Source organism: Phyllobates terribilis, unplaced genomic scaffold, assembly GCF_046119375.1.
Source record: "Phyllobates terribilis strain yellow unplaced genomic scaffold, ASM4611937v1 Scaffold_3__8_contigs__length_932513732, whole genome shotgun sequence".
Classification (NCBI taxonomy): domain Eukaryota; kingdom Metazoa; phylum Chordata; class Amphibia; order Anura; family Dendrobatidae; genus Phyllobates; species Phyllobates terribilis.
This window is the reverse complement of record NW_027362763.1, coordinates 482,376,561-482,520,739: the sequence shown is the minus strand read 5'-3', so window position 1 is coordinate 482,520,739 and position 144,179 is coordinate 482,376,561. Positions and strand designations below refer to the sequence as shown.

The window sequence follows — 144,179 nt, the reverse complement described above, 5'->3', positions numbered from 1 at the left end:
TAACAAGACGGTTTTAATGCCCCTTGGAAGAGACATGGAGGTCACAGTAGCTTAACAAGACGGTTTTAATGCCCCTTGGAAGTAACGTGAAGGTCAGAGTGGTTTAACAAGATAATTTTAATGCCCCCTGGAAGAGACGTGGAGTTCAGAGTGGTTCAACAAGACGGTTATAATGCCCCTCGAAGAGACTTTGGGGTCACAGTAGGTTACCAAGATGGTTTTTAATGCCCCTTGGCAAAGACGTGAAGGTCAGAGTGGCTTAACAAGATGGTTCTAATGCCCCCTGGAAGAGACGTGGAGTTCAGAGTGGTTTAACAAGACTGTTTTAATACCCCTTGGAAGAGACGTGGAGGTCACAGTAGCTTAACATGACGGTTTTAATGACCCCTTGGAAGAGACGTGGTGGTCACAGTAGCTTAACAAGACGGTTTTAATGCCCCCTGGAAGAGACGTGGAGGTCAAAGTGGTTTGACAAGATGGTTTTAATGCCCCTTTGAAGAGACGTGGAGTTCAGAGTAGTTTAACAAGACGGTTTTGATGCCCCTTGAAAGAGACATGGAGGTCACAGTAGCTTAACAAGACGGTTTTAATGCCCCTTGGAAGAGACGTGTAGGTCACAGTAGCTTAACAATACGGTTTCAATGCCCCTTCGTAGAGACGTGGAGGTCAGAGTGGTTTAACAAAATAGTTTTTAATGCCCCTTGGAAGAGACATGGAGGTCAGAGTGGTTTAACAAGATTGTTTTAATGCCCCTTGGAAGAGACATGGAGGTCACAGTAGCTTAACAAGACGGTTTTAATATCCCTTGGAAGAGACGTGGAGGTCAGAGTGGTTTAATAAGATGGTTAAAAAGCCCCTTGGAAGAGACATGGAGTTCAGAGTGGTTTAACAAGATGGTTTTAATGCCCCTTGGAAGAGACGTGGAGATCACAGTAGCTTAACAAGACGGTTTTAATGCCCCTTGGATGAGACGTGGAGTTCAGAATGGTTTAACAAGACCGTTATAATGCCCCATGGAAGAGACGTGGAGGTTAGAGTGGATTACCAACACGGTTTTAATGCCACTTGGAAGAGATGTGGAGGTCACAGTAGCTTAACAAGACTGTTTTCATGCCCCTTGGAAGAGACGTGGAGGTCAGAGTGGTTTAACAAGATGGATTTCATGCCGCTCGGAAGGGATGTGGAGATCACAGTAGCTTAACAAGACGGTTTTAATGCCCCTTGGAAGTGACGTGAAGGTCAGAGTGGTTTAACAAGATAATTTTAATGCCCCCTGGAAGAGACGTGGAGTTCAGAGTGGTTTAACAAGACGGTTATAATGCCCCTCGAAGAGACTTTGGGGTCACAATAGCTTAACAAGACGGTTTTTAATGCCCCTTGGCAGAGACGTGAAGGTCAGAGTGGCTTAACAAGATGGTTCTAATGCCCCTTGGAAGAGACGTCGAGTTCAGAGTGGTTTAACAAGACGGTTTTAATACCCCTTGGAAGAGATGTGGAGGTCACAGTAGCTTAACATGATGGTTTTAATGCCCCTTGGAAGAGACGTTGAGGTCACAGTAGCTTAACAAGACGGTTTTAATGCCCCTTGGAGGGGACGTGGAGGTCAAAGTGGTTTGAGAAGACGGTTTTAATGCCCCTTGGAAGATACGTGGAGTTCAGAGTAGTTTAACAAGATGGTTTTGATGCCCCTTGAAAGAGACGTGGAGGTCACAGTAGCTTAACAAGACGGTTTTAATGCCCCTTGGAAGAGACGAGGAGGTCACAGTAGCTTAACAAGACCGTTTTAATGCCCCTTGGAAGAGACGTGGAGGTCACCGTAGATTAACAATACGGTTTCAATGCCCATTCGTAGAGACGTGGAGGTCAGAGTGGTTTAACAAAATAGTTTTTAATGCCCCTTGGAAGAGACGTGGAGGTCAGAGTGGTTTAACAAGATTGTTTTAATGCCCCTTGGAAGAGACATGGAGGTCACAGTAGCTTAACAAGACGGTTTTAATGCTCCTTGGAAGAGACGTGGAGGTCAGAGTGGTTGAACAAGATGGTTAAAAAGCCCCTTGGAAGAGACATGGAGTTCAGAGTGGTTTAACAAGACGGTTTTAATGCCCCTTGGAAGAGACATGGAGTTCACAGTAGCTTAACAAGACGGTTTTAATGCCCCTTGGATGAGACGTGGAGGTCAGAATGGTTTAACAAGACCGTTATAATGCCCCATGGAAGAGACGTGGAGGTTAAAGTGGTTTACCAAGACGGTTTTAATGCCCCTTGGAAGAGATGTGGAGGTCACAGTAGCTTAACAAGACTGTTTTCATGCCCCTTGGAAGAGACGTGGAGGTCAGAGTGGTTTAACAAGACGGTTTTAATGCCCCTTGGAAGAGACATGGAGGTCAGAGTGGTTTAACAAGACGGATTTAAAGCCAATTGGAAGAGACGTGAAGTTCAGAGTGATTTAACAAGACGGTTTTAATGCCCCTTGGTAGAGACGTGGAGGTCAGAGTTTTTTAACAAGATCGTTTTAATGCCCCTTGGAAAAGACTTTGAGGTCACAGTAGCTTAACAGGACGGTTTTAATGCCCCCTGGAAGAGACGTGGAAGTCACAGTAGCTTAACAAGACAATTTTAATGCCCCTTGAAAGAGACGTGGAGGTAGAGTGGTTTAACAAGATGGTTTTAATGACCCTTGGAAGAGACATGGAGCGCAGAGTGGTTTAACAATATGATTTTATTGCCCCTTGGAAGAGACGTGGATGTCACAATAGCTTAACAACACGGTTTCAATGCCCCTTGGAAGAGACGTGGAGGTCAGAGTGGTTTAACATGACGGTTTTAATGCCCCTTGGAAGAGACGTGGAGGTCACAGTAGCTTAACAAGACGGTTTTAATGCCCCTTGGAAGAGTCGTGGAGTTCAGAGTGGTTAAACAAGATTGTTTTAATGCTGCTTGGAAGAGACGTGGAGGTCAGAGTGGTTTAACAAGATGGTTTTAATGCCCCTTGAAAGAGACGTGGAGGTCACAGTAGCTGAACAAGACAGTTTTAATGCCCCTTGGAAGAGACGTGGAGGTCACAGTAGGTTAACAAGACGGTTTTAATGCCCCTTGGGAGAGGCGTGGAGGTCAGAGTGGTTTAGCAAGACGGTTTTAATGCCCCTTGGAAGAGACATGGAGGTCACAGTAGCTTAACAAGACGGTTTTAATGCCCCTTGGAAGTGACGTGGAGGTCAGAGTGGTTTAACAAGATAATTTTAATGCCCCCTGGAAGAGACGTGGAGTTCAGAGTGGTTTAACAAGACGGTTATAAAGCCCCTCGAAGAGACTTTGGGGTCACAGTAGCTTACCAAGATGGTTTTTAATGCCCCTTGGCAAAGACGTGAACGTCAGAGTGGCTTAACAAGATGGTTCTAATGCCCCCTGGAAGAGACGTGGAGTTCAGAGTGGTTTATCAAGACTGTTTTAACACCCCTTGGAAGAGACATGGAGGTCACAGTAGCTTAACATGACGGTTTTAATGACCCCTTGGAAGAGACGTGGTGGTCACAGTAGCCTAACAAGATGGTTTTAATGCCCCCTGGAAGAGACGTGGAGGTCAAAGTGGTTTGACAAGATGGTTTTAATGCCCCTTTGAAGAGACGTGGAGTTCAGAGTAGTTTAACAAGACGGTTTTGATGCCCCTTGAAAGAGACATGGAGGTCACAGTAGCTTAACAAGACGGTTTTAATGCCCCTTGGAAGAGACGTGTAGGTCACAGTAGCTTAACAATACGGTTTCAATGCCCCTTCGTAGAGACGTGGAGGTCAGAGTGGTTTAACAAAATAGTTTTTAATGCCCCTTGGAAGAGACGTGGAGGTCAGAGTGGTTTAACAAGATTGTTTTAATGCCCCTTGGAAGAGACATGGAGGTCACAGTAGCTTAACAAGACGGTTTTAATATCCCTTGGAAGAGACGTGGAGGTCAGAGTGGTTTAACAAGATGGTTAAAAAGCCCCTTGGAAGAGACATGGTGTTCAGAGTGGTTTAACAAGATGGTTTTAATGCCCTTGGAAGAGACGTGGCGTTCACAGTAGCTTAACAAGACAGTTTTAATGCCCCTTGGATGAGACGTGGAGGTCAGAATGGTTTAACAAGACCGTTATAATGCCCCATGGAAGAGACGTGGAGGTTAGAGTTGTTTACCAAGACGGTTTTAATGCCACTTGGAAGAGATGTGGAGGTCACAGTAGCTTAACAAGACTGTTTTCATGCCCCTTGGAAGAGACGTGGAGGTCAGAGAGATTTAACAAGATGGTTTTAATGTCCCTTGGAAGAGACGTGGAGGTCTGAGTGGTTTAACAAGATGGTTATAAAGCCCCTTGGAAGAGAGTTGGAGTTCAGAGTGGTTTAACAAGAAGGTTTTAATGCCCCTTGGAAGAGACATGGAGTTCACAGTAGCTAAACAAGACGGTTTTAATGCCCCTTGGATGAGACGTGGAGGTCAGAATGGTTTAACTAGACGGTTATAATGCCCCTTGGAAGAGACGTGGAGGTTAGAGTGGTTTACAAAGACGGTTTTAATGCCCCTTGGTAGAGACATGGAGGTCACAGTAGCTTAACAAGACTGTTTTCATGCCCCTTGGAAGAGACGTGGAAGTCAGAGTGGTTTAACAAGATGGATTTCATGCCGCTCGCAAGGGATGTGGAGATCACAGTAGCTTAACAAGACAGTTTTAATGCCCCTTGGATGAGATGTGGAGGTCAGAGTTTTTTAATAAGACTGTTTTAATGCTCCTTGGAAGAGACGTGGAGGTCAGAGTGGTTTAACAAGATGGTTTTAGTGCCCCATAGAAGAGACGTGGAGGTCACAGTAGCTTAAAAAGATAGTTTTATTGCCCCTTGGAAGAGACTTGGAGGTCAGAGTGGTTTAAAAAGATGGTTTTAGTGCCCCTTGGAAGAGACGTGGAGTTCAGAGTGGTTGAACAAGATGGTTTTAATGCCCCTTGGAAGAGACGTGGAGGTCACAGTAGCTTAACAAGACGGTTTTAATGCCCCTTGGAAAAGACGTGGAGGACACAGTAGCTTAACAAGATGGTTTTAATGCCCCTTGTAAGAGACGTGGAGGTCAGAGTGGTTTAACAAGACGGTTTTAATGCCCCTTGGAAGAGACGTGGAGGTCAAAGTAGCTCAACAAGATGGTTTTAATGCCCTTGGAAGTGACGTGGAGGTCACAGTAGCTTAACAAGACGGTTTTAATGCCCCTTGGAAGAGACATGGAGGTCACAGTAGCTTAACCAGACGGTTTTAATGCCCCTTGGAAGTGACGTGAAGGTCAGCGTGGTTTAACAAGATAATTTTAATACCCCCTGGAAGAGACGTGGAGTTCAGAGTGGTTTAACAAGACGGTTATAATGCCCCTCGAAGAGACTTCGGAGTCACAGTAGCTTAACAAGACGGTTTTTAATGCCCCTTGGCAGAGACGTGAAGGTCAGAGTGGCTTAACAAGATGGTTCTAATGCCCCTTGGAAGAGACGTCGAGTTCAGAGTGGTTTAACAAGACGGTTTTAATACCCCTTGGAAGAGACGTGGAGGTCACAGTAGCTTAACATGACGGTTTTAATGCCCCTTGGAAGTGACGTGGAGGTCACATGAGCTTAACAAGACGGTTTTAATGCCCCTTGGAAGAGACGTGGAGGTCAAAGTGGTTTGAAAAGACGGTTTTAATGCCCCTTGGAAGATACGTGGAGTTCAGAGTAGTTTAACAAGACGGTTTTGATGCCCCTTGAAAGAGACGTGGAGGTCACAGTAGCTTAACAAGACGGTTTTAATGCCCCTTGGAAGAAACGTGGAGGTCACCGTAGATTAACAATACGGTTTCAATGCCCATTCGTAGAGACGTGGAGGTCAGAGTGGTTTAACAAAATAGTTTTTAATGACCCTTGGAAGAAACGTGGAGGTCAGAGTGGCTTAACAAGATTGTTTTAATGCCCCTTGGAAGAGACATGGAGGTCACAGTAGCTTAACAAGACGGTTTTAATGCTTCTTGGAAGAGACGTGGAGGTCAGAGTGTTTGAACAAGATGTTTAAAAAGCCCCTTGGAAGAGACATGGAGTTCAGAGTGGTTTAACTAGACGGTTTTAATGCCCCTTGGAAGAGACGTGGAGTTCACAGTAGCTTAACAAGACGGTTTTAATGCCCCTTGGATGAGACGTGGAGGTCAGAATGGTTTAACAAGACCGTTATAATGCCCCATGGAAGAGACTTGGAGGTTAGAGTGGTTTACCAAGACGGTTTTAATGCCCCTTGGAAGAGATGTGGAGGTCACAGTAGCTTAACAAGACTGTTTTCATGCCCCTTGGAAGAGAAGTGGAGGTCAGAGTGGTTTAACAAGACGGTTTTAATGCCCCTTGGAAGAGACATGGAGGTCAGAGTGGTTTAACTAGACGGATTTAAAGCCACTTGGAAGAGACGTGGAGTTCAGAGTGCTTTAACAAGACGGTTTTAATGCCCCTTTGTAGAGACGTGGAGGTCAGAGTGGTTTAACAAGATGGTTTTAATGCCCCTTGGAAAAGACTTTGAGGTCACAGTAGCTTAACAGGGCGGTTTTAATGCCCCCTGCAAGAGACGTGGAAGTCACAGTAGCTTAACAAGACAATTTTAATGCCCCTTGAAAGAGACGTGGAGGTAGAGTGGTTTAACAAGATGGTTTTAATGACCCTTGGAAGAGACATGGAGCGCAGAGTGGTTTAACAATATGATTTTATTGCCCCTTGGAAGAGACGTGGATGTCACAATAGCTTAACAACACGGTTTCAATGCCCCTTGGAAGAGACGTGGAGGTCAGAGTGGTTTAACATGACGGTTTTAATGCCCCTTGGAAGAGACGTGGGGGTCACAGTAGCTTAACAAGACTGTTTTCAGGCCCCTTGGAAGAGACGTGGAGGTCAGAGTGGGTTAACAAGATGGATTTCATGCCGCTCGGAAGGGATGTGGAGATCACAGTAGCTTAACAAGACAGTTTTAATGCCCCTTGGATGAGACGTGGAGGTCAGAGTTTTTTAATAAGACTGTTTTAATGCCCCTTGGAAGAGACGTGGTGGTCAGAGTGGTTTAACAAGACGGTTTTAGTGCCCCATAGAAGAGACGTGGAGGTCACAGTAGCTTAAAAAGATAGTTTTATTGCCCCTTGGAAGAGACTTGGAGGTCAGAGTGGTTTAAAAAGATGGTTTTAATGCCCCTTGGAAGAGACGTGGAGTTCAGAGTGGTTTAACAAGATGGTTTTAATGCCCCTTGGAAGAGACGTGGAGGTCACAGTAGCTTAACAAGACGGTTTTAATGCCCCTTGGAAAAGACGTGGAGGACACAGTAGCTTAACAAGATGGTTTTAATGCCCCTTGGAAGAGACGTGGAGGTCAGAGTGGTTTAACAAGACGGTTTTAATGCCCCTTGGAAGAGACGTGGAGGTCAAAGTATCTTAACAAGATGGTTTTAATGCCCCTTGGAAGTGACGTGGAGGTCACAGTAGATTAACAAGACGGTTTTAATGCCCCTTGGAAGAGACGTAGAGGACACAGTAGCTTAACAAGACAGTTTTAATGCCCCTTGGAAGAGACGTGGAGGTCACAGTGGTTTAACAAGACGGTTTTAATGCCCCTTGGAAGAGACATGGAGGTCACAGTAGCTTAACAAGACGGTTTTAATGCCCCTTGGAAGTGACGTGAAGGTCAGAGTGGTTTAACAAGATAATTTTAATGCCCCCTGGAAGAGACGTGGAGTTCAGAGTGGTTTAACAAGACGGTTATAATGCCCCTCGAAGAGACTTTGGGGTCACAGTAGCTTAACAAGACGGTTTTTAATGCCCCTTGGCATAGACGTGAAGGTCAGAGTGGCTTAACAAGATGGTACTAATGCCCCTTGGAAGAGACGTCGAGTTCAGAGTGGTTTAACAAGACGGTTTTAATACCCCTTGGAAGAGACGTGGAGGTCACAGTAGCTTAACATGACGGTTTTAATGCCCCTTGGAAGAGACGTTGAGGTCACAGTAGCTTAACAAGACGGTTTTAATGCCCCTTGGAAGAGACGTGGAGGTCAAAGTGCTTTGAGAAGACGGTTTTAATGCCCCTTGGAAGATACGTGGAGTTCAGAGTAGTTTAACAAGATGGTTTTGATGCCCCTTGAAAGAGACGTGGAGGTCACAGTAGCTTAACAAGACGGTTTTAATGCCCCTTGGAAGAGATGTGGAGGTCACAGTAACTTAACAAGACCGTTCTAATGCCCCTTGGAAGAGACGTGGAGGTCACCGTAGATTAACAATACGGTTTCAATGCCCATTCGTAGAGACGTGGAGGTCAGAGTGGTTTAACAAAATAGTTTTTAATGCCCCTTGGAAGAGACGTGGAGGTCAGAGTGGTTTAACAAGATTGTTTTAATGCCCCTTGGAAGAGACATGGAGGTCACAGTAGCTTAACAAGACGGTTTTAATGCTCCTTGGAAGAGACGTGGAGGTCAGAGTGGTTGAACAAGATGGTTAAAAAGCCCCTTGGAAGAGACATGGAGTTCAGAGTGGTTTAACAAGACGGTTTTAATGCCCCTTGGAAGAGACGTGGAGTTCACAGTAGCTTAACAAGAAGGTTTTCATGCCCCTTTGAAGAGACGTGGAGGTCAGAGTGGTTTAACAAGACGGTTTTAATGCCCCTTGGAAGAGACGTGGAGGTCACAGTAGCTTAACATGACGGTTTTAATGCCCCTTGGAAGAGACGTTGAGGTCACAGTAGCTTAACAAGACGGTTTTAATGCCCCTTGGAAGAGACGTGGAGGTCAAAGTGGTTTGAGAAGACGGTTTTAATGCCCCTTGGAAGATACGTGGAGTTCAGAGTAGTTTAACAAGATGGTTTTGATGCCCATTGAAAGAGACGTGGAGGTCACAGTAGCTTAACAAGACGGTTTTAATGCCCCTTGGAAGAGACGTGGAGGTCCAAGTAACTTAACAAGAACGTTTTAATGCCCCTTGGAAGAGACGTGGAGGTCACCGTAGATTAACAATACGGCTGGCTTCAATGCCCATTCGTAGAGACGTGGAGGTCAGAGTGGTTTAACAAAATAGTTTTTAATGCCCCTTGGAAGAGACGTGGAGGTCAGAGTGGTTTAACAAGATTGTTTTAATGCCCCTTGGAAGAGACATGGAGGTCACAGTAGCTTAACAAGACGGTTTTAATGCTCCTTGGAAGAGACGTGGAGGTCAGAGTGGTTGAACAAGATGGTTAAAAAGCCCCTTGGAAGAGACATGGAGTTCAGATTGGTTTAACAAGACGGTTTTAATGCCCCTTGGAAGAGACGTGGAGTTCACAGTAGCTTAACAAGACGGTTTTAATGCCCCTTGGATGAGACGTGGAGGTCAGAATGGTTTAACAAGACTGTTATAATGCCCCATGGAAGAGACGTGGAGGTTAGAGTGGTTTACCAAGACGGTTTTAATGCCCCTTGGAAGAGATGTGGAGGTCACAGTAGCTTAACAAGACTGTTTTCATGCCCCTTGGAAGAGACGTGGAGGTCAGAGTGGTTTAACAAGACGGTTTTAATGCCCCTTGGAAGAGACATGGAGGTCAGAGTGGTTTAACAAGACGGATTTAAAGCCAATTGGAAGAGACGTGGAGTTCAGAGTGATTTAACAAGACGGTTTTAATGCCCCTTGGTAGAGACGTGGAGGTCAGAGTGGTTTAACAAGATGGTTTTAATGCCCCTTGGAAAAGACTTTGAGGTCACAGTAGCTTAACAGGACGGTTTTAATGCTCCCTGGAAGAGACGTGGAAGTCACAGTAGCTTAACAAGACAATTTTAATGCCCCTTGAAAGAGACGTGGAGGTAGAGTGGTTTAACAAGATGGTTTTAATGACCCTTGGATGAGACATGGAGCGCAGAGTGGTTTAACAATATGATTTTATTGCCCCTTGGAAGAGACGTGGATGTCACAATAGCTTAACAACACGGTTTCAATGCCCCTTGGAAGAGACGTGGAGGTCAGAGTGGTTTAACATGACGGTTTTAATGCCCCTTGGAAGAGACGTGGAGGTCACAGTAGCTTAACAAGACGGTTTTAATGGCCCTTGGAAAAGTCGTGGAGGTCACAGTAGCTTAGCATCACGGTTTTAATGCCCATAGGAAGAGACGTGGAGGAAAGAGTGGTTTAACAAGACGGTTTTAATGCCCCTTGGAAGAGACGTGGAGGTCACAGTAGCTTAACAAGACGGTTTTAATGCCCCATGGAAGGGACGTGGAGGTCAGAGTGGTTGAACAAGATGGTTTTATTGCCCCTTTGAGGAGCCGTGGAGTTTAGAGTGGTTTAACAAGACGGTTTTAATGCCCCTTGGAAGAGATGTGGAGGTCACAGTAGCTTAACAAGACTGTTTTCATGCCCCTTGGAAGAGAAGTGGAGGTCAGAGTGGTTTAACAAGACGGTTTTAATGCCCCTTGGAAGAGACATGGAGGTCAGAGTCGTTTAACTAGACGGATTTAAAGCCACTTGGAAGAGACGTGGAGTTCAGAGTGCTTTAACAAGACGGTTTTAATGCCCCTTTGTAGAGACGTGGAGGTCAGAGTGGTTTAACAAGATGGTTTTAATGCCCCTTGGAAAAGACTTTGAGGTCACAGTAGCTTAGCAGGGCGGTTTTAATGCCCCCTGCAAGAGACGTGGAAGTCACAGTAGCTTAACAAGACAATTTTAATGCCCCTTGAAAGAGACGTGGAGGTAGAGTGGTTTAACAAGATGGTTTTAATGACCCTTGGAAGAGACATGGAGCGCAGAGTGGTTTAACAATATGATTTTATTGCCCCTTGGAAGAGACGTGGATGTCACAATAGCTTAACAACACGGTTTCAATGCCTCTTGGAAGAGACGTAGAGGTCAGAGTGGTTTAACATGACGGTTTTAATGCCCCTTGGAAGAGACGTGGGGGTCACAGTAGCTTTACAAGACTGTTTTCATGCCCCTTGGAAGAGACGTGGCGGTCAGAGTGGGTTAACAAGATGGATTTCATGCCGCTCGGAAGGGATGTGGAGATCACAGTAGCTTAACAAGACAGTTTTAATGCCCCTTGGATGAGACGTGGAGGTCAGAGTTTTTTAATAAGACTGTCTTAATGCCCCTTGGAAGAGACGTGGTGGTCAGAGTGGTTTAACAAGACGGTTTTAGTGCCCCATAGAAGAGACGTGGAGGTCACAGTAGCTTAAAAAGATAGTTTTATTGCCCCTTGGAAGAGACTTGGAGGTCAGAGTGGTTTAAAAAGATGGTTTTAATGCCCCTTGGAAGAGACGTGGAGTTCAGAGTGGTTTAACAAGATGGTTTTAATGCCCCTTGGAAGAGACGTGGAGGTCACAGTAGCTTAACAAGACGGTTTTAATGCCCCTTGGAAAAGACGTGGAGGACACAGTAGCTTAACAAGATGGTTTTAATGCCCCTTGGAAGAGACGTGGAGGTCAGAGTGGTTTAACAAGACGGTTTTAATGCCCCTTGGAAGAGACGTGGAGGTCAAAGTAGCTTAACAAGATGGTTTTAATGCCCCTTGGAAGTGACGTGGAGGTCACAGTAGATTAACAAGACGGTTTTAATGCCCCTTGGAAGAGACGTAGAGGACACAGTAGCTTAACAAGACAGTTTTAATGCCCCTTGGAAGAGACGTGGAGGTCACAGTGGTTTAACAAGACGGTTTTAATGCCCCTTGGAAGAGACATGGAGGTCACAGTAGCTTAACAAGACGGTTTTAATGCCCCTTGGAAGTGACGTGAAGGTCAGAGTGGTTTAACAAGATAATTTTAATGCCCCCTGGAAGAGACGTGGAGTTCAGAGTGGTTTAACAAGACGGTTATAATGCCCCTCGAAGAGACTTTGGGGTCACAGTAGCTTAACAAGACGGTTTTTAATGCCCCTTGGCATAGACGTGAAGGTCAGAGTGGCTTAACAAGATGGTTCTAATGCCCCTTGGAAGAGACGTCGAGTTCAGAGTGGTTTAACAAGACGGTTTTAATACCCCTTGGAAGAGACGTGGAGGTCACAGTAGCTTAACATGACGGTTTTAATGCCCCTTGGAAGAGACGTTGAGGTCACAGTAGCTTAACAAGACGGTTTTAATGCCCCTTGGAAGAGACGTGGAGGTCAAAGTGCTTTGAGAAGACGGTTTTAATGCCCCTTGGAAGATACGTGGAGTTCAGAGTAGTTTAACAAGATGGTTTTGATGCCCCTTGAAAGAGACGTGGAGGTCACAGTAGCTTAACAAGACGGTTTTAATGCCCCTTGGAAGAGACGTGGAGGTCACAGTAACTTAACAAGACCGTTTTAATGCCCCTTTGAAGAGACGTGGAGGTCACCGTAGATTAACAATACGGTTTCAATGCCCATTCGTAGAGACGTGGAGGTCAGAGTGGTTTAACAAAATAGTTTTTAATGCCCCTTGGAAGAGACGTGGAGGTCAGAGTGGTTTAACAAGATTGTTTTAATGCCCCTTGGAAGAGACATGGAGGTCACAGTAGCTTAACAAGACGGTTTTAATGCTCCTTGGAAGAGACGTGGAGGTCAGAGTGGTTGAACAAGATGGTTAAAAAGCCCCTTGGAAGAGACATGGAGTTCAGAGTGGTTTAACAAGACGGTTTTAATGCCCCTTGGAAGAGACGTGGAGTTCACAGTAGCTTAACAAGAAGGTTTTCATGCCCCTTTGAAGAGACGTGGAGGTCAGAGTGGTTTAACAAGACGGTTTTAATGCCCCTTGGAAGAGACGTGGAGGTCACAGTAGCTTAACATGACGGTTTTAATGCCCCTTGGAAGAGACGTTGAGGTCACAGTAGCTTAACAAGACGGTTTTAATGCCCCTTGGAAGAGACGTGGAGGTCAAAGTGGTTTGAGAAGACGGTTTTAATGCCCCTTGGAAGATACGTGGAGTTCAGAGTAGTTTAACAAGATGGTTTTGATGCCCCTTGAAAGAGACGTGGAGGTCACAGTAGCTTAACAAGACGGTTTTAATGCCCCTTGGAAGAGACGTGGAGGTCCAAGTAACTTAACAAGAACGTTTTAATGCCCCTTGGAAGAGACGTGGAGGTCACCGTAGATTAACAATACGGCTGGCTTCAATGCCCATTCGTAGAGACGTGGAGGTCAGAGTGGTTTAACAAAATAGTTTTTAATGCCCCTTGGAAGAGACGTGGAGGTCAGAGTGGTTTAACAAGATTGTTTTAATGCCCCTTGGAAGAGACATGGAGGTCACAGTAGCTTAACAAGACGGTTTTCATGCTCCTTGGAAGAGACGTGGAGGTCAGAGTGGTTGAACAAGATGGTTAAAAAGCCCCTTGGAAGAGACATGGAGTTCAGATTGGTTTAACAAGACGGTTTTAATGCCCCTTGGAAGAGACGTGGAGTTCACAGTAGCTTAACAAGACGGTTTTAATGCCCCTTGGATGAGACGTGGAGGTCAGAATGGTTTAACAAGACTGTTATAATGCCCCATGGAAGAGACGTGGAGGTTAGAGTGGTTTACCAAGACGGTTTTAATGCCCCTTGGAAGAGATGTGGAGGTCACAGTAGCTTAACAAGACTGTTTTCATGCCCCTTGGAAGAGACGTGGAGGTCAGAGTGGTTTAACAAGACGGTTTTAATGCCCCTTGGAAGAGACATGGAGGTCAGAGTGGTTTAACAAGACGGATTTAAAGCCAATTGGAAGAGACGTGGAGTTCAGAGTGATTTAACAAGACCGTTTTAATGCCCCTTGGTAGAGACGTGGAGGTCAGAGTGGTTTAACAAGATGGTTTTAATGCCCCTTGGAAAAGACTTTGAGGTCACAGTAGCTTAACAGGACGGTTTTAATGCTCCCTGGAAGAGACGTGGAAGTCACAGTAGCTTAACAAGACAATTTTAATGCCCCTTGAAAGAGACGTGGAGGTAGAGTGGTTTAACAAGATGGTTTTAATGACCCTTGGAAGAGACATGGAGCGCAGAGTGGTTTAACAATATGATTTTATTGCCCCTTGGAAGAGACGTGGATGTCACAATAGCTTAACAACACGGTTTCAATGCCCCTTGGAAGAGACGTGGAGGTCAGAGTGGTTTAACGTGACGGTTTTAATGCCCCTTGGAAGAGACGTGGAGGTCACAGTAGCTTAACAAGACGGTTTTAATGGCCCTTGGAAAAGTCGTGGAGGTCACAGTAGCTTAGCATCACGGTTTTAATGCCCATAGGAAGAGACGTGGAGGAAAGAGTGGTTTAACAGGACGGTTTTAATGCCCCTTGGAAGAGACGTGGAGGTCACAGTAGCTTAACAAGACGGTTTTAATGCCCCATGGAAGGGACGTGGAGGTCAGAGTGGTTGAACAAGATGGTTTTATTGCCCCTTTGAGGAGCCGTGGGGTTTAGAGTGGTTTAACAAGACGGTTTTAATTCCCCTTGGAAGAGACGTGGAATTAACAGTAGCTTAACAAGACGGTTTTAATGCCCCTTGGAAGAGACGTGGAGTTCAGAGTGGTTTAACAAGACGGTTTTAATGCCCCTTGGAAGAGACTTGGAGGTCAAATTGGATTAACAAGACGGTTTTAATGCCCCTTGGAAGAAACGTGGAGGTCACAGTATTTTAACAAGATGGTTTTAATGCCCCTTGGAAGAGACGTGGAGGTCACAGTAGCTTAACAGGATGATACTAATGCCCATTGGAAGAGATGTGGAAGTCACAGTCGCTTAACAAGACAGTTTTAATGCCCCTTGAAAGAGATGTGGAGTGCAGAGTGGTTTAACAAGACGGTTTTAATGCCCCTTGGAAGAGACGTGGAGGTCAGAGTGGTTTAGCATGACGGTTTTAATGCCCCTTGGAAGAGACGTGGAGGTCACAGTAGCTTAAAAAGACGGTTTTAATGCCCCTTGGAAGAGACTTGGTGTGCAGAGTGGTTTAACATGACGGTTTTAATGCCCCTTGGAAGAGACGTGGAGGTCACAGTAGCTTAACAAGTCCGTTTTAATGCCCCTTGGAAGAGAGGTGGAGTTCAGATTGGCTTAACAAGACGGTTTTAATGCCCCTTGAAAGAGACGTGGAGTGCAGAGTGGTTTAACAAGACGGTTTTAATGCCCCTTGGAAGAGACGTGGAGGTCAGAGTGGTTTAACAAGATGGTTTTAATGCCCTTTGGAAGAGACGTGGAGGTCACAGTAGCTTAACAAGACGGTTTTAATGCCCCTTTGAAGAGACGTGGAGGTCACAGTAACTTAACAAGATGGTTTTAATGCCCCTTGGAAGAGACGTGGAGGTCACAGTAGCTTACAAGATGGTTTTAATGCCCCTTACTAGAGCCATGCAGTACAGCATATTAAAAACACAGTTCCTATTATTGGGGAGTGGGTCTCCCATAGTCTTTGCTTATGCATTCCAAGCAAAAGCTGCCAAAAATTAGGACGGAGGAACTTGCAATGCTGGCAACAGGGACCACGGTCACCCTGGTGGTATAGTGGTGGTGGAGACTGAGGATAAGGAGAAGAGCAAAATACAGCCGAAATGAGGAAGCTTATACCCATGTGTTGGTGTGAAGCGGTGCATGGGAATACACCTCCCGAAATAACACAGTGGACTTGACTTTATGTTACTCTGCTGTCATTTGGTGGTGATGAGAAGTCTGGCCCAATCCAGCCCTTTTTCATTTTGATAAGGGTCAGCTTGTCAGCATTGTCAGTTGACAGGCGAGTGCGCTTATCAGTTATAATTCCCCCAGCGGCACTAAAAACACGCTTCGATAACACGCTAGCGGCAGGGCATACCAGGACCTCCAAGGAGTACAGAGTGAGTTCATTCCAAGTGTCCAGCTTGGATACCCAATAATTAAAAGGTACATAGGTATCACGGAGGACGCTGGTACGGTCGGCAAGGTACTCCCTCACCATCTGTTGAAGCTTTCTTCTCCTTGTGAGAGTACCCCGTGCCTCAAGGCCTGTAAGCTGGGCGGGTCTCAGAAAACTGTCCCAGAATGTTGACAGTGTTCCCCTGCCTCTGCTGAATTGGAGTTGCGTCTCTCTCGCCTGTACACCTTGGTTGGGCAACGAACTGTGACCTCTGCCGCTAGCGTGTTCAGATGGGAACTGTTTTAACAGTTCTGCAGCAAGGGCCTTCTGGTACTGCCCCATTTTTGTAGACCTCTCCACTTCAGGAATAAGAGAGTGAAAGTTCTCCTTGTAGCGGGCGTCTAAAAGTGTCCCCAACCAGTAATGACTGTCACCCAACATTTTGACAACACAAGGGTCACGGTTAAGGCAGAGTAACATAAAGTCAGCCATGCGTGCCAGACTGGTAACGGGCAAGACTTCCGTGTCCTCACCAAGATGATGACTGACCATGCTCTCCTCCTCCTCCTCCTCCTCCTCCCCCCTGTCCTCAGGCCACCCACGCTGAACCGACAGTATGACAGTTGTACAGGTACTACCGTCTACAGCGCATGATACAAGCTCCTGTTCTTCCTCCTCCTCTCCCTCATTGTCCCCCAATGCACGTTGGGATGAGATGAGGCTGGGCTTTGTGTAATTGCCCGCTACGGCTTCTTGATCCATCTCATCATACTCTGGCTGCAATGCCTCCTCTTTAATTCTCTGCAGAGAGCATTGTAAAAGATAGACAAGTGGGATGCTGACGCTAATGATGGCATCATCGCCACTCACCATCTTGGTGGACTCCTCAAACTTTGTCAGGATGGTACATATGTCAGACATCCAGGTCCACTCCTGAGGTCTTATGTGTGGAGTCTGACCTGAATATCGACGGCCTTGTTGCAGCTGGTACTCCACAACTGCTCTCTTCTGCTCACAAATCCTTTGCAACATGTGGAGGGTAGAGTTCCAACGTATGGGGACATCACACACCAGTCGGTGTGCCAGAAGCTGCAAACACTGCTGCAACACAGCAAGGGCGGCGGAAGCTGTAGCCGACTTGCGAAAATGAGCTGACAGGCGGCGTACTTTGACGAGCAGATCTGGCAACTCGAGGTACGATTTAAGAAACCGCTGAACCACGAGGTTAAGCACATGAGCCAGGCATGGTACGTGTGTGATCTCGCCTCGCCTCAGAGCCGCCACCAGGTTACGGCCATTGTCACACACGACCATGCCTGGATGTAGGTTCAGCGGTCTCAGCCACAGATCTGCCTGCTCTTTCACAGCTGTCCACAACTCACAAGCAGTGTGAGGTTTATCACCTAAGCCTGTTGCCGCTTGGCGGAGGCAGTACTGCAGTGCTTCCAGCTTGTAACTGATGTGGTGATATCTGAGATGGAGGCTGAACATGAGGAGGAGGAGGATGATGCGCAGGAGCTGTACACTGTGGGGGCAACTCTGACTGACATAGGACCCGCAGTCCTCAGTGTGGGGAGGATGTGTTCTGTCCCAAGTTCTGACTGGGTCCCGGCTTCCACTATGTTTACCCAGTGTGCCGTCAGTGAGATGTACTGTCCCTGGCCACAAGCACTTGTCCATGTGTCCGTTGTCAGGTGGACTCTCCCAGCAGTGTTGAGTGCACGGCAGATGTTTTGGGACACGTGCTTGTGTAGTGCGGGGATGGCACACCGGGCAAAATAGTGTCGGCTGGGGACCGAGCACCGAGGGACGGCCACCGCCATAAGGTTGCGGAAGGATTCCGTCTCCACCTGCCTCAAAGGCAGCATTTCCAACGCAAGAAGTCGTGAAATGTGCGCATTTAGGACTGTGTCCTGTGGGGCGTTGGCTGCGAATTTGCGCTTTCGTTCAAAGGTCTGAGATATGGACAACTGAATGCTGCGATAGAACGTGGACTTTGATGCTGTTTCTTGAGAAACTGCCATAACAAGTGAAGACTGAGAGGAGCGGGCATCTTTGCATGAAGTATGGACATGGGATTGCCTTGCACGCACAACAGGGGGTTCTCTCACATGCACAACAGCGGAAGAAGCAGTAGTGACACCCGCTGACACTGGTCGTGGACCCTGGGGTTCGCCCCACAAAGTCGGGTGCTTTGTTGACATGTGCCTGATCATGCTGGGGGTGGTCAGGCTGGTAGTTTTGTCACCCTTGCTGATGCTGGCCTGGCAGGTGGTACAAATGGCCTTTTTGGGGTTATCAGCAGAGTCTTTAAAAAAATTCCAGACTCTGGAAGACCTACCGGTTGTACTGGCAACGTCCCTCGTGTTGGTGTTACGGGGAACGGTTGCCCACCTTCTGTCTGTGGCCACCACACTGCTTCTTCCTGCCTGTTTGGGTACTCTTCCTCCCTCCCCCTGTATGCTGCTGGCCTCGCTCTGCGTGTCCTCATGCCATGTTGGTTCAGTTACTAGATAATCGACCACCTCCTTCTCTTCCACTTCCGCACCACGGTCCTCCTCCTCACTTCGTGGCAATTGTGTCTCGTCATCGTCCACCTCTTGTGTCAAATTTCCAGCGTCGCCTTCCTGTAGCCGTGGCTGTTCAAATATTTGGCCATCGCTACATGGGATCTCCTCTTCCACCACTTCAAGCGGAGCAGGCAAGGGGCCCAAATATAAAAATGGACCAGTAAACAGCTCTTCAGAGTGTCCAACTGTGGGATTAGTTGCTGTCTGACGACACTCGGCATGGTGGGAGGAAGGAACATCAGGGTGAGGAGGAGTATGCAGTCGAGACTCACGGCTACTAACACTTGACCGTGTGGAAAACAGACCGGAGGTGGTGGTGCCCAGGTGACTGGAAGTATTATCTGCTTTCCAATTAATAACCTGTTCACACTAATCAGTTCGCAATAGTGGTGCTGCTGTGTGCTTCCCTAGTAATTCGGTCAAGAACTGGGAGCGAGAAGATGTGGCTGTTGGTTGTGGCACATTTTCACCTTGGCCACGGATCTTCCTCTGCACATACCATCACCAGAACGTCCAGTTCCACGTCCCTTGCCACAAGCCTTGCCCATTGTAAATGAAGTAAAATAGCTTACACTCGCACTATCAATGGCAAAAGGGTAATAAAAAGGAGATTTAAACCGTGAAAGAGGAAAACCACAGTTCTAGTTATCTGGCCTACACCAGACTCTTTTAAACAGATATATTTGAGTCTGAACAGTCAGCGAGACACTCAAAATGTTATTTTTATTGAAAAAAGGCAAAAAAGTGGATAACACAGAGATTTGAACCGTGGAAGAGGAAAACCACAGTTCTAGTTATCTGGCCTACACCTTTTAAACAGATATATTTGTGTCTGAACAGTCAGCGAGACACTCAATGTTACAACTCTCCTGTTAGTTTTTTTTTAGTTTGCTGGTCACATGACCAGTTTTGCCTATTTAATCCGGCTCTGCCCTCCTGGCATTGCTGGACTTCATTTGTATTTACTACTGTTGAGCTAGCTTGGTGCTCTGTTGCCGTTCTCTGTTAGTTTTGCTAGGTCTTCTGACCTCTTTACTTTTTGTTGTGTGTTTGTCTTTGACTGCTACGATTTCTGCTAGGAGGTGCCCAACTTTTCCCAGTCCCTAGTTCTTGTAGGGATTCCTCCCTCACATCTATAGGTCTTCGTACAGACTAGCCGAGGACTTTAGCGGGTCTGATCGCAGGATCAGGTTCCCCGTTACATCGTAGGGATCTAGTTTAGTTCTATTGTAGGGACAGATCTCCTGTCTTTCCTTAGTCTCTGTAGCAGATCATAACAGTAAGTCCAGCCTTAAAAAAAAAAAAAAAAAAATTTCTCTAAGGAAAGACCTCCAGTTTTCCATCATGGTCTCGGTGCAAGATTTGGCTCAACGCTTGCAGGGACTCTCTCTGGAGGTGGCCAAGCTCCAACAACACATGAGTAGCTGTTCTGGAGACCATTTTGTGGAACCAAAGGTACGTCTGCCTGATCTATTTTTTGGCGAACAACAAGATTTTTTTTCTTTTAAAAATGCTTGTCTATTATATTTTCGTTTGAGACCCGGATCCTCTGGTGATGAATCACAGCGCATAGGGTTCATAATGTCACTTTTGCGCAAAGATCCTCAGGGATGGGCCTTCTCTCTCCAACCTAGTGATCCGTGCTTTAGATCAGTGGATAGTTTTTTTTCTGCTTTGGGTTTATTGTACGATGATCCTGATTGTGTCTCATCTGCTGAGTCTGAATGAAGACGTTTGAGGCAGGGATCAGGTAATGTGGAAAAATATTGTTCTCACTTCCGTCGGTGGTCTGCCCAGGTGGGGTGGAACGATTCAGCTTTGAAAAGCTTGTTTCTTGCAGGACTAGGTGAAAGGGTTAAGGATTTACTGATTGCTTATCCCACACCTGGAAACTTGCAGGAGGCAATGCAATTAGCTATACGGGTGGACAGGAGACTGCGTGCAAGGGTTAATGAGAGCAAATCCTCTGCTATGTCAGCTTCGAGTCCTGAGAGGTTCAGTGCTGACAATGGTGAGCCGATGGAAATTGGGGCGATGACACCCCGCTCTCAGGAAAAAGACCGCCGACTTTCTGAAGGCTTGTGTTTCTATTGCGGAAATTCTGGTCATTTTATTAAGAGCTGTGTGCTTCGTAGGAAGAAAGAAAAAAAAATGGTCAGTCATGCCCGTATTGCCTGTTTAAATTCTAAGGGAGTATTCCTATCTGCCACTACTGCTGCTCAGGATGAATTAATTGAATTTCGGGTATTTGTGGATTGTGGATCTACTCTGAATGTGATTGATGGGGGATTCTTGAAAAAACCTAGATTAGAACCTAAAACTTTGTCATCCCCTATTGCTGTGGTTTCTGTTGATGGCTCTCCCTTGAAGAGTGTTACTCATAAGGTCTGTGAATTTCCCCTCACTATTAATGGTATTCATCAAGAGAATTTGGATTTGGTAGTATTGGATAATTTGCCTTCTCCAGTAATATTGGGGTTACCCTGGTTAAAATTGCACAATCCTGTACTGGATTGGTCTACCAATGAAATTAAGTCCTGGAGCCCTAAGTGTTATGACAAGTGTTGTAACGGGCGTATTGCTGCTGTGGATAGAGGGGAATTGCCTGTACCTATTCAGGATTTTTGGAGAGGTTTTTCTGAGGAGGAGTCGCAGGTTTTGCCTCCCCATAGAGACTATGATTGTACCATTGAATTTGTCCCTGGAGCGACTCTTCCTAAGAGTCGTTTATTTAATCTTACTATTCCTGAGAGAAAGGCTTTGGAGGAATACATACAGACAAGCTTGGCCGCTGGTCACATTAGGCCTTCCAAGTCTCCTGTGGCTGTTGGATTTTTTTTTGTAAAAAAAAAAGATGGCGGTTTACGTCCTTGTCTGGACTTTCGTGAGATTAATAAAATTACTGTACGCAATCCTTACCCACTGCCATTGATTCCTGATTTATTTAACCAGTTAGTGGGGGCCAAGTGGTTCTCTAAAATTGATCTCCGGGGGGCATACAATTTGTTGCGCATGAAGGAGGGTGATGAATGGAAGACTGCTTTTAACACTCCTGTGGGTCATTTTGAGAATCTGGTTATGCCTTTTGGTCTCACCAATGCTCCAGCATTTTTTCAGAATCTTATTAACGATATCCTTAGACCTTTAATCGGCAAAAATGTGGTTGTGTATTTGGATGACATTTTGATTTATTCGCCTGATCTGGAGTCTCATTGGCGGAGCGTACGTGAGGTATTACAGTTATTAATGGACAATTCGCTTTTTGCTAAGCTGGAGAAATGTGAGTTCGCTGTACAGAGAATTAGTTTTTTGGGCTACATTATCTCCAGCGAAGGTTTTGAGATCGACCCGGTTAAAGTTCAAGCTGTGCAGGAATGGCCTAGGCCTATTGGTTTGAAATCGATACAGAGGTTTTTGGGTTTCGCCAATTATTACAGAAAATTCATAAAAAATTTTTCTATTATTGTCAAACCGCTGACCGATCTCACCAGGAAAGGTGCTAATGCGGTTCAGTGGACTTCTGAGGCCATTGAAGCTTTTGTGTTTTTAAAGGAGAGGTTCACCTCTGCTCCCATCCTTATGCAGCCTGATGTGACTAAGCCGTTTTTGGTTGAGGTTGATGCTTCTTCGGTGGGGGTTGGTGCTGTGTTGTCTCAGGAAAACAAGGATGGAGTACATCCCTGTGCCTTTTTTTCAAAAAAAATTTCCGAGACTGAACTTAATTACGATATTGGTAATCGGGAATTGCTGGCGATTAAACTCGCATTTGAACACTGGGGTCACCTCTTGGAAGGTGCTGATTTTCCCATTCAGGTTTTCACTGATCATAAAAATCTGATCTATCTTGATGCTGCCAAGCGCTTGAATGCCCATCAGGCTAGGTGGGCACTTTTTTTCTCGCGGTTTAATTTTTCCGTTACTTACATCCCCGGTACCAAGAATGTTAAAGCGGATGCTTTGTCTCGCAGCTTTTCTCCCATGGTCGGTGTTGAGGAGGAAGAGGAGACCATTTTACAAGAAGGTGTTGTGATTGCTGCTTTGGACTCCGTTTTGGAGGATGAGATTCTTAAAGCACAGGAGAATGCCCCATCTAACACTCCCCATGGGAGGTTGTTTGTGCCTAGGACCTTTAGGAGAGATTTGTTTGTTGAGTGTCATGAGTCTCAGTTGGCAGGTCATCCAGGAATTTCTGAGACCAAGAGACTTGTGGGTCGCAGTTTTTGGTGGCCTGGATGGCAGAAGGAAGTCATTAAGTGGGTGCGCCAATGTACTGTGTGTGCTAGATCCAAGTCTTCGCATGCTCCTGCTGCGGGGTTGCTTTGCCCTCTGGAGGTTCCTAGTGCACCTTGGACACATCTGGCTATGGACTTTATTACTGACCATGCTCCCTCTGAAGGTTTCACGGTCATCTGGGTGGTCGTGGACCGTTTTAGCAAGATGTGTCACTTGGTTCCCTTTATCAAACTGCCTTGTGCTAAGACACTCGCTAAGGCCTTTGTCAAGGAGATTGTCAGACTACATGGTGTTCCTACTGACATTGTTTCTGATAGGGGACCTCAGTTCGTGGCTCGTTTTTGGCGTGCCTTTTGTGACAGGTTGGGAGTCCATTTGTCGTTTTCATCCGGATATCATCCTGAGTCTAATGGCCAGACAGAAAGGAAGAACCAGGATGTTGAGCAGTTCTTGCGTTGTTTTGTGGCAGACAATCAAGAGGGGTGGTCTGAGTTTCTGCCACTTGCTGAATTTGCTCTTAACAACCATACATCCTCTTCTGCTGGGTGTTCGCCTTTTTTTTGTTGTTCTGGGAGACATCCATCTTTTGGGTCATTCTCCAAATTGGTTTCGGCTGTGCCTGAGGAGGAGAGTTTTTCCGTTGATTTGGAGAGAGTTTGGACGGATGTGCGTGGTAATCTTCAGGAGGCTAACAAAAAATATAAGAGGTACTTTGATAGGAAACGGCAAGAGGTTTTGTTTGCTGTTGGTGACATGGTTTGGTTGTCCTCTAAGAATCTGCGATTGAGGATTCCTTCTAAAAAATTGGGTCCCAAGTTCGTAGGGCCCTTTAAGGTGCTTCAGATAGTTAAGCAATCTGCTGTTAGGCTGGAGGTTCCTACGTCCTGGAGGATTAATCCGGTGTTTCATGTTTCTCTTTTGAAAAAAGCTGATGTGTCGGATGGTGACGCCTCTGCCACTGTTCCTCCGGTGGTGGAGGATGGGGAATATGAAATTTCCCGCATCCTAAATTCTAGACGGTATAGAGGGAGTTTGCAGTATCTCGTCGCTTGGAAGGGTTTCGGACCTGAGGATAACTCATGGGTGAGGGCGGATGATGTTTCTGCTTCCAGACTTGTCCGAGCGTTTCACAGGAGGTTTCCTGGTAAGCCTGTGCCTAGGGGATCCGGAGGATCCTCTTAGAAGAGGGGGTACTGTTACAACTCTCCTGTTAGGTTTTTTTTAGTTTGCTGGTCACATGACCAGTTTTGCCTATTTAATCCGGCTCCGCCCTCCTGGCATTGCTGGACTTCATTTGTATTTACTACTGTTGAGCTAGCTTGGTGCTCTGTTGCCGTTCTCTGTTAGTTTTGCTAGGTCTTCTGACCTCTTTACTTTTTGTTGTGTGTTTGTCTTTGACTGCTACGATTTCTGCTAGGAGGTGTCCAACTTTTCCCAGTCCCTAGTTCTTGTAGGGATTCCTCCCTCACATCTATAGGTCTTCGTACAGACTAGCCGAGGACTTTAGCGGGTCTGATCGCAGGATCAGGTTCCCCATTACATCGTAGGGATCTAGTTTAGTTCTATTATAGGGACAGATCTCCTGTCTTTCCTTAGTCTCTGTAGCAGATCATAACACTCAAAATGTTTTTTTAATGCAAAAAGGTGGATTACACCCTGATTTGAACCGTGGGAGAGGAAAACCACAGTTCTAGTTTTCTGGCCTACACCAGACTCTTTTAAATTGATATATTTGTGTCTGAACAGTCAGCGAGACACTCAAAATGTTTTTTTTTATGCAAAAAGGTGGATTACACCCAGATTTGAACCGTGGGAGAGGAAAACCACAGTTTTAGTTATCTGGTCTACACCAGAATCTTTTAAACAGATATATTTGTGTCTGAACAGTCAGCGAGACACTCAAAATGTTTTTTTTATGCAAAAAGGTGGATTACACCCAGATTTGAACCGTGGGAGAGGAAAACCACAGTTCTAGTTATCTGGCCTACACCAGAATCTTTTAAACAGATATATTTGTGTCTGAACAGTCAGTGAGACACAGAAACTGTTTTTTTTATGGAAAAAAAGGCAAAAAGTGGATAATACAGAGATTTGAACCGTGGAACTGCAAAACCACAGTTCTAGTTATCTGGCCTACACCAGACTCTTTTAAACAGATATATTTGTGTCTGAACAGTCAGTGAGACACTCAAAATGTTTTTTTTTATTGAAAAAGGCAAAAAAGTGGATAATACAGAGATTTGAACCGTGGAAGAGGAAAACCACAGTTCTAGTTTTCTGGCCTACACCAGACTCTTTTAAATTGATATATTTGTGTCTGAACAGTCAGCGAGACACTCAAAATGTTTTTTTTTATGCAAAAAGGTGGATTACACCCAGATTTGAACCGTGGGAGAGGAAAACCACAGTTTTAGTTATCTGGTCTACACCAGAATCTTTTAAACAGATATATTTGTGTCTGAACAGTCAGCGAGACACTCAAAATGTTTTTTTTTATGCAAAAAGGTGGATTACACCAAGATTTAAACTGTGGGAGAGGAAAACCACAGTTCTTATTATCTGGCCTACACCAGAATCTTTTAAACAGATATATTTGTGTCTGAACAGTCAGTGAGACACTGAAACTATTTTTTTTTATGGAAAAAAGGCAAAAAAGTGGATAATACAGAGATTTGAACCGTAGAACTGCAAAACCACAGTTCTAGTTATCTGGCCTACACCAGACTCTTTTAAACAGATATATTTGTGTCTGAACAGTCAGCGAGACAATCAAAATGTTTTTTTTTATGCAAAACGGTGGATTACACCCAGATTTGAACCATGGGAGAGGAAAACCACAGTTCTAGTTATCTGGCCTACACCAGAATCTTTTAAACAGATATATTTGTGCCTGAACAGTCAGTGAGACACTGAAACAGTTTTTTTTAATGGAAAAAGGGCAAAAAAAAGTGGATAATACAGAGATTTGAACCGTGGAAGAGGAAAACCACAGTTCTAGTTATCTGGCCTACACCAGACTCTTTTAAACAGATATATTTGTGTCTGAACAGTCAGCGAGACACTGAAACTCCTTTTTTTTATGCAAAAATGGCAAAAAAGTGAATAATACAGAGATTTGAAGCGTGGAACTGCAAAACCACAGTTCTAGTTATCTGGCCTACACCAGACTCTTTTAAACAGATATATTTGTGTCTGAACACTCACAGACACACTCAATTTTTTTTTTTGGGGTGGGGGATACCAAAAGGTTAATAAGACGGGTATTTGTACAGTCTGACTGAGGGAAAAAAAAAAGAGGATTTAGATGAAAAAAAAGGATTTTTCCTGGCCCCTGAGACCTGGGACTAAGTCTAGCAATTTGAAAAGCAGCACACAGGACTGTAATGCAGTGTTTGCTGGTATAACCACTGCGTCTCCTATAAAGCCTGCCTGCCTGACTGATATCTGGGATGGATATTAGTCCTGAGAAGAACTGCTTGTTTGATTTTGCAGGCTTTAGAGACCCTACACTACCTATTTTGCAGTATAAATCTCTCCCTAACTCAGCAGCACTCTCCCTACACCGTCTGATCCGGAGCGACTGTGTCCAAGATGGCGCGCCCGGTTTTAAATACAAGAGGTGATGCTGTGCGGCCAGCCAATCACAGTAATGCCCACAACCAACATGGCTGCGGCATTATTGTGACTGGCTGGCAATCCCTGCATGTTCATTGGCTTTGTAACGCGTGCCAAACATGCAAGGCGGAGACCCGAGCTCCCGCCCGAGTAACCCTGAAATGCTCGGTGCTCGCCGAACATCCCGAGCAGTGAGATGCTCGGGCGAGTACCGAGCAGTGTTTAGCATGCTCGCTCAACACTATTTATCACAACTAAGAGAGTGCGATGAATTAACGCTAGAACATAGGCATTATGCTGACCAAATATAAAATGATTTGAATGAGTCGTGTTACAACCCTTAACCTCTTCACGACATGCGCCGTGCATTTACGGTGCAAGACGGAAGTTAGTGTGTGGAGCAGTCTCACCAAGTGAGCATACCCCATCCCTGGCAGGTGATGGCTGCATGTTACAGCCAGGACCTGCCGCTCCATCTACGATTGTTAACCTGTTAAACGCCAATGTTAAACTCTGACCGCCGCATTTAACATGTGCCGGCATGGGGACACGTCCTTCTAAGCGCCCATCGGCACACCCGTGACGTGATTGCGGATCACCAATGGGTTGCTATTACAGCAGGGGGTTTGCTGAAGACCTCCGTGTTTGTTATTAAGGAGCTCTTTTGAAACCCTGTATGTAGATGGGATTCTTTAAGAGACCATGATTTTCACTATATACAGCTATGCTGTGGCATCACTGTATATACTAGCACAAACTATCAGAGTTTTGAAAAAAAAATCCAATTCTCTTGACTACAGTATTATTTCCTCCAATATCTAAAGTAATGACAGTCTGTACTGTATGATAAATCATAGGCCACGACAAACACATCCAAACATGACTTATCAATGCATTACTGCTTTGTGTTATATTGAGATGTTAAATGTGGAACTTAAATTTATTGTTTAGATTTCATAGTTGTGTTCTAACCTGGTAATAAATATTACAATCTACATGTTTACATAACTTTGTTGCGGTATGGGGGGGGGGCCCCGGAAAGATTTCTTGTACAGGGGCCCTCTGCAGTCTGTGTCCACCCCTGGTGGCAAGCAATCCCTGCATGTTCATTGGCTCTCCAAAGAGAGCAACCTGGAAATACTCGCCAAGCACAGTGATGTTCGGACGAGTACCAAGTATTGGCGAGCACGTTCGCTCATCACTATTCATCACATTTGCACACTAGGGACACGGATGCTCTAAATTTTTTGGGCATTATTTCATTTTACTAAGGTCTATGTGGAAATTAATATGATATCTGTATGGCAATGCTATCAGGGAGTTTGTTGAATAAAGTTAACCTAAAGTCGGCTTAAATGTGTCCTGGAGGGCTACGTAGGTAAGAATTATAGCAATAATGTCTATTTTATTATGACTTCGGAGAAGTTTTATTATTTTATTTTGCATGATTTAAATACATTTGAAGAGTGGACAAATGTTTCTTGCTAAACTTAATTAGATGGATCCCTATTAGGAATAAGCGTACCCGTGGATGTTCAGGTTCATCAGATGCGACCAAACTGTAGTCCAAAGTTCAGTTGGGTGCCAGAACTCTACCCGAACTTGAAGCTGAACCCCATAGACGTTAATGGTGCCCCGAATTTTTGTGTTGTAAAGTGGCTGTAATATGGTCTTGATAAGGGCTACGGGGCTTCAAAAGAAAGCAAAATGAGGGTAAAAGCAGGACAATTGCCCTGCAAACAAATGTGGATAGGGAAAGGATTTAGAATTACATACAATAAAAAAAAATTAAAAATAATAATTTTGAACCAGGAGGCCCGAAGTCCAAGTGGAAGAGGTGGAGGAGGAGGAGGTAGCTAACACTTTTTCTTCTTTTTTTTTTTTTTTTTCTTTTAATGTTGGGAGGCCCTAAAACTTTGGGAATGGCAAATAGAACAAATAAATTGTAGTGGAATATAGCAATGGCCGGGTGCAGCTGGTATAATTCTTTCTCTAGCCAAAGGTACAGACACGTCTCGAGGGATCCATGCCTGGTTCATTTTAATGAATGAGCGCTTGCTCACATTGTCTGTGGACAGGTGGATGTGCTTGTCTGTGATCACACCCCCTGCTGTGCTAAACACACGTTCTGACAGTACACTTACCTCAGGGCAGGCCAACACCTTCAAGCTGTGCTTCTGCACCCTGCTCCCTCTTTTGCTGTGCAGCTGGGGCAGCATGACCACCACCTCTTCCTCCAAACTGCACACGTCACTCGGATGGCCTTGACTCCATGTGCGATCTAGTACCTCATCTTTCTTTGCATCATATTCCACACAGTCCTAATCCCTTCCCTCCTTGCCGGTCTGCACACTGCAGAAAGACGCAGGAGTTGGCACCTGTGTTTAGTGATCATCATCAGAGATGTGCTGCGGTGGTCCATTGACCACCTGAACTACTCCTCCCACATACTCCTCCTCAAACTGAACAAGTTATTGGGCATCAGTGCACTCAATCTCTTCCACTTGTGGTGCAGGGCCAGGTGGATGGCCCACAGAACCGCAGACAGCAGAGTCATCAAAAAACAAAAGTTACTGCAGCATGACTTGGGGCTTAGACTGCTTAGCTGATTTGCAAGGGGATGAGGTGGAAGACAGAGACACATGGGCCCAGGTGCAACCCTGCGCTTTCAGCAGGGGACTAGGTGGAAGACAAAGAGAAGGAACTGGAGGCACTCTCAGCCATCCTATCTAAAACTGTCTCTTCTTGTTCTGACCCACCATTCCTTCAGCGGTACTTGGGCCTATGAAATTACGCAGAATGTCCTGTCACCTGGAAGGTGTTTATTCGGGCTTGTGGCAGGCACAGATCAACACCGTCCTCTCCCTGCAGCAGCTACACCACCACCATCAGCACCACCACCACATTCTCTATTTGATGGTATCCTCATTCTTTGCACCCCAAAACAAGTGCTGAGTATTACACGGCCTGTATACAAAGAGAATAGCCAGCAGATTATTACACTGCCTGTTTTGCAGGTTACTCCCACAGGGGCTGTTTTGCATGTTACCCCCACAGGGGCTGTTTTGCATGTTACCCCTAAAGGGGCTGTTTTGCAGATTACCCCCACAGAACCTAACACTGTCCTTCACTTGAGCCAAGTCCTGTCCCATTACTAGTCAGAGCACAATGGCAGCACCACCCGTGATCCGGCGATTATACAGGCCAGGTGTGGCATGGTGCGCCAGCCAATCACAATTCATGCCAATACTCGACATGGTTGTGATAGCTGAGGAAGTACCCACAGCCAAAAACATTATTGATTGGCTGTGCTGCAGCCTTTCAAAAACTTTATTCAGCATACAAACTCTGAACACTAAAACGGACTGCTGTGAGAAGTCTGTGTTTGGATTTCAGCACCGACTGTCTGGTACGAACCCCGAACTTTACAGCTCGGATTCACTCATCTCTAATCCTTAAAGCTCTGTTTCTAACTACTGTATATACTGAAAGATGTTTTTATAACCATAGTAGGTAGGAGTCCCTACTACAGATTTTACATTTGATCCAAAATGTTTAAGTCCACTTCTGTCACCCAGGACTAAAAGAAATACACTGTGTTCCAAATTATTATGCAAATAATATTTTCTCAGATTTTCCCAAATTACCTATATGAATTGCAGTCTTTGTAATTTTCCAGTCAAATAACTATTAGAGTACAATTGAATGTTTTTTGTACAAACTGCCTATGATAACAGTATATTTTTTAAAAAATAAAACACTCAAAATGCATGTTCCAAATTATTATGCACAGCAGAGTTTTCAACCTTTGCATTTTAATAAAGAACAAAAAATTAGTCATTTTTGAAATTATAAGCATTAGCAGGTTATTACAAACTGAAATCAAACAGTTTTCAACTCAAAACTTTATTCTAGGTGATGTAACATTTGCACATAGGACCCCTTGTTCGAAAGGAGCTTCTGAACTCTCTCATTCATTGAATTTGTCAGGTTTTGGATGGTTTCTGCTTCAATTGTTTTGCATGAGGACAGAATACCCTCCCAGAGCTGTTGCTTAGATGTGAACTGCCTCCCGCCATCATAGACACTCCTTTTGATGATGCTCCAGAGGTTCTCAATGGGGTTGAGGTCAGGGGAGCATGGGGGCCACACCATAAGTTTGTCCCCTTTTATGCCCACAGCAGTCAGAGATGCAGATGTGTTATGTGCAGCATGAGACGGGGCATTATCATGCATGAAATGATCTCGATGGTCCAGATGGATGGAGTGGAGGATGGCTGGTTGATGGACACCCCATGCAAACACTGCTACGGTGCTAACAAGGAGGAGGTGGAGTAATGTTTTGGGCTGGAATCAAGGGGAGAGAGATTGTCGGCCCTTTTAGAATCCCTGAAGGGGTAAAGATGAACTCCATAATGTATGTTGAGTTTCTCAAACAGCACTTCCTGCCATGGTTCAAGAAGAAGAACCGTGCATTCCGCAGCAAGATCATTTTCATGCATGATTATGCCCCGTCTCATGCAGCACATAACACATCTGCATCTCTGGCTGCTGTGGGCATAAAAGGGGACAAACTTATGGTGTGGCCCCCATGCTCCCCTGACCTCAACCCCATTGAGAACCTCTGGAGCATCATCAAAAGGAGTGTCTATGATGGCGGGAGGCAGTTCACATCTAAGCAACAGCTCTGGGAGGGTATTCTGTCCTCATGCTAAACAATTGAAGCAGAAACCATCCAAAACCTGACAAATTCAATGAATGAGAGAGTTCAGAAGCTCCTTTCGAACAAGGGGTCCTATGTGCAAATGTTACATGACCTAGAATAAAGTTTTGAGTTGAAAACTGTTTGATTTCAGTTTGTAATAACCTGCTAATGCTTATAATTTCAAAAATGACCATTTTTTTGTTCTTTATTAAAATGAAAAGGTTGAAAACTCTGCTGTGCATAATAATTTGGAACATGCATTTTGAGTGCAGTTTGAGTGTTTTATTTTTTAAAAATATACTGTTATCATAGGCAGTTTGAACAAAAACCTTTCAATTGTACTCTAATAGTTATTTGACTGGAAAATTACAATGACTGCAATTCATATAGGTAATTTGGGAAAATCTGAGAAAATATTATTTGCATAATAATTTGGAACACAGTGTAGTTTGCATTAAAAGGTCATTTTAGATTAAAGGTGATTAATAATTAATAGATCTACCTGCAATGAATCTGCAGATTGAGAAATGAGGGGCAGAATAAAATCAAATTGTTCCAAAAAGTTTAAAGGTTAAATCAGTCATTTATAAATAGGCGTAACCTACTGTGCTCAAGAATTTAATTGCTTCCATCTGGACAGAGAAAACACATTTGCCTATAAGGTAATATAATTTGGATTATTATTATTAATATTTTATTATTATTATTAGAATTATTACTGACAAATACATATTAAAGATATATTTTTTATTTGTAGATGACAACAATGAACCAAGATGCACTTGATGAAGCCTTGAATGCTGTATACTTAAAACATAAAGGCATATACTTTGAGACCAATTTCACATCACGTGACGTCATAGATGAAATTGAGCACATGGAAATTAGAGACGGTGATGTGTTTCTAGTCACTTACCCAAAATCAGGTACGGACATTGGTTGATAATTTTTCCTAATGATGGTGTAAGAAAAGCATCATTTTATTGAAATAGTTTGTTAAAGATAATCTATTGCAAAGTATATAGTCATAGTAGAAAGCTGTGAAGAAATTAATATAGTTTACATGTTAAAATATTATATTCTGCAGGCACAATTTGGACACAGTAAATTCTAGACCTAATATTTAATGAAGGCCATCAAAATAGAACAGAACAAATTGAAAGGGCTCACTGAAAAAGGGATAAATCCATAAAACTTAACTTTTATTAAATTTGAAATAACCATAACAATACTACTACCTAAAGTAATTCAAATCCTGAGTGTAACTCCAGGAAATGACTGACATACACATACACAAACAAAAACACCAAACAATGGTCTCTAAGTTCTGTGGCCCACAAAGAAGTACCACAGTTATAACAATCTTTCTCACGTCTCTACACGTTTCATCGCCACCACTCTATGCGACTCATCAGAAGACTGATATATACAGACCCAATATTAATTGGATTAGAGACATATCAATTTATTAAAAACTAAAGGACAGTATACCCCTATAGAAAAAAGGGCTCTCACTATAATGATAATAGATACAGCAGCTCGTGGAGTTATCCCATATAGACCATGACCAGTATGTCTGTGCATATTCCCTTCTCAGTTCCACCAGGGGCCCATTTGGAGAATAAATAAATGTATAATGATATTAATAATGAGAAGTGATTTGCAGCAAATCACAAGTATTTCAATGCCTTCAACTGTCTTGAAAAACATGAATAACACTGCTGAGGTCTCCTAGGACAGTATTGAACCCCTATCAGTTCTATAAAGAAGCTCCCCCAACAAAGTTTTTAACCTCTTAATATATTGCAATCATCATATTATATGGCACCGTGGCATTATATAGTATCCAGAGTGCACATCTAAAACATAACCCTGTCCTTTAGTGTAGGCCAAGGATGACCGCAGAACACAGAAGGTGCATCCAGCAAGCACATTATAGTAGTAGATATTCATAGTAGAAAGCTGAGGAGAAATTAAGATATTTTGCATGTTAAAATGTTAATTAATACATGCTATTCTGCAGGTACAATTTGGACACAGCAAATTCTAAGCCTAATATTTAATGAAGGCCATCGAAACACAACAGAACAGATTGAAAACATTGAAAGAGTGCCGTGGATTGAGTATAACTTTTACAACTCTGACTTCAGCAGCCGTCCATCTCCTCGTCTCTTCTCGTCTCACCTTCCTTATTATCTAATGCCTAAAGATCTGAGGTTCAAGATGGGAAAAGTAAATCACATAAGTATTCTCTTACAATATTTATCATATTGATTTTTTTAACAGATGATTTTACAGTATTGGTGTTTTGAGAAGTTTGGGGGCAGAAAAAAATCAACATTAAAATGATCTCCTAGAAGTTATTTTTATTTTAGTGACACTTGCTCACCAGCAAACTGACAGGACATGACAAATAATAAAATGGGTATGCATGGAAAAAAAGCATTAGCCAGGAAATAAAATGGAAAGAGCAGTTATTTTTCCTAGGTTAGCTTATTCTCTTATTATAAAAAAAGGAGCAAATACAAAGAAGGGTTTCAGGACTGGGTTTTGCTGATCAGTATTTCTAGTTTTTGTGCAGAGTCTTAGGTAGTAGGACAGATACAGTAACCACATGATAACTGTGGTGGTTCTTCCAGCCAGCAGTATAATAAGCCATTTTTGCATGTGTAGATGTCAGTGTCCATATGTGTAGATACGCATGTGCATTTTTTTACATAAACTGTAAGGAATAGCTATGCCTTTGTAAATGTATGTGTGCATGAGCTTGTTGTACATGTACTGTATGTAGTATGTGTGCATCATGGGTGTACAAACTGTGCATATGTTGTTGTTCTTGTATCTGATGTGCAACTTTGTGTGAATACATGTGCACTAATGTGTCTGTTGAGTGTATATATGTGTGTGTATATATATATATATATATATATATATAAATATATATATATATATATACAGTACAGACCAAAAGTTTGGACACACCTTCTCATTTAAAGATTTTTCTGTATTTTCATGACTATGAAAATTGTACATTCACATCAAAACTATGAATTAACACATGTGGAATTATATACTTAACAAAAAGTGTGAAACAACTGAAAATATGTCTTATATTCTAGGTTCTTCAAATTAGCATCCTTTTGCTTTGATGGCTGCTTTGCACACTCTTGGCATTCTCTTGATGAGCTTCAAAAGGTAGTCACTGGAAATGGTTTTCACTTCACAGGTGTGCGCTGTCAGGTTTAATAAGTGGGATTTCTTGCCTTATAAATGGGGTTGGGACCATCAGTTGTGTTGTGCAGAAGTCTGGTGGATACACAGCTGATAGTCGTACTGAATAGACTGTTAGAATTTGCATTATGGCAAGAAAAAAGCAGCTAAGTAAAGAAAAACGAGTGGCCATCATTACTTTAAGAAATGAAGGTCAGTCAGTCCGAAAAATTGGGAAAACATTGAAAGTGTCCCCAAGTACAGTTGCAAAAACCATCAAGCGCTACAAAGAAACTGGTTCACATGAGGACCGCCCCAGGAAAGGAAGACCAAGAGTCACCTCTGCTTCTGAGGATAAGTTTATCCTAGTCACCAGCCTCAGAAATCGCAGGTTAACAGCAGCTCAGATTAGAGACCAGGTCAATGCCACACAGAGTTCTAGCAGCAGACACATCTCTACAACAACTGTTAAGAGGAGACTTTGTGCAGCAGGCCTTCATGGTAAAATAACTGCTAGGAAACCACTGCTAAGGATAGGCAACAAGCAGAAGAGACTTGTTTGGGCTAAAGAACACAAGGAATGGACATTAGACCAGTGGAAATCTGTGCTTTGGTCTGATGAGTCCAAATTTGAGATCTTTGGTTCCAACCACCGTGTCTTTGTGCGACGCAGAAAAGGTGAACGGATGAACTCTACAAGCCTGGTTCCCACCGTGAAGCATGGAGGAGGAGGTGTGATGGTGTGGGGGTGCTTTGCTGGTGACACTGTTAGGGATTTATTCAAAATTGAAGGCATACTGAACCAGCATGGCTACCACAGCGGCATGCTATTCCATCCGGTTTGCGTTTAGTTGGACCATCATTTATTTTTCAACAGGACAATGACCTCAAACACACCTCCAGGCTGTGTATGGGCTATTTGACCAAGAAGGAGAGTGATGGGCTGCTATGCCAGAATACCTGGCCTCCACAGTCACCAGACCTGAACCCAATCGAGATGGTTTGGGGTGAGTTGGACCGCAGAGTGAAGGCAAAAGGGCCAACAAGTGCTAAGCATCTCTGGGAACTCCTTCAAGATTGTTGGAAGACCATTTCCGGTGACTACCTCTTGAAGCTCATCAAGAGAATGCCAAGAGTGTGCAAAGCAGTCATCAACGCAAAAGGTGGCTACTTTGAAGAACCTAGAATATAAGACATATTTTCAGTTGTTTCACACTTTTTTGTTAAGTATATAATTCCACATGTGTTAATTCATAGTTTTGATGCCTTCAGTGTGAATGTACAATTTTCATAGTCATGAAAATACAGAAAAATCTTTAAATGAGAAGGTGTGTCCAAACTTTTGGTCTGTACTGTATATATATAATATAATATTTTCTAGGGTTTCTACTCACTTGGGTGCGTCGAGAGGCAAACAGGAAGCGTTTTCAATTAAATGTCCATGTCGGTTTATTGCTTCATAAGCTGACCAAAAGGAAAATAAACAGCCTTTAGGGTAGGCAAAGTAAACAGTCCTTTAGGCACACAGGCTGGATAGCATCCAGTTCACTGGCTCAGTCTGGAGACAACAACACTCAAGAGGCCTTCTCCCTCCAAACACAGACCATGTGCCAAGCAATGGACTCCATTATAACCTCTTAACCACACCCACAGGTGAGGTATGTGGGTAGCCAGACCCGCCTATCTCTCCAACTACCTGTAACCGGTCCCAAATGCATCAAATAGTCCTCTTAGTGCTTATGTGCACTAGAGCAACATTCCCGGATTACATCACAGAGGACAGCCATCTCTGTGATACATACCTCCCATCAACTATGTGTCCGTTAGCTACCTTACAATAATATATATATATATAAATGTGACCTTCACATGGATGAGCTGACATTTTTACTTTTTTGACAATACCCTCGAGTACATATACAATGCAGAGCATTATTAAGCCAGTCAGTGTTATACTTTATTTGTTGCAGACCTGGTAGCCACTGTTAAGCTTCTAATAGCCATAGCAACTATTGGCTCCTCAAAATTGCGATGTAAGGAGCCGAGGGAGTGACAAAGGGAGGGATGTCTCTCTATATCACTCTCCTTACATACAGCAGTATGTAAGGAGTTACTTAAGCTGCTTAAAATACTGACAGCATTCAAATGCTGTCAGTGTTTTTGAATACTGCTAAGAAGCAGTAGCCATAGGATCACAGTGAACATACAATGATTTTTCATGTCCCAATAGAAAGTTACACATCCATAAGGATGTGAAAAGCTGTTGATCATCAATATATGAGCACCCAATATATTTCAACCGCAGTGTGCCTACCATTCTCTTCTATTGGTCATCAATATATTATGACCAGATAACCCTTGTATGCATGTGTTCTGTGTATACATGTATCTATTTGTATGTCTTCTGTGTATACATGTATCTGTATGTAGGTGCTCTGTTTATGCATGTATCTGTATGTATATGCTCTGAGTATACATGTATCTTTATGTAGGTGCTCTGAGTATAGATGTGTCTGTATGTATGTTTATGTTCTGTATATATGTATATGTGTGCAGATGCTCTGTGTATACATGTATCTGTATGAAGATGCTCTGTGTATGCATGTGTCTGTATGTATGTGCTCTGTGTGTTTGTGCAATGTGTATTCATGTGTCTCTATGTATGTGTGCTGTGTATACATATGTCTGTATGCATGTGTTCTGTTTATACATATAGAGTGGGTACGGAAAGTATTCAGACCCCTTTAAATTTTTCACTCTTTGTTTCATTGCAGCCATTTGGTAAATTCTAAAAAGTTCATTTCTTTTTCTCATTAAAGTGCACTCTGCACCCCATCTTGACTGAAAGAAACCAGAAATGTAGAAATTTTTGCAAATGTATTAAAAAATAAAAACTGAAATATCACATGGTCATAAGTATTCATACCCTTTGCTCAGTATTGAGTAGAAGCACCCTTTTGAGCTAGTACAGCCATGAGTCTCCTTGGGGATGATGCAACAAGTTTTTCACACCTGGATTTGGTGATCCTCTGCCATTCTTCCTTGCAGATCCGTCAGGTTGGATGGTGAACGTTGGTGGACAGCCATTTCAGGTCTCCAAATATGTCAATTGGGTTTAGGTCAGGGCTCTGGCTGGGCCAGTCAAGAATGGTCACACAGTTGTTCAGAAGCCCCTCCTTTATTTTAGCTGTGTGCTTAGGGTCATTGTCTTGTTTGAAGGTGAACCTTCGGCCAAGTCTGAGGTCCAGAGCACTCTGGAAGAGGTTTTCATGCAGGATATCTCTGTACTTGGCCGCATTCATGTTTCCTTCAATTGCAACTGTGGCGCCCCTGCGGGTTCAGTCACCACAGACATACTGCATCTCACCCAGAGGTGTGGTATCTCACTCTCAGGTAAGGATAGAGTTCTGCCCGGGACCCTAACACCTGCATCCAACAGTACACTACTCCAGACAAGCTGGAGGGGCAAGATGTATCGCGCTTCCTGCTGAGCGCTGACCATGGTTGGAGTGGGGGGAACCAAAGTAGGGGGAACCATGTAGTGGGTGTGGGTGGAGGATGTAGATCAGGGGAGCACTTGTTAGAAGTGGTATAAAAGAGGGAACCATCTTGGGAAGATAAGCCAGTCAGGCAGTGGAGTTTGGGGGAGCAGGAGCTCTGTAGGAGCTCTGCTCAGGAGGAGGGCCTGAGAGAGAGAGGCCCAAGACTGAGAAGGAGAGGAGGAAGGAGAGAGGAGCAGGAGAGAGGTTCCAGGAAAGTGAAAGCGATCCCATGGGTATGGGCAGTGCTGGAGGCCACCCGTACGCCCGAATCTGCCAGGCGGTGGAGGGATCAAGCCACAGAGGGGACTGGCCCCTGACCAGTGAGAATTACAAGGTTCAACTGGAAACCGGAGGCTTCTGTACTTTCAGGGTGCAGTTGCCACATCCGCACTCAAGTCGCCAAAAAGGTAACCATGTAGGATCCAGGGAACTCCAGGTTGCCCAGAAAGATCCGAGGATACCGGCTTGGGCATTGTTTGGCGAGGCGCAGGGCAAGAAGGGTGAGGGCCAGCCCAGAAAGATGGCTGAGAAGGTCATATAGAACAGGGTCCTTTCAGGCACTCTTGTAACACCTGGGAGTCTGCTGAACCCCTGCCTGGTGAACGCATCATGACGTGGGAGGCTGTAAGCTGTACTGTGCAACCTGAGGAACTTAACAACTGTGAGTAAACTCTGAAGACTGCACCCCACTGTCTCTGTGAAGTTATTGCTGCGCCATCACCCCCTGCACTACACCGCAACATCCATAACAACTCAGCACAGCCCTGGAGCTAAGCTCTACCTCTGGAGAGCTAAACCAACTCTGCTGCATTTACACCAGCTCCAGAGGACCTGCCCCGCAGCGGCGGCTCCCTTTAGCCGCATACCACAGGCGTCACGAACTGTATATAAAAACTATAATTCCCCTGTAAATAATATCCCCTTTTGATTGACCGCCCTGGGTCACGGACCGGGTCACCGCCACTGTGACATCTCCCCTAGCAACGACCAGCCCAGCACCGAGTACCCCACGGCCCAGGGGGCGCGTCACAACCAATTGTGCTGTCCATGCAGCTGAAAAACACCCCCATAGCATGATGCTGCCACCACCATGTTTCACTGCGGGGATTGTATTGGGCAGGTGATGAGCAGTGCCTGGTTTTCTCTACACATACCACTTAGAATTATCACCAAAAAGTTCTATCTTCGTCTCATCAGACCAGAGAATCTTATTTCTAATAGTCTGGTAGTCCTTCATGTGTTTTTGAGCAAACTCTATGAGGGCTTTCATATGTCTTGCACTTAGGAGAGGCTTCCGTCTGGCCACTCTGCCATAAAGGCCCGACTGGTGGAGGGCTGCAGTGATAGCTGACTTTGTGGAACTTTCTCCCATCACCCTACTGCATCTCTGTAGCTCAGCCACAATGAGATTGGGGTTCTTCTTTACCTCTCTCACTAAGGCTCTTCTCCCACGATTGCTCAGTTTGGCTGGACAGCCAGGTCTAGGAAGACTTCTGGAGGTCCCAAACTTCTTCCATTTAAGGATTATGGAAGCCATTGTGCTCTTAGGAACATTGAGTAATGCAAAAATTCTTTTGTAACCTTGGCCACATCTGTGCCTTGCCACAATTCTGTCTCTGAGCATCTTGAGCAGTTCCTTTGAGCTCATGATTCTCATTTGGTCTGACATGCACTGTGAGCTGTGAGGTCTTATATAGACAGGTATGTATTATGATCTGCAACATAAACTAAGGAAAGATAAGGGAAAGCTGTCCCTACAGTAAGACTAAGCTGAATCCCTATGATGTAGCGGGCTGCCTATTCCTTGTGAACAGACCCGCCTTCATCCTTGGCTAGTCTGAACGGAGACGTATAGAATTAAGGGAGGGGTCCCTAAAAGAACTAAGGACTGGGACAAAAATGGGACACCTCCTAAACAGAAGTTGTTGCAGAGCCAAAAGGACAAACTGAGAAAAAGTACTAAAGGTCCCAGAGGACCAAGAACTGACAGAGATAGGCACCGAAGCACCTGGCTAGAGAGAGAGTCAAAACAACACTGAAGTCCAGCAAAGCCAGAAGGGCGGAGCTGGAATATATAGGCAGCTGGTCACGTGACCGCAAAACACAAGATAGCAAAAACTAACAGGAGGGTTCTAACAGTATGCGCCTTTCCAAATCAAGTCCTATCAGTTTAATGAAACACAGCTGGACTCCAATGAAGGAGTAGAACCATCTCAAGGAGGATCACAAGGAAATGGACAGCATGTGACTTAAATATGAGTGTCTGAGCAATACTTATGACCATGTGATATTTCAGTTTTTCTTTTTTAATAAATTTGCAAAAATTTCTACATTTCTGTTTTTTTTTCAGTCAAGATGGGGTGCAGAGTGTACTTTAATGAGAAAAAGAAATGAACTTTTTAGAATTTACCAAATGGCTGCAATGAAACAAAGAGTGAAAAGTTTAAAGGGGTCTGAATACTTTCCGTACCCACTGTATCTGTATGCATGTGTTCTGTTTATACTTATATCTGTATGAATGTGCTCTGGGTATGCATATATGTCTGTATTTATGTGCTCTGTGCATACATATGTGTATGAATTCTGTCTATACTGTAATGCAGCACCTTGCTGCATTGCCAAAATGTCAGAGGGGGTGTGTTCTGGCTGACCACGTACCTCCCCTTCAGGTGACTGATCACATGACTGTGACATCATCACAGGTCCTGTGCGCACACAAGGATATATAAATCCTGGTGGTTTTTGAAACAGGGGTGAAGCCTGGTCCCTGTGTCTGGGACACCAATAGCCTGGAGAGGCAAGAGGCCTGGTCACTGTGTCTGGGACACCAGTAGCCCTGGAAGGCAAGAGGCCTGGTCCCTGTGTATGGGACACCAGTAGCCCTGGAGAGGCAAGAGGCCTGGTCACTGTGTCTGGGACACCAGTAGCCCTGGAAGGCATGTGGCCTGGAAACCACGTCTCGGGAGCCTTAATCCACAGCTGTGGCAGAACAGAGCTGATAGAAGCAGCTAAGACTCGACAAAGGTAAATCGGTGCTTTAAATGAATATTGATGTTGTACCTTGCTGAAGTCTGTATCTGAAGCTGCCACTGAAAAGGCTCTAGGATATTACATGTGTAACATTCCTGCGAGCCACTGAGATGGACTATGTTATAAGCAGTTTATGATGTGTAATAAACTGCTGGACTTCATATTACCGGAAAACGTTGCATGTGTGCTTTAATTGACCCGGTGAAGTGAGTGCCCCTCAACATGATCATTAGCGCTACCTTACAATACATACATGTGTGTTTATATGCTCAGTGTATATATATGTGTGTGTATATACAGTACATATGTGTGTATCATACATTGTGTGTATACGTTGTGTAATGCAATGTTGTGTCACATACTTTGTGTGTATGCAGCATCCACATTTATAAATACTGGCAGCTAGATGAGAATTTCATAGGTGAAAACATGTTGGCAATTGTCCAATGAATGAGCAAAATGATGTTCATTGCTGAAGTGATTGGATTGTTTTAGACAGAAAAAAATCATTGATCTCAGCAACACATTGCCCAGTGTAAATGGCAGTGCTGCTGCTTATAACAAGATACATGGGTGAAATAAGTAGTAAACACGTCATCAATTTTCTGTGTAAATATATTTCAACAGTGCTATTGACCTGAAATACTCACCAGATGTTGGTAACAACTAGTGATGAGCGAGCGTGCTCGTCACTGCTCGGCACTCGCCCGAGCATCTCATTGCTCGACATGCTCGGCGCTCAGCGAGTATTTCCGGGTTGCTCGGGCAGGAGCTCGCATCCCCGCCCTGCATGTTTTGTGCTTTTTAGAGAGCCAATGAACATGCAGGGCTTGCTTGCCACCTATTGTAATGCAGTAGCCATGTTGGTTGTGGCAATACAGTAATTGGCTGGCCGCATAGCGTCTTCGGGTTTATAGAAGACCTGATGGTCCTGTGCTCATTACAGTGTAGCCCAGAAACAGGCAGAGTAGGGAGAGATGCTGCTGAGCTAGGAAAACAATTGGTGGTGTAATAGCTGGGTATACAGTGGGGAAAAAAAGTATTTAGTCAGCCACCAATTGTGCAAGTTCTCCCACTTAAAAAGATGAGAGAGGCCTGTAATTGACATCATAGGTAGACCTCAACTATGAGAGACAAAATGAGAAAACAAATGCTGAAAATCACATTGTCTGATTTGGAAAGAATTTTTTTTTTTAAATTTTGGTGAAAAATAAGTGTTTGGTCAATTACAAAAGTTCATCTCAATACTTTGTTATATATTCTTTGACAATGACAGAGGTCAGACGCTTTCTCTAAGTCTTCACAAGGTTGGCACACACTGTTTCTGGTATGTTGGAACATTCCTCGATGCAGATCGCCTCTAGAGTAGTGATGTATTGGGACTGTCGCTGGGCAACACGAACTTTCAACTCCCTCCAAAGGTTTTCTAAAGGGTTTAGATCTGAAGACTGGCTAGGCCACTCCAGAACCTTGAAATGCTTCTTACGAAGCCACTCCTTCATTGCCCTGGCAGTGTGCTTGGGATCTTTGTTATGCTGAAAGACCCAGCCACGTTTCATCTTCAATGCCCCTGCTGATGGAAGGAGGTTTGCACTCAAAATCTCACGATACATGGCCCATTCATTCTTTCATGTACATGGATCTGTTGTCCTGGTCCCTTGGCAGAGAAACAGCCCCAAAGCATGGTGTTGCCACACCCATGCTTCACAGTAGGTATGGTGTTCTTTGGATGCAACTCAGCATTCTTTCTCCTCCAAACACAACGAGTTGTGTTTCTACAAACAGTTCTACTTTGGTTTCATCTGACCATATGACATTCTCCCAATACTCTTCTGGATTTTCAGACGGGCTTAAGCAGGGGGACATGTCTGGCACTGCAGGATCTGAGTCCCTGGCAGCGTAGTGTGTTACTGATGGTAGCCTGTGTAACGTTGGTCCCAGCTCTCGGCAGGTCATTCACTAAGTCCCCCCGTGTGGTTCTGGGATTTTTGCTCACCGTTCTTGAGATCATTTTGACCCCATGGGGTGAGATCTTGTGTGGAGCCCCAGATCAAGGGAGATTATCAATGATCATGTATGTCTTCCATTTTCTAATTATTGCTCCCACAGTAGATTTCTTCACACCAAGCTGCTTGCCTATTGCAGATTCAGTCTTCCCAGCCTGGTGCAGGGCTACAATTTTGTTTCTGGTGTCCTTCGACAGCTCTTTGGTCTTCACCATAGTGGAGTTTGGAGTTTGACTGTTTGAGGTTGCGGACAGGTGTCTTTTATACTGATAACAAGTTCAAACAGGTGCCAGTACTACAGGTAATGAGTGGAGGACAGAGGAGCCTCTTAAAGAAGAAGTTACAGGTCTGTGAGAGACAGAAATCTTGCTTGTTTGTAATTGACCAAATACTTATTTTTCACCAAAATTTTTTAAAAAATTCTTTCCAAATCAGACAATGTGAATTTCAGGTTTTGTTTTCTCATTTTGTCTCTCATAGTTGAGGTCTACCTATGATGTTAATTACAGGCCTCTCTCATCTTTTTAAGTGGCAGAACTTGCACAATTGGTGGCTGACTAAATACTTTTTTTCCCCACTGTAGGAATTCAACACCAAGATATATTACCATCCAAACCAACAGTTTTTCTGAGGACTAATCCAGCTGCACATATTAATCCTGATAGCAGGAGTTAGGTAGGCAGGCAGTCAGGGTTTGTAGCAGTGTATACAGCACAAGAGGGTCCATTGCACGTTCTGACTAGTGTTGAGCCACCCCCGTAGTGTTCGAGTTCGGTTCGGTTCGTCGAACACCCGTGTGTTCGCCGAACTGTTCGTCGAACTGTTCGTCGAACACCTTCGAACACCGTTAAAACCAATGGCAGGCAAACAAAAACACATAGAAACACATAGAAAACACCTTCAAAGGTGTCCAAAAGCTGACAAACTGCTCAGAAGACACAACTAACACATGGAAAAGTGACAAGTACATATAGTCATGAGAAAAGAAAAGAGGTGGAGGAGTAAAAGGAGGGGGAGACACAGATATAGGCATGTCATGCCCTTCTAGAATCCAAAAAGTGAGAAGCCGACACGTTCAGCCCGCTCCTGCCCGTGCCACCTCCGTGTCGCCGGGTTTGTGCCAGAGCCGCGGTGAACCCTGACGGCCAGCCCCCCTCTCCCAATATTGGTGCCTGTCCGCTGGTGGGTCGAGCGAGCCCCCCTGTGGTGGAGGCAGCTCTAAGCTTTTTAATTTAAATTGTCTCTCTAATTTGAATGAATACACTTTAAATCCATTTACAAGGATCTATTGGAGGGCAAGTCTCATGCCAGCAGCCGCGTAATTCCAGCTCCAGTAGCGTCCACTAAAGCTGCTGCAGTTAAAAAGCTTTTATAAGGATCGAGCTCGGCTGTCCACCGCAAGGCATCCTACTGCCAGTCCCAGCCCCTATGCCTTGGGGTGCCTCCTGATGCTCTTCACTGAGTATCCCGTGGTCCCGAAGCATTTCCTTTGAAAAAATTTAGTGTCCAAACTACAGGTGGTATAGCTTGCTTAACAGCCGGGATAATCCGCTGACTAGCAGACACTGCTACTAGGCACAAAGTATTTCCTGGGCTAGATGCAGTTAAAAATTTGTAATTAGATACTCTCGTTGGATGCTGAGAAAGCATTCCATAGAGTCTCCTGGCACGCCATATATGATTCTCTTAAAAAGCTTGGGGTAGGGGTCTAGGGGACCCTTTTATAGCCAAAATCGCGGCCCTGTATCGCAATACGTCACCTAGGCTGAAAATAAATGGAACTGTAGCACCCTGAGGGCTCGGTTGCTACAGAGGTATTGCACATCACCCAGAGGTGTGATATCTCATTCTCAGGTAAGGATGGAGTGTGGATCAGGACCCGACACCTGCATGCATTACACCACATTGCCATGGGGCAGGGCGACCAATATGCCCCTGAGATGGGCACGACAGTCCCTGTCCCTGGCTGGAGTGGGGGGAGGGAACACTGAGGAAGGGGAACCCTGTAGTGCAGGAGCAGGGAGGAAGCAGTTCCTGGGTGCATTGAGAAGGGAGTATAAAAGGTGGGCACCATCTTAGTTCAGTGCAGAGAAGTCTGAGCAGAAGTGGCAGGGAGCAGGGACTCTGCATGAGCTCTGCTCCGGAGGCGGGCCTAGTAACAGAGGCCCAGGCCTGGAAGAGGGAGAAGGAAGGAAGAGGAGCGGAGAAGGCTCCAGGAACGAGGAACGAAGGGATCCCAGGGGTGCGGACGGGCGAGTAGCCACCGCACGCCCGAATCCACCTGCATGGAGGGGTCAGGCCAAAGGGGGAGACCGGTCCCCGAAACTAGTGGAGGCAGGAAACGACCCTCAGCTAGAAACCGGAGGCTGTGACATTTTATGTGGCGCAGCCCCTCGCTACACTGCTAGGAGGGCAGCACATAGGGTCAGGGAAACTGGCGCCAAGTTTACCAAGAGGAGGCCCGAGGCAGCCGGACAGAAGGGTTGGTAAGAAAGGCCAGACAAAGGACACACAAAGGGGGTCCTGTGAAGCGCTCCAAAGTTATCTGGGAGTTGTCTGAGCCCCTCACCTGGTGAGCACAGTACGACGTGGGCAGCCGTTACCTGCAGACGTGGTCTGGATAATAAGAACTGTGAGTAAAGGCCCTGGACTGCATCACTGACTCCGTGTCGTTACTGCTGCTGCCCTGCACCATCACCCCCATCCTCTGCATACACTGCCCTGAGGCTATACTCCTCCCGTGGGGAGTTATGCTACGCTCTGCTGCACCCACAACACCAGCCTCAGCGGTCTGCCCTGCAGTGGCGGTTCACTCTGACCGCAATCCACGGGTGGCGTAGTCGGACATTTAAACATCAAAACCACATAAATAGTTCCGCCACTGGTTTGACCACCCTGAGAGACGGAACCGGGTCGCCGCCACGAAGACTACAACCACCAGCATCCACCAAAAAGGGTCCGGCTCCGGGTGTCCCAAGGCCCAGGGGGTGCATCAGAACATTTTCATCACCTTTCACAATCAGCAATGGGACAAGGCAGGGATGTCCTCTGTCCCCTCTCTTATACATCCTAGTGACGGAGCACCTGCTCTCATCAATTCGCCATAACCCCAATATTAGGTGCATTGAGGTGGGAGGCACCGAGTACAAGTGCTCTCTATTTGCTGATGATGTACTAGTATATATCACTCAATCACATATATCCATCCATGCTGTTATGGCTGAAATAGATCACTTTGTTACATGGTCAAATTTTAAAATCAATGCAGCGAAGTCTGAGGCCCTCGATGTCTCCCTCCCCAAATCCATATAGGATTCCATCCAGTCCAACTTTCCCTTTGCCTGGCCCTCACAGGGTATCAAATACTTAGGAATTCCTATTCATAGAGACCTCTCCCATCTATGTTATCTTAATTTTGGGCCCTTTATTGAACAACTCCATACAGACCACGGTTGGCAAGTTAGAACTGTAAGATTCACTACGTGAACCACTGGTGTTTTGTGGAAAAGCACATGTACACTGTGTTCCAAATTATTATGCAAAAAGTGTTTAGGAGTGATAAGGGAAGAATTTGTTTGTTTGTCAGTTAAACTCATTGATGGTGATGTGTGTCAGGGCTCTTTATATCACTGTAAGCAATTGCAGACACCTGTGCTAATTAGTTTGGCAGGTGTGTCCAATGAAAGGCAAGACTACTTAAGAAGGCTGTCTCACATTATTAAGCAGCCTACATTTTCTGCCAAAATGGGAAAGAAAAAGGATGTGTCGGCTGCTGAGAAGCAACAAATTGTGGAGTGTTTAGGTCAAGGCATGACTACAATCAACATTGTGCGATGATCAGAATGAAGTGTCTTGGCAATCAAGAAGTATGTAGCTGATTCACAGTACACACGTGTGCGTGCTGATAAGGGCAAATTGAGGACTCTTTCCTACAGGCAATTACATCAGGTTAAAAGAGCAGCGGCAAAAAAGCCTTGTCATAGCAGCAGACAAGTTTTTGAAGCTGCTGGTGCCTCCAACGTCCCCCGAACAACAAGATGCAGGGTCCTTCAGAGGTTTGCAGCTGTGCATATGCCATCCTGTCGACCTCCTCTATCCACTTCACACAAGCAGAAACGGCTCCAGTGGGCCAAACATTACATGAAGACTGATTTCAAAACTGTTTTGTTCACGGATGAGTGCCGTGCAGCGCTCGATGGTCCAGATGGATGGAGTGGAGGATGGCTGGTTGATGGACACCCCACGCAAACACGGCTACAGCGCCAACAAGGAGGAGGTGGAGTAATGTTTTGGGCTGGAATCATGGGGAGAGAGATTGTCGGCCCCTTTAGGATCCCTGAAGGCGCTAAAGATGAACTCCATAATGTATGTGGATTTTCTCAAACAGCACTTCCTGCCATGGTTCAAGAAGAAGAACCATGTATTTCACAGCAAGATAATTTTTTTGCATGATAATGCACCATCTCATGCTGCACATAAAACATCTGCATCTCTGGCTGATATGGGCATAAAAGGGGACAAACTTATGGTGTGACCCCCATGCTCCCCTGACCTCTACCCCATTCAGAACCTCTGGAGCATCATCAAAAGGAGTGTCTATGATGGCGGGAGGCAGTTCACATCTAAGCAACAGCTCTGGGAGGGTATTCTGTCCTCATGCAAAACAATTGAAGCAGAAACCATCCAAAACCTGACAAATTCAATGGACGAGAGAGTTGAGAAGCTCCTTTCGAACAAGGGGTCCTATGTGAAAATTTAACATCACCTAGAATAAAGTTTTGAGTTGAAAACTGTTTGATTTCAGTTTCTAATAACCTGCTAATGCTTATAATTTCAAAAATGACCATTTTTTTGGTCTTTATTAAAATGAAAAGGTTGATCGAAAAGTTTGGGGAATCTAAGAGTGTGGCAACCCAGTAGTCATGATTACTTCGAATTCTGACAATATGAGGGTCATGTTGCAGGTAGTGCAGCAAGAAGGCACTTATGTGTCTTGCGTATCTCGGAGCCCCAAAATTATTTTCCGGGCTAGATGCAGCTAAAAATTACTATTAATTTTAAATCTGGTGGAGCTTAGTATAGATGGGCTAATAGGATCAGTGCTGCACACTGCTACAAAGCCCAAATTATTTTCCAGTCAAGATACAGATAAACATGATTAGTAATTTGAAAGCTTAAAACGGTTGGTAGGGTGATTTTAACCAATCATCAAGCTTTTACTCTCCCCAGGATGACACAGGGGTAGAAAAGTCGTTTCGGATCCATGATTTGTTCATCTTTATGAACGTGAGTCTGTCTACATTATCAGTGGAGAGCCGCGTGCGCTTATCTGTCAGCACACCACCAGCAGCGCTGAACACACGTTCAGACAGAACGCTGGCTGCGGGGCATGACAAGATCTCCAAGGCGTAAGTGGCTAGCTCCGGCCATTTATCCAGATTGGAAGCCCAAAAAGAGCAAGGGTCCAGTGACACAGTCATGGCTTCAATGTTTACTTGGAGATACTCCTGTACCATCGTCTCTAGGCGTTGACTATGTGTCAGACTTCTTGTCTCCTGTGGCCTTGCAAAGGATGGGCTAAAAAAGTGGTGAAATGATTCCGCAAAATTGATGTTACCAGCAGATACTGTGGTTCTGTTACGGTTTGAGTGCTGAACACTTGACGGTCCCACGGTTGGCAAGTTGGAACTGTGAGATTCACTACGTGCACCACTGGTGTTTTGTGGAAAAGCACATGTAAGATTCTGCAACAGTCTCTGTTGATACTCATGCATGCGTGCATCCCTTTCTATGGCAGGAATAATTTCTGCAAATTTACTTTTGTACCGGGGATCTAACAGTGTGGCAACCCAGTAGTCAGGATTATTTCTAATTCTCACAATTCGAGGGTCATGTTGCAGGTAGTGCAGCAAGAAGGCACTCATGTGTGTTGCGCATCCAGGAGCACCAAGTCCCTGTTGTGTTGGTGGCAAGGTAACAATCATGCTTCCTTCCTCTGTCCTCTCCCCCCAACCTCGCACAACAGAAATGTGATCAAGGTCTCCCTCATCTGATGAGTCTTCCATCAGTTCGTCCTCCACTTCTTCCTGGGCTCCTGCACCTTCCTCACTAGTTTGGCTGCTACCATGCACCCTGGTAAAACCATCTCCCCCACCCTCACATGCCTGCCGCCTTGGTGCTGCCGACCGTCTGGACCTTGCAGATGTTAGCCCTTCCGCATACAACTCCTCCTCCTCTACTTCCTCCACTTCCTCTTGTGCCACCACCTGACTCCGAATTCTGTTTAACATGTGCTCCAGAATGTAAATCACCGGAATAGTCATGCTGATAATGGCATCGTCAGCACTAAACATCTTCGTCGCCATTTCAAAACTGTGCAGAAGGGTGCATAGGTCCCTGATCTGAGACCACTCCTCCAGCGTGATTTGCCCCACCTCCGGATCTCATTGGCCCAGGCTATACGTCAGAACGTTTTGCACCAGGGCCTGTCGGTGCTGCCACAGTCACTGCAACATGTGCAGAGTTGAATTCCACCGGGTAGGCACATCGCATTTTAGCCGGTGAAGTGGCAGGCCCAACGACTTCTGTAGAGATGTAAGTCGCTGAGCTGCGGGATGCGAACGGCGGAAGTGAGCACACAGCGACCGTGCCCTCTGCAGAAGGCCATCTAGTCTGGGATAGTGGGCTAAAAATTGCTGGACAACCAGGTTCAACACGTGAGCCATACAAGGCACGTGTGTGACATTGCCCCGGCGAAGGGCCGCACCCAGGTTTGCAGCATTGTCTCACACGGCCTTCCCTGGTTTCAGGTCCAGTGGAGACAACCATTCATGAAATTGGTTCTCCAGAGCTGACCACAAGTCCTCAGCTGTGTGACTCACATTTCCCAGACATTTCAAAGTAAAAACCGCCTGATGACGTTGAGCCCTACTGCCAGCATAGTAAGGAGGTGTGCAGGATCCCTTCTGCGCAGTTAGAAAGCTTGTGGCATGACCAGACAGGCTTTGGGTGCAGGTGGAAGACCGAGAGGAGGTTGAGGAGGCAGAAGCAGTGGAGAAACTTTGACATAAAGAGGATTGACGCACAACTCGTGGGGACGGCAAGACTTGGACAGCAGCCCCTTGTCCTGCTGTCACCATAGTTACCCAGTGCCCAGTCAGCGACATGTAACGCCCCTGTCCATGCCTACTCGTCCAAGTGTCTGTGGTGAAATGCACCCTGTCACACACAGAGTTTCTCAAAGAAGCGGTGATGTTGTGTGCAACATGCTGGTGGAGCGCAGGCACACCTTTCTTTGAGAAGTAGTGCCGACTGGGCATCTGGTACTGTGGCACTGCGACGGACATAAGGTCTCGAAAATCCTCTGTGTCCACCAGGCGGAAAGGCAGCATTTCTGTAGCCAAGAGCTTGCAGATGGTGAAATTCAACCTCTTAGCTTTCTCATGGCTAGGAGGAAATGGTCTTTTACTTGTCCACATCTGAGGGACCGAGGGCTGGCTATTGTGCTTAGACGGGGTTGATAAGGGTGTCCCCGGCAAACTGCCGGTCTGTGAGGAAGATGCAGGCGGACATGTTAGATTGCCTTGATCCAAAGGTGGTGCTATCGATGTCGGACAGCGCTCAACACCAGCTGGTGTTACCACCTCCAAAGAAAATGATGACCTGCCAATCACGCTGGCTGTTGCGGGTAAAGAGGTGGCAGGTCTGCACCCCAAAACAGGTGTGACTGCTGTCCCCCCAGTCACAGAGGATGAAGAGGCCGCGGATGCACAAGATATGGCAGACGGTGGTTGGCCCGGCCGGCTAGGCCGCATTGTAGCACACTGAGCTTCCCACTGCAACTTATGCTTCATGTCCATGTGCCGGTTCATGCATGAAGTACTCAAACTATGTATTTTTTGGCCTCTACTTAGCTTTTGCTGACAAATGTTACAGATAACACGAGTTGGGTCATCTTTATCGATCTGAAAAAATGCCCAGGCTAGGCAAGGCTTAGCACCCATGCGACCTGAAGAGCCACCACGACTTGTGGTGAGAGGCAGAGTTGTGTTTGAGGATGCAGTTGTTGACGTGCTTCCAGTACTACGTCTCTGTCCAGATAGGCGCAACCTGACCTCGTCGTCACTAGCATCTTCCTCCACCTCCTCTGCTGACCTCATCTCTTGGCTGACTGTGGGTTGACAGTAAGTGGGATCTCCAACCTCATCATCATCACCCTGTGCGTTATCACACCCGTCGTCCTCAGAGCCAACCTGTTCCTGCCCTGACAAAAAACTAAAGTTGTCGCTCCAATCAGGTATTTGAGTCTCATCATCGTCTTCCTCATTGTCTCCACCAACAGGAGTTACAGTTTGGGAATGAGGGTCTACATTATGGTCAGAACCTTCTGCGTCTGGTCCTGGATCCGATTCATAAAGATTCTGGGCATCAATGCAGATCATTTCCTCGTCTGGATTCACAGAAGCGCTGGAGTCGACCTCTGATTCCCAGGCTATAGTATGAGTAAACAGCTCTGCAGACTCAACCATCTGTTCTACCTCATACTCAGACGGGCAGCTGGAGATTTGGGAGCTGTGAGGAAGCAAGTGCGATTGGGGTGACACCTTTGAGGACTGGAGTATTTGTGATGTTGAAGTTGATGTGGAGGAGAGCCCACTTAAAGGAGCACTTGATATCCGTTGAAGCACCTGCTGTTTTTGTGCCTCATCTGGAATTTGTAGCGATTGGCGTGGCCGTAAGAAAGGGATCTTATCACATTGTCCGCTAAAAGAAGTAGACATTTTAGTTTGGCTGAAAGATGGTCTTTCTTCTGCAGATGTTACTGTTGCTTTAACACCTACCCCACGGACACAACCTTTTTTCCCCTTCCAACACGCCTATTCCCCTTTCCACCAGCAGCAGGCCTTTTTCCACTCATTTTGGTGGTTAACTAATTCACAACTCTGGAGTTGTTTGCACAAAAAAACAATGGATGGGAACCGAGCAGAGCTGAGTGGCCAAACTGTGGTATTAGGCCAAAACTATTGGCTGGGTTAGATGCAGAAAAAAATTATATTGAATTTGCAACCTGAGGAAGGTCAGTATAGATGGACTAATAGAGAAAGTCCCACACACTGCTAGAAGCCCAAATATTTTTTCAGAGCTAGATGCAGAAAAAAATTATATTCAGTTTGCAACCTGGTGGAGGTCAGTATAGATGGACTAATAGAACAAGTCCCACACACAGCTAGAAGCCCAAATATTTTTTCAGAGGTAGATGCAGATAAATATTATTTTTAATTTGCAACCTGATGGAGGTCAGTATAGATGGACTAATAGAGAAAGTCCCACACACTGCTAGAAGGCCAAATATTTTTTCAGAGCTAGATGCAGACAAAAAAATATATTCAGTTTGCAACCTGATGGAGGTCAGTATAGATGGACTAATAGAACAAGTCCCACACACAGCTAGAAGCCCAAATATTTTTTCAGAGGTAGATGCAGAAAAAAATTATATTCAGTTTGCAACCTGATGGAGGTCTGTATAGATGGATTAATAGAACAAGTCCCACACACAGCTAGAAGCCCAATATTTTTTCAGAGGTAGATGCAGAAAAAAAATATATTCAGTTTGCAACTTGATGGAGGTCAGTATAGATGGACTAATAGAGAAAGTCCCACACACTGCTAGAAGGCCAAATATTTTTTTCAGAGCTAGATGCAGACAAAAAATTATTTTTAATTTGCAACCTGATGGAGGTCAGTATAGATGGACTAATAGAGAAAGTCCCACACACTGCTAGAAGGCCAAATATTTTTTCAGAGCTGGATGCAGATAAAAATTATTTTTAATTTGCAACCTGATGGAGGTCAGTATAGATGGACTAATAGAGAAAGTCCCACACACTGCTAGAAGGCCAAATATTTTTTCAGAGCTGGATGCAGATAAAAATTATTTTTAATTTGCAACCTGATGGAGGTCAGTATACATGGACTAATAGAGAAAGTCCCACACACTGCTAGAAGGCCAAATATTTTTTCAGAGCTAGATGCAGAAAAAAATTATATTCAGTTTGCAACCTGTTGGAAGTCAGTATAGATGGACTAATAGAACAAGTCCCACACACAGCTAGAAGCCCAAATATTTTTTCAGAGGTAGATGCAGATAAAAATTATTTTTAATTTGCAATCTGATGGAGGTCAGTATAGATGGACTAATAGAGAAAGTCCCACACACTGCTAGAAGGCCAAATATTTTTTCAGAGGTAGATGCAGACAAAAAATTATTTTCAGTTTGCAACCTGATGGAGGTCAGTATAGATGGACTAATAGAACAAGTCCCACACACAGCTAGAAGCCCAAATATTTTTTCAGAGGTAGATGCAGAAAAAAATTATATTCAGTTTGCAACCTGATGGAGGTCTGTATAGATGGATTAATAGAACAAGTCCCACACACAGCTAGAAGCCCAATATTTTTTCAGAGGTAGATGCAGAAAAAAAATATATTCAGTTTGCAACCTGATGGAGGTCAGTATAGATGGACTATTAGAACAAGTCCCACACACTGCTAGAAGCCCAAATATTTTTTCAGAGGTAGATGCAGAAAAAAATTATATTCAGTTTGCAACCTGATGGAGGTCTGTATAGATGGATTAATAGAACAAGTCCCACACACAGCTAGAAGCCCAATATTTTTTCAGAGGTAGATGCAGAAAAAAAATATATTCAGTTTGCAACCTGATGGAGGTCAGTATAGATGGACTAATAGAGAAAGTCCCTCACACTGCTAGAAGGCCAAATATTTTTTCAGAGCTAGATGCAGACAAAAAATTATTTTTAATTTGCAACCTGATGGAGGTCAGTATAGATGGACTAATAGAGAAAGTCCCACACACTGCTAGAAGGCCAAATATTTTTTCAGAGCTGGATGCAGATAAAAATTATTTTTAATTTGCAACCTGATGGAGGTCAGTATAGATGGACTAATAGAGAAAGTCCCACACACTGCTAGAAGGCCAAATATTTTTTCAGAGCTAGATGCAGACAAAAAATTATTTTCAGTTTGCAACCTGATGGAGGTCAGTATAGATGGACTAATAGAACAAGTCCCACACACAGCTAGAAGCCCAAATATTTTTTCAGAGGTAGATGCAGAAAAAAATTATATTCAGTTTGCAACCTGATGGAGGTCTGTATAGATGTATTAATAGAACAAGTCCCACACACAGCTAGAAGCCCAATATTTTTTCAGAGGTAGATGCAGAAAAAAAATATATTCAGTTTGCAACCTGATGGAGGTCAGTATAGATGGACTAATAGAGAAAGTCCCACACACTGCTAGAAGGCCAAATATTTTTTCAGAGCTAGATGCAGACAAAAAATTATTTTTAATTTGCAACCTGATGGAGGTCAGTATAGATGGACTAATAGAGAAAGTCCCACACACTGCTAGAAGGCCAAATATTTTTTCAGAGCTGGATGCAGATAAAAATTATTTTTAATTTGCAACCTGATGGAGGTCAGTATAGATGGACTAATAGAATGATGCTATGCCCAAAAGATTTTACTTCACTAGGTGCAGTAAAAAAATTGGTATTCTATACACAGGTGGTATATCTTGCAACACAGATAGGCTACTCCACTGACTAACACACTCTGCAATAGGCCAAAAAGGATTAGCTTTGCTAGATTCAGCCAAATGCTGTGAAAAAAACTTGCACAGCACTGGCACAGACCTGCCTGGCAAAAACTGATAGGAACTGATGTAACCTAGTCCTGAAAAGGACTGCAATTACAATTAGTCTTTACTCCCACAATCTATCTATTTAAGAGCACAGACCTGCCTGATAAAAGTCGTAGGAAATGCTGTAACCTAGTCCTTAAAAGGACTGCAATCACAACTATTCCCTACTCCCAAGCTATCTGTAGATTTGTGCGAAAATTGGCTTGAAATTAACAAGGTATAGCGCACACAGCAACAGCGGTGCCATCTAACACGCAGCTGCAGCAGTGAGAAAATCGTGGCGACGGGGAAAATGGCTTGGTCTTATAGGGCAAGGACATGTGACATACACTGCCAATGACACATGCCCTTGCTTGTGTGAAAAAAGCACTTTGCTCCGTGTGTGCGCTGCTGATAGGCTGACAGATTGCACCTCCCCACTGTAAATGCGGGAAAGAGAAAAAAAAATGGAGATCTTCATTATTCCTGCAGAGATCCATCCCCCCACCCCGCTGTACACTCAAACTGCGTATTAACGTTAATTTTCATCATTACTGAGAAAAAATCCAGTTATGATTTTGGTGCACGAACAGTTATCGAACATAACCTCGAACAGCCGAATTTTTCTCAAATCGTTCATGTTCGCCGAACGGCTCGAACACCGCCCAAAACAGCTCGAATTTGAGATTGGCGAACAGTTCGAGTAGAACAACGCTCATCTCTAGTTCTGACTGCTGCTGTTATAGATATCCAAACAGCCCTACATATCTGGGGTAATTTTTTTCCGCTCTTAATCCTGATTATTTGCTTAAAAAGCAATCCACGGTTCACCATTTTACTGCTTCATTTGCTTGTTAGCAGACTACAGCCAGATTTTTTTTTATTTTATTCACATTACTGTATTGTGGAAGCAGAGACACTTTTTTCAATGATCAGACATGATCCCATATGACTGCCGTAATAATACAGAACTTTTTGTGAACATGTCAGATCTCACACTACATTTAAAGTATGGCAGTTGTGTGTTCAAACCTATTCACAGTTGATCGCTGACAAATACCATACTATTAGGCAACTGTGGGAAACCGTGGCCATCAGACGTGATCCCATATGACTGCCCTAATAATACAGAAATTTTTGGGAACATGTCTGATGTCACACTACATTTAAAGTATGGCAGTTGTGTGTTCAAATCTATTCACAGTTGGTCGCTGACAAAAAGCATATCTGTGAACAATGTTATTAGAGTATCATGTCACTTTTACGGACTGACAATAAAAAAACAAGCTAGAATGTTTAGAAACATTCTTTCCAGGGTAATGGCTTGTATATAAGGCCAAAGAAATAATGAAAAAAAAAGTTATGGACTGTGGAAGACATTTATTATACCACCTAGCACCTGTCCCTATTGTAAATGCACCTAACAGCGTTATTGATAGGGAATAGAATAGATTTAAAAAAAAATTTGTGGCACCAGCAGCACGCAGTATAAGGCAATAATACCTGGCTGGATCGGTGTAATATGCTATCCATACTGCGATACCTCACCCGCAAACAAATTTCTGATAAGACAGGTAATATTCTAGAATATAGAATCTATTTCAATTGTCCTTCCCATTATTAAAGAGGGGATCTCTTATACTGTTATTCTGTATATGCAGCAATTAAAAGGGCTGGCAAAAATTAAGATGCACTCCAATACGCATTTGAAGATACGTAAAAAAAAAATATATAAAAACACAGCAGGATCTTTAGTATAAAAACCAGACTCACCAATGTAACCTCAATGTAATAACATTGTACAGTTCCTGCACCTCCTCCTCCTCCTGTTCAGCCTCCATCTTCGAAAAGACCACAACAGTCACAAGCTGGAAGCACTGAAGAACTGCTTCGGCCTAGCGGCAACAGGCTGGGCTGAAGATAATATGCTTATGCTTAGGTGACAAAACACACACCACTGCAGAGTTGTTGAAATCTGTAACACAGCAGGCAGATCTGTGGCTCTTACCGCTGAACATACAGCCAGGCATCGTCAGGTGTGACAATGCCCGGAACCTGCTGGTGGAGAAATGACAGCTGGAGTACATACGGTTTCCCTCTATGCCAGTCCGTTCACCGAGCTAAAGAATATGGCTATGGTGAAATACAACTCTCACAGAGAAGCAGTGTCAGACTGAAGAACATTGGGCCCACCAGAGGATTTGATTGTGAGGGCCAATCTTTCTGCCCCGCTCAAGAGCCCCATAGCAGCTGCAAAGTTTGCGTTATGAACTCTCCTGAAGGTGAAGCCAGGGCCCTCTGGTTCTCTGGTGGGCCCATCCAACCCTGCTGAGAAGCAGTCCTGGCTAAAAAAAGTCAGTGGGAAGGTTCCAGGACACTTTATGGCTGCTTTTTTTTACAGAGGGGGAAACGCACACCAACATGTTAAAAACATGCAAAATCCTTGCAGTTGTGGTCCTTGGTGAGATTTGAACCCAGGACCCCAGCACTGCAAGGCTCCCTCTGATATCTAACATGCTGGAGAAACTTGCACCTACTGCCACTCAACATCTTCAGCTCCTTTGTGAGAAACGAATGTATTTGAGCTGCCACTCAGTCTTCCAAATACAACTCCTGAAAAGGAAATTGTGCATGGCTTCTGGTACTGGGGGCACTGCTAATACCATGGCGTTGTGCCATAATTCACTGGAAATATTTCAGGCTGGTTGGAGACAAGCTCATTCCCACAGAAAAGTACCAGAAAGCTAAGGAGATGGTGACCTCTATCATCTTGAATAATTTGCTCATTGACTAGGAGACCGACTACTGCTGCTGTCTACCTTGTGAATATTGTGTTGATTGACCCAGGGCCCGCAATCCTATGCGTCGGGAAAGCGTGTTCTGTCCCAGGGTCCAACTGGGTCCCGGCTTCCACAATATTAACTCAGTGATGCGTCAGTGAGATGTACCGTCTCTGGCCACATTCACTTGCCCACTTGTCTGTGGTGGGGTGGTCCTTCCCACTAACTGCCCTGGTGAGGGTTCGGGTAATGTCCTGGGGACAACACCGGGAGAAATAGTGATGGCTGGGGACCGAGTACCAAGGGCCAGCTGCCACCATAAGGTTGCGGAAAGCTTCTGCCTCCATGAGCCTGAAACGCAAAATTTCTAGTGCCAGCAGTCGAGAAATGTGGCAGTTTAGTATTGTGGCCAGTGTGTGGTTGGCTGCATATTTACGCTTGCGTTCAAAGGACTGGGGTAGGGACAACTGAACGCTGCGCTGGGATAAGGACGTGGTTGCCGATGGTGATGGTTGCAAGTGTGCAACAAAAGGTGCAGGGTGGGAGGCATTTTCGCCTGCATCATAGGCGGAGGCTTGGCGTTCATGTGCAACAGGGGAAGAGGCAATGGTATCACCTGCAAACACTGTTTCTGGACCCTGGCGTTCGGCCCATCGACTTCATCGTCCACCACCTCGTCTTACACTTCCACACCTTGGTCCTTCTTCTGATTTTCTGTCCATTGTGTCTCATCATCATTGACCTTGTGCGACAGTAATTGCACATTTCCACCATCACCTTCCGGTGACAATCGTTGCTGAAATATTTGGCATCTTCTGTTGCCCTGCTTGAAACGGACTGGGCGAGAGGCCCAAATCTATAAATGGAAAAGTGAACAACACTTGGGGTAACCCTGGGCTCTGATCTCACCTTCAAACCATATATCCAAACTCTTTCCACTTCCAAGCAGACCAAGCAAGAGGCCAGAATCTATAAATGGAAAGATGAGCAAAACAGGTCTTCAGAGTGTCCAAGTGTGGGATCAGTTGTCTCAGGGCACTCAGAATGGTGTGAGGAAGGAGGATCAGGGTGAGGAATATGCCGACCCCAAGTAAAAAATATCTCCTGGATCCGCATATTCCTAAACCACGAATCTGCAAAAAACACTAGTGCATGCCCTCATCATCTCCGGCCTCGACTACTGCAACTTCCTGCTTTGTGGCCTCCCTTCCAACACTCTTGCACCCCTCCAATCTATCCTAAACTCTGCTACCCGACTAATCCACCTGCCCCCCCACTATTCCTCGGCCTCCTCTCTGTTAATCCCTTCACTGGCTCCCCATTGCTCAGAGACTCCAGTTCAAAACCCTAACCATGGCATACAAAGCCATCTCTTCCATATATCTGTGACCTAGTTTCCCGGTACATACCTGCATGCAACCTCCGATTCTCATAAGATCTCTACTCCCCTCTTATCTCCTCTTCCCACAATTGCATACAAGATTTCTTCTGGAGCATCCCCCCTGCCCTGGAACTCTTGCCTACTGTTGAAACTTTCAAAAGGAAGCTGAAGACCCACCTCTTCTGACAAGCATACAACCTGCATTAACCCTCGCTCCACCATACTGCTGCATGACCTGCTCTACCCTGACCTACTGAATCCTCTCCCATCCCTTATAGACTGTTTGTGTGCCCTCACAGGCAGGATCCTCTCTTCTATTGTACCAGTTGGTGACCTCTTTTTACATGTAAAGCGCCATGGAATAAATGGCGCTATAATAAAAAGTACAGTGGGGAAAAAAAGTTTTTAGTCAGCCACCAATTGGGCAAGTTCTCCCACTTAAAAAGATGAGAGAGGCCTGTAATTAACATCATAGGTAGACCTCAACTATGAGAGACAAAATGAGAAAACAAAACCTCAAAATCACATTGTCTGATTTGGAAAGATTTTTTTTTCAAATTTTGGTGGAAAATAAGCATTTGGTCAATTACAGACAAGCAAGATTTTTGGCTCTCACAGACCTGTAACTTCTTCTTTAAGAGGCTCCTCTGTCCTTTACTCATTACCTGTAGTACGGGCACCTGTTTGAACTTGTTATCAGTATAAAAGACACCAGTCCGCAACCTCAAACAGTCACACTCAAAACTCCACTATGGTGAAGAGCAAAGAGCTGTCGAAGGACACCAGAAACAAAATTGTAGCCCTGCACCAGGCTGGGAAGACTAAATCTGCAATAGGCAAGCAGCTTGGTGTGAAGAAATCAACTGTGGGAGCAATAATTAGAAAATGGAAGACATACAAGATCAATGATAATCTCCCTCGATCTGGGGCTCCACACAAGATCTCACCCGTGGGGTCAAAATGATCTCAAGAACGGTGAGCAAAAATCCCAGAACCACACGGGGGGACCTAGTGAATGACCTGCCGAGAGCTGGGACCAGCGTTACACAGGCTACCATCAGTAACACACTACGCCGCCAGGGACTCAGATCCTGCAGTGCCAGACATGTCCCCCTGCTTAAGCCATTACATGTTCAAGCCCGTCTGAAGTTTGGTAGAGAGCATTTGGATGATCCAGAAGAGTAATGGGAGAATGTCATATGGTCAGATGAAACCAAAGTAGAACTGTTTGTAGAAACACAACGCGTTGTGTTTGGAGGAGAAAGAATGCTGAGTTGCATCCAAAGAACACCATACCTACTGTGAAGCATGGGTGTAGTAACATCATGCTTTGGGGCTGTTTCTCTGCCAAGGGACCAGGACAACTGATCCATGTACATGAAAGAATGAATGGGGCCATGTATCGTGAGATTTTGAGTGCAAACCTCCTTCCATCAGCAGGGGCATTGAAGATGAAACGTGGTTGGGTCTTTCAGCATAACAATGATCCCAAACACACTGCCAGGGCAATGAAGGAGTGGCTTCGTAAGAAGCATTTCAAGGTTCTGAAGTGGCCTAGCCAGTTTTCAGATCTAAACCCTATAGAAAACCTTTGGAGGGAGTTGAAAGTTCGTGTTGCCCAGTGACAGTCCCAAAACATCACTGCTCTAGAGGAGATCTGAATGGAGGAATGGCCCAACATACCAGAAACAGTGTGTGCCAACCTTGTGAAGACTTAGAGAAAATGTTTGACCTCTGTCATTGTCAAAGGATATATAACAAAGTAATGAGATGAACTTTTGTAATTGACCAAATACTTATTTTTCACCAAAATGTAAAAAAAAATTCTTTCCAAATCAGACAATGTGATTTTCAGCATTTGTTTTCTCATTTTGTCTCTCATAGTTGAGGTCTACCTATGATGTCAATTACAGGCCTCTCTCATCTTTTTAAGTGGGAGAACTTGCACAATTGGTGGCTGACTAAATAATTTTTTCCCCACTGTACATTGGGCTCATTGCTCGGGTCGAGCACTCGAGCATCTCAATTTTCTCAACCCGAGCATCGAGCACCAGAGCATTTTAGTGCTCACTTATCACTAGTAACAACTCATTCAATGCACACAAACAAGAAATCAAACTATAGATGTTCATAAATTAAGTTATGTGTAATTATGTGTAATAATGAGAAATGGCACAGGGAAAAAGTATTGAATTCATGAAGAATGATGTGCACCAGCTGAAATCTATCAATAATTAGAAATCAATCCAGACACTTAGTCAAAAAGAATATCAGCTGATTCAACTGATAAAAAGGAGACCTATAAAAAGGTGTCTCATTACCAAGGTGCCACCCTAGAAACATTTCATGATGGGTAAAACCAGTGAGCAAACTCAAGACTAGTGATGAGCGAGCACTAAAATGCTCGAGTACTCGTTGTTCAAGTTGAGCAAATTGGAATGCTCCAGTGCTCGGACCGAGTAAAGAGCCCAATGTAAGTTCAATGTAAGTCTATGGGAAATTCGAGCATTTTTCCGGCAGCTCCCCCTGGCGGTCTGCAGAGGGCCTAAACATTGCCCAAATCGATGGGAACTGTGCTCAAATGACATGGGAACAGCATGGGTAAGACCCCTGGAAGCATTTCAGATGCCCAGGTCACTGCTGTCAACAATGTTGTCAGAGATATTACGCCACTTTTACAGACTCACAATAAAACATGCAAAAACTAAACCAAAGTGGATTTTCCTGGCAAAAATGTTAAGGAACATCCTTTCCAGAGTAATGACTTTGTATATAAGGCAAAATAAATAAACAAAAACAAAAATGCTCCTCAACACCTTGGGCTATGCTCACACGTAGCGTTTTTTTATGCATTTTTGCACTTTTGCATTGCTTTCAACCAAGACAAATGCATTCACCAGGAAATGTCATTTTAACATTTTACAACCTTATCTGGCCATGTGGTGTGTGTCACATCATCAGACACATGCATACAGTGCTGAAGAGACATGGGAACAGCATAGGGAAGACCCCTGGAAGCATCTGACTCCCAGGTCATTGCCTAAAAGTATGCCCATCATAAGTGATCCTTGGTGCATGCGATGATGCCTCCCGCCATACACCTGTCGTTGCAGACTTGCAACAATCATCGTCCAAGTACTTGTCCCAGCGTAACGTTCAGTTGCCCCTACCCCATTCCTTGGAAAACAAGCACAAGTATGCAGCCAGCCACCCACCCACAGGCTGCAATACTGTATTGCCAAATTTTTTACAGCTGCTTGCACTTGAAATGTGGCCTTTTAGGCTCGTGGAGGCAGAAGCTGTCCACAACCTCATGGCGGCGGCGGCCGGGTGTCCACACTCTGTCCCCAGCCGCCACTATTTCTCCTTCTGTCATCTCCGCCTTCCACAAGCAGGGGTACACAACATTACTCATGCCCTCCCCAGTGCACTTAGGTGGGAAGTACCGCTTAACCACAAACAGGTGGACAGATGAATGTGGCCAGGAACAGTACAGAGCCAGTCCACATTAAAAATGCAGCCATAGAGTGTCCAGGAACCTTCCCAAACACATTTCTTAACCAGGGCTGCTTCTCGGCAGGGTTGGACGAGCCCCCAGAGAATTCTCAGGTGGGCCCTGACTTCTCCATCAGGAGAGTTCATGATTGGCGCAAACTTTGCAGCTGCTATGGGGCTCTTGAATGGGGGAGAAAGATGGGCCCTCAGACTCAAATCCTCTGGTGGGCCCAATGTTTTTCAGTCTGACACTGCTTCTCAATGACAGTTGTATTTCACCACAGCAATATTCTTTAGCTCGGTGAAAGGAGTTGGGAAACCGTATCTACTCCAGCTTTCATTTCTCCCAGGAAGTCCTCTAATGCAGATTGTTGCATAAGCAATGCCAGCCCGTCCAACATAAGCCCGCACTTGTTGGTGGTGCTTTGACACAAAAACATCATTCTTTGCGCCTTTAATTTTATGACTACAGAGTTGGGCAATGGCCTAATCTGCAATGCGGTGTGAGAAATAACATGCATAAGCATGTCCAATCCACATTAAAAAAGCAGCCATAAAGTGTCCGGGAACCTTCCCAAACCCACACACTTTTCTTAGCCAGGGCTGCTTCTCGGTAGGGTTGGACGGGCCCACCAGAGAACCGGAGACTCCTCCGGTGGGCCCTGGCTTCTCCTTCAGGAGAGTTCATAATGCCGAGGTGAGGCCATGATGATGATGGAGGCCACCATTTGCTTAGTTTTCTGTTACTTGGAATGCAAGCACAAGTATGCAGCCAGCCAAGGGCCGCAATAGAAAACTGCCAGATTTCTGGCAGCTGCTTGCACTTAAAATGTGGCCTTTTAGTCTAGTGGAGGCAGAAGCTTTTCACAACCTCATGGCGGCAGCCGGATGTCCATACTCAGTCCCCAGCTGCCTCTATTTCTCCCGGTATCGTCTCCGCCTTCCACAAACAAGGGTCCCTGAACATTACTGCTGGTACTTTTCTGTGGGAATCTGCTTGTCTCCTACCAGCCTGTAACATTTCCAGTGAACTATGGTATGACGCCATAGTATTAGCACTGCCCCCAGTACCAGTAGTGAAGCCATCACCAATTTACTTCTCAGGAATTCTATTTGGTAGACTGAGTGGCTGCCCAAATACATTAGTTTCTCATAAAGGAGCTGAAGATAGAGTGGCAGTAGGTGCAAGTTTCTCCAGCCTGTTACATATCAGAGGGTGAACGGCAGCACATTGGATCAGTGGTTAGCACTGAAACCTTGCAGCGCTGGGATCCTGGGTTCAAATCCCAGCAAGGACAACATTTGCAAGAATTTTATATGTTTTCCCTGTGTTTTCGTGAGTTTCCGTCTCAGTAAAAAAGCAGCCATAGAGTGCCCAGGAACCTTCCCACACTTTTCATAGCCAGGACTGCTATACAGCAGGGTTGGACGGTCCCACCAGAGAATCCTCGAGTGGGCCGTGGCTTCTCAATCAGGAGAGTTCATGATAGCGCAAACTTGGCAGCAGCTGTGGGGCTCTTGAGCGGGGGAGAAAGGTGAACCCTCAGAATCAAATCCTCTGGTGGGCCCAATATTTTTCAGTTTGAAACTGCTTCTCAGTGTGAGGTGTATTTCACCACAGCCATATTCTTTAGCTCGGTGAACGGACTTGCCTAGAGGGAAACCGTATCTACTCTGGCTGTCATTTCTCCGTTGCCAGGTTCTGCCCATTGTCACACACAACCATGTCCAGCTGTATGTTCAGCGGTGAGAGCCACAGACCAGGCTGCTGTGTTACAGTTTTCAACAACTCTGCAGCTGTGGGTGGTTCGTCACCTAAGCATTAAGCATGTTATCTTCAGCACAACCTGTTGCCGCTTGGCCAAGGCAGTGCTGCAGTACTTTCAGCTTGTGACTGATGTGGTCATTTCGGAGATAGAGGAGGAGGTGCAGGAGCTGAACAATGTGATTACATTAAGGTTACATTGGCGAGTGTGGTTTTTATACTAAACAAAGATACTGCTGTGTTTTAATTAATTTTTTTTACGTTATTTTTTAAGACAAATGCATTCAACGGGAATGTCATTTTAACATTTTACAACCTTATCTGGCCATGTGGTTTGTGAGACATGATCAGACACATCCTGTTTAATTTATGATGGAGGGACTTTGAAAGTCACAAAGTCTTTTTTTATAGGGTCATCAGGTGGCCCTTACTATTCTTAAAGGGCCTGCAGTCGGTCCTCGCTATTGTTAGAGAGCCATCAGCCAGCTATGCTTTGTTGTTCCCATTATAAAGGAGTGGGTCTCCTATAGTGGTATATTGCCCATGCTGTGACTGCAAGGGCTGTCAAAATTTGGGATATACCCCACTGACAATTTAAAGACACATAGAACTGGGCCACAGTAACAGTGAAGCAAGAGCTGCCAAAAGTTTGGAGTAACTCCAATGCCCCTTGCAAGAGACGTAGAAGTCGGAGGACCTCCTGAAAGCAATGTTCCCATTATTAGGAAGTGTGTCTCCCATACTGTTTGCCTATACGTTGAATGCAACAGCTGCCAAAAATTTGGAGGAACTCCAATGCCCCTTGAAAGAGACATAGATATGTTGATATGGTACATATGGTGGTGATATGGTGGTGGAGGATGAGAATGCGGAGATGGAGGAGGACAAGAGCAAATAGACAAAATCAGGAAGCGCATACCCATGTCAGGGTGAGAAGACAGAGGTGCATGGGAATAGAGTTAGACCTCCCCAAAAAAAAGACACTGGATTTGAGTTTGTTACGCTGCTATCATTGGGTGGTGTTGAGAAGTCTGGCCCAATCCAGCCCTTGTTCATTTTTATAAGAGTCAGCCTGTCAGCATTTTCAGTTGACAGGCGGATGCGCCTATCAGGTTTTAATTTCACCATTGGCACTAAAATCCCACACTGACAAAACGCTAGTGGCAGGGCAGGCCAGGACATCCAAGGTGTAGAGAGCCACTTCGTGCCACGTGTCCAGCTTGGATACCCAATATTTATAAGGCACAGAGGAATCACGAAGGACATTAGTACTGTCGGCAAGGTACTCCCTCACCATCTTTCGAAACGTTGCACTCCTTGTGAGAGTACCTTGTGCCTCAGGGCCTGTGCGATGGGAAGGTCTGAGAAAATTGTCCCAGAACTTTGACAGTGTTCCCCTGCCTCTGCTGGATTGCACTTGTGGCTCTCTCGCCTGTACTCCTTGGTTGTCCCATTCAGATGTGGAATTATTAAATAAATTCCCAACAAGAGCCTTCTCGTATTGCACCTTTTTATTAGGCCTGTCCTGCAAGGGAATAAGAGACAGAAAGTTCTCCCTCTAGCATGGGTCTAGAAGCATCACCAACCAATAATGACTGTCACCCAAAATTTGGACAAGGCGAGGATCACGGGAAAGGCAGCGAAACATAAACTGAGCCATGTGTGCCAGACTGCAAAGAGGCAAGACTTCCGTGTCCTCACCAAGAGGACGACTGACCATGCTCTCCTCCTCATCCTCCTCCTCCTCCCTGTCCTCAGGCCAAGCATGCTGATCAGACGGTATGACAGTTGTGCAGGTAGGACCATCTATAGAGCAAGAAACTAGCTCCTGTTCTTCCTCCACCTGCTCTTCCTCATTGTCACCCAATCTACGTTGGGATGAGATGAGGCTTGGCTGTTTGGAATTACCCTGTATGGTTCCTTGCTCCATCTCATCGTGCTCCGCCTGCAATGCATCTTCTTTAATTGTGAGCAGAGAGTATTTCAGAAGACAGAGAAGCGGGATGGTGATTCTAATTATGGCGTCATCGCCGCTCACTATCTTCATGGAGTCCTCAAAGTTTTGGAGGATGGTACACATGTCTGACATCCACGTCCATTCCTGAGTTCTTATGTGTGGAGTCTGACCCGAATAGCGATGGCCTTGTCAATGCTGGTAGTCAAAAACTGCCCTCTTCTGCTCACAAATCCTTCCCAACATCTGCAATGTAGAGTTGCTGCAAACGCTGCAGAAGCACGACAAGGGCGGCGGAAGCTGTAGCTGACTTTCTAAAATGGGCACACAGGTGACATACTTTGAAAAGCAGATTCAGCAGATCCAGGTAGGTTTTGAGAAAGCACTGAACCATGTGGTTATACACATGGGCCAGACATGGTACGTGTGTGATCTCGCCTCACCTCAGAGCCGCCACCAAATTCCAGCCATTGTCACACACGACCATCCTGGCTGTAGGGTCAGCCGTGTCAGCCACAGATCTGCCAGCTCTTTCAGAGATGTCCACAACTCTTCAGCGTTGTGTGGTTTGTCATCTGAGCATATTAGCTTCACCATAACCTGTTGCCCCTTTGCCGAGGCAGTGCTGCAGTGCTTCCAGCTTGCAACTGATGTGATAATTTCTGAGATTGAGGCTGAAGAGGAGGAGGAGATGCAGGAGCTGTAGAATGTGAGGGCAACACTGATTGACCTAGGGCCCACAATCCTCAGTTTCGGGAGGATGTGTTCCATCCCAAGGTCCGACCCAGCTTCCATTATATTAACCCAGTGTGCTGTCAGCGAGATGTACCGTCCCTGCCCACAAGCACTTGTCCACGTGTCCGTGGTTAAGTGGAGTTTCCCTGTAACTGCGTTGTTGAGGGCACGTCTAATATAGTTTGACACGTGCTCGTGTAATGCGGGGACGGCACACCGGGAGAAATAGTGGCAGCTGGGGACGAGTACCGAGAGACAGCCGCCGCCATCAGGTTGTGGAAAACTTCCGTCTCCACTAGCCTAAAAGGCAACATTTTGAGTGCAAGCAATCGCGAAATGTGTGAATTTAGTAGTGTGGCCCTTGGGGCGTATTTGCGCTAGCGTTCCAAGGACTGGGGTAGGGACAACTGAATGCTGCGCTCGAAAAAGGACAAGGACGTGCTTGCTGATAGTGCTACTTGAGTGTGTGCAACGACAGGTGCAGGGTGGGAGGCATCTTGGCATGCGCCATGAACAGGGGATTGGAGTGCACGCAAAACAGCGGAAGAAGCAGTGGTGTCACCTGCAGACACTGTTGCTGGACCCTGGGGTTCGGCCCACTTAGTCGGGTGCTTTGCTGCCATGTGCCTGCTGGTGGTGGTAGTTTTGCTACCCCTGCTGATGCTGGCCTTGCAGGTGGTGCAAATGGCCTTTTTGGGGTTATTGGCAGAGTCTTTAAACAATAACCAGACTTGGGAAGATCTAACAGTTGTACTGGCAACTTCCGTCGTGTTGGCGTTTCGAGGAATACTTTCCCGCCTTGTGTCTGCGGCCACCACACTGCTTCTTCCTGCCTGTTGTGGTGCTAAGCCTCCCTCCCCCTGTGTGCTGCTGTCCTAGCTCTGAGTGTCCACCTGCCAGGTTGGGTCAGTTACTATATCATCCACCACCTCGTCTTCCACTTCCGCATTCTGGTCCTTCTCCTGACATTCTGACAATTGTGTCTCATCATCATCATCCACCTCTTGCGACAGTAATTGCACTTTACCACCGTCACCTTTGTGTGACCGTGGCTGCTACAAAATGTTGGCATCGTTACGTGCAATCTCCTCTTGACTCTCTTGAATCTGGCCGGACGAGAGGCCCGAATCTACAAATGGAAAAGTGAACAGCTCTTTTGAGTGTCTAAGTGTGGGATCAGTTGTCTCTGGGCACTTGGCATGGTGGGAGGAAGGAGGATCAGGGTGAGTAATATGTGGTCCAGACTCACGGCTACTGAGACTTGACCGCGTGGAAGACAGGATGGAGGTGGTGGTGGCCAAGTGACTGGAAGCATTATCTACTATCCAACCAATAACCTTTTCACACTGCTTTGTGTTCAATAGTGGTGCTCTGCGGTCCCCTAGAAATTGGGACAGGAAGGTCGAGTGACAAGATGTGGGTGTTTGTTGTGGTACAATTTCACCGTGCCCACGGCCACATCCTTGGCCTCTGCATGCACCAACACGTCCACTTCCCCCTCCGTTTCTACGCACCTTGTCCATTTTAAATAGAGGACAATATTTTCCTTGTTCACGAGAAATGGCTGATTTTGGAACGTAGTGATATGTGATATGTCTGACGGAGAACCATGGCTTTAAATTGTAGGCCTGTAATTTACTAATATTATTCTACACAGAGAACTAGTGTGAATAGCTTCACCGACACACTGCAACAGAATGGAAAAGGAGGCCAATATTTTCCACGTTCAGTTCAAATTTCTTTATTTTTATCGCTGTAATATGGAACAGATTCTGCAGTGCTAAAAGCAAATGGAGCAGAAAAATGGTGCACTCTTGATTGCTTTTTAAGCAAATAACCAGGATTAAGATCAAAAAAAAATTTGCCCTGGCCCCTGATATCTGGGGCTATGTCTAGAAATATCTGTAATTATTACAGCAGCAGGAGGATCGTGCTATGGACCCTCTAGCGCTATATGCACTGCAGTCTGCCACATACACCTCCTGCCTGCTTAACACTGATTATATGCAGCGTTATTAGTCCTCAGAAGGACTGTTATTTCAGATGGATATACAGTACAGACCAAAAGTTTGGACACACCTTCTCATTTAAAGATTTTTCAGTATTTTCATGACTTTGAAAATTGTACATTCACACTGAAGGCATCAAAACTATGAATTAACACATGTGGAATTATATACTTAACAAAAAAGTGTGAAACAACTGAAAATATGTCTTATATTCTAGGTTCTTCAAAGTAGCCACCTTTTGCTTTGATGACTGCCTTGCACACTCTTGGCATTTTCTTGATGAGCTTCAAGAGGTAGTCACCGGAAATGGTCTTCCAACAATCTTGAAGGAGTTCCCAGAGATGCTTAGCAATTGTTGGCCCTTTTCCTTTCACTCTGCGGTCCAGCTCACCCTAAAGCATCTCGATTGGGTTCAGGTCTGGTGACTGTGGAGGCCAGGTCACCTGGCGTAGCACCCTATCACTCTCCTCCTTGGTCAAATAGCCCTTACACAGCCTGGAGGTGTGTTTGGGGTCATTGTCCTGTTGAAAAATAAATGATGGTCCAACTAAACGCAAACCGGATGGAATAGCATGCCGCTGCAATATGCTGTGGTAGCCATGCTGGTTCAGTATGCCTTCAATTTTGAATAAATCCCCAACAGTGTCACCAGCAAAGTACCCCCACACCATCACACCTCCTCCTCCATGCTTCACGGTGGGAACCAGGCATGTAGAGTCCATCCGTTCACCTTTTCTGCGTCGCACAAAGACACGGTGGTTGGAACCAAAGATCTCAAATTTGGACTCATCAGACCAAAGCACAGATTCCCACTGGTCTAATGTCCATTCCTTGTGTTCTTTAGCCCAAACAAGTCTCTTCTGCTTGTTGCCTGTCCTTAGCAGTGGTTTCCTAGCAGCTATTTTACCATGAAGGCCTGCTGCACAAAGTCTCCTCTTAACAGTTGTTGTAGAGATGTGTCTGCTGCTAGAACTCTGTGTGACATTGACGTGGTCTCTAATCTGAGCTGCTGTTAACCTGCGATTTCTGAGACTGGTGACTCGGATAAACTTATCCTCAGAAGCAGAGGTGACGCTTGGTCTTCCTTTCCTGGGGTGGTCCTCATGTGAGCCAGTTTCTTTGTAGCGCTTGATGGTTTTTGCAACTGCACTTGGGGACACATTCAAAGTTTGCCCAATTTTTCGGACTGACTGACCTTCATTTCTTAAAGTAATGATGGCCACTTGTTTTTCTTTACTTAGCTGCTTTTTTCTTGCCCTAATACAAATTCTAACAGTCTATTCAGTAGGACTATAAGCTGTGTATCCACCTGACTTCTGCACAACACAACTGATGGTCCCAACCCCATTTATAAGGCAAGAAATCCCACTTATTAAATCTGACAGGGCACACCTGTGAAGTGAAAACCATTTCCGGTGACTACCTCTTGAAGCTCATCAAGAGAATGCCAAGAGTGTGCAAAGCAGTCATCAAAGCAAAAGGTGGCTACTTTGAAGAACCTAGAATATAAGACATATTTTCAGTTGTTTCACACTTTTTTGTTAAGTATATAATTCCACATGTGTTAATTCATAGTTTTGATGTCTTCAGTATGAATGTACAATTTTCAAAGTTATGAAAATACAGAAAAATCTTTAAATGAGAAGGTGTGTCCAAACTTTTGGTCTGTACTGTATATGTATTTATGTTGTGGGATACCTATACTAACTATAAACAAGCAAATCTCTCCTTGATCCCTGTTTCCATTCTGCCAGATTCCAGGGTAGACTGTGATGAGCATGGCGGCGCCAGGTCTTATACAGACTTGATGACGCTGTGCGGCCAGCCAATCACTGTAATGCCACAACCAACATGGCTACGGCATTACAGTGCTTTGCAGGCAATTCCTGCATGTTCATTGGCTGTCTAAAGAGTGCCAAACATGCAGGGAGGGGACCCGAGTTCTTGCCCGAGCAACCAGGAAATAATCGTCGAGTTTGTCGAACACCGTGATGCTCGGGCGATTACCGAGCAGTGGCTAGCACGTTCACTCATCACTAAAACCAACCTCATTCTTACCTTTCCGATGCAGTCCAAATATTGAGGGTCCCATGAAGATCTCATGAACAGATCAGCCACATTGTAAAATGTGACTGCTCTCTTCATTTGCCAGCATCTTCCTTCTTTCCCAAAAAGAAAATTTGCACCACCTGCTAGGCCAGCATCAGTAGGCGTAGCAAAACTACCAGCCTGACCACCACCAGCATGATCAGGCATATGGCAGCAAAGCACCCTACTAAGTGGGCCGAACCCCAGGGTCCAGCAACAGTGTCTGCGGGTGACACCACTGCTTTTTCCGCTGTTGTGCGTGCACGCCAATCCCCTGTCCATGGCGCATGCCAAGATGCCTCCCACCCTGCATCTGTTGTTGCACACACTCAAGTAGCACTATCAGCAAGCACATCCACGTCCTTGTCCCAGCGCAGCGTTCAGTTGTCCCTACCCGTGTCCTTGGAACGTAAGTGCAAATGCGCAGCCAACGCCCCTTAGGCCACACTATTAAATTCACAAATTTAACGAATGCTTGCGCTCCAAATGTTGCCTTTAAAGCTCGTGGAGACAGAAGCTATCCGCAACCTGATGGCGGTGGCCATCCCTCAGTACTCGGTCCCCAGCTGCCATTATTTCTCCAGGTGTGCCTTCCCCGCATTACACGAGCACGTGTCTCACAACATTAGCCTTGCCCTCAATAACGCAGTTACTGGGAAAGTCCACCTAACCACGGACATGTGTACAAGTGCTTGTGGGCCGGTACGCCGGTACGGTACATCTCTCTGATGGCACACTGAGTTAATATAGAGGAAGCCGGGACCCAGTCAGACCTTTGGACGGAACACGTCCTCCAGACGCCAAGGATTGAGGGCCCTGGGTCAATCAGGGTTGCCCCCACATTCTACAGCTCCTGCACCTCCTCCTCCTCTTCAGCCTCCATCTCCGAAATGACCACATCAGTCACAAGCTGAAAGCACTGCAGCACTGCCTCGGCCAAGCGGCAACAGGCTGTGCTGAAGCTAATATGCTTAGGTGACAAAATGCACAACACTGAAGAGTTGTGGACAGCTCTGAAAGAGCAGGCAGATCTGTGGCTTACATTGCTGACCCTACAGCCAGGCATGGTCGTGTGTGACAATGGCTGGAGCCTGGTGGTGGCTCTGAGATGAGGCGAGCTCACACACGTACCATACCTGCCCATGTGCTTAACTTGGTGGTTCAGCAGTTTCTCAAAACCTACCCTGATCTAATGGATCTGCTTGTCAAAGTACGGCGCCTGTGTACCCATTTTAGAAAGTCAGCTACAGCTTCCACCGCCCTTGCCATGCTTCAGCAGCGTTTGCAGCTTCCAGCTCACTGACTGATCTGCCATGTCCCCACGTGCTGGAACTCTACATTGCAGATTTTGGGAAGGATTTGTGAGGAGAACAGAGCAGTTGTTGACTACCAGCATCAACAAGGCGTCAGTATTCAGTTCAAACTCCACACATAAGACCTCAGGAATGGACATGGATGTCAGACATATTTAACATCCTCCAAAACTTTGAGGACTCCACCAAGACGGTGAGCGGTGATGACGCCATAACTAACATCATCATCCCACTTCTCTGTCTTCTGAAACGCTCTCTGCTCACAATTAAAGAAGATGCATTGCAGCCGGAGTACGATGAGATGGAGCAAGGAACCATACAGAGTGATTCCCCACAGCCCAGCCCCATGTTATTCCAACATGGATTGGGTAACAATGAGGAAGAGGAGGAGGAAGGACAGGAGCTAGTTTCCTGCCCTATTGACGGTACTAACTGCACAACTGTCATACCATCTGATCAGCGTGGTTGGCCTGAGGACAGGGAGGAGGAAGAGGAAGAGGATGAGGAGGAGAGCATGGTCAGTCATCCTCTTGGTGAGGACACGGAAGTCTTGACTCTTTGCAGTCTGGCACACATGGCTGAGTTTACAATGGGTACGGAAAGTATTCAGAACCCTTTAAATTTTTAACTCTTTGTTTCATTGCAGCCATTTGGTAAATTCTAAAAAGTTTATTTTTTTCTCATTAAAGTACACTCTGCACCCCATCTAGACTGAAAAAAACATAAATGTAGAAATTTTTGCAAATTTATTAAAAAAGAAAAACTGAAATATCTCATGGTCATAAGTATTCAGACCCTTTGCTCAGTATTGAGTAGAAGCACCCTTTTGAGCTAGTACAGCCAAGAGTCTTCTTGGGAATGATGCAACAAGTTTTTCACACCTGGATTTGGGGATCGTCTGCCATTCTTCCTTGCAGATCCTCTCCAGTTCCATCAGGTTGTATGGTGAACATTGGTGGACAGCCATTTTCAGGTCTCTCCAGAGATGCTCAATTGGGTTTAGGTCAGGGCTCTGGCTGGGACAGTCAAGAATGATCACAAAGTTGTTCTGAAGCCACTCCTTAACCAGCACCTTGAATTTATCTCCCTTGGGACTATTTCCTCAGATGACACACTTGTCCATATGTCTTTGTGGATTTCTTATGGAATCATATATTTTTTATGGATGAAATTTTCTGAATAAAAATACAAGTTTTATTGGAAGTGCAGGATCAACCGCCTCTGTTATATGGACTATCTCCTATACTGTTATTGCGTTCAAAGGCTGCCAAAAATTTGGACGCAACCCAATACCCCTTTGAAGAGACATAGAGGAGGGTCTCAGTAAAAAAAAATGTTCCCATTATAAAGGAGCGGATCTCCTATAGTGGTAATGCCCATGCTGTGACTGCAAGGGCTGCAAAAATTTGGGAAAAACCCCACTAAGAATTTAAAGATACATAGAGCAGGGCCACAGAAACAACAAATTCCCATTAGAAAGAAGAGAGTCTGCTATACAGTAATAGGGTATGCAGTGAGTTCAACAGCTGACCAATTTTAGGAAAAACCCCACTAAGAATTTAAAGACACACAGAGCAGGGCCACAGTAACAAGTACGACATGTTCCCATTAGAAAGGAAAGGGTCTGCTATACAGTTATAGGGTATGCAGTGAGTCCAACGGCTGACCAAATTTAGGAAAAACCCCACTAAGAATTTAAAGACACACAGAGCAGGGCCACAGTAACAAGTACGACATGTTCCCATTAGAAAGGAGAGAGTCTCCCATAGTGTTGGTCTATGCAGTGAATGGAAGGACTGCCAATAATTGGGAGGCACTCCAATGCCCCTTGGAAGAGACTTAGAGGGCATCATAAAAAAATGTTCCCATTAGAAAGGAGCTGGTCTCCTATACTTGTAATGCCGATACACTAAGTGTATGGGCTGACAAACATTTACCCCTGGGGGGGTATACATGAACATACTGTATAATTTATAATTTATTTTTTTTTAAAGACATCATAAACACCCTTTAAAAAAATTAAGTGGATGTTGCATCACTGACCACGGTCACCCTGGTGATATGTGGTGGAGGATGATGAGGAGGAGGAGGACAAGAGCAAATGGCCAAAATTAGGAAGCGTATTCCCATGTGTGGGTGTGAAGAGGTGCATGGGAATACACCTCCCAAAAAAAGACACTGGATTTGAGTTTGTTACGCTGCTATCATTCGATGGTGTTCAGAAGTCTGGCCCAGTCCAGCCCTTGTTCATTTTTAAAAGAGTCAGCCTGTCAGCATTTTCAGTTGACAGGCGGATGCGCTTATCAGTTATAATTCCACCAGCGGCACTAAAAACCCGCTCTGATAAAACGCTGGCAGCAGGGCAGCCCAGGACCTCCAAGGCGTAGAGAGCAAGTTCATTGCCCGTATCCAGCTTGGATACCCAATAATTAAAAGGCACAGAGGAATCACGGAGGACGTTGGTTCGGTCGGCAAGGTACTCTCTCAGCATCTTCCCAAACTTTGCACTCCTTGTGAGAGTACCCGCACCTCAGGGCCTGTGCGATGGGAGGGTCTGAGAAAACTGTCCCAGAACTTTGACAGTGTTCCCCTGCCTCTGCTGGATTGAAGTTGTGTCTCTCTCGCCTGTATTCCTTGGTTGTCCAACGAAGTGTGCCCTCTGCCGCCAGCGTTTTCAGATGGGAATTTTTTTAATAGTTTCGCAACAAGGGCCTTCTGGTACAGCCCCATTTTTGTAGACCTGTCCACCTCAGGAATAAGAGATATAAAGTTCTCCTTGTAGCGTGGGTCTAGAAGTGTCACCAACCAGTAATGACTGTCACCCAAAATTTTGTGAATGCGAGGGTCATGGGAAAGGCAGCATAACATAAACTCAGCCATGCGTGCCAGACAGCTAACAGGCAAAACTTCCGTGTCCTCACCAAGAGGATGACTGACTGTAACATCCCTGGCGGTGTGCTTGCATATTGCACCACCTCCCACCATGCAAGACCACAATCTTACCCATCAGTCCAGCCTGCAAGCCTTGCCCCAGTTCATGCGGTGTGCATGTCTCTTGTCTGACTGCTTAGGGCGGCGGCTCAGTTACTTCCTGATTCTTATAGCTGCTGTGGGCGCACCCCTAATGCGTCTCCAGCCTATTGCCGTGAGTCACTGGATATTTAAACCCCCTCCACCCAGAAGGAGGTGCCTGAGCAACACCTTCACTCAGTTTGTCTTTGCAACTGTATTGCCAGGTCCTGTCCTGTATCTAGTCTGTTTCTGTCACCCTGGGGGCCGCATACCCAGGCCTGTTATCTCTAACTTCTTGTCTGTTTCTGCCACCCTGGGGGCCGCATACCCAGGCCTGTTATCTCTGACTTCCAGTCTGTTTCCGCCACCCTGGGGGCTGTATTCCCAGGCTTGTTCCTGTATCTTGTTGCAGTATCAGTTCCCGTCTGAACTGTCTCCTAGCCTGTTACCTGTTTGTCTCTATGTCTGTACCCTCCCTTTTCCTGCAGTGTCTGAACCTGCCCCTAACTCCAACTCGTTGTCTCTGTACGTCTGTTTGTGAGTTTTGTGTCCACTCGCTATTTCATTGTAAGTACCTTGTGCGTGTCTGGTTCTGCTTGTCCCTTTTCCCTTCCTCTTTATCTACCTCCTGTGTTCCAACCATCTTCCTGTATCTTCCAGTCTGTTCCATGTGAACAGAGACCAGTCCTCTCTGCCTGCACTGTCAGCCATGTTCTGCTCTGCTTGCTCACCGCTCCGGCGGTTTCGCTCTGCTCTGCCTAGCCCACCGCTCCGGCGGTTCCTCTCTGCTCTGCCTTATCCACCGCACCTGCGGTTTCACTCTGCCCTGCCTTGCTCATTGCTCCGGAGGTTTCGCTCTGCCCTGCCTTGCTCACCGCTCTGGCGGTTTCGCTCTGCTCTGCCTTGTCCACCACTCCGGCGGTTCCTCTCTGCTCTGCCTAGCTCACCGCTCCGGCGGTTCCTCTCTGCTCTGCGTTGTCCACCGCACCTGCGGTTTCACTCCGCTATGCTTGCTTACAGCTCCGGCGGTTTCGCTCTGCTCTGCCTTGTCCACCGCACCTGCGGTTTCGCTCTGCTCTGCCTTGTCCACCGCTCCGGCGGTTTCGCTTTACTCTGCTTGTCTACAGCATCTGCGGCCCTGTTCCTGTCTCCCAGTCTGTACTGGACCCTATCCAGCCTGCGCTCCAACCTGCTGGTAACTGCCTGTCTGCATTCCAGCCGTGCTTGCTAGTACCCACCTGTCTGCATACCAGCCGTGCCTGCCAATACCCACCTGTCTGTACACCGGTCTACCCTGCCTGTTCCTGCCTTCCCCGGTGTGGGTCAACAGCTGTGACCGGGGTCTGACCTGGAGTAGCACCTGGTCCCTCTGCTCGGTTCCTCCTTGGTTCACGGAGTCGACTGAGCCACCGTGCGACCTTGGTCGGATCATGTTGATACTTAGTTACGCCCCTCCAGGCAATCCTCGGTTCATGGTACAGTGGGATCACTATTCATGCTCACGCCAGTCAGTCCGGGCGCGAGCGTAACACTGACCATGCTCTCCTCCTCCTCCTCTCTGTCCTCTAGCCATGCACTCTGAACAGACGTTATGACAGTTGTGCAGGTAATACCATCAATAGCGCATGAAACTAGCTCCAGTTCTTCCTCCTCCTCCTCTTCCTCATTATCACCCAATCCACATTGGAATGAGATGAGGCTGGGCTGTGTGTAATCACCCTGTATGATTCCTTGCTCCATCTCATCGTGCTCCGCCTGCAATGCATCCTCTTTTATTGTGAGCAGAGAGCGTTTCAGAAGACAGAGAAGTGGGATGATGATGTTAGTTATGGCGTCATCACCGCTCACCGTCTTGGTGGAGTCCTCAAAGTTTTGGAGGATGGTACATATGTCTGACATCCATGTCCACTCCTGAGGTCTTATGTGTGGAGTACCGATGGCCTTGTTGATGCTGGTACTCAACAACTGCCCTATTCTGCTCACAAATCCTTCCTAACATCTGCAGTGTAGAGTTCCAACGCGTGGCGACATCACATACCAGTCTGTGAGCTGGAAGCTGCAAACGCTGCTGAAACACAGCAAGGGCGGCGGAAGCTGTAGGTGACTCTCTAAAAAGAGCACACAAGCGGCGTACTTTAACAAGCAGATCCAACAGCTCCGGGTAGGATTTGAGAAACAGCTGAACCACGAGGTTAAGCACATGGGCCAGGCATGGTACGTGTGTGAGCTCGCCTCGCCTCAGAGCAGCCTCCAGGTTCCGGCTATTGTCACACACGACCATGCCTGGCTGTAAGTTCATGGCTGTGAGCCACAGATCTGCCTGCTCTTTCAGAGCTGTCCACAACTCTTCAGCATTGTGCGGTTTATCACCTAAGCGTATTATCTTCAGCACAGCCTGTTGCCGCTTGGCCAAGGCAGTGCAGCAGTGCTTCCAGCTTTGGACTGATGTAGTCATTTTGGAGATGGAGGCTGAAGAAGGGGGGGAGGCTGAGGAGGATGAGGTACAGGAGTTGTAGACTGTGGGGACAACCCTGATTGACCTAGTGCCCGCAATCCTCGGCGTCGGGAGAACGTGTTCCGTCCCAAGGTCCAACTGGGTCTCAGCTTCCACTATGTTAACCCAGTGTGCTGTCAGCGAGATGTACCGTCCGTGCCCACAAGCACTTATCCATGTGTCCGTGGTTAGGTGGACTTTCCCGGTAACTGCGTTGTTGAGGGCACGGCTAATGTTTTGGGACACGTGCTTGTGTAATGCAGGGACGGCACACCGGGAGAAATAGTGGCGGCTGGGGACCGAGGACCGAGGGATGGCCGCCGCCATCAGGTTGCTTAATGCTTTCGTCTCCATGAGCCTAAAAGGCAACATTTTGAGCGCAAGCAGTCGTGAAATGTGGGAATTTAGTACTGTGGCCTGTGGGGTGTTAGCTGCATATTTGCGCTTGCGTTCCAAGGAGTAAGGTAAGGAGAACTGAACGCTGCATTGGGACAAGGACGTGGACGTGCTTCCTGATGCTGCTACTTGCTTGTGCAACGACAGGTGCAGGGCAGGAGGCATCTTCGCATGCACCATGGACAGAAGATTGGCTTGCATGCACAACAGCGGAAGAAGCAATGGTGCCACCCGCAGATAGTGTTCCTGGACCCTGGGTTCGGCCCACAAAGTCGGGTGATTTGCTGCCATTTGCCTGATCATGCTGGTGGTGGTCAGGCTGGTCGTTTTGCCACCCCTGCTGATGCTGGCCTGGCAGGTGGTGCAAATGGCCTTTTGGGGGTTATCGGCAGAGTCTTTAAAAAACAACCAGATTCGGGAAGACCTAACAGTTGTACTGGCAACTTCCTTCATGTTGGTCTTACGGGGAACGGTTGCCTGTCTTCTTTCTGTGGCCACCACACTGCTTCTTCCTGGCTGTTGTGGTGCTCTGCCTCCCTCCCCCTGTGTGCTGCTGTCCTCGCTCTGCATGTCCTCCTGCCAGGTTGGGTCAGTTACTATATCATCCACCACCTGGTCTTCCTCTTCTGTACTCTGGTCATCCTCCTGACTTTCTGGCAATTGTGTCCATCATCTTCCACCTCTTGTGACACTTTCCCACCGTCGCCTTCGTGTGACCGTGGCTGCTCCAATATTTGGGCATTTCTACATGCGATCTCCTCTTGCCCCACTTCAAGTGGACCGAGCGAGTGGCCTGAATCTATGGGAAAGTGAACATCTCTTCCGAGTGCCCAAGTGTGGGATCAGTTGTCTCTGGGCACTCGGTATGGTGGGTGGAAGGAGGTTCAGGGTGAGGAATACGCGGTCCAGACTCACAGCTATTGAGGCTTGACCGTGTGGAAGACAAGCTGGTGGTGGTGGCTAATTGACGGAAGCATTATCTGCTATCCAACCAATAACCTTTTCACACTGCTCTGTGTTCAATAGTGGTGTTCTGCGGTCCCCTATTAATTGGGACAGGAAGGTCGAGCGAGAAGATGTGGGTGTTTGTTGTGGAACAATTTCAGCTTGCTCATGGCCTCGGCCTCTGCATGCACCATCACCACCATCACGTCCAGTTCCCCATCCCTTGCCACGTGCCTTGCCCATTTTAAATGGAGGAAAATATGTTCCACACTCACAACAAAAGACTGAACTTGGAGCGAACTTATATGTGATCCGTGTGATGGACAAACCACAGTTTTAAATACCTGGCCTGTAGGTAACTACACTGCTCAAAAAAATAAAGGGAACACTCAAATAACACATCCTAGATCTGAATGAATGAAATATTCTCATTGAATACTTTGTTCTGTACAAATTTGAAAGTGCTGACAACAAAATCACACAAAAATTATCAATGGAAATCAAATTTATTAACCAATGGAGGCCTGGATTTGGAGTCACTCCCAAAATTAAAGTGGAAAGCCACACTACTGGCTGATCCAACTTTGATGTAATGTCCTTAAAACAAGTCAAAATGAGGCTCAGTATTGTGTGTGGCCTCCACATACCAGTATGACCTCCCTACGACGCGTGGGCATGCTGCTGATGAGGTTGCGGATGGTATCCTGTGGGATCCCCTCCTAGACCTGGAATAAAGCATCCGCCAACTCCTGGAGAGTCTGTGGGGCAACGTGACATTGGTGGATGGAGCGAGACATGATGTCTCAGATGTGCTCAATCGCATTCAGGTCTGGGGAACGGGCGGGCCAGTCCATAGCTTCAATGCCTTCATCTTGCAAGAACTGCTGACACACTCCAGCCACATGAGGTCTGGCATTGTCCTGAATTAGAAGGAACCCAGGGCCGAGTAGTAGCGAACATGCTCTCTCATCACCAATTATAACCGATAGGCACATCCGCCTGTCAACTGAAAATGCTAACAGGCTGACTCTTATTAAAATGAACAAGGGCTGGATTGGGCCAGACTTCTGAACACCACCGAATGATAGCAGCGTAACATAAACTCAAATACAGTGTTTTTTTTTGGGAGGTCTAACTCTATTCCCATGCACCTCTGTCTTCACACCCAGACATGGGTATACGCTTCCTAATTTTGTCTATTTGCTCTATTTGCTATTCTCCTCCTCCTCCTCATCCTCATTCTCCTCCATATCACCATCATATCTACCATATCACCATATCTACGTCTCTTGCAAAGGACATTGGAGTTCCTCCAAATTTTTGACAGCCATTGCATTCACTGCATAAGCAAACAGTATGGGAAACCCACTTCCTAATAATGGTAACATAGTTTTCATGAGGCCCTCCTGACCTCTACATCTCTTGCAAGGGGCATTATAGTGCCTCAAAATTTTTGGCAGCCGTTGCACTCACGGCATAGGCAAACAGTATGGGAGACCCACTTCCTAATAATAGGAACATTGTTTTCAGGAGACCCTCCGACCTCAACATCTCTTGCAAGGGACACTGGAGTTCCTCCACATTTTTGGCTGCCCTTGCTTGCTCTTCTTCTTTAGCTGACACCTGCCCTCTGTGGTTGCTCCCCTCTGTGTCCCCTCTCCTGCCCCACGTGTCCTGTCTGCCCCTCTGTGTCCTCCCAGCCACTGTCCCTCTGCCCTCTCCTCTGCAGACCTGCCAGCAGCATCTGTGTCTGTGTGCAGCAGCTTGCAACTGACCTCTCACAGCATTACACTCTGCTGCTCTGCTTCTACTCCCCTTCATCTCCCTACCTCTCAGCCCCAGCCTTAACCCTTTGAGTCCCCTTTTCTGCCTTATTCAGCAGCACATCTGCAGCCAAGGCATCTTCAAGTGGCTAAGTATCACTGCTTCTAACCTCTTTTCCTCCATAGGGATAGTATAGTGACAGGCGGGAGGGCTGTAATTAATGTATGTATGTTTTTAGGTAAGTGGGCGGGAAGTGTAACTAGGTTATTGTGGGGTTAATTGTATATCCGTATTATTCTTGTTATATTCAGTGTCAGTGTGGTATTAAATAGTAGAATTAACTGTAGACTTGTGTAATAAATATATTTTATTGATAACACGGTTTTTGTCTCAGTTAGTCGCCATTTAGTATAGTGTATAGTAAAGGAATCGGAGTAGTAACAGGCAAGGTATTAGCCGGATATTGATTATTGATAGTCAAGCCTGACACTAATAATTAATACACGGAATACCGCCACAGGCAAACAGTATGGGAGACCCACTCCTTTTTAATGGGAACATGCTGTACTCATTACCGTGGCCCAGCTCTGTGTCTTTAAATTGTTAGTAGAGTTTTGCCTACATTTGGCAGCCCCTCTTATTTCTAATGGGAATATGTTGTTACTGTGGCCCAGCTCTATGTGTCTTTAAATTGTTAGTGGGGTTTTTCCTCAAATTTGGCAGCCGTTGTACTCACTGCATACGCTATAACTGGATAGTAGACCCTCTCCTTTCTTATGGGAACATGTCGTTACTGTGGCCCAGCTCTGTGTCTTTAAATTGTTAGTGTTTTTTTTCCCAAATTTTGTCAGCCCTTGCAGTCACAGCATGGGCATTACCACTATAGGAGATCCTCTCCTTTATAAAGGGAACATTTTTTTTTACTGAGACCCTCCTCTGTGTCTCTTCAAAGTGGTATTAGGGTGCGTCCAAATTTTTGGCAGCCCATGCAGTCACTGCATACGCAATAACAGTATAGGAGACCCACTCTTTAATAATGGAAACAACAAAGCATAGCCGACTGCTTGCCCTTTAAGAATAGCAAGGCTGTAAAAATAGTGTTTGTGACTCTCACAATCCCTACTTCATGAATGAAATGACATGAAATGACATTTCCCGGTGAATGCATTTGTCATGGATGAAAGCAATGCAAAAGTGCAAAAACGCATCAAAAACGCTACGTGTGAACATAGCACTAGGTGTGGAGGAGCATTTTTGTTTTTGGTTATTTATTTTGCCTTATATACAAGTAATTTCCCTGGAAAGGATGTTCCTTAACATATTTCCCAGGAAAATCCATTATGGGTTCGTTTTTGTATGTTTTATTGTGAGTTCGTAAAAATGGCGTAATACTCTGACAAGATTGTTGACAGCATTGAGCCCGGGAGTCAGAAATGCTTCCAGGGGTCTTCCCCATGCTGTTCCCATGTCATTTGAGCTCTGTTCCCATTGATTTGGGCAATTTTTAGGCCCTCTGCAGAACGCTGGGGGGAGAAGCCTGAAAAATGTTCGAGTTTCCCATAGACTTACATTGGGCTCTTTACTCGGACTGAGCACTCGAGCATTCCAATTTTCTCTACCAGAGCAACTAGTACCCGAGCATTTTAGTGCTCTCTCATCACTAGTTGGTTTATTATTATTTTATTTTTATTACAGGACCATTAGTTTCAGCTGGAATGGACGTAATGTTAAGTAAGGTTTAATTTAGAACAATAAAGGATGTCTGTTTTACTTCAAATAAAATATTTTATTCTGGGTGTTGGTATTTTTATTTTACATTTCACCTTCACTATGGGATTAGTAATGGGGGCGTCTTATAGACGCCTCTCCATTACTAACCTGTGCTTGATGTCAGCTGGCATTATAAGCTGACATCAACCTCAGCCCTATAACCCCACTGCCACCGCTACAGGGCAGTGGGTAGAGCGAGGCTAAGTGCCTATGGATGCACCATTTCTGGGGTGGCTGAGGGCTTCTGTTTCTAGTCTCGGAGGGGGCCAATATTCATGGCCCCTTCCTAAGCTATTAATATCAGCCCCCAGCTGTCTGCATAGACTTTGCTAGCTGTTAGAATAAAGGGACCCCATGTCATTTTTTGGGGGGTCCCCCCATTTTAATAGCCAGTAAAGGCTAAGTATTTATTTAGCTGGGGGCTGATATTAGTAGCCTGGGAAGCTCCATGGGTTTTACCCTCTTCCCAGGCTAAAAACATCAGCTTCAGTTGTCCGCTTTCCCTCTGCTGGTTAATAAAATTATGGGGGACCTCACGCCATTTTTTTTCCAGAAATTTACTCATTTATTAATAAATGACATAACCAGTAAGTTACACACGCAAAACACGGATTATATATATCACATATCTATATCTATCTGTATATCTTTACAGTGGTTGTGGAAAGTATTCAGACCCCTTTAAATTTTTCACTCTTTGTTTCATTGCAGCCATTTGGTCAATTCTAAAAAGTTCATTTTTTTCTCATAAAAGTACACTCTGCACCCCATCTTGACTGAAAAAAAAACAAATGTAGAAATTTTTGAAAATTTGTTAAAAAAGAAAAACTGAAATATCACATGGTCATAAGTATTCAGACCCTTTGCTCAGACACTCATATTTAAGTCACATGCTGTCCATTACCTTGTGATCCTCCTTTAGATGGTTCTACTCCTTCAATGGAGTCCAGCTGTGTTTAATTAAACTGATAGGACTTGATTTGGAAAGGCACACAACTGTTTATATAAGACCTCACAGCTCACAGTGCACGTCAGACCAAATGAGAATCATGAGCTCAAAGGAACTGCCCAAGGAGCTCAGAGACAGAATTGTGCAAGGCACAGATCTGCCCAACGTTATAAAAGAATTTTTGCATTACTCAAGGTTCCTAAGAGCACAGTGGCCTCCATAATCCTTAAATGGAAGAAGTTTGGGACCACCAGAAGTGTTCCTAGACCTGGCCGTCCAGCCAAACTGAGCAATCGTGGGAGAAGAGCCTTGCTGAGAGAGGTAAAGAAGAACCCCAAGATCACTGTGGCTGAGCTCCAAAGATGAAGTAGGGAGATGGGAGAAAGTTCCACAAAGTCAACTATCACTGCAGCCCTCCACCAGTCGGGCATTTATGGCAGAGTGGCCCGACGGAAGCCTCTCCTCAGTGCAAGACATATGAAAACCCGCATAGAGTTTGCTCAAAAACACATGAAGAACTCCCGGACTATAAGAAATAAGATTCTCTGGTCTGATGAGACGAAGATAGAACTTTTTGGTGATAATTCTAAGCGGTATGTGTGGCGAAAACTAGGCACTGCTCATCACCTGCCCAATACAATCCCAGCAGTGAAACATGGTGGTGGCAGCATCATGCTATGGGGGTGTTTTTCAGCTGCAGGGACAAGACGACTGGTTGCAATTGAAGGAAACATGAATGCGGCCAAGTACAGAGATATATCCTGGATGAAAACCTCTTCCAGAGTGCTCTGGACCTCAGACTTGGCCGACGGTTCACCTTCCAACAAGACCATGACCCTAAGCACACAGCTAAAATAACAAAGGAGTGGCTTCAGAACAACTCTGTGACCATTCTTTTCTGGCCCAGGCAGAGCCCTGACCTAAACCCAATTGAGCATCTCTGTAGAGACGTGAAAATGGCTGTCCACCAACTTTCATCATCCAACCTGACGGAACTGGAGAGGATCTGCAAGGAAGAATAACAGAGGATCCCCAAATTCAGGTGTGAAAAAATTGCTGCATCATTCCCAAGAAGACTCTTGGCTGTACTAGCTCAAAAGAGTGTTTCTACTCAATATTGAGCAAAGGGTCTGAATTAGAGATGGGCGTTGTTCGACTCGAAGTGTTCGCCAATCTCAAATTCGAGCTGATTTGGGCGGTGTTCGAGCCGTTCGGCGAACAAACACGATTTGAAAAAAATTCGGCTGTTCGAGGTTATGTTCGATAACTGTTCGTGCACCAAAATCATAACTGGATTTTTTCTCAGTACTGATGAAAATGAATGTTAATACGCAGTTTGAGTGTACAGCGGGGCGGGGGTAGGGGCTGGGGATGGATCTCTGCAGGAATAATGAAGATCTCCTTTTTTTTTTCTCTTTCCCGCATTTACAGTGGGGAGGTGCAATCTGTCAGCCTATCAGCAGCGCACACACGGAGCGAAGTGCTTTTTTTCACACTAGCAAGGGCATGTGTCATTGGCAGTGTATGTCACATGTCCTTGCCCTATAAGACCCAGCCATTTTCCCCGTCGCCACCATTTTCTCACTGCTGCAGCTGCGTGTTAGACGGCACCGCTGTTGCTGTGTGCGCTATACCTTGTTAATTTCAAGCCAATTTTCGCACAAATCTACAGATAGCTTGGGAGTAGGGAATAGTTGTGATTGCAGTCCTTTTAAGGACTAGGTTACAGCATTTCCTACGACTTTTATCAGGCAGGTCTGTGCTCTTAAATAGATAGGTTGGAAGTAAAGACTAATTGTAATTGCAGTCCTTTTCAGGACTAAGTTACATCCATTCCTATCAGTTTTTGCCAGGCAGGTCTGTGCAGGTGCTGTGCAAGTTTTTTTCACAGCATTTGGCTGAATCTAGCAAAGCTAATCCTTTTTGGCCTATTGCAGAGTGTGTTAGTCAGTGGAGTAGCCTATCTGTGTTGCAAGCTACACCACCTGTGTATAGAATACCAATTTTTTTACTGCACCTAGTGAAGTAAAACCTTTTGGGAATAGCATCATTCTATTAGTCCATCTATACTGACCTCCATCAGGTTGCAAATTGAATATAATTTTTTTCTGCATCTAGCTCTGAAAAAATATTTGGGCTTCTAGCAGTGTGTGGGACTTGTTCTATTAGTCCATCGATACTGACCTCCATCAGGTTGCAAATTGAATATAATTTTTTTCTGCATCTAGCTCTGAAAAAATATTTGGGATTCTAGCAGTGTGTGGGACTTGGTCTATTAGTCCATCTATACTGACCTCCATCAGGTTGCAAATTGAATATAATTTTTTTCTGCATCTAGCTCTGAAAAAATATTTGGGCTTCTAGCAGTGCATGGGACTTGGTCTATTAGTCCATCTATACTGACCTCCATCAGGTTGCAAATTAAAAATAATTTTTTTCTGCATCTAGCTCTGAAAAAATATTTGGACTTCTAGCAGTGTGTGGGACTTGTTCTATTAGTCCATCTATACTGACCTCCATCAGGTTGCAAATTGAATATCATTTTTTTCTGCATCTAGCTCTGAAAAAATATTTGGGCTTCTAGCAGTGTGTGGGACTTGGTCTATTAGTCCATCTATACTGACCTCCATCAGGTTGCAAATTAAAAATATTTTTTTTCTGCATCTAGCTCTGAAAAAATATTTGGGCTTCTAGCAGTGTGTGGGACTTGTTCTATTAGTCCATCTATACTGACCTCCATCAGGTTACAAATTAAATATAATTTTTTTCTGCATCTAGCTCTGAAAAAATATTTGGGCTTCTAGCAGTGTGTGGGACTTGGTCTATTAGTCCATCTATACTGACCTCCATCAGGTTGCAAATTAAAAATTATTTTTTTCTGCATCTAGCTCTGAAAAAATATTTGGACTTCTAGCAGTGTGTGGGACTTGTTCTATTAGTCCATCTATACTGACCTCCATCAGGTTGCAAATTGAATATAATTTTTTTCTGCATCTAGCTCTGAAAAAATATTTGGGCTTCTAGCAGTGTGTGGGACTTGTTCTATTAGTCCATCTATACTGACCTCCATCAGGTTGCAAATGAAAAATAATTTTTTTCTGCATCTAGCTCTGAAAAAATATTTGGGCTTCTAGCAGTGTGTGGGACTTGTTCTATTAGTCCATCTATACTGACCTCCATCAGGTTACAAATTGAATATAATTTTTTTCTGCATCAACCTCTGAAAAAATATTTGGGCTTCTGGCAGTGTGTGGGACTTGGTCTATTAGTCCATCTATACTGACCTCCATCTGGTTGCAAATTGAATATAATTTTTTTCTGCATCTAGCTCTGAAAAAATATTTGGGCTTCTAGCAGTGTGTGGGACTTGGTCTATTAGTCCATCTATACTGACCTCCATCAGGTTGCAAATTGAATAAAAAAAAAATCTGCATCTAGCTCTGAAAAAATATTTGGGCTTCTAGCAATGTGTGGGACTTGGTCTATTAGTCCATCTATACTGACCTCCATCAGGTTGCAAATTGAATATAATTTTTTTCTGCATCTAGCTCTGAAAAAATATTTGGGCTTCTAGCAGTGTGTGGGACTTGTTCTATTAGTCCATCTATACTGACCTCCATCAGGTTGCAAATTGAATATAATTTTTTTCTGCATCTAGCTCTGAAAAAATATTTGGGCTTTTAGCAGTGTGTGGGACTTGGTCTATTAGTCCATCTATACTGACCTCCATTAGGTTGCAAATTAAAAATAATTTTTTCTGCATCTAGCTCTGAAAAAATATTTGGGCTTCTAGCAGTGTGTTGGACTTGGTCTATTAGTCCATCTATACTGACCTCCATCAGGTTGCAAATTAAAAATAATTTTTTTCTGCACCTAGCTCTGAAAAAATATTTGGGCTTCTAGCAGTGTGTGGGACTTGGTCTATTAGTCCATCTATACTGACCTCCATCAGGTTGCAAATTAAAAATATTTTTTTTCTGCATCTAGCTCTGAAAACATATTTAGGCTTCTAGCAGTGTGCGGGACTTGGTCTATTAGTCCATCTATACTGACCTCCATCAGGTTGCAAATTGAATATAATTTTTTTCTGCATCTAGCTCTGAAAAAATATTTGGGCTTCTAGCAGTGTGTGGGACTTGGTCTATTAGTCCATCTATACTGACCTCCATCAGGTTGCAAATTGAATATAATTTTTTTCTGCATCTAGCTCTGAAAAAATATTTGGGCTTCTAGCAGTGTGTGGGACTTGTTCTATTAGTCCATCTATACTGACCTCCATCAGGTTGCAAATTCAATATAATTTTTTTCTGCATCTAGCTCTGAAAAAATATTTGGGCTTCTAGCAGTGTGTGTGACTTGGTCTATTAGTCCATCTATACTGACCTCCATCAGGTTGCAAATTAAAAATAATTTTTTTCTGCACCTAGCTCTGAAAAAATATTTGGGCTTCTAGCAGTGTGTGGGACTTGGTCTATTAGTCCATCTATACTGACCTCCATCAGGTTGCAAATTGAATATAATTTTTTTCTGCATCTAGCTCTGAAAAAATATTTGGGCTTCTAGCAGTGTGTGGGACTTGTTCTATTAGTCCATCTATACTGACCTCCATCAGGTTGCAAACTGAATATAATTTTTTTCTGCATCTAGCTCTGAAAAAATATTTGGGCTTCTAGCAGTGTGTGGGACTTGTTCTATTAGTCCATCTATACTGACCTCCATCAGGTTGCAAATTCAATATAATTTTTTTCTGCATCTAGCCCTGAAAAAATATTTGGGCTTCTAGCAGTGTGTGGGACTTGGTCTATTAGTCCATCTATACTGACCTCCATCAGGTTGCAAATTCAATATAATTTTTTTCTGCATCTAACCCAGCTAATAGTTTTGGCCTAATACCACAGTTTGGCCACTCAGCTCTGCTCGGTTCCCATCCATTGTTTTTTTGTGCAAACAACTCCAGAGTTGTGAATTAGTTAACCACCAAAATGAGTGGAAAAAGGCCTGCTGCTGGTGGAAAGGGGAATGGGCGTGTTGGGAAGGGGAAAAAAGGTTGTGTCCGTGGGGTAGGTGTTAAAGCAACAGTAACATCTGCAAAAGACAGACCATCTTCCAGCCAAACTAAAATGTCTACTTCTTTTAGCGGACAATGTGATAAGATCCCTTTCTTACGGCCACGCCAATCGCTACAAATTCCAGATGAGGCACAAAAACAGCAGGTGCTTCAACGGATATCAAATGCTCCTTTAAGTGGGCTCTACTCCACATCAACTTCAACATCACAAATACTCCAGTCCTCAAAGGTGTCACCCCAATCGCACTTGCTTCCTCACAGCTCCCAAATCTCCTGCTGCCCGTCTGAGTATGAGGTAGATAAGATGGTTGAGTCTGCAGAGCTATTTACTCATACTATAGCCCGGGAATCAGAGGTCGGCTCCAGCGCTTCTGTGAATCCAGACGAGGAAATGATCTGCACTGATGCCCAGAATCTTTATGAGTCGGATCCAGGACGACGCTGAAGGTTCTGACCATAATGTAGACCCTCATTCCCAAACGGTAACTCCTGTTGGTGGAGACAATGAGGAAGACGATGATGAGACTCAAATACCTGATTGGAGCGACAACTTTAGTTTTTTGTCAGGGCAGGAACAGGTTGGCTCTGAGGACGACGGGTGTGATAACGCACAGGGTGATGATGATGAGGTTGAAGATCCCACTTACTGTCAACCCACAGTCAGCCAAGAGATGAGGTCAGCAGAGGAGGTGGAGGAGAATGCTAGTGACGACGAGGTCAGGTTGCGCCTTGCTGGACAGAGACGTAGTACTGGAAGCACGTCAACAACTGCATCCTCAAACACAACTCTGCCTCTCACCACAAGTCGTGGTGGCTCTTCAGGTCGCATGGATGATAAGCCTTGCATAGCCTGGGCATTTTTTCAGATCGATAAAGATGACCCAACTCGTGTTATCTGTAACACTTGTCAGCAAAAGCTTAGTAGAGGCCAAAAAATACATAGTTTGAGTACTTCATGCATGAACCGGCACATGGACATGAAGCATAAGTTGCAGTGGGAAGCTCACTGTGCTACAATGCGGCCTAGAAGGCCGGGCCAACCACCGTCTGCCATATCTTGTGCATCCGCGGCCTCTTCATCCTCTGTGACTGGGGGGACAGCAGTCACACCTGTTTTGGGACGCAGACCTGCCACATCTTTACCCGCAACAGCCAGCGTGATTGGCAGGTCATCATTTTCTTTGGAGGTGGTAACACCAGCTGGTGTTGAGCGCTGTCCGACATCGAAAGCACCACCTTTGGATCAAGGCAACCTAACATGTCCGACTGCATCTTCCTCACAGAACGGCAGTTTGCCGGGGACACCCTTATCAACCCAGTCTAAGCACAATAGCCAGCCCTCGGTCCCTCAGATGTGGACAAGTAAAAGACCATTTCCTCCTAGCCATGAGAAAGCTAAGAGGTTGAATTTCACCATCTGCAAGCTCTTGGCTACAGAAATGTTGCCTTTCCGCCTGGTGGACACAGAGGATTTTCGAGACCTTATGTCCGTCGCAGTGCCCCAGTACCAGATGCCCAGTCGGCACTACTTCTCAAAGAAAGGTGTGCCTGCGCTCCACCAGCATGTCGCAAACAACATCACCGCTTCTTTGAGAAACTCTGTGTGTGACAGGGTGCATTTCACCACAGACACTTGGGCGAGTAGGCATGGACAGGGGGGTTACATGTCGCTGACTGGGCACTGGGTAACTATGGTGACAGCAGGACAAGGGGCTGCTGTCCAAGTCTTGCCGTCCCCACGAGTTGTGCGTCAATCCTCTTTATCTCAAAGTTCCTCCACTGCTTCTGCCTCCTCAACCTCCTCTCGGTCCTCCACCTGCACCCAAAGCCTGTCTGGTCATGCCACAAGCTTTCTAACTGCGCAGAAGGGATCCTGCACACCTGCTTACTATGTTGGCAGTAGGGCTCAACGTCATCAGGCGGTTTTTACTTTGAAATGTCTGGGAAATGTGAGTCACACAGCTGAGGAGTTGTGGTCAGCTCTGGAGAACCAATTTCATGAATGGTTGTCTCCACTGGACCTGAAACCAGGGAAGGCCGTGTGCGACAATGCTGCAAACCTGGGTGCGGCCCTTCGCCGGGGCAATGTCACACACGTGCCTTGTATGGCTCACATGTTGAACCTGGTTGTCCAGCAATTTTTAGCCCGCTATCCCGGACTAGATGGCCTTCTGCAGAGGGCACGGTCGCTGTGTGCTCACTTCCGCTGTTCGCATCCCGCAGCTCAGCGACTTACATCTCTACAGAAGTCGTTGGACCTGCCACTTCACCGGCTAAAATGCGATGTGCCTACCCGGTGGAATTCAACTCTGCACATGTTGCAGCGAATGTGGCAGCACCGACAAGCCCTGGTGCAATACGTTCTGACGTATAGCCTGGGCCAACGAGATCCTGAGGTGGGGCAAATCACGCTGGAGGAGTGGTCCCAGATCAGGGACCTATGCACCCTTCTGCACAGTTTTGAAATGGCGACGAAGATGTTTAGTGCTGACGATGCCATTATCAGCATGACTATTCCGGTGATTTACATGCTGGAGCACATGTTAAACAGAATGCGGAGTCAGGTGGTGGCACAAGAGGAGGTGGAGGAAGGAGAGGAGGAGGAGTTGTATGCGGAAGGGCTAACATCTGCAAGGTCCAGACGGTCAGCAGCACCAAGGCAGCAGGCATGTGAGGGTGGGGGAGATGGTTTTACCAGGGCACATGGTAGCAGCCAAACTAGTGAGGAAGGTGCAGGAGCCCAGGAAGAAGTGGAGGACGAACTGATGGAAGACTCATCAGATGAGGGAGACCTTGATCACATTTCTGTTGTGCGAGGTTGGGGGGAGAGGACAGAGGAAGGAAGCATGATTGTTACCTCACCACCAACACAACAGGGACTTGGTGCTCCTGGATGCGCAAGACACATGAGTGCCTTCTTACTGCACTACCTGCAACATGACCCTCGAATTGTGAGAATTAGAAATAATCCTGACTACTGGGTTGCCACACTGTTAGATCCCCGGTACAAAAGTAAATTTGCAGAAATTATTCCTGCCATAGAAAGGGATGCACGCATGCAGGAGTATCAGCAGAGACTGTTGCAGAATCTTACATGTGCTTTTCCACAAAACACCAGTGGTGCACGTAGTGAATCTCACAGTTCCAACTTGCCAACCGTGGGACCGTCGAGTGTTCAGCACTCAAACCGTAACAGAAACACAGTATCTGCTGGTAACATCAATTTTGCGGAATCATTTCACCACTTTTTTAGCCCATCCTTTGCAAGGCCACAGGAGACAAGAAGTCTGACACATAGTCAACGCCTAGAGACGATGGTACAGGAGTATCTCCAAGTAAACATTGAAGCCATGACTGTGTCACTGGACCCTTGCTCTTTTTGGGCTTCCAATCTGGATAAATGGCCGGAGCTAGCCACTTACGCCTTGGAGATCTTGTCATGCCCCGCAGCCAGCGTTCTGTCTGAACGTGTGTTCAGCGCTGCTGGTGGTGTGCTGACAGATAAGCGCACGCGGCTCTCCACTGATAATGTAGAGAGACTCATGTTCATAAAGATGAACAAATCATGGATCCGAAACGACTTTTCTACCCCTGTGTCATCCTGGAGAGAGTAAAAGCTTGATGATTGGTTAAAATCACCTCACCAACCGTTTTAAGCTTTCAAATTACTAATCATGTTTATCTGTATCTTGGCTGGAAAATAATTTGGGCTTTGTAGCAGTGTGCAGCACTGATTCTAATAAGCCATCTATACTAAGCTCCACCAGATTTAAAATTACTAATCATGTTTATCTGTATCTTGGCTGGAAAATAATTTGGGCTTTGTAGCAGTGTGCAGTACTGATTCTATTAGGCCATCTATACTAAGCTCCACCAGATTTAAAATTAATAATAATTTTTAGCTGCATCTAGCCCGGAAAATAATTTTGGGGCTCCGAGATGCGCAAGACACATAAGTGCCTTCTTGCTGCACTACCTGCAACATGACCCTCAGATTGTCAGAATTCAAAGTAATCCTGACTACTGGGTTGCCACACTCTTAGATCCCCCACACTCTTCGATCAACCTTTTCATTTTAATAAAGACCAAAAAAATGGTCATTTTTGAAATTATAAGCATTAGCAGGTTATTAGAAACTGAAATCAAACAGTTTTCAACTCAAAACTTTATTCTAGGTGATGTTACATTTGTACATAGGACCCCTTGTTCGAAAGCAGCTTCTGAACTCTCTCGTCCATTGAATTTGTCAGGTTTTGGATGGTTTCTGCTTCAATTGTTTTGCATGACGACAGAATACCCTCCCAGAACTGTTGCTTAGATGTGAACTGCCTCCCGCCATCATAGACACTTCTTTTGATGATGCTCCAGAGGTTCTGAATGGGGTAGAGGTCAGGGGAGCATGGGGGTCACACCATAAGTTTGTCCCCTTTTATGCCCATATCAGCCAGAGATGCAGATGTGTTATGTGCAGCATGAGACGGTGCATTATCATGCATAAAAATGATCTTGCTGTGGAATACATGGTTCTTCTTCTTGAACCATGGCAGGAAGTGCTGTTTGAGAAACTCCACATGCATTATGGAGTTCATCTTTACCCCTTCAGGGATCCTAAAGGGGCCGAAAATCTCTCTCCCCATGATTCCAGCCCAAAACATTACTCCGCCTCCTCCTTGTTGGCGCTGTAGCCGTGTTTGCGTGGGGTGTCCATCAACCAGCCATCCTCCACTCCATCCATCTGGACCATCGAGCGTTGCACGGCACTCATCCGTGAACAAAACAGTTTTGAAATCAGTCTTCATGTAATGTTTGGCCCACTGGAGCCATTTCTGCTTGTGTGAAGTGGATAGAGGAGGTCGACAGGATGGCGTACGCACAGCTGCAAACCTCTGAAGGACCCTGCATCTTGTTGTTCGGGGGACGTTGGAGGCACCAGCAGCTTCAAAAACTTGTCTGCTGCTATGACAAGGCTTTTTTGCCGCTGCTTTTTTAACCTGACGTAATTGCCTGTAGGAAAGAGTCCTCAATTTGCCCTTATCAGCACGCACACGTGTGTACTGTGAATCAGCTACATACTTCTTAAAATTAAGATAAAATAGACGGGAGAGGTCTCTATGAAGATGAATTCCTAAGTATTTGAAACCCTGTGAGGGCCAGGCAAAGGGAAAGTTGGACTGGATGGAATCCTGTATGGATTTGGGGAGGGAGACATCGAGGGCCTCAGAATTCGCTGCATTGATTTTAAAATTTGACCATATAACAAAGTGATCTATTTCAGCCATAACAGCAGGGATGGATATATGTGATTGAGTGATATATACTAGGATATCATCAGCAAATAGAGAGCACTTGTACTCGGTACCTCCCACCTCAATCCACCTAATATTGGGGTTATGGAGAATTGATGAGAGCAGGTGCTCCGTCACTAGGATGTATAAGAGAGGGGACAGAGGACATCCCTGCCTTGTCCCATTGGTGATTATGAAAGGTGATGAAAATGTTCTGACGCGCCTCCTGGGCCTTGGGACACCCGGAGCCGGACCCTTTTTGGTGGATGCTGGTGGTTGTAGTCTCCGTGGCGGCGACCCGGTTCCGTGGCTCAGGGCGGTCAAACCAGTGGCAGAACTATTTATGTGGTTTTGATGTTTAAATGTCTGACTACGCCACCCGTGGATTGCGGTCAGAGTGAACCGCCGCTGCATGGCAGACCGCTGAGGCTGGTGTTGTGGGTGCAGCAGAGCGTAGCATAACTCCCCACGGGAGGAGTATAGCCTCAGGGCAGTGTATGCGGAGGATGGGGGTGATGGTGCAGGGCAGCAGCAGTAACGACACGGAGTCAATGATGCAGTCCAGGGCCTTTACTCACAGTTCTTATTATCCAGACCACTTCTGCAGGTAACGGCTGCCCACGTCATACTGTGCTCACCAGGTGAGAGGCTCAGACAACTCCCAGATAACTTTGGAGCACTTCACAGGACCCCCTTTGTGTGTCCTTTGTCTGGTCTTTCTTACCAACCCTTCTGTCCGGCTGCCTCGGGCCTTCTCTTGGTAAACTTGGCGCCAGTTTCCCTGACCCTATGTGGTGCCTTCCTAGCGGGTGTAGCGAGGGGCTGCGCCACATAAAATGTCACAGCCTCTGGTTTCTAGCTGAGGGTCGTTTCCCGCCTCCACTAGTTTCGGGGACCGGTCTCCCCCTTTGGCCTGACCTCTCCATGCAGGTGGATTCGGGCGTGCGGTGGCGACTCGCCCGTCCGCACCCCTGGGATCCCTTCGTTCCTCGTTCCTGGAGCCTTCTCCGCTCCTCTTCCTTCCTTCTCCCTCTTCCAGGCCTGGGCCTCTGCTACTAGGCCCGCCTCCGGAGCAGAGCTCATGCAGAGCCCCTGCTCCCTGTCACTTCTGCTCAGACTTCTCTGCACTGAATTAAGATGGTGCCCACCTTTTATACTCCCTTCTCAATGCACCAAGGAACTGCTTCCTCCCTGCTCCTGCACTACAGGGTTCCCCTTCCTCAGTGTTCCCTCCCCCCACTCCAGCCAGGGACAGGGACTGTCGTGCCCATCTCAGGGGCATATTGGTCGCCCTGCCCCATGGCAATGTGGTGTAATGCATGCAGGTGTCGGGTCCTGATCCACACTCCATCCTTACCTGAGAGTGAGATATCACACCTCTGGGTGAGGTGCAATACCTCTGTAGCAACCGAGCCCTTAGGGTGCTACAGTTCCATTTATCTTCAGCCTAGGTGACATATTGCGATACAGGGCCGTGATTTTGGCTATAAAAGGGTCCCCTAGACCCCTACCCCAAGCTTTTTAAGAGAATAATATATGGCGTGCCAGGAGACTCTATGGAATGCTTTCTCAGCATCCAACGAGAGTATCTAATTACAAATTTTTAACTGCATCTAGCCCAGGAAATACTTTGTGCCTAGTAGCAGTGTCTGCTAGTCAGCGGATTATCCCGGCTGTTAAGCAAGCTACACCACCTGTAGTTTGGACACTTAATTTTTTCAAAGGAAATGCTTCGGGACCACGGGATACTCAGTGAAGAGCATCAGGAGGCACCCCAAGGCATAGGGGCTGGGACTGGCGGTAGGATGCCTTGCGGTGGACAGCCGAGCTCGATCCTTATAAAAGCTTTTTAACTGCAGCAGCTTTAGTGGACGCTACTGGAGCTGGAATTACGCGGCTGCTGGCATGAGACTTGCCCTCCAATAGATCCTTGTAAAAGGATTTAAAGTGTATTCATTCAAATTAGAGAGACAATTTAAATTAAAAAGCTTAGAGCTGCCTCCACCACAGGGGGGCTCGCTCGACCCACCAGCGGACAGGCACCAGTATTGGGAGAGGGGGGCTGGCCGTCAGGGTCCACCGCGGCTCTGGCACAAACCCGGCGACACGGAGGTGGTTCGGGCAGGAATGGACTGGCCGTGTCGGCTTCTCACTTATTGGATTTTAGAAGGGCATGACATGCCTATATCTGTGTCTCCCCCTCCTTTTACTCCTCCACCTCTTTTCTTTTCGCATGACTATATGTACTTGTCACTTTTCCATGTGTTAGTTATGTCTTCTGAGCAGTTTGTCAGCTTTTGGACACATTTGAAGGTGTTTCTATGTGTTTCTATGTGTTTTTGTTTGCCTGCCATTGGTTTTAATGGTGTTCGAAGGTGTTCGACGAACAGTTCGACGAACAGTTCGGCGAACACAAGGGTGTTCGACGAACCGAACTCGAACACTACGGGGGTGGCTCAACACTAGTCTGAATACTTATGACCATGTGATATTTCAGTTTTTCTTCTTTAACAAATTTGCAAAAATTTCTACATTTCTGTTTTTTTTCACTCAAGATGGGGTGCAGAGTGTACTTTAATGAGGAAAAAAATGAACTTTTTAGAATTTACCAAATGGCTGTAATGAAACAAAGAGTAAAAAATTTAAAGGGGTCTGAATACTTTCTGTACCCACTGTGTGTGTATGTGTATACAGTATATATATATAGCTGGTCGGGTTTGTGTGGCAGGGCTGCTTTTTTGTCCCAGTCCGGCCCTGGACGCATGCATACAAAGAGCACCTACATACAGATACATGTATGCAGAGCACAAATATACATAAATATACATCTATTCACAGAGCATATTAATATATATATATATATATATATATATATATATATATATATATAGTACAGACCAAAAGTTTGGACACACCTTCTCATTTAAAGATTTTTCTGTATTTTCATGACTTTGAAAATTGTACATTCACACTGAAGGCATCAAAACTATGAATTAACACATGTGGAATTATATACTTAACAAAAAAGTGTGAAACAACTGAAAATATGTCTTATATTCTAGATTCTTCAAAGTAGTCACCTTTTGCTTTGATGACTGCTTTGCACACTCTTGGCATTCTCTTGATGAGCTTCAAGAGGTAGTCACCGGAAATGGTTTTCAATTCACAGGTGTGCCCTGTCAGGTTTAATAAGTGGGATTTCTTGCCTTATAAATTTGGTTGGGACCATCAGTTGTGTTGTGCAGAAGTCAGGTGGATACACAGCTGATAGTCCTACTGAATAGACTGTTAGAATTTGTATTATGGCAAGAAAAAAGCAGCTAAGTAAAGAAAAACGAGTGGCCATCATTACTTTAAGAAAAGAAGGTCAGTCAGTCCGAAAAATTGGGAAAACTTTGAAAGTGTCCCCAAGTGCAGTTGCAAAAACCATCAAGCGCTACAAAGAAACTGGCTCACATGAGGACCGCTCCTGAAAGGAAGACCAAGAGTCACCTCTGCTTCTGAGGATAAGTTTATCTGAGTCACCAACCTCAGAAATCGCAGGTTAACAGCCGCTCAGATTAGAGACCAGGTCAATGCCACACAGACTTCTAGCAGCAGACACATCTCTACAACAACTGTTAAGAGGAGACTTTGTGCAGCAGGCCTTCATGGTAAAATAGCTGCTAGGAAACCACTGCTAAGGACAGGCAACAAGCAGAAGAGACTTGTTTGGGCTACGGAACACAAGGAATGGACATTAGACCAGTGGAAATCTGAGCTTTGGTCTGATGAGTCCAAATTTGAGATCTTTGGTTCCAACCACCGTGTCTTTGTGCGACGCAAAAAAGGAGAAGGGATGGACTCTACATGCCTGGTTCCCACTGTGAAGCATGGAGGAGGAGGTGTGATGGTGTGGGGGTGCTTTGCTGGTGACATGGTTGGGGATTTATTCAAAATTGAAGGCATACTGAACCAGCATGGCTCCCACAGCATCTTGCAGCGGCATGCTATTCCATCTGGTTTGCGTTTAGTTGGACCATCATTTATTTTTCAACAGGACAATGACCCCAAACACACCATAAGGCTGTGTAAGGGCTATTTGACCAAAAGGGAGAGTGATGGGGTGCTACGCCAGATGACCTGGCCTCCACAGTCACCAGACCTGAACCCAATCGAGATGGTTTGGGGTGAGCTGGACCGCAGAGTGAAGGCAAAAGGGCCAACAAGTGCTAAGCATCTCTGGGAACACCTTCAAGATTGTTGGAAGACCATTTCCGGTGACAACCTCTTGAAGCTCATCAAGAGAATGCCAAGAGTGTGCAAAGCAGTCATCAAAGCAAAAGGTGACTACTTTGAAGAACCTAGAATATAAGACATATTTTCAGTTGTTTCATACTTTTTTGTTAAGTATATAATTCCACATGTATCAATTCATAGTTTTGATGCCTTCAGTGTGAATGTACAATTTTCAAAGTCATGAAAAATCTTTAAATGAGAAGGTGTGTCCAACTTTTGGTCTGTTCTGTACATATGTGTGTGAATCATGCATTGTGTGTATAAGTCTGTGTAACATACAATGTTTGTGTCACATACTGTGTGTATGTAGCTTCCACATTTATAAATATTGGAATCCAGATGAGAATTCATAGGTGTAAACATGTCAGCAATCGCCAAATGAACAAGCAAAATGATATTCATTCAGTGAGTGATTTGATTGTTTATGCCGGAACAAAAATCATTGTTTTCCAACAGTACATCATCCGGTGTAAACTGCAGATGTGCTGGTGATAACATGATATGTATGGAGACAGATTGATCGGTGCATACCTTCGTCAGGACACCTTCATATCTTTTACCAGTGACGAAGGTATGCACTGAAACACACTTCAGGGTGAGAGCCACACTTTCTGGATCCCATCATGTCAGATATGACCACACTCTCCTTTACTTTGATCATGCCATGTTAATATATCAGTTTTACAATATACATTGGTGAAGGGCTGTGCAATATTACATGCTGGGATATGCAATCACACCACATTTGAGGTTAATATACTTCATACTGTACTGTGTTAAGGGTAGGTGCAATTATTTACACTATAACAGAGGGTAATATATATCATGTTATATGCTACAATTATCCCTATCTAATAGTCATTATACGTTCCCCCCTGGTAATAAACTTCCACCGTGACATTCCTCGGCACCCTTTACATTTTATGCCCCACCTGGCCTGCACACAGGCCATATCAATAAATATAATTATCTTTGAATTAATTGTATTTCAGGATGTTGATCATATAGCAGCATTTTGTATCTTGTGTATTCTTTGAACTAATTTTAATTTATCTGTTTGTGCGCTCACTTCTTTGCTACCACGTACCCACTTGTATTCATAATAAAGGTGTCTTGGTTATATCAATTTATGTTTGGATCATTTATTTGGGTTATTCATATTGGTTTTGTTCATTTATCCAGCAGACATATATTTATCACTATGTGGTGATTTCCACAAGGAAATATATATTTATATATATACTGTATATATAGACTTTTATGTACGCTATCTGCTAGTCCTATACCTCTTTTGTTGAATGTATGTGCTTATTGTATACATGCATGTATGAATTCTGTGTATACATATATGTATATGTATGTGCTCTATGTATACATGTTTGTGTGCTTTGTGTATATACATTTGTGGGTCTATCATGCATTGTGTGTATTCATGTGTGTAAAATTTAGGCTATGTGCCCATGATGCAGAAATGCTCCGGATTTTTTCCTGAGCGTTTCTGCATCTCCCTGGCAGAAAAAACGCATGCGGATTGTACATGCGGATTGTACATGCGGATTGTACATGCGTTTTCCTGCCAGGGACAAGCGGAAGTGAAGCGTTCTTCACATGCATTTCCACATGCGGGTTGACAAGCGCTTTCCAAGCGATTTTAGCATCACTTGGAAAGTGCTTGACAACTTGGTCACACTATATAAATCCATGCAACTGGCATGGATTTATATAGTGTGACCAAAAGAATGGTAAAAAATAAATATCATACGTACCTTCTGATGGCCCCCGAAGTCTTTATTCGATGCGTCTCGGCTTGCCAGCAGCTCGCGGTACACTGAAGGACCTGCCAACGTCAGTGGTCGTATGACCCGTCACATGACTAAGTGACGTCAGCGCAGGTCATTCAGTCCACCGCGATCTGCTGGCAAGCCAAGACAAGCACGCCGGGGGGCCATCAGAAGATAAGTATAATATTTATTTTTTATTTTATTCTTTTTTTTACAGGTTCTATGGTACCCGGGTCCGGAGGAGAGTCTCCCCTTCTCCAGACCCGTGTACCATCCGCACATTGAAACGTATGGAATGCGCATGTACAGTACAATTCGAGTGATGCGGATTCCATGCTTTCCAATGCAAGTCAATGGCGGCGAAAACGCAGCGCTTCCGCAAAATAATTGGCAGTGCTGCTTTTTTTTCCGCAATGATAATCCGCAGCGGAAATTTCCGCAGCATGTGCACAGCACATGCGGATTATCATTGGGGAACATGGCAGACCTTCTACCAAGCGTCTTTTAAGCATTTCTGCAGCGGAATTGCCGCTGCGGAAACGCTTAAAAAATGCATCGTGGGCACACAGCCTTAATATTTGTGTCACATACTGTCTGTGTATGCAGCATACACATTTATAAATACTGGAAGTCAGATGAGAACACATAGATGTAAACATGTCTGCAATCACCAAACGAATGTGTAAAATGATGTTCATCCATAGAGTGATTGGATTTTTTTTGTCGGAACAAAAATCATTATTTTCCAGCAGCACATCGCCCGGTGTAAACTGCAGATGTGCTGCTGATAACATGATACTTTATGGGGACAGATTGATCTACTAGTGATTGTTCTGCGACCATCATTCTTCCTCAGCCTGTGCAAAGAGTCCAATACACAAGTGCCAAACAACTTGTAAATTGTCGATTGTTTTCTTTTCACGGTCTGAACTCAGCTCATGTAAATGCAACCTAAATGCTTATGTGTGAAGGTGCAATATGTTAGCATTCGGGGCCCCACTTTAAACTTTTGCCCAGGGCCCCACTTTGTCTCATACCAGCCCTGATTACACTTTAAAGGCTGACTCCTGAATGGAGACACAGATCCTTTACAGTGAATGAGCTCTTTCTGGCACCATTTGTAGCCTTTATAGAGTGGATCAGTTTTTAACAGGAGTTCCATTTTTCTGTTCCTGTATAAGAACAGAAAAACTGAACACCTAATGCTGATATGATCATAAATAACTATTCTATTTATGCACATAAAAGTCTTCTATGAGTCTTATATATGCTGTTTTAATTAGTTATTAACTAATATTTACATTACTTATTAAACATGTGTTAACTAAATAACAAATAAGCCCATTAAATCCAAAGTTCCGATTTATGCTTTTTTTCAGATTATATATGTGAGTCGAAACCCAAAAGATGTTCTAGTATCCTACTACCACTTTTACAAAATGAAACCAAATATAAAGTGCACAATAAATTGGGAAAGATTTATAGATCTCTTCATATCAGGGAAAGGTAATGTAGAAGCAAGCAAGGAATGATTTTTTCATGTGATGATAAGTAATGCAATGATATATATATGTTTTTCCATTTTTAAATTAATTAGCTATTTATATGGAAAATGAGCACACAAACTAAAAGTATTTTGAAAGTAAACTTTAGGCTTCATTTACTTCTGTGCTTACATTGAATAGTGTTACATGCAGCACTTTACCATTAGACAAATCTTATAGAATTTGAAATCGTAGCTTTGAATGGAGCCTCAAATGCAAATGAAAAGAACCATAGGCAGCTAAATATATTTAACATGACAGCTGTTCCTGGAATTTTTCCTATTCATATTCAGCAAGATTTTATGGTCATATAAACTAAAGGGTTATTTAGATGAGTAATTATTAGTGTTGAGCGAGCACTAAAATGCTCGGGTGCTCGAAGCTCGGGCCGAGCTCACCGTGATACTCGGGTGCTCGACCCAAAGTCTATGGGAGACCAGAGCATTTGTGCAGTGGCACCCCCAGCAGTCTGTAGAAAGCCTAAAAAGTGCCCAAAACGATAGTGACAGTGCTCAAATGACATGGTGACAGCATGGGGATCGCCCCAGGAAGCATTTCTGACCCCCAGGTCACTGCTGTCAACAACGTGGTCAGAGGTATTAAGCCACTTTTGCAGGCTCACAATAAAACGTTCAAAAATGAAACTGAAACAGTTTTCCTGTGAAATATGTTAAGGAACATCCTTTCCAGGGTAAAGACTTGTGTATAAGGTAAAATAAATAACCAAAAACAAAAATACTCCTCCACACCTTGGGCTATGTTCACAAGTAGCATTTTTTATGCATTTTTGCACTTTTGTATTGCTTTCAACGGTGACAAATGCATTCACCGGGAAATGTCATTTTAACATTTTACAACCTTATCTGGCCATGTGCTGTGTGAAACATGCATACAGTGCTGAAAAGACAAGGGAACTGCATGGGGAAGACCCCTGGAAGCATCTCTGACACCCAGGTCACTGCCTAAAAGTGTGCCCATCAGAAGTGATCCTTGCCGCATCAGAAGATGCAGACTTGCAACTATCCCTGTGCAAGTCCTTGTACCAAGGCAGTGTTCAATTGTACCTCCCCCATTCCTTGCAATGCAAGCACAAATATGCAGCCAACCACTCACCTACCCGCAGGCTGCAATACTATACTGCTAGCTTGCACTTGAAATGGGGCCTTTTAGGCTTGTGGAGGCAGACGCCGGCCACCATGTCATGGCTGCGTCGGTGGCCTGGTATCCAGTCCCCAGCCGCCCGGCAGCCAGGTGTCCACACTCGGTCCCCAGCCACCAGGGGGCGGTCGGGTGTCCATACTCGGTCCCCAGCCGCCCCTATTTGTCCCAGTACACTTAATACACAATCGAGCATACTAAAACATTACATGTGCCCTCCCCAGTGCATTTAGTGGGAAGGACAGCCTATTCCGCTGTAGTGTGTGCACGCCAACATGCGAAGATGCCTCCCGCCCTGCACCTGTCATTGCAGACTTGCAACTATCCCCGTTCAAGTCCTTGTCCCAGGGCAGTGTTCAATCATACCTCCCCCATTCCTTCCAATGCAAGTGCAAATATGCAGCCAACCACCCACCCACCTGCAGGCTGCAATACTATACTGCTAGCTTGCACTTGAAATGGGGCCTTTTAGTTTGGAGGAGGCCGAAGCTGGCCATTGCCTCATGGCTGCTTCGGCGGCGAGGTCTCCATACTCAATCCCCAGCCGCCACTATTTGTCCCGGGAACCTTCCCCACACTTTTCTTAGCCTGGTCTGCTTTAGGGCAGCATTGGACGAGCCCACCAAACAACCAGGGACTCCTCCGGTGGGCCCTGGCTTCTCCATCAGGGGAGTTGAGAGTGCCAAGGTGAGGAGCATGATGATGATGATAGAAGTTAGCATCTGCTTTATTTTCTTGGAATGCAAGCGTAAGTGTGCAGCCCGCCACCCACCCACCGCCAGGCTGCAATAACATACTGCTAGCTTGCTTGCACTTTAAATGAGGCCTTTTAGGCTTGTGGAAGCAGACGCCAGCCACCATGTCATGGCTACGTTGGCGGCCTGGTATCCATACTCAGTCCCCAGCTGCCTGGCGCTGGGTGTCCACACTCGGTCCCCTGCCGCCAGGGGGCGGTCGGGTGTCCATACTCGGTCCCCAGCCGCCCCTATTTGTCCCAGAGCCCTTATACACAATCGCACATACCGAACCATTACCTGTGCCCTCCCCAGTGTATCTAGTGGGAAGGACAGCCTATTCCGCTGTAGTGTGTGCACGCCAACCCCCTGTTCATGGCACATGCGAAGATGCCTCCTGCCCTGCACCTGTCGTTGCAGACTTGCAACTATCCCCGTTCAAGTCCTTGTCCCAGGGCAGTGTTCAATTGTACCTCCCACATTCCTTGCAATGCAAGCGCAAGTATGCAGCCTGCCACCCACCCACCCCCAGGCTGCTTGCTTGCTTGCACTTGAAATTGGGCCTTTTAGGCATGTGGAGGCGGAATCTGGCCACCACGTCATGGCTGCGTCGGCGGCCTGGTATCCATACTCAGTCCCCAGCCGCCCGGCGGCCGGGTGTCCACGCTTGGTCCCCAGCCGCCAGGGGGCGGCCGGGTGTCGATAAACAGTCCCCAGCCACCCCTATTTGTCCCTGTGCACCTTATACACAAGCGCGCATACCAAAACATTACCTCTGCCCACCACAGTGCATTTAGTGGGAAGGACAGCCTAACCACAAACACGTGGACAAGTAAATGTGGCCAGGGATGGTCCATCTCACTGACACCTTCACACTGGGTTAATATTGTGGAAGCCGGGACACAGTTGAACACTGGGATGCAACATAGAGGATTGAGGGTCCTGGGTCAATCAGGCTTCAACACAAAGTCCAGAAGGTAGACAGCAGCAGTGGTCGGCCTCCTACACAACGAGTAAATTATTCATGATCATGAGGCCATCCATGTCCTTAGCTTTCTGTTACTTGGAATGCAAGCGCATGTATGTAGTAGCGGCTAGGCCTGAGGTGGTCAGCGTTTTGGCGCATATCCTACCTCCTCCGAGGATTGCTGGATGTTTTCCTGCTACTATCCCAGTTCTATGACTCCCATTAAAGCAAAGCTTCAGGTGATGAATGATGGATGAGGTGGTGGCAAAGGAGAAAGAGCAGGAGGAACAGGGACCATTCACATCAATCCCAGGCCAGTCAACCACACATGTCTTGTAGGATATGTTTCTATACCAAAAGGAGCGGTTCGGCTACACAGTTATAGGGCATACAGTGAGTGCAATGCCTACCAAAAATTTCGAGGCTCTCCAATGCCCCTTGAAAGTGACATGGAGGTCAGAGGGCCTTAACTAAACCGTTTTTTTCCATTTATAGCAACTGGGTCTCCTGAACACTGTTGGCCTAAGCAGTGAATTGAAGGCTTTCCAAAAATTATGAGGAACTGCAATGCCCCTTGAAACAGACGTAGATTACAGCATACTAAAAACCTTCTACCCATTATTGGAGAGTGGGTCTCTCTTAGTATTCACCTATGCATTGAAAAGCAAAAGCTGACTAAAATTAGGAGGAAATGCAATGCCCGTTGGAAGAGTCGTGGAGGTTAGAGGTAATTAAAAACAACATTTCAATGCCCCTTTAACAAGACGGTTTTAATGCCCCTTGGAAGAGACGTGGAGGTCCCAGTGGAATAAAAATACAATATCAATGCCCCTTGGAAGAGTGGTGGAGGTCCCAGTGGAATAAAAAGATAATATCAATGCCCCTTGGAAGAGTGGTGGAGGTTACAGTGGAATAAAAAGACAATATCAATGACCCTTGGAAGAGATGTGGAGGTCACAGTAGCTTAACAAGATGATTTTAATGCCCCTTGGAAGAGACGTGGAGTTCAGAGTGGTTTAACACGATGGTTTTAATGCCCCTTGGAAGAGACGTGGAGGTCACAGTGGAATAAAAAGACAATATCAATGCCCCTTGGAAGAGACATGGAGGTCCCAGTGGAATAAAAAGACAATATCAATGACCCATGGAAGAGATGTGGAGGTCACAGTAGCTTAACAAGACGATTTTAATGCCCCTTACAAGGGCCATGCAGTACAGCATATTAAAAACATTATTCCCATTATTGGGGAGTGGGTTTCCCATAGTCTTTGCCTATGCCTTTGAAGCAAAAGCTGCCAAAAATTAGGACGGAGGAACTTGCAATGCCCCTTACAAGAGACATGCAGTACCACTAACCAACCACCACCATGAAGACCAAGGAGATCTTCAAACAAGTCAGGGACAAAGTTGAGAAGTACAAGTCACGGTTGTATTATAAGAAAATATCTCAATCTCTGATGATCCCCTGACGCGCCCAGGGGATGGGGACGACTCGGTACCCGGGCCTTCGCCTGGTTTTGGGGATGTCGCTGTGGTCGGCTCCCGGGCCTGTACCCTGGGGTCACTCTTGAAAAAAGGGATTGGAACTTGGATAGAAAATAAAAATAAAGTAAATAGTTTGCGACGCCACCTGTGGTACCTGGTAATGATTACCAGCGCTGCTTCAGACCTCCGGGGGTGTTGGGATGGCATCTGAGGTGTTTCTGCTCCCCACGGGTGGAGCGGGCCCCCGGGGCAGGGATGGTGTGAAGGGATGCAGGAGAGAGGGGACCCAGCCAGGTCAGAGGAAGAACAGACACACACACCGGGGCTAGTTTCTGTACTTTCTGGATCTATGACTGCTGGCTGATGTGTGGATGTCCAGGGCCGATGAAGCAGGATCTGCTGTGTGCCGGTCCGGCTGATGTGGCTGTACAGTTCAGATTCTTGCTGCATGCTGGTCAGGCTGGTGTAGCGGTAGAGACCAGGCAGTCAGCAGGGAGTCCAGAATGGAGAAGCTGCAATATTCCTGAATAGCTGAATAGTAGGTGTGTAGTTCAAGGCAGATGAAGACAGGGGGTGCTGCCCAGTGTCTGACCAGAAATCTGCACAAGGAGATGAAGGTATCCACCTAAAGCCAGTGAGGTGTGCCAACCGGTCACACCTGTGTGGCAAATAAGAACAAGGATGTGTGCGCTCTGTATCAATGTGACTTCACAAAGGCTGTGGGCTTGCTCTGAAAGGAGATTCACGCAGCACTAATCCAACATGTTTCTGAGGCTACGGCCTCCTTCATCAGGGATTGCAGATACCATAATTGTCCTTGTATTTGTAGGTGAACCCTTGAATGCTACTGTGACATGCAGAAGTAGTGCTGTTGCAGTGTGTGACTTGCAGAAATAGTGCTGTTGCTTTAAAAGCATTCAGCAACTATTAGCAGTAACACAAGCACATGAGACAGGAAGTGTTGTGCTCCAGAAGCATCCAGCAACTAGAGGGGTTAACATAGTCACTAGTGATGAGCGAGTATGTTTTGTTAACCCTTTCGCCGAGTATGCTCGGGTGAGCACCGGGTATTTACAGCTGCTCAGTGATGTGTTTGAATCACTCCCGTGTGCATGATTTGCGACTGTTTAACAGCTTTAATACATGAGAGGAATGTGTTAGAAATAGACATTCCTCACATGTATTAAAGCTATCAAACAGTTGCAAATCATGCACACGAGAGTGATTCACCGAGCAGCTGTAAATACTCGGTGCTCGCCCGAGCATAGTCAGCGAAAGGGTTATCAAAACATAGTCGCTCATCACTAATAGTCACAGGAGAAGGGGAGTGTTTTAGCAGAGCTCCAGGGGTTTTGTGGAGAAGTTGTGTACTGTCTGGCTGGAGCCGAAGAGAAAGGTGGTGTGTGTGTTCTGCATCTGACAGAAGCGCCCCTGCAAGTGAAAAGGATTCAAGTCAGGAGTGAAGCTAAGCACAGGTCGGTCAGGTAGAGTTCCTGAACTAGCATTGCAGAGTATTGTCAAGCACAAAGATAAGGACTGTTAGAAATGGTGTCACAGGGATCATCTCCCTCAGCAAACCCTCCCCCCCTCCTCCATCTCACTGTGCTGTAAAGAATGCTGTGCTCATTAATGTGCCTTTACATTAGAACTGTGCTGTCCTTTACTACTGGGAAGACTGTGAACTGCTGTGCTGCTAAGTAAGCTGCACTGTTTGTCACTGGAGCCTGTTGCTCATAAGACTTAACTTGTACTGGCTGTGCGGCTTCTTATTAAATGCTACTGTTCTACTGTTTATGAGGACTCTTGTGAAGTGTGTCTGGTCAGCAAGTGAAACAACCTACGTATCTGTGCCTGACGGTCAATACCCCTGTGTGCCTGAGAGAAGCTGTAGGACATGGTCTATGGTAGCCCTGAGTAACGGTTCCCCCAGGATTCCAAAGAGTTCATGTAACCTGTCTCGCCCCTATCTGAACCTAGCGGCGTGCGTGTAACACTACTCCTATCCACGGCAGTACTGGCTGCATGCTCACAGTCCTGAGAAGCTACCCAGGTGGATAGTGCACAGACACTGCAGCATTTACTGCAGAGTTTGGAAGGCTCATCACTTTTTCCTGTGCACAGCTATTTTGGGTGACAGGTAGGACCACTTGTCTAACATTTTTATATATATTTGAGTAGCATTGCAGCACATCCTTGCATTCTTTATTAGCATTTTGTTTCTTAGCACTGGGGCGCATAGTGCTTTAGGATTGCAGCTCTTTTGCTAACTCATAAGCGCATTCCTTAAGGCAGCAGCGCTATTGCATTTCATTTATGAGATGTGGAAAGCTCAAAGGGACTTATGCAAAAGTAAGTTGCATCTGTAATTGCAGCAAAAGCAAATGCTACAAAGTACTAGTTTTATGAGGGGGGATATTTATGCACACTTGAAGTTTTACATTATTTTTTACTATTTGTTGTCTGCTTCACATTAAAAAGAAAACCAAATGTTCAAAAGTTATAGACATGTTTTTTTACATGAACTGATGCAAACCCTCAAAAAAACAGTGAAATTCCAGGTTGTGAGGTAGCAAAACATGAAAGAAACCAAGGGGGTGAATACTTTCACAAGCCACTGTACAGCTAGGTCCAGAAATATTTGGACAGTGACCAAATATTCATGATTTGGGATCTGCATGCTACTATGTTTGATTTAAAATGAAAACAACTGAGATGCAATTGAAGTGTAGACTTTCAGGTTTAATTAAAGGGGTTGAACAAAAATATCTTGTGAAATGTTTAGGAATTGCAACCTTTTTCTACAAAGCCTCTTCATTTCAGGGGTTCAAAAGTAAATGGGCAAATTAACTCTACCATAAATAAAATGTACATTTTTAATACTTTGTAGAGAATCCTTTGCAGGTAATGACTGCCTGAAGTCTGGAAGCCATGTTCATCACCAGAAACAGGGTTTCCTCCTTTAATGCTTTGCCAGGCCTTTGCTACAGCTGACTTCAGTTGTTGTTTGTTTCGGAGTCTCTCTACCTTAAGTTTTGTTGTAAGCATGTGAAATATATGTTCAAAAGGGTTGAGATCTGCTGATTGATTCGGCCATTGCAGAATATTCTACTTCTTTGCCTTAAAAAACTCCTGGGTTGCTTTTGCAATATGTTTTGGTTCATTGTCCATCTGGACTGTGAAGCACCGTCCAATCAATTTTGCTGCATTTGGTTGAATGTGAGCAAAAATTATAGCCCTGTACACTTCAGAATTCATCTGGCTGCCTTTGCCTTCAGTCACATCATCAATAGATACTATTACCCAGTGCCACTGGAAGCCATGGATACCCATGCCTTGACACTGTCTCCACTATGTTTTACAGAGGATGTGGTGTGCTTTGGATCATGAGTCATTTCATGCCTTCTCTATACTTTCTTCGTCCCATCATTCTAGTATGGGATGATCTTAGTTTCATCTGTCCAAAGAATGCTTTTCCATAACTGGGCTGGCTTCTTTAGATGTTTTTCTTTTTTGCCCCATTGTATTTGCTCTCTTGAAGACTTCTCTTTATGGTAGACAAAGATACTGAAACATGTACTTCCTGGAGAGTGTTCTTCACTTCATATACCTTTTCTGTGGATGGCCAGCCCTTTTTGAGTTCCCAAGTAGTGTTGAGCCACCGCCGTAGTGTTCGAGTTCGGTTCGGTTCGTCGAACACCCTTGTGTTCACAGAACTGTTCGTCGAACTGTTCGTCGAACACCTTCAAGCACCGTTAAAACCAATGGCAGGCAAACAAAAACACATAGAAACACATAGAAAACACCTTCAAAGGTGTCCAAAAGCTGACAAACTGCTCAGAAGACATAACTAACACATGGAAAAGTGACAAGATATAGGCATGTCATGCCCTTCTAAAATCCAATAAGTGAGAAGCCGACACGGCCAGTCCGTTCCTGCCCGTGCCACCTCCCTGTCGCCGGGTTTGTGCCAGAGCCGTGGTGGACCCTGACGGCCAGCCCCCCTCTCCCAATACTGGTGCCTGTCCGCTGGTGGGTCGAGCAAGCCCCCCTGTGGTGGAGGCAGCTCTAAGCTTTTTAATTTAAATTGTCTCTCTAATTTGAATGAATACACTTTAAATCCTTTTACAAGGATCTATTGGAGGGCAAGTCTCATGCCAGCAGCCGCATAATTCCAGCTCCAGTAGCGTCCACTAAAGCTGCTGCAGTTAAAAAGCTTTTATAAGGATCGCGCTCGACTGTCCACCGCAAGGCGTCCTACCACCAGTCCCAGACCCTATGCCTTGGAGTGCCTCCTGATGCTCTTCACTGAGTATCCCGTGGTCCCGAAGCATTTCCTTTGAAAAAATTTAGTGTCCAAACTACAGGTGGTGTAGCTTGCTTAATAGCCGGGATAATCCGCTGACTAGCAAACACTGCTACTAGGCACAAAGTATTTCCTGGGCTAGATGCAGTTAAAAATTTGTAATTAGATACTCTCGTTGGATGCTGAGAAAGCATTTCATAGAGTCTCCTGGCACGCCATATATTATTCTCTTAAAAAGCTTGGGGTAGGGGTCTAGGGGACCCTTTTATAGCCAAAATCACGGCCCTGTATCGCAATGTGTCACCTAGGCTGAAGATAAATGGAACTGTAGCACCCCGAGGGCTCGGTTGCTGCAGAGGTATTGCACCTCACCCAGAGGTGTGATATCTCACTCTCAGGTAAGGATGGAGTGTGGATCAGGACCCCGACACCTGCATGCATTACACCACATTGCCGTGGGGCAGGGCGACCAATATGCCCCTGAGATGGGCACGACAGTCCCTGTCCCTGGCTGGAGTGGGGGGAGGGAACACTGAGGAAGGGGAACCCTGTAGTGCAGGAGCAGGGAGGAAGCAGTTCCTGGGTGCATTGAGAAGGGAGTATAAAAGGTGGGCACCATCTTAGTTCAGTGCAGAGAAGTCTGAGCAGAAGTGACAGGGAGCAGGGGCTCTGCATGAGCTCTGCTCCAGAGGCGGGCCTAGTAACAGAGGCCCAGGCCTGGAAGAGGGAGCAGGAAGGAAGAGGAGCGGAGAAGGCTCCAGGAATGAGGAACGAAGGAATCCCAGGGGTGTGGACGGGCGAGTCGCCACCGCACGCCCGAACCCACCTGCGTGGAGGGGTCAGGACAAAGGGGGAGACCGGTCCCCGAAACTAGTGGAGGCGGGAAATGATCCTCAGCTAGAAACCTGAGGCTGTGACATTTTATGTGGCGCAGCCCCTCGCTACACCCGCTAGGAGGGCAGCACATAGGGTCAGGGAAACTGGCGCCAAGTTTACCAAGAGGAGGCCCGAGGCAGCCGGACAGAAGGGTTGGTAAGAAAGGCCAGACAAAGGACACACAAAGGGGGTGGATTGAGGTGGGAGGCACCGAGTACAAGTGCTTTCTATTTGCTGATGATGTCCTAGTATATATCACTCAAACACATATATCCATCCCTGCTGTTATAGCTGAAATAGATCACTTTGTTACATGGTCAAATTTTAAAATCAATACAGCGAAGTCTGAGGCCCTCGATGTCTCCCTCCCCAAATCCATACAGGATTCCATCCAGTCCAACTTTCCCTTTGCCAGGCCCTCACAGGGTATCAAATTCTTAGGAATTCCTATTCATAGAGACCTCTCCCGTCTATGTTATCTTAATTTTGGGCCCTTTATTGAACAACTCCATACAGACCACGGTTGGCAAGTTAGAACTGTAAGATTCACTACGTGAACCACTGGTGTTTTGTGGAAAAGCACATGTACACTGTGTTCCAAATTATTATGCAAAAAGTGTTTAGGAGTGATAAGGGAAGAATTTGTTTGTTTGTCAGTTAAACTCATTGATGGTGATGTGTGTCAGGGCTCTTTATATCACTGTAAGCAATTGCAGACACCTGTGCTAATTAGTTTGGCAGGTGTGTCCAATGAACGGCAAGACTACTTAAGAAGGCTGTCCCACATTATTAAGCAGCCTACATTTTCTGCCAAAATGGGAAAGAAAAAGGATGTGTCGGCTGCTGAGAAGCAACAAATTGTGGAGTGTTTAGGTCAAGGCATGACTACAATCAACATCAAACCAGGGGAGGAGTCCTGAGGAGATAATTTGCATATTCCCACTGCATTTTGGGGTAAGTGAAGAGTCTCCGCGAGCTCAAAGAACACTGGATTTTGGCTGTTGGAGCTGAAAAGAGGACATCGGTAAACCAGGGGAGGAGTCCTGAGGAGAAAATTTGCATATTCCCACTGCATTTTGGGTTAAGTGAAGAGTCTCCGCGAGCTCAAAGAACACTGGATTTTGGCTGTTGGAGATTAAAAGAGGACATCGGGAAACCAGGGGAGGAGTCCTGAGGAGATAATTTGCATATTCCCACTGCATTTTGGGGTAAGTGAAGAGTCTCCGCGAGCTCAAAGAACACTGGATTTTGGCTGTTGGAGCTGAAAAGAGGACATCGGTAAACCAGGGGAGGAGTCCTGAGGAGATAATTTGCATATTCCCACTGCATTTTGGGGTAAGTGAAGAGTCTCCACGAGCTCAAAGAACACTGGATTTTGGCTGTTGGAGCTGAAAAGAGGACATCGGTAAACCAGGGGATGAGTCCTGAGGAGATAATTTGCATATTCCCACTGCATTTTGGGGTAAGTGAAGAGTCTCCGCGAGCTCAAAGAACACTGGATTTTGGCTGTTGGAGCTGAAAAGAGGACATCGGTAAACCAGGGGAGGAGTCCTGAGGAGATAATTTGCATATTCCCACTGCATTTTGGGGTAAGTGAAGAGTCTCCGCGAGCTCAGAGAACACTGGATTTTGGCTGTTGGAGCTGAAAAGAGGACATCGGTAAACCGCGCGCCTGCAGGCGCGCGCTTTTTGAAGCTTTTTTCACTGTTTTCAGAACATTAACAGTAAGAACATGGAAGAGTCCAGGAGCCATTTGGTGAGCTGCATATCCTGCTACATGTTCACAGACTTGCCAGTGGAAAAGCCAAACTTCACATGCCAGAAATGCAAGCTTGTGTCCCTGTTGGAGGAAAAGTTGCGAAATCTAGAAGAGAGGTTAACTACCTTGAAAATCATTAAGGAAGGTGAAGAGTTCTTAGACAGAGCAGAATTATCTCTTCATGATTCAGAAAGAGAAGAAATTCGAACTGCACCTGAGGAAACAGAGGAATGGAAGCATGTGACCCACAGAAGCTGGAGGATCGAGAGGCAGTCAGCACCCATACTGCTCAGGAACCAGTACCAGGCTCTCACGCAGGAGAACCATGAAGAAATACAGCAAAATAAGACTCTGCCCACAATGAAGAACCTTGTAAGCCCTCAGAATCCTCCTGGATGGAGAAAGAAGAATGTTGTGAAGAAAAAACGGAGAGTGGTGGTCATGGGGGATTCCCTGTTAAGAGGAACAGAGGCCGCTATCTGCAGACCAGACATAACCTCAAGAGAAATGTGCTGTCTTCTAGTGTTGAGCCACCCCCGTAGTGTTCGGGTTCGGTTCGGTTCGTCGAACACCGGGATGTTCGAGGAACTGTTCGTCGAACTGTTCGTCGAACACCTTAGAACACCGTCGAACACCGTTAAAACCAATGGCAGGCAAACAAAAACACATAGAAACACATAGAAAACACCTTCAAAGGTGTCCAAAAGCTGACAAACTGCTCAGAAGACGCTTTCTTTAAAAAGCCAGCCGGCAATTCAGCAGCGGCATACACCGGTACCCGACAATTTAGACAAGAAGGAATAGAGCCTCACACATAGATTAGATAGATAGAAACATGTCAGTCACATATATATGAAGTACAGTGACAGTGTTGCTTACTGTACTTGTCATTTAGTGTAAAGGATTTATTAAAAAATATAATAGTGTTTTCATGCACTGTCTCTTTAAAAAAGCCGGCCGGCAATTCAGCATCTGTACCCGACAATTTATAACAGACAGAATAGAGCTTCACACATAGATTAGATAGATAGAAACATGTCAGTCACATATATATGAAGTACAGTGACAATGTTGCTTACTGTACTTGTCATTTAGTGTAAAGGATTTATTAAAAAAAATAATAGTGTTTTCATGCACCGTCTCTTTAAAAAAGCCGGCCGGCAATTCAGCATCTGTACCCGACAATTTATAACAGACAGAATAGAGCTTCACACATAGATTAGATAGATAGAAACATGTCAGTCACATATATATGAAGTACAGTGATAGTGTTGGTTACTGTACTTGTCATTTAGTATTAAAATAAAGGATTTATTATTAAAAAAAATTGGCGTGGGGTTCCCCTTAATTTTCGTCTCTAGCGGAGGTTAAGCAGACAGCTGGGGCAGATGTTTGAAGCCTGGGAAGGGGGTAATACCCACGGAGCTTCCCAGGCTACTAATATGAGCCCCCAGCTGAATACATAGCCTTTACTAGCTATTAAAATGGGGGAACCCCCCAAAAATATGACGTGGGGTCCCCCCTAATTTAATAGCTAGCAAAGGCTAGGCAGACAGCTGGGGGCTGATATTAATAGCCCAGGAAGGGAGCCATGAATATTGGCCCCCTCCCAGGCTAGAAACACCAGCCGTCAGCCGCCCCAGAAATGGCGCATTCATAGGATGCGCCAATTCTGGCACTTAGCCTCGCTCTTCCACGCTGCCCTGTAGCGGTGGCAGGGGGTAATAGGGCTGGGGTTGATGTCAGCTTATAATGCCAGCTGACATCAAGCCCAGGTTAGTAATGGAGAGGCGTCTATAAGACACCCCCATTACTAACCCCATAGTCAAAGTTAAAAGAAAACACAAACACCCAGAATAAAGTCCTTTAATTGAAATAAAGACACAATCCTTTATTGTTCTAAATTAAACCATACTTACCATCACGCCCATTCCAGCTGAAGCCAACGATCTCCTGCAATAAAAGAAAAATAATAAAGCAACATCATCCTTACCTTTCCATGGTTCCCACGACAGTTTCAGCTCTGCTACATCGAGATGACAGGCTGGACCGCAGCAGAACGCTGCCATCCAGCCTGTCATCCCGCAGACACTGAGAAGCGCAGGCATGCTTGCGCTCTGCAGTGCCTGGCTGTGACGGCATAAAGATGAGACGAGTTCATGTCCAATGAACTCGGCGCACCTCATGCACGTCACTGACAGCGTGGGAAAATTCTCACGCTGAAGCGCTGAGTGCAGGAGAATTCTCCCACGCTGTCAGTGACGTGCATAAGGTGAGCTCATGTCCAATGAACTCAGCTCACCTCCTGCACGTCACTGACAGCGTGGGAGAATTCTCCTGCACTCAGCGCTTCAGCGTGAGAATTCTCCCACGCTGAAGCGCTGAGTGCAGGAGAATTTTCCCACGCTGTCAGTGACGTGCATAAGGTGAGCTCATGTCCAATGAACTCAGCTCACCTCCTGCACGTCACTGACAGCGTGGGAGAATTCTCCTGCACTCAGCGCTTCAGTGTGAGAATTCTCCCACGCTGAAGCGCTGAGTGCAGGAGAATTTTCCCACGCTGTCAGTGACGTGCATGAGGTGAGCCGAGTTCATTGGACATTAACTCGGCTCATCTGGATGCCCTCACAGAGAGACACTGTGGAGCGCAAGCAAGCCTGCGCTTCTCAGTGTCTGCGGGATGACAGGCTGGATGGCAGCGTTCTGCTGCGGTCCAGCCTGTCATCTCGATGTAGCAGAGCTGAAGCTGTCATGGGAACCATGGAAAGGTAAGGATGATGTTGCTTTATTATTTTTCTTTTATTTCAGGAGATCGTTGGCTTCAGCTGGAATGGGCGTGACGGTAAGTATGGTTTAATTTAGAACAATAAAGAATTGTGTGTTTATTTCAATTAAAGGACTTTTTTCTGGGTGTTGTGTTTTTTTTAAATACTTTACTAGAAATTCATGGTGGTGATGTCTAATATTGGCGTGACCCCATGAATTTTGGGCTTAGGGCCAGCTGATAATGCCAAGCTGGCCCTAACCCCTTTATTACCCAGTGAGCCACCGCATCAGGGCCCTGGATGAGTTGGGTACAGCGCCAGAAGATGGCGCTTCTATGAACGCGCCATTTTCCGGGGTGGCTGCGGACTGCAATTTGCAGCGGGGGTGGCCCAGAAAGCTTGGGCCTCCCTGCGCTGCGGATTCCAGCCCCCAGCTGCCTAGTTGTACCTGGCTGGACACAAAAACAGGGCGAAGCCCCACGTCAAATTTTCTTTAAATTATTTCATGAAATAATTAAGAAAAAAAGGGCTTCCCTATATTGTTGTGTCCGGCCAGGTACAAATAGGCAGCTGGTGGTTGGGGGCAGCCCGTTCCTGCCTGCTGCACCTGACTGGACACAAATATAGTGCGAAGCCCCACGTCAATTTTTTTTTAATTATTTCATGAATTTCCTGAAATAATTTAAAAAAATTGAAGTGGGGCTTCGCACTATATTTGTGTCCAGCCAGGTACAGCAGGCAGGAATGGGCTGCCACCAGCTGCCTATTTGTACCTGGCCGGACACAACAATATAGGGAAGGCCTTTTTTTTCTTAATTATTTCATGAATTTCATGAAATAATTAAAAAAAATTGAAGTGGGGCTTCGCACTATATTTGTGTCCAGCCAGGTACAGCAGGCAGGAAAGGCTGCCCCCAACCACCAGCTGACTATTTGTACCTGGCCGGACACAACAATATAGGGAAGGCCTTTTTTTCTTAATTATTTCATGAATTTCATGAAATAATTAAAAAAAAAATACGTGGGGCTTCGCCCTATTTTTGTGTCCAGCCAGGTACAACTAGGCAGCTGGGGGCTGGAATCTGCAGCGCAGGGAGGCCCAAGCTTTCTGGGCCCCCCCCGCTGCAAATTGCAGTCCGCAGCCACCCCGGAAAATGGCGCGTTCATAGAAGCGCCATCTTCTGGCGCTGTACCCAACTCATCCAGGTGCGGTGGCTCACTGGGTAATAAAGGGGTTAGGGCCAGCTTGGTATTATCAGCTGGCCCCAAGCCCAAAATTCATGGGGTCACGCCAGTATTAGACATGACCACCATGAATTTCTAGTAAAGTATTTAAAAAAAACACAACACCCAGAATAAAGTCCTTTAATTGAAATAAACACACAATTCTTTATTGTTCTAAATTAAACTATACTTACCATCACGCCCATTCCAGCTGAAGCCAACGATCTCCTGCAATAAAAGAAAAATAATAAACCAACCTCATCCTTACCTTTCCATGGTTCCCACGACAGCTTCAGCTCTGCTACATCGAGATGACAGGCTGGACCGCAGCAGAACGCTGCCATCCAGCCTGTCATGCCGCAGACACTGAGAAGAGCAGGCATGCTTGCGCTCCTCAGTGTCTCGCTGTGACGGCATCCAGATGAGCCGAGGTCATGTCCAATGAACTCGGCTCACCTCATGCACGTCACTTACAGCGTGGGAAAATTCTCACGCTGAAGTGCTGAGTGCAGGAGAATTCTCCCACGCTGTCAGTGACGTGCATGAGGTGAGCTCATGTCCAATGAACTCAGCTCACCTCATGCACCTCACTGACAGCGTGGGAAAATTCTCCTGCACTCAGCGCTTCAGCGTGAGAATTCTCCCACGCTGTAAGTGACGTGCATGAGGTGAGCCGAGTTCATTGGACATGACCTCGGCTCATCTTTATGCCGTCACAGAGAGACAATGTGGAGTGCAAGCAAGCCTGCTCTTCTCAGTGTCTGCGGGATGACAGGCTGGATGGTGGCGTTCTGCTGCTGTCCAGCCTGTCATCTCGATGTAGCAGAGCTGAAGCTGTTGTGGGAACCATGGAAAGGTAAGGATGAGGTTGCTTTATTATTTTATTTTTATTACAGGAGATCGTTGGCTTCAGCTGGAATGGGCGTGATTGTAAGTATGGTTTAATTTAGAACAATAAAGAATTGTGTCTTTATTTCAATTAAAGGACTTTATTCTGGGTGTTTGTGTTTTTTTTAACTTTGACTATGGGGTTAGTAATGGGGGTGTCTTATAGACGCCTCTCCATTACTAACCTGGGCTTGATGTCAGCTGGCATTATAAGCTGACATCAACCCCAGCCCTATTACCCCCTGCCACCGCACCAGGGCAGCGTGGAAGAGCGAGGCTAAGTGCCAGAATTGGCGCATCCTATGAATGCGCCATTTCTGGGGCGGCTGACGGCTGGTGTTTCTAGCCTGGGAGGGGGCCAATATTCATGGCTCCCTTCCTGGGCTATTAATATCAGCCCCCAGCTGGCTGCCTAGCCTTTGCTAGCTATTAAATTAGGGGGGACAGATGCTGAATTGCCGGCCGGCTTTCTTAAAGAGACGGTGCATGAAAACACTATTATTTTTTTTAATAAATCCTTTACACTAAATGACAAGTACAGTAAGCAACCCTGTCACTGTACTTCATATATATGTGACTGACATGTTTCTATCTATCTAATCTATGTGTGATTCTCTATTCCTTCTATTCTAAATTGTCGGGTACCGCTGCTGAATTGCCGGCCGGCTTTTTTAAAGAGACGGTGCATGAAAACACTATTATTTTTTTTGATAAATCCTTTACGCTAAATGACAAGTACAGTAAGCAGCACTTTCACTGTACTTCGTATATATGTGGCTGACATGTTTATATCTATCTAATCTATGTGTGAAGCTCTATTCTTTCGGTTCTAAATTGTCGGGTACCGGTGTATGCCGCTGCTGAATTGCCGGCTTTTCATGTTTCACTGTTGGCACTGTTCCCATCGATTTGGGCAATCACTGTAATGCCACAACCACCATGGCTATGGCATTACAGTGAGTGGCAGACAATCCCTGCATGATTGGTGCTCTAAATAGCACCAGACATGCAGGACACGCTTTTGGTGCACGAACAGTTATCGAACATAACCTCGAACAGCCGAATTTTTTGCAAATCGTTCAGGTTCGTCGAACAACTCGAACACCGCCCAAAACAGCTCGAATTTGAGATTGGCGAACAGTTCTAGTCGAACACCGCTCATCTCTACTGTCTTCCAGGAGCAAAAATTAAAGATGTGTCTGACAGGATATCAAGACTCTTCAGACCTACAGATCGCTACCCATTCCTGCTAATACATCTGGGGACAAATGACACCGCAAGAAAGGACCTGGAAACCATCTGCAGAGACTTTGAAGACTTAGGCAAGAAAGTGAAAGAATTGGAAGCGCAGGTGGTCTTCTCATCCATCCTCCCAGTGGATGACCATGAAACAATGAGGTGGAATAAGATTCTACAGGTGAACAACTGGCTACGTCGATGGTGCCGTCAACAAGGATTTGGATTTCTGGATCACGGAATGAATTACCTATACGATGGACTACTTGCTAGAGATGGGGTGCACCTTACGAAGACTGGAAAACATGTATTTGGAAGTCGCCTTGCTACACTCATCAGGAGAGCTTTAAACTAGAGCAATGTGGGAAGGGAAGCAAAAGGCCAGAAAAAGCCATACAGCTGACAAATACTATTGAGATCTCTGCTACTGGAAGTGGAAAGGAAGAACAAAGACAAAACTATTTAAATAATAAAAATATGGGAGGAAGAGAAACCAATCACAAACTAAAATGTTTTTATACAAATGCACAAAGCATGGGCAACAAACAAGGAGAATTGGAACTACTAATGCAGGAAAAGGAATATGATGTCATTGGAATCACTGAAACTTGGTGGGACGATACACATGATTGGAATAAAAGGCTAAAAGGATACAACTTATTTGCAAGAAACAGACTTGATAAACGAGGAGGAGGTGTCGCATTGTATGTTAGAAAAGCGTATATCTGCACAGAGATTGAAGCTTCAGAGACTGGGAGTTCTGTGGAAACTGTTTGGGTAAGAGTACAAGGAGAGAACAACGGAAAGGACACCATTGTAGGCATTTACTACAGGCCACCTGGGCAAGCTGAAGATATGGATGAACTCTTTATGTATCAAATGACCAAGTTCTCCAAAAACTATGATGTAGTGGTCATGGGAGATTTCAACTATCCAGACATTTGTTGGGAATCTCTCTCAAGTAAAACTAACAGGTCAAGCAAATTCTTATCCTCTCTTGCTGACAACTTTATCTTCCAAAAGGTAGGGGAGAAAACAAGGGGATCTGCTACTTTGGATCTAATCCTTATAAACAGGGAGGAAATGGTTGAGGAGGTAAAGGTGGCTGGGACCCTAGGAGGCAGCGATCATGCTATTATAGAATTTTGGATAACTAGAGGAGGAAGACATGTGAAGACTCAAACTTCAAGGTTAGATTTTAGAAAGGCAGATTTTAAGAGACTCAGAAAGAGAATAGGAGGGATCCAATGGCTGGATGTCCTTAAGGACAAAAATGTCCAGGAAGGATGGGAAATTTTTAAAAATGAGATTCTCAAAGCACAATCGTTAACAATCCTGAAAAGTAGGAAGAATGGGAAGCATTTAAGGAAACCAGGATGGATGAACACAGAACTTAAACACATGCTAAAAAGAAAGAAAGAAATGTTTATTAAATGGAAAGAGGGAGGCATATCTAAAGAAGATTATAATGCAGTCTGCAGATCCTGCAGGGCACGTATCAGGTTAGCTAAAGCTGACAATGAATTAAGGCTTGCAAGAGATGTCAAAAGCAATAAAAAAGGATTTTGGGGGTATGTCAAAAGTAAAAGAAAAGTCAAAGATGCTATAGGATTTTTACAGGATGAAAATGGAGAAATGGTAAGAGAGGATGTTGAGAAGGCCAAACTTTTTAATTCCTATTTTGCATCTGTTTTCTCTCAGAAAGAAAATGTAACATCAACTGATCTTCACTGTCCTTTTAAAGGAATAGAAGAATCCAAGTTATCTGTAAACAGAAAGATTGTGAGGGAATATTTAGCTAACATAAATGAGTTCAAGTCTCCAGGTCCAGATGAATTACACCCCAGAGTACTGAAGGAGATCGTAGAAGAAATTTTAGAACCACTCTCCATAATCTTTGAAAATTCTTGGAGAACAGGAGAAGTCCCAGAAGACTGGAGAAGAGCAAATGTTGTTCCTATCTTCAAAAAGGGGAAGAAGGTGGACCCAGGGAACTATAGGCCGGTGAGTCTGACTTCTATACCAGGAAAGATCTTTGAACAAATTATTAAACAACATGTATGTAAGTACCTGGATAAGAATGAAGTGATTAACCAGAGTCAGCATGGGTTTGTAACTAACAAGTCATGTCAGACTAACTTAATTTCCTTCTATGACAGAATCACTGACTGGGTGGATCAGGGAAATGCTGTAGATATAGTATATCTTGACTTCAGCAAAGCATTTGACAAAGTATCTCACACCATCCTTATTGAAAAAATGACCAAGTATGCAATGGACCAGGCAACTGTTAGGTGGATTCATAACTGGCTTAGTGATCGGACTCAAAGGGTGGTTGTAAATGGCTTCACATCCAGCTGGATGAATGTCTCAAGTGGGGTACCACAGGGCTCCGTCCTGGGACCTGTATTGCTTTTTTGCCGCTGCTCTTTTAACCTGACTTAATTGCCTGTAGGAAAGATTCCTCAATTTGCCCTTATCAGCACGCACACGTGTTTACTGTGAATCAGCTGCATACTTCTTGATTGCCAAGACACTTCATCCTGATCATCGCTCAATCATAGAATCATAGAATCATGGAATCATAGAATGTAGAGTTGGAAGGGACCTCCTGGGTCATCTGGTCCAACCCCCTGCTCAAAGCAGGATTCACTAAATCATCTCAAACAGATGTCTGTCCAGCCTCTGTTTGAAGACGTCCATTGAAGGGGAACTCACCACCTCTCGTGGCAGCCTGTTCCACTCATTGATCACCCTCACTGTCAAAAAGTTTTTTCTAATATCTAATCTGTGTCTCCTCCCATTTAGTTTCATCCCATTGCTTCTAGTCTTTCCTTGTGCAAATGAGAATAAAGATGATCCTTCTACAATGTGACAGCCCTTGACATATTTGTAGACAGCTATTAAGTCTCCTCTCAGTCTTCTTTTTTGCAAGCTAAACATTCCCAAATCCTGCAACCGTTCCTCATAGGACATGGTTTGCAGACCAGTCACCATTCTGGTCGCTCTTCTCTGAACTTGCTCCAGTTTGTCTATGTCTTTTTTAAAATGTGGTGCCCAAAACTGTACACAGTATTCCAGATGAGGTCTGACCAAAGAGGAGTAAAGTCCGATAATGACTTCACGTGATCTAGACTGTATGCTTCTGTTAATACATCCCAGAATTGTATTTGCCATTTTTGCTGCTGCATCACACTGTTGACTCATGTTCAGTCTATGATCTATTAGTATACCTAAGTCTTTTTCACATGTACTGTTGCTTAGCTCTATTCCTCCCATTCTGTATATGCTTTTTTCATTTTTATTGCCCAGATGTAGTACTTTGCATTTTTCCCTGTTAAAAACCATTCTGTTTGTTGCTGCCCACTGCTCCAGTTTATTTAGGTCTTTTTGAATCTTCTCTCTCTCTTCTCTAGTATTAGCTATCCCTCCTAGCTTTGTGTCATCAGCAAATTTAATCAGTTTACCCTCAATTCCTTCATCTAAATCATTGATAAAGATGTTGAACAATACAGGTCCCAGGACGGAGCCCTGTGGTACCCCACTTGAGACATTCATCCAGCTGGATGTGAAGCCATTTACAACCACCCTTTGAGTCCGATCACTAAGCCAGTTATGAATCCACCTAACAGTTGCCTGGTCCATTGCATACTTGGTCATTTTTTCAATAAGGATGGTGTGAGATACAGATAAACATGATTAGTAATTTGAAAGCTTAAAACGGTTGGTGAGGTGATTTTAACCAATCATCAAGCTTTTACTCTCCCCAGGATGACACAGGGGTAGAAAAGTCGTTTCGGATCCATGATTTGATTTGTTCATCTTTCTGAACGTGAGTCTGTCTACCTTATCAGTGGAGAGCCGTGTGCGCTTATCTGTCAGCACACCACCAGCAGCGCTGAACACACGTTCAGACAGAACGCTGGCTGCGGGGCATGACAAGATCTCCAAGGCGTAAGTGGCTAGCTCCGGCCATTTATCCAGATTGGAAGCCCAAAAAGAGCAAGGGTACAGTGACTCAGTCATGGCTTCAATGTTTACTTGGAGATACTCCTGTACCATCGTCTCTAGGCGTTGACTATGTGTCAGACTTCTTGTCTCCTGTGGCCTTGCAAAGGATGGGCTAAAAAAGTGGTGAAATGATTCCGCAAAATTGATGTTACCAGCAGATACTGTGTTTCTGTTACGGTTTGAGTGCTGAACACTCGACGGTCCCACGGTTGGCAAGTTGGAACTGTGAGATTCACTACGTGCACCACTGGTGTTTTGTGGAAAAGCACATGTAAGATTTTGCAACAGTCTCTGCTGATACTCCTGCATGCGTGCATCCCTTTCTATGGCAGGAATAATTTCTGCAAATTTACTTTTGTACCGAGGATCTAACAGTGTGGCAACCCAGTAGTCAGGATTATTTCTAATTCTCACAATTCGAGGGTCATGTTGCAGGTAGTGCAGCAAGAAGGCACTCATGTGTCTTGCGCATCCAGGAGCACCAAGTCCCTGTTGTGTTGGTGGCGAGGTCACAATCATGCTTCCTTCCTCTGTCCTCTCCCCCCAACCTCGCACAACAGAAATGTGATCAAGGTCTCCCTCATCTGATGAGTCTTCCATCAGTTCGTCCTCCACTTCTTCCTGGGCTCCTGCACCTTCCTCACTAGTTTGGCTGCTACCATGCGCCCTGGTAAAACCATCTCCCCCACCCTCACATGCCTGCCGCCTTGGTGCTGCCGACCGTCTGGACCTTGCAGATGTTAGCCCTTCTGCATACAACTCCTCCTCCTCTACTTCCTCCACCTCCTCTTGTGCCACCACCTGACTCCGAATTCTGTTTAACATGTGCTCCAGCATGTAAATCACCGGAATAGTCATGCTGATAATGGCATCGTCAGCACTAAACATCTTCGTCGCCATTTCAAAACTGTGCAGAAGGGTGCATAGGTCCCTGATCTGGGACCACTCCTCCAGCGTGATTTGCCCCACCTCTGGATCTCGTTGGCCCAGGCTATACGTCAGAACGTATTGCACCAGGGCTTGTCGGTGCTGCCACAGTCGCTGCAACATGTGCAGAGTTGAATTCCACGGGTAGGCACATCGCATTTTAGCCGGTGAAGTGGCAGGCCCAACGACTTCTGTAGAGATGTAAGTCGCTGAGCTGCGGGATGCGAACGGCGGAAGTGAGCACACAGCGACCGTGCCCTCTGCAGAAGGCCATCTAGTCCGGGATAGTGGGCTAAAAATTGCTGGACAACCAGGTTCAACACGTGAGCCATACAAGGCACGTGTGTGACATTGCCCCGGCGAAGGGCCGCCCCCAGGGTTTGAAGCATTGTCGCACACGGCCTTCCCTGGTTTCAGGTCCAGTGGAGACAACCATTCATGAAATTGGTTCTCCAGAGCTGACCACAACTCCTCAGCTGTGTGACTCACATTTCCCAGACATTTCAAAGTAAAAACCGCCTAATGACGTTGAGCCCTGCTTCCAGCATAGTAAGGAGGTGTGCAGGATCCCTTCCGTGCAGTTAGAAAGCTTGTGGCATGACCAGACAGGCTTTGGGTGCAGGTGGAGGACCGAGAGGAGGTTGAGGAGGCAGAAGCAGTGGAGGAACTTTGAGATAAAGAGGATTGACGCACAACTCGTGGGGACGGCAAGACTTGGACAGCAGCCCCTTGTCCTGCTGTCACCATAGTTACCCAGTGCCCAGTCAGCGACATGTAACGCCCCTGTCCATGCCTACTCGTCCAAGTGTCTGTGGTGAAATGCACCCTGTCACACACAGAGTTTCTCAAAGAAGTGGTGATGTTGTGTGCGACATGCTGGTGGAGCGCAGGCACACCTTTCTTTGAGAAGTAGTGCCGACTGGGCATCTGGTACTGGGGCACTGCGATGGACATAAGGTCTCGAAAATCCTCTGTGTCCACCAGGGGGAAAGGCAGCATTTCTGAAGCCAAGAGCTTGCAGATGGTGAAATTCAACCTCTTAGCTTTCTCATGGCTAGGAGGAAATGGTCTTTTACTTGTCCACATCTGAGCGACCGAGGGCTGGCTGTTGTGCTTAGATGGGGTTGATAAGGGTGTCCCTGGCAAACTGCCGGTCTGTTAGGAAGATGCAGGCGGACATGTTAGGTTGCCTTGATCCAAAGGTGGTGCTATCGATGTCGGACAGCGCTCAACACCAGCTGGTGTTACCACCTCCAAAGAAAATGATGACCTGCCAATCACGCTGGCTGTTGCGGGTAAAAAGGTGTCAGGTCTGCGTCCCAAAACAGGTGTGACTGCTGTCCTCCCAGTCACAGAGGATGAAGAGGGCGCAGATGCACAAGATGGGGCAGATGGTGGTTGGCCTGGCCGGCTAGGCCGCATTGTAGCACAGTGAGCTTCCCACTGCAACTTATGCTTCATGTCCATGAAGTACTCAAACTATGTATTTTTTGGCCTCTACTTAGCTTTTGTTGACAAATGTTACAGATAACACGAGTTGGTCATCTTTATCGATCTGAAAAAATGCCCAGGCTATGCAAGGCATTAGTGACCTGAAGAGCCACCACGACTTGTGGTCAGAGGCAGAGTTGTGTTTGAGGATGCAGTTGTTGACGTGCTTCCAGTACTACGTCTCTGTCCAGGAAGGCTTAACCTGACCTCGTCGTCACTAGCGTCCTCCTCCACACCCGTCGTCCTCAGATCCAACCTGTTCCTGCCCTGACAAAAACTAAAGTTGTCGCTCCAATCAGGTATTTGAGTCTCATCATCGTCTTCCTCATTGTCTCCACCAACAGGAGTTACAGTTTGGGAATGAGGGTCTACATTATGTTCAGAACCTTCTGCGTCTGGTCCTGGATCCGACTCATAAAGATTTTGGGCATCAGTGCAGATCATTTCCTCATCTGGATTCACAGAAGCGCTGGAGCCGACCTCTGATTCCCAGGCTATAGTATGAGTAAACAGATCTGCAGACTCAACCATCTGTTCTACCTCATACTCAGACGGGCAGCTGGAGATTTATTTGGGAGCTGTGAGGAAGCAAGTGCGATTGGGGTGACACCTCTGAGGACTGGAGTATTTGTGATGTTGAAGTTGATGTGGATTAGAGCCCACTTAAAGGAGCACTTGATATCCGTTGAAGCACCTGCTGTTTTTGTGCCTCATCTGGAATTTGTAGCGATTGGCGTGGCCGTAAGAAAGGGATCTTATCACATTGTCCGCTAAAAGAAGTAGACATTTTAGTTTGGCTGGAAGATGGTCTTTCTTCTGCAGATGTTACTGTTGCTTTAACACCTACCCCACGGACACAACCTTTTTTCCCCTTCCCAACACGCCTATTCCCCGTTCCAACAGCAGCAGGCCTTTTTCCACTCATTTTGGTGGTTAACTAATTCACAACTCTGGAGTTGTTTGCACAAAAAAACAATGGATGGGAACCGAGCAGAGCTGAGTGGCCAAATTGTGGTTTTAGGCCAAAACTATCGTCTGGGTTAGATGCAGAAAAAAATTATATTAAATTTGCAACCTGATGGAGGTCAGTATAGATGGACTAATAGAACAAGTCCCACACACTGCTAGAAGGCCAACTATTTTTTCAGAGCTAGATGCAGACAAAAAATTATATTCAATTTGCAACCTGATGGAGGTCAGTATAGATGGACTAATAGAACAAGTCCCACACACTGCTAGAAGCCCAAATATTTTTTCAGAGCTAGATGCAAAAAAAAATTATATTCAATTTGCAACCTGATGGAGGTCAGTATAGATGGACTAATAGACCAAGTCCCACACACTGCTAGAAGCCCAAATATTTTTTCAGAGCTAGATGCAGATAAAAATTATATTCAATTTGCAACCTGATGGAGGTCAGTATAGATGGACTAATAGAACAAGTCCCACACACTGCTAGAAGGCCAAATATTTTTTCAGAGCTAGATGCAGACAAAAAGTTATATTCAATTTGCAACCTGATTGAGGTCAGTATAGATGGACTAATAGACCAAGTCCCACACACTGCTAGAAGCCCTAATATTTCTTCAGAGCTAGATGCAGAAAAAAATTATATTCAATTTGCAACCTGATGGAAGTCAGTATAGATGGACTAATAGAACAAGTCCCACACACTGCTAGAAGCCCAAATATTTTTTAAGAGCTAGATGCAGATAAAAATTATATTCAATTTGCAACCTGATGGAGGTCAGTATAGATGGACTAATAGAACAAGTCCCAAAAGGTTTTACTTCACTACGTGCAGTAAAAAAATTGGTATTCTATACACAGGTGTTATAGCTTGCAACACAGATAGGCTACTCCACTGACTAACACACTCTGCAATAGGCCAAAAAGGATTAGCTTTGCTAGATTTAGCCAAATGCTGTGAAAAAAACTTGCACAGCACTGGCACAGACCTGCCTGGCAAAAACTGATAGGAACTGATGTAACTTAGTCCTGAAAAGGACTGCAATTACAATTAGTCTTAACTCCCAACCTATCTATTTAAGAGCACAGACCTGACTGATAAAAGTCGTAGGAAATGCTGTAACCTAGTCCTTAAAAGGACTGCAATCACAACTATTCCCTACTCCAAAGCTATCTGTAGATTTGTGCGAAAATTGGCTTGAAATTAACAAGGTTTAGCGCACACAGCAACAGCGGTGCCGTCTAACACGCAGCTGCAGCAGTGAGAAAATGGTGGCGACGGGGAAAATGGCTGGGTCTTATAGGGCAAGGACATGTGACATAAACTGCCAATGACACATGCCCTTGCTTGTGTGAAAAAAAGCAGTTCGCTCCGTGTGTGCGCTGCTGATAGGCTGACAGATTGCACCTCCCCACTGTAAATGCGGGAAAGAGAAAAAAAAAATGGAGATCTTCATTATTCCTGCAGAGATCCATCCCCTGCCCCTCCCCCCGCCCCGCTGTACACTCAAACTGCGTATTAACATTAATTTTCATCATTACTGAGAAAAAATCCAGTTATGATTTTGGTGCACGAACTGTTATCGAACATAACCTCGAACAGCCGAATTTTTTTCAAATCGTTCGTGTTCGCCGAACGGCTCGAACACCGCCCAAAACAGCTCGAATTTGAGATTGGCGAACAGTTCGAGTCGAACAACGCTCATCTCTATTCCCAAGCTCAGCAGAGCACTCCTTTTTATTTTGCAGAAAGTACCAAACTGTGGATTAGGCCACTCCTAATATTTCTGCTCTCTGATGGATTTCTTCTTTTTTTTTCAGTCTAATGATAGTCTGTTTTTATTCCATTGAGAGCTCTTTGATCTCATGTTGTGGGTTCACAACAGCAGCTTTCTAATGCAAATGTCACACCTCGAATCAGCTCCAGACATTTTACCTGCTTAATTGATGATGGATTAAGGAAAGAATAGCTGATGCAGCCCATTAAAGAGCTTTTGAGATAATTGTTCAATTACCTTTGAAAAAGAAGCAGCTACATATTAAACAGCTGTAATTCCCAAACCCTTACTCCAATTAGGAAGTGAATACCTTTAAATTAAAGCTGAGAGTATGCACTTGAAACCCATATTGCTTATATAACTGTATCGCGAATATATTGTGGTAAACAGCTAAAATACCAAAACTTCTGTCACTGTCCAAATATTTCTGAACACAGCCTCATCAGCAGGAGATTATCACTAGGGGACTAATAAATCTTCTTCCATGTAGTCCTCCATATTTATGAGTTCTGTACAGCCATGCCTTCACCACTGTTTAACAGCTTTCTGCCTATGCAAAGTGTACACAGAAAGATTTCAATCACTGGGTTGGGTTATAAGGAGCTCAGCATTCAGAGAATTGGTAGAATTGCAGTAGATAAAATAGTGATTTTATCAAAACTGCAGCAAGAAGCCAAGTAAATTACCCATTGCTGAAACCAGGGTCTCTGCCTCTACATTATGCTGCTCGGAGATAGGGTAGCATAAAGCTGATGACAGATTACTTTTAAGTAGTGATGAGTGAGCACTAAAATGCTCGGGTCGAGCACATTGGAATACTCGGTACATATGTCTGACATCCATGTCCACTCCTGAGGTCTTATGTGTGGAGTCAGAACTGAATACCGACGGCCTTGTTGATGCTGGTACTCAAGAACTGCGCTCTTCTGCTCACAAATCCTTCCCAACAACAGTGTAGAGTTCCAACGCGTGGGGACATTACACACCAGTCTGTGAGCTGGAAGCTGCAAACACTGCTGAAACACGGCAAGGGCGGCGGAAGCTGTAGGTGACTTTCTAAAATGGTCACACAGGCAGGGTACTTTAACAAGCAGATCCGGCAACTCCAGGTAGGATTTGAGAAACCGCTGAACCACGAGGTTAAGCACATGGGCCAGGCATGGTACGTGTGTGAGCTCGCCTCGCCTCAGAGCCGCAACCAGGTTCCGGCCATTGTCACACACGTCCATGCCTGGCTGTACGTTCAGCAGTGTGAGCCACAGATCTGCCTGCTCTTTCAGAGCTGTCCACAACTGTTCAGCATTGTGCGGTTTGTCTCCTAAGCATATTAGCTTCAGCACAGCCTGTTGCCCCTTGGCCGAAGCAGTGCTGCAGTGCTTCCAGCTTGTGACTGATGTGGTCGTTTCGGAGATGGAGGCTGAAGAGGAGGCTGAGGAGGATGAGATGCAGGAGCTTTAGACTGTGGGGGAAGCCCTGATTGACCTAGAGCCTGCAATCCTTGGCGTCGGGAGGACATGTTCTGTCCCAAGGTCCGACCGGGTCCCGGCTTCCACTATGTTAACCCAGTGTGCCGTCAGCGAGATGTACCATCCCTGCCCACAAGCACTTGTCCAAGTGTCCGTGGTTAGGTGGACAATGGTATCTCCATTGTTGAGGGCACGGCTAATGTTTTGGGACACGTACTTGTGTAATGCAGGGAAGGCACACCAGGAGAAATAGTGGCGGCTGGGGACCGAGTACCGAGGGACAGCCGCCGCCATCAGGTTGCCGAATGCTTCCGTCTCCACAAGCCTAAAAGGCAACATTTCGAGCGCAAGCAGTCTTGAAATGTGAGAATTTAGTAGTGTGGCCTGTGGGGAGTTGACTGCGTATTTGAGCTTGCGTTCCAAGGACTGGGGTATGGACAACTGAATGCTGCGCTGGTACAAGGACGTGGATGTGCTTCCTGATGCTGCTACTTGAGAGTGTGCAATGACAGGTGCAGGGTAGGAGGCATCATAGCATGCACCATGGACAGGGGATTGGCTTGCATGCACAACAGCGGAAGAAGCTATGGTGCCACACGCAGACACTGTTCCTGGAACCTGGGGTTCGGCCCACAAAATTAGGTGCTTTGCTGCCATGTGCCTGATCATGCTGGTGGTGGTTAGGATGGTCATTTTGCCACCCCTGCTGATGCTGGCCTGGCAGGTGGTGCAAATGGCCTTTTTGGGTTTATCGGCAGAGTCTTTAAAAAACAACCAGACTCGGGAAGACCTAACAGTTGTACTGGCAACTTCCTTCGTGTTGGTGTTACGGGGAATGGTTGCCTGCCTTCTGTCTGCGGCCTGCTTCTTCCTGCCTTTTGGGGTGCTCTGCCTCCCTCCCCCTGTGTGCTGCTGTCCTCGCTCTGCATGTCCTCCAGCCAGGTTGGGTCAGTTACTGTATCATCCATCTCCTCGTCTTCCACTTCCGCACCCTGGTCCTCCTCCTGACTTTCTGGCAATTGTGTCTAATCATCGCCCACCTCTTGTAACACTTTCCCACCGTCGCCTTCGTGTGACCGTGGCTGCTCAAATATTTGGGCATTGCTACATGCGATCTCCCCTTGCCCCGCTTCAAGAGGACCGGGCGAGAGGCCCGAATCTGTAAATGGAAAAGTGAACAGCTCTTCAGAGTATCCAAGTGTGGGATCAGTTGTCTCCGGGCACTCGGCATGGTGGGAGGAAGGAGGATCAGGGTGAGGAATATGCGGTCCAGACTCACGGCTACTGAAAATTGACCGTATGGAAGACAGGGTGTTGGTGGTGGCTAAGTGACTGGAAGCATTATCCGCTATCCAATCAACAACCTTTTGACACTGCTCTGGGTTCAGTAGTGGTGTGCTGCGGTCCCCTAGGAATTGGGACAGGAAGGTCGGGCGAGAAGATGTGGGTGTTTGTTATGGCACAACTTCAGCTTGCCCACGGCCTTGTCCTCGGCCTCTGCATGCACCATCACCATGACGTCCAGTTCCCCGTCCCTTGCCACGTGCCTTGCCTATTTTAAATGGAGTATAATATCTTCCACGCTCACTACAAATGACTGAATTTGGAGCGAACTTATATCTGATCCATGTGATGGAGAAACCACGGTTTTAAATACCTGGCCTGTAGGTAACTATTTTGAACAGCAAACTGGTGTCAATTGCTTCACTGACACACTGAAACAAATTTTTAATGGGGCCAGAAATGGCAGTATTTTCTGAAAACGTATATGTGATCCTTGTGACGGAGAAAACACAGTTTTAAATAGCTGGATTTTTAGCGCTGTAATACGGTATTCTCTGTGATACGCACACGCCCGGGCAGACTGGCGTGAGCGTGATTAGTGACCCCACTGTACCATGAACCGAGGAGTGCCTGGAGGGGCGTAACTAAGTATCAACCCGATCCGACCAAGGTGTAACATCCCTGCATGGTGCACCACCTCCCACCATGCAAGACCTCAATCTTACCCATCAGTCCAGCCTGCAAACCTTGCTCCAGTTCATGCTGTGTGCATGTCTCTTGTCTGACTGCTTAGGACGGCGGCTCGGTTACTTCCTGATTCTTATAGCTGCTGTGGGTGCACCCCTCATGCGTCTCCAGCCTATTGCTGTGAGTCACTGGATATTTAAACCCCCTCCACCCTGAAGGAGGTGCCTGAGCTACACCTTCACTCAGTTTGTCCTTGCAACTGAATTGCCAGGTCCTGTCCTGTATCTAGTCTGTTTCTGCCACCCTGGGGGCTGCATACCCAGGCCTGTTATCTCTGACTTCTAGTCTGTTTCTGCCACCCTGGGGGCTGCATACCCAGGCCTGTTATCTCTGACTTCCAGTCTGTTTCCGCCACCCTGGGGGCTGTATTCCCAGGTTCGTTCCTGTATGTTGTTGTATCAGTTCCCGTCTGAACTGTCTCCTAGCCTGATACCTGTTTGCCTCTATGTCTGTACCCTCCCTTTTCCTGCAGTGTCTGAACCTGCCCCTAACTCCAACTCGTTGTCTCTGTACTTCTATTTGTGAGTTTTGTGTCCACTCGCTACTTCATTGTAAGTACCTTGTGCATATCTGGTTCTGCTTGTCCCTTTTCCCTTCCTCTGTATCTACCTCCTGTGTTCCAGCCATCTTCCTGTATCTTTCAGTCTGTTCCATGGGAACAGAGCACTGTCCTCTCTGCCTGCACCGTCAGCCCTGTTCTGCTCTGCTTGCTCCACCGCTCTGGCGGTTTCGCTCTGCCCTGCCTTGTCCACCGCTCCTGCAGTTCTTCTCTGCTCTGCCTAGCCCTCCGCTCCGGTGGTTCCTCTCTACTCTGCCTTATCCACCGCACCTGCGGTTTCGCTCTGCCCTGCCTTGTCCACCACTCCGGCCGTTCCTCTCTGCTCTGCCTTGTCCACCGCTCTGGCGGTTTTGCTCTGCTCTGCCTTGTCTACCACACCTGCGGTTTTTTTCTGTTCTGCTTGCTCACCGCGGCTGCGGTTCCTCTCTACTCTGCCTTGTCCACTGCTCCGGCGGTTCCTCTCTGCTCTGCCTTGTCCACCGCTCCGGCGGTTTTGCTCTGCTCTGCCTTGTCTACCGCACCTACGGTTTTGTTCTGTTCTGCTTGCTCACCGCGCCAGCAGTTTCTCTCTGCTCTGCCTTGTCCACCGCTCCGGCGGTTCCTCTCTGCTCTGCCTTGTCCACCGCACCTGCAGTTCCGCTCTGTTCTGCCTTGTCCTCCGCTCTGGCGGTTTCGCTTTACTCTGCTTGCCTACCACATCTGCGGCTCTGTTCCTGTCTCCCACCCTATCCAGCCTGCGCTCCAACCTGCTAGTACATGCCTGTCTGCACTCCAGCCGTGCTTGCCAGTATCTCCCTGTCTGCACTCCAGCCGTGCTTGCCAGTACCCACCTGTCTGCATGTCAGCCGTGCTTGTCAGTACCCACCTGTCTGCATACCAGCCGTGTTTACCAGTAGCCACCTGTCTGCATACCAGCCATGCTTGCCAGTACCCAACTGTCTGCATACCAGCCGTGCTTACCAGTACCCACCTTTCTGCATACCAGCCATGCCTGCCAATACCCACCTGTCTGTACGTCAGTCTTACCAGCCTGTTCCTACATTCCCCTGTGTGGGTCAATAGCTGTGACCGTGGTCTGACCTGGAGTAGTACCTGGTCCCTCTGCTTGGTTCCTCCTTGGTTCACGGAGTCGACTGAGCCGCCGTGCGACCTTGGTTGGATCGGGTTGATACTTAGTTACGCCCCTCCAGGCACTCCTCGGCTCATGGTACAGTGGGATCACTAATCACACTCACGCCAGTCAGTCCGGGCGCGAGCGTAACACAAGGTCACACGGCTGCTCAGTCGACTCCGTGAACCAGGGAGGAACCGAGCAGAGGGGCCAGGTGCTACTCCAGGTCAGACCCCGGTCACAGCTGTTGACCCACACCGGGGAATGCAAGAACAGACAGGTTAAACTGGCATATTGACTGGTGGGTACTGGCAGGCACGGCTGGTATGCAGACAGGTGGATATTGACAGGCACAGCTGGTATGCAGACAGGTGGGCACTGGCAGGCACGGCTGACATGCAGACAGGCGGGTACTGGCAAGTAAAAACGTAGGCAGGATAGGGACCAGTACAGACTGGGATGCAGGAACAGAGCCGCAGGTGCGGTAGACAATCAGAGCGGAGCGAAACCCGCAGTTGCGGTGAACAAGCAAAGCAGAGCAAAAACGCAGATGCGGTGAACCAGCAAAGCAGAGCAAAACCCGCAGATGCGGTGAACAAGCAAAGCAGAGCAAAACCCGCAGATGCGGTGGACAAGCAAAGCAGAGCAAAACCGCAGATGCGGTGAACAAGCAGAGCAGAGCAAAACCGCAGGTGCGGTGAGCAAGCAGAGCAAAGCAAAACCAGCAGATGTGGTAGACAGGACATGGCTCTGTTCACATGGAACAGACTGGAAAACACAAGAAGATAGCTGGAACACAGAAGATAGATACAGAGGGAGGGAAACAGAATGAGCAGAACCAGATACACACAAGGTACTTACAATGAAGTAGCGAATGGACACAAGACTCACAAACAGAAGTACAGAGGCAACGAGTTGGAGTTAGGTGCAGGTTCAGATACTGCAGGAAAGAGGGAAGATACAGACATAGAGACAAACAAGTAACGGACTAGGACACTGTTCAGACAGGATCTGAACCAAGACCAAGATACAGGAACGAGCCTGGGAACTCAGCCCTCAGGGTGGCAGAAACTGACTAGAAGTCACAGATACAGGTAGAGGCCCTGGGTACTCAGCCCCCAAGGTGGCAGACAGACTAGAGTCAGGACAGCACCTGGCAACCCACAGTTGCACAGAACAGACTGTAAGAAAGTGTTTCTCAGGCACCTCCTACTGGGTGGAGGGGGTTTAAGTATCCAGTAACTCACAGCAATAGGCTGGGGACGCATTAGGACTGCGCACACTGTAGCTTTAAGAATCAGAAAGCAACAGCGCCGACGCCCTAAGCCAGCAGACAAGAGACAGAGAAACAGCAGATACTGGAGCAAAAGTGTGCAGCCTGGCCTGAAAGGTAAGATTGCGGTCTTGCATGGTGGGAGATGGTAAGCCATGCAAGCACGCCGCCAGGGATGTTACACTCTGGATTGCTTTTTAAGCAAATAATGAGGATTAATATCCAAAAAAAAGTATTCCTGGCCCCTGAGACCTGGGCCTTTGTCTAGAAATATCTAACAGCAGCAGAAGGCAGAATTGGAATAGAGCCTCTTGTGCTACATGCACTGCAGTCTGCTATATACACTGCCTGCCTATATACACTGCTTGCCTAATATCTCTGCAGATGGATTAGTCCTCAGAAGGACTGTTTAAGATGGATATGTGTAATGTACGGTTTTTCTCCCTACACTTCCTAATACTCAAGCAAATCTCTCCCTAGCTCAGCAGAACCTCTCCCTACACTGCCTGATTCCGGAGTGACTGTGATGAGCACAGCGGCGCCAGGTCGGATATAGACCTGATGACGCTGTGCGGCCAGCCAAACACTGTAATGCCACAACCACCATGGCTGTGGCATTACAATGAGTGGCAGGCAATCCCTGCATGTTGATTGGTGCTCTAAAGAGCGCCAAACATGCAGGGAGGGGACCCGAGCATCCGCCCGAGCATCTCGCAAGTACTCTGCGAGCTCCGAGCATCTCGAGTACTTGCGAGTATGCTCACTCATCACTACTTTTAAGTCTTTCTTTAGCAACAAACTGCTGATGGTCAGTGTTTCCGCCATAGTGTTTCCTGACAAAGTGGTTGTGTCTAATCTATAGATTATCCCTCAAATATAAAGCAAGAGTGATCATAGAAATTCTATAATGATAAAGTTTATCTTATTTTACAGTCTTAAGTAGCTCGTGGTTTGATCATCTAAGGGGCTGGTACCAGCACAAAGAGGATTTTGACATACTTTTCTTGACATATGAGGAAATGATAAAGGTAATTAAGATCATGTGCATTATAGAAATATACGTCCATTCCTGGGGCATGCAGTAGAATTTTTACCTATATAAAGATTTTATTGCCAAAGACATAAAACCTAACAATTGTGATGCCCAATTTCTTAATTTTTGCAATAAACATATCAAAATGTCCGTCCATTTGTAAACTTAAGCTAAAATACACATATATCCTGTATTACATCAGATTTTCATATTTTTTAAGCTAAAGGGGTTTTCCAGGAATAGAAAACATAAAAAACTAAAGGAAATGGGTGCAAAATAGGGAAATTGGAGTTTCTGTGGGATTTTTATTGATTATGTCTAATGAATTACCTTTCCTCTGAATAAACAATGCAAATTAGAAACACTAATTAATAAAATTGGATAATAGCTACTTAAATACATGATGCTTGCACCTTATTGCTGTAGAACTGACAAAATGTTATTGAAATGTTATAGTTGACATAGATATAAAACCAGATTACTTGATGGCTTAATATTTATGTTACGATACTGGTGTTTTTTTTGTTTGTTTTAGGACCTTCGGTCTGCTGTGTTAAAAATCTGCAAATTTGTGGACATAAACCTTGATGATGAAGCAATAGACCTTGTGGTGGAAAAAGCAACTTTTAAGAACATGAAACACGATGCTCTTGCTAATTATACATTTATTTCAAATGAACTTTTAGACAAAAATAAAGGAAGCTTTTTACGTAAAGGTAAAGTACAAGCTAAGGGGTTGTTGGAGTTGAAAAAAGAAGCAACAAACATAAATGACGCGCCCCCAGGGCCGTGGGGTACTTGGTGCGGGGCCGGTCGTTGCTAGGGGAGATGTCACAGTGGCGGTGACCCGGTCCATGACCCAGGGCGGTCAATCAAAAGGGGAATATTTACAGGGGATTTATAGTTTTTATATACAGTTCGTGATGCCACCTGTGGTATGTGGCTAAATTGAGCCGCCGCTGCGGAGCAGATCCTCTGGAGCTGGTGTGAATGCAGCAAAGTTGGTTTAGCTCTCCACAGGTAGAGCTTAGCTCCAGGACAGTGTAGATGTTAAAGATGTTGCTGTGTACTGCAGGGGGTGATGGCACAACCGTAATAATTGACAGAGACAGTGGGGGTGCAGTCTTCAGGGTTTACTCACAGTTGTGAAGTTCCTCAGGTTGCACTGTCCAGCTTACAGCCTCCCACGTCACGCTGCGTTCACCAGGCAGGGGTTCAGCAAACTCCCAGGTGTTTCAAGAGTGCCTGACAGGACCGCATTCTATATGCCCTTCTCAGCCGTCTTCCTGCGCTGGCCCTCACCCTTCTTGCCCTGCGACTCGCCAAACAATGTCCCAAGCCGGTATCCTCGGATCTTTCTGGGCAACCTGAAGTTCCCTGGATCCTATACGGTTACCTTTTTGGTGACTTGAGTGCGGATGTGGCAACTGCACCCTGAAAGTACAGAAGCCTCCGGTTTCCAGTTGAACTTTGTAATTCTCACTGATTAGGGGCCGGTCACCTCTGCGGCTTGATCCCTCCACCGCCTGGCAGATTCAGGCGTACGGGTGGCCTCCAGCACTGCCCGTACCACTGGGATCCCTTCTTCATTCCTGGAGCCTTCCTCCTGCTCCTCTCCTCCTCAGTCTGTCCTGGGCCTCTCTCTAGGCCCTCCTCCTCCTGCGCAGAGCTCCTGCTCCCTCTACTTCTCCTCTCAGACTGATCTGACTGACTGTCTACACACCCAAGATGGCTTCTTTCTTTATACTATTCTTAACAAGTGCTCCCCTGATTTACTTCCTCCACCCATACCCACTACATGGTTCCCCCTACTTTGGCTCCCCCCCACTCCAGCCAGGGACAGGGCTCAGCAGAGAAGCGACGCATCTTGCCCCTCCTGCTGGTCTGGAGTAGTGTAGTGTTGGATGCAGGTGTTAGGGTCCCGGGCAGCACTCCTTACCTGAGAGTGAGATACCACACCTCTGGGTGAGATGCAGTACCTCTGTGGCGACTGAACCCGCAGGGGCGCTACATAAATAAAAAAAAGAAAAAATAGTATCTATCTAGCATCTAAGCTCTGGTCATTATCAGTCTTTGTATGTAAGCTGCGAGCAATTATGTGTCATGTAGGCACATGACTGTGCCATACGTACTGGTATCACTGCTGGCTAAGCATACATATTTTACATATTTATGGGGAGCAGTGGATAAAATGTTGTCAGACAACTCTGTCATTGGAAACAATTTCATAAAATGTTAGCAAGGAGAAGGCATACTTTAATCTGATGATCCATTGTCCATAAAGATAGTGTATCAGCGTTTTCTTTTCTTTTTACCAGGGATTGTTGGTGACTGGAAAAATACAATGACGGTGGCACAGAGTGAGATGTTTGATAAATTCTACAAAGAGAAGATGGGAGATCTGCCAATTAAGTTTATGTGGGAAATCAATGAAGAAACCGCATCCTAGAGTTCTGTTATTTTCACAAAAACCTTAGAGTGAATGTCCAAATTTAAACAATGTCTTTTGTTTGGTTTATATTTGTCCAAACATTTCTACTAAATAATATATTAAGAGATCCTTTAATTATTTTGGGTTTTTTTATGCTGGTTACATCCTGAGATAAGGGCTGAAGCACTGAGTGACAGTTTTTTTCTATTTTGCATGCCACTTGTTCCCGAGATATGAGCTTATGAAGTTTAAATGTAAATTTTCTCTTCAATCACATGGGTGGTAACAGATTCTTCTTAGGGGCATTTACTTTTTCCACCTCTCTGATGCTGGCCAATCATAAGCATGAGGTCTCAAAGAGGTGGAAAATGCAGAATATGCCCACAGATAGCAGCAGTAAGAGAAGCTGGTTTTTGTGCACATCAGTGAGATAGCAGCTCTGGTAATATACAGCAATTTAAACTTAATACAGGATGCAGGACTTACTATCAATCTTCCCCTAGGCAACAAGCTTTGTGGCAACATGAGTAATAGTGACTGGGCAGCTGCTGTTTAGTGTAAGGCATTTATCCCCTAGGCAATGAGCAGAACAGTGGTATTAGGCACCTTTGATGTGCTATGATGATGATTAAGTATTGTTGCCAAGGGATGGGAAAAAATCACCCACTCACTAATAATAATAATTCTACCACAAAGCTCATTGCCTAGAGGAATATTCATAGCATGCCTTGCCCCCTGTATTAGGTTTAGAGAAACGTAGATTCCCAGTGCTGCTCACACGATGATGTCCACCAAGCCCAGCTCCTGCTGCTCTTCTCCGCCTGTTTCAGTGATTTATGACCAGGAATTATTGGGAGTGAGGAATTCTCAGTCACGCTGATAATCCCTGTTTTGATCTTCTTTGGGGCTCATTCAGTATTTTTACTTTTGTGATGCCTCCCACTTTTGATACAGCATCACAGAGGTGGAAAAAAGTAGATTCGGTATGAGAAGAGAATCTGTTAACGCCAATGTGGTTGAAGGAAAAATTTACTTAGAAACTTTTCAAACACATATCTCAGGAACAAAGAGGTCTATTATTAGGCTGTGTGCCCACTATGCATTTTTTAAGCATTTCCGCAGCGGGAATTCCGCTGCACAAACGCTTAAAAAATGCTTGGCAGAAGGTCTGCCATGTTCCCCAATGATAATCCGCATGTGCTGTTCACATGCTGCGGAAATTTCTGCTGCGGATTATCATTGGGGAAAAATCCACAGCGCTACCAATTATTTTGTGGAATCGCGGCGTTTTTGCTGCCATTGACTTGCATTAAATCGCATAATATCACTATATCACTACATGTGCACATGTGGATGGTAGACTCTTCTCCAGACCCAGGTACCATAGTACCTGTAAAAAAAAAAAAGAATTAAAATAAAAAAAATACATTATACTTACCTTCTGATGGCCCCCGGTCTCCTCAGCGATCCGTCCTGGCTTCCTGGCAGCTCGCGATGGTCTAAAAGGACCTGCCAAGATGTCATTTAGTCATGTGACGGGTCAAGCGACCGCTGACGTCGGCGGTCGCGTGACCCGTCACATGACTAAATGACGTCATGGCAGGTCCTTTTACACAACCGCGAAACACCGGAGAGACCGGACACAACCGATAAGGACACCGGGGGCCATCAGAAGGTAAGTATAATATTTATTTTTTACCATTCTTTTACGGTCACGCTATATAAATCCATGCCGGTTGCATGGATTTATATAGTGTGACCAAGTTGTCAAGCACTTTCCAAGTGATGCTAAAATCTCTTGGAAAGCGCTTGACAACCCGCATGCGAAATCTCATGTGCAAAATGCTTCAATTACGCTTGTACCTGGCAGGAAAAATGCATGTACAATCCATATGCGTTTTTTCTGCCAGGGAGATGCAGAAACTCTCAGGAAAAATCCGGAGCATTTCTGCATCGTGGGCACTTAGCCTAAAACAGAAAAAAGTTATTCAGTGCTTCAGACCTCATCTCAAGATGTAGCCAGTTTATAAGTAAAAAGTCATGAAAAGTCCACTTTAATAGATTTTTATAGTGGTTGTCTCTCTACTTGTAGCCATCTCTATAGAGATCTTAGTGGTTTACTTCATACTATTATATGAGACAACAATTAGGTTGCATAAGATTAGTTTTAAAATTTGACAGACTTATCAAACAGCGTAAACTACTATTATAAATCTGGCTCATTTTAAGTCTGTGCAGTCTACATTTGTACTGTATAAGAATTAGACAGTACTGATTATGTCCTAATACCTTTATGCACAGAGCATTTGTAAAATCAAAATATAGTATTTTCTATATTTTGTAGATTGTATCAGCAATAGATAAAGAATTAATTATGGGGAAAATCTGTTGTGTATAAATAAATATGTGACTTTTCAGAATTCGTCTTCTACTATTCCTGATGAAGAGACCTGCGTAGTCTCGAAAGCTTGCGATTTGTTACCATCTTTTCAGTTAGTTAATAAAACGTATCAACCACTGAGGACTCTCAAATTGTTATATTTTTCAAGAAAAACTGGAAATATATGGCTAGAAACCTATGGAAATACCAGAGTGCTGTTGTGTTCTCCTTAAAGGAAACCTATTATGTTGAAAACTAGATGGTGGCCCGATTCTAATGCATCGGGTATTCTAGAATAGGTATGCGGCCAACCGGGTGCAATCAGCAGAGCTGTGTTTAAATTTGGCGCCAAAATCGCTGATTGGTCGCGTTCGGCAACCGCGACCAATCAGCAAAGCGGTGTTTAAATTTGGCGGCAATATCGATGATTGGTCGCGGGCGGCGGCCGCGACCAATCAGCGAACCGTGTTAGTGAGGACTGGAGAGCGTGTTTAAATTTGGCACCAAAATCGCTGATTAGTCGCGACCAATCAGCAGAGCGGTGTTTAAATTTGGCGCCAATACTGCTGACTGGTCACGGCCGCCGACCGCGACCAATCAGCAGAGCGGTGTTTAAATTTTGCGCCAATACTGCTGATTGATCTCGGCCAGCGACCGCGATCAATCAGCAGAGCGTTGCTTAAATTTGGCGCCAATCTCGTTGATTGGTCGCGGCTGGAGTCCGCAACCAATCAGCAGAGCGTTGTTTAAATTTGGCGCCAATCTCGCTGATTGGACGCGTCCAATCAGCACAGCAGTGTTTAAATGTGGCGGCAAGATCGGTGATTGGTCGCGGCCGCTATTTAAATGTGGCGCCCAAATCGGTGATTGGTTGCGGGCAGCGGCCACGACCAATCAGCAGAGCGGTGTTTAACTTTAGCGCCAAGATCACTGATTGGTCGGGTGTGGAGAGCGCGACCAATCAGCGAATCGTATTGGTGAGGAGCGGGGAGTGGAATCGTATTAGTGAGGACAGGGGAGCGCCGCTGCCTGTGCGGCTACTTCCACTGCGAGAACCAGGGACATGAGCGGGCGCTCGGAGCAGAAGTATCCCGACCCGCAGCGCCGCTCCCCGGTCCTCCCTTCACACCCTAGCCGCTGATGTCCCACAGTATCCGCATGGTGTTACAAAGAGCCGGAAATTTGTGTTAAAAATCGCTGATTGGTCGCAGATGCTGCCCGCGACCAATCACCGATTTAGGCACCAAATTTAAATATCGGCCGCGACCAATCACCGATCTTGGCGGCAAATTCAAACACCGCTGTGCTGATTGGTCGCCGACGCTGTGCGCGACCAATCACCGATTTTGGCGGCACATTTAAATAGCGTCCGCGACCAATCAGTACAGCGGTGTTTAAATGTGGAGCCAAGATCGGTGATTGGTCGCGGCCGATATTTAAATTTGGCGCCCAAATCGGTGATTGGTTGTGGGCAGCGCCAGCGACCAATCAGCGATTTTTAACACAAATGTCCGGACCTTTGTAACACCATGCGGATACTGTGGGGACATCAGCGGCTAGGGTGTGAAGGGAGGACCGGGGAGCGGCGCTGCGGGTCGGGATACTTCTGCTGCGAGCGCCCCTCATGTCCCGGGTTCTCGGAGCGGAAGTATCCGCACAGGCAGCGGCGCTGACATCCATGCGGCTAGGGCGTGAGGGGAGGACCGGGGAGCGACGCTGACATCCAATTGGTCGCGGCCGCTATTTAAATATGCCGCACAAATCGGTGATTGGTCGCCGATTTGGCCCGCGACCAATCACTGATCTTGCGGCCAAAGTTAAACAGTACTGTGCTGATTGGTCGCGGACGCTGCCCGCGACCAATTACCGATTTGGGCGCCAAATTTAAATATCGGCCGCGACCAATCACCGATCTTGGCTCCACATTTAATCACCGCTGTGCTGATTGGTCGCCGATGCTGGGCGCGACCAATCACCGATTTTGGCGCCACATTTAAATAGCGTCCGCGACCAATCCGCACAGCGGTGTTTAAATGTGGAGCCAAGATCGGTGATTGGTCGCGGCCGATATTTGAATGTGGCGCCCAAATCGGTGATTGGTCGCGGGCAGCGTCCGCGACCAATCAGCACCGTAGTGTTTAACTTTTGCGGCAAGATCCGTGATTAGTCGTGGGCCAAGACTGCGACCAATCACCGATTTGTGCGGCACTTTTAAATAGCGTCCGCGACCAATTGGGTGTCAGCGCCGCTCCCCGGTCCTCCCTTCACGCCCTAGCCGTATGGATGTCAGCGCCGCTGCCTGTGAGGATACTTCCGCTCCGAGAACCCGGGACATGAGCGGGCGCTCGGAGCAGAAGTATCCCGACCCACAGCGCCCCTCCCCGGTCCTCCCTTCACACCCTAGCCGCTGATGTCCCCACAGTATCCGCATGGTGCTCCAAAGGTCCGGACATTTGTGTTAAAAATCGCTGATTGGTCGCTGGCGCTGCTCGCGACCAATCACCGATTTGGGCGCCAAATTTAAATATCGGCCGCGACCAATCACCGATCTTGGCTCCACATTTAAACACCGCTGTGCTGATTGGTCGCAGCCCATATTTAAATTTGGCGCCAAAATAGGTGATTGGTCGCGGGCAGCGCCCGCGACCAATCAGCGATTTTTAACACAAATTTCCGGACCTTTGTAACACCATGCGGATACTGTGGGGACATCAGCGGCTAGGGTGTGAAGGGAGGACCGGGGAGCGGCGCTGCGAGTCCGGATACTTCTGCTGCGAGCGCCCGCTCATGTCCCGGGTTCTCGCAGCGGAAGTTTCTGCACAGGTAGCGGCGCTGACATCCAATTGGTCGCGGACGCTATTTAAAAGTGCCGCACAAATCAGTGATTGGTCGCTGTCTTGGCCCGCAACCAATGACTGATCTTGCCGCAAAAGTTAAACACTACGGTGCTGATTGGTCGCGAACGCTGACCGCGACCAATCACCGATTTGGGCGCCAAATTTTAATATCGGCCGCGACCAATCACCGATCTTGTCTCCACATTTAAACACCGCTGTGGTGATTGGTCGCGGCCGATATTTAAATTTGGCGCCCAAATCGGTGATTGGTCGCGGGTAGCGTCGGCGACCAATCAGTACAGCGGTGTTTAAATTTTGCGTTAAGATCAGTGATTGGTCGGGTCCGAAGACCGCGACCAATCATCGAATCGTCTTGGTGAGGACCGGGGAGCGGCGCTGCCTGTGCGGCTACTTACGCTGCGAGAACCCGGGACATAGCGGGCGCTCGCAGGAGAAGTATCCCGACCCACAGCGCCGCTCCCCGGTCCTCCCTTCCGCATGGAGGTCAGCGGCGCCGGCGGTCCTTCCGCTGATACCGGCCGGGAGATGAGCGCCTAAAGAGATTAAAGGCCTTTCTCCTTTTTGTAGAGAGCCTGAGATAAACCACATCTTTACAGTGGTACGAAGTACAATTTTTCTTTTTATACAGCGTTAAAATAAAATCATACCCACAGGGCTGTTATTATTTTTACAATGGTTGATGAGCGAATATGAGAATATTAATCTGCAAAGGATCGACTTTGAATTGAATTTTCTGAAATTTGCAGGTCTCCGCGAATTGGAACACTCTATAATTCGATTTGAAATGATTGGCCCCCAAAAATGCACGCCGCTATTTCACACACTGCAAAAGACTCAAAGTAGGCTAATAAAGTCAGCCGTTGCCAGACAGGCTTCTGCATTAAGCCTGGCATCACATCACATGATCTAGTGTAAGCAGATTGCTGAATAACCAACTTAATTATTTATTTTTCTAACACGGATAAAAGGAGGGGTGGTTTTAGTATGAAGTAATCAGGTAAAAACAGAGTATTTACAACATGTAATATTCACAAAGTAGATATTAAACATGTTATCACTCTTGCCACAGAAATCCTCTATACTATCTTTCTAATTCCTAGTGGATACAACATTCAGAGGAAACGAGCTATCGCTAAAGTAGTCCCACTTACATTACAAGCACTAACAGGGGTCACTTGTACTTCCCGCTAGGCCGCAACTATTTCTAACAAAGTCTAGTAATGCTCTCTGGGCCCACTTCACACTGGCCAGCCCCATCCTGTCTGCTGCACCGCCCCGGACTCAG

At 45.8% G+C, this 144,179-nt stretch overlaps 1 protein-coding gene across 1 annotated transcript; it reads left to right on the top strand.

The window, feature by feature from the left end:
- Positions 1-31,415: 31,415 nt before the first annotated feature.
- On the top strand, positions 31,416-140,175 carry LOC141259635 (amine sulfotransferase-like). The gene is made up of 7 exons (XM_073675899.1): positions 31,416-31,546; positions 31,642-31,810; positions 32,908-33,116; positions 101,017-101,143; positions 135,126-135,220; positions 135,761-135,941; positions 137,544-140,175. The coding sequence occupies exons 2-7, from the start codon at positions 31,642-31,644 to the stop codon at positions 137,672-137,674; spliced, it is 912 nt and encodes a 303-aa protein (XP_073532000.1). The 5' UTR covers positions 31,416-31,546; the 3' UTR covers positions 137,675-140,175.
- Positions 140,176-144,179: the final 4,004 nt, after the last annotated feature.

What these genes read in the sequence shown, in the direction of transcription:
- LOC141259635 (XM_073675899.1), top strand. Translation starts at nt 31,642, where the DNA reads ATGACAACAATGAACCAAGATGCACTTGATGAAGCCTTGAATGCTGTA. An exon ending in AGTCACTTACCCAAAATCAG is followed by an intron (nt 31,811 to 32,907) that starts GTACGGACATTG and finishes GCTATTCTGCAG; the next exon opens with GTACAATTTGGACACAGCAA. An exon ending in TCTCTTCATATCAGGGAAAG is followed by an intron (nt 101,144 to 135,125) that starts GTAATGTAGAAG and finishes CTTATTTTACAG; the next exon opens with TCTTAAGTAGCTCGTGGTTT.